Genomic DNA, 144,179 nt, shown 5'->3' on the forward strand with positions numbered 1-144,179 from the left:
ATTGTCCTATCTACTGAAATTTCTAGGAATTCACATTCAAAATCCTTGGAAAGTACATGTGGTGCTCACAAGAGCACCAAGACAGCACAGGAAATGTCCCCTGAAATCCTAGAAGTTGAGCAGATACACTGAAAAGACATTGATGGTCACAAATCAGGATCTTCACAGACTGGCAAACACACACATGCACACGCACACACACTCTCTCCCTCTCTCTCTCAATCTCTCTCTGCCATAGCCCCCACCCCCACCCCCCAACTCAATCCTCACCCTCACTATAAGGCTGCATTTGTATTTTATTTTAAAGGCACCTCTCATTCTCTAGCTATTGCCTTCTTGATGATATCTGTTTTGTTAAAAAATCCTGAATGTTCAATGGAAATAGTTCAGTACTGAGGATGGAATTATTTTTCAATTCACATTTGAATAGCCAGGTTTTCTTACATTCAGATTTTAATAAACTAGAATGACAGTCTTTAAAACAAGCATGCTAGCCTATAACGAATATAGTATATACAGTAATTGAAACATTTAGAACTATATATTATACTGCAAAAGCAAACAGCACAACACTCATCGTACTCATCATTACCTGCGGGGTACACTACCTCTAAGAATGAAAATACAAAACAGTAAAATGCACCTATGGTTTATATATATATATATAATATATATATAATATATATAGCCTATATATATTATATATATTCCTACAATATATAATATATATTTATAAAATATACATACATTTTAGACATTTTCAAATAAATCTTTATCATTATCTCCAAAAGAAATTTATAGCAAGAATACTGAAGGAATGAAAGTCAGATAAACAAAAAAATTTTCACAAAGTTCATTATCAATGATGCAGCATAGTTTCCCTCCTTTTAGTCATAACTAAAATGATTATAAAAGCTAAATACTTTGCATAACTAATTATCTGTTTAATGGCAAAAATCGCTAAACTTGTTCCATAGAAAAATACTGAAGGTCATTATATCACTTATGTTAAATACCTGCCTAGGGTTCGAGTGGCAAAGGAGCTCCCTAGGACATCTGGGTTTTGAGGAGGGCGCCGCAAGTCCCAGAGATGGATTTGTAGCAGATGAAAACACAGCAGGGAGGACATCTCCTGCTGATTTTCATACTCTCCCAATACATTTCATCCGAAATATTTACAAACCGAGCACTGTGAAAGCATTTCAATGACTGTGTGAATCTTGAATTTGTTCATTTTGGGGATTAAATTTTTGATAGGCTGGGAGGAAAGCAGATACATGTCTATGCTTCTCTCTGGCTGGAAGACAGCTTTGGCTCATTTCTAGGCTGTGATCACACAGTGCTAGTGGAGAGGAATCTGTTTCTGTCTAGGGTCTCCAATGGCCCGGCACTGGCTGGCTGAAGAACTTTCAACAGCTCTATCGTCTGCACCACAGTTTACTTATCTCATGGTCATTTTCCACTCACTAAGAGAGAAATGTCAACCATGAGGTATAAAACGCAAGGGAAGAGGGTACCTTGGTTTTGAGAGTTTCAGTGATGTAAGTAAAGCAGGCACTGGAGACCTTGCGAGGTAATTAAACCAGTAAGTGGTAAAACAATAGCTTAGTCCATCATAAGCATGCCAAGTAAGGGCACCTGACTGGATTTTCCATTATCCTTATATAAAGGTTAGGTTACCAAGACCTTTTTTTTTTTATTTTTTTAAACTCATTGAAGGACCAAAAAGAGGAATGAACCAAACACAACGTGGACTTCTATATCTGCATGGGAATAAAAACATTCACCTGGGAGTTCAAGTCCAGGTCAATTCATCTGATTATAGAATGGAGTCCTTTGAGCCCACTGTTAACCAAAGCACAGATGAAATGACAATGTAGCTGTGTCAAAATATTAAAGCATATCTGTCTATCGATCAGACAAATCTAGCACAGGGCTTTAAAGAAAATTTGCCTGTATACTGCAAAACTCTAGAGGCAGAAAAGCAGAAATTTTAAAGAAAATTTGTCAATTACTAACCATATCACCACCAAGATACTTTTTCAAAGAGCAAATATACATATCATCAGAGTGTCACCGTTATGACAATGGAATATGTTGGAAGAGGAATGTAGGAATTACATTAAAAGGTTAAAATATTTATGGATATGAATTTTAAGCCTGAGAACTATTATATATACATTTTGCTGAAAAGTTGGGCATTAATAATTTATTCCTAATTTCTACACTGGTCTCTGACATTTGGGGCAAACAAAAGAATGTGAAGACATTTGCAGGGATGACGTCTACACACTAGGTCCAAAGAGTGGGGTCATGGGAATCTTAGGAGCTGGCCACATATGGGTCACAGGCTAGGTGAGCTCAAGGAACCCTGGTCCTTTATGACAGTTTTCCCCAGATACAGTAATGATACACTGCCTAGTAAAACATGCTGTGTACTCCAACTGAAGAATGGAGGAGTAGGGGAAGGGAAAGAGAAAACTCTTTAGCCAACGTATGCACTGAACTCTTCCATCAGATTTCCAGTGGGCTCTTCTTCTTGGATAGATTAATGGAAGACTTCTGGGGCACAAACCAGGTGCTTTATTTAGTGCTGCAAAAGCAGCTGCCTGACATCAATCATACCCTCCTGGGCTGTCAAACATAATAATTAGAAACTGTTTTTGGTAGGTGTCAGATAATTTGAATATGAGAGAGAAAGGAAGAGCAAGAGGTCATCCGAAGCATGGTTTAGTGGGTTCTGAAAAACAAGTACTCACAGATAACTTCCACCTTTTCAAACACTAGGTGAGATTTCATCAGTATGAGATAACCACTCTGGTACTATCAATATCACATGAATAAAGTGATTTTAAAATTAATAGAAATTATCATCAATATATGCCCTGCTTGCCCTTAAAAATAAACAGAATCTTGAACCTGAATAAGTTAAATTCTTTAGTAAAAGCAGACTCTATTGACTATTCATAATGGTGACTGTTTTTGATAGCTAAACTTTACAATGGTACCAAATCTATTTTCAAAAATGTAATACAATATAGAAATCTGCTTACAAACTAAATATTTGTTTAGCATTTTTGAATAATAATATATTTAACATATTATTGCATTTCTTTATTTCCCCTAATAGGTAAAATGCTTTACCAGGTGCTTTTATGTGCACAGATGAAAGGAGAGCTAAATTAAAAATTCATTTTAACACTGCCTGGCCATTATGCACATAGGGGTTAGTACAGCAGATACGGTAAAGATTACTGTTTTGACTACCTAATGTGTTTAACAAGATTTCTCCGTAGAGAACTGGGTCTAAATTTCTGTTCTTCCTCTACTCAGTCCCAGTCATCAAGCTTTTTAATTATCCCTTATAGCATGCCCAATATACTCAATATGGGCAGGCTAAACCTGTGTTCGCTCAGGCCTGCCTAGTGAACTAGAACCACCTCAGAAATAAAGGTGGAATTTGGGGGAAATTTTGGAACAGTTTTCAGGCTCACAGATTCAGCTGAGCTTGCAGCAACCGGAACAAACCTTAGTTTTTAGAAAACAGTATACGAATTGCAAAACTATACTTTAACAAATGTTCTCTGTGCTCCTTCAGCAGAACAAAAGGGCAGGACAGGTTGATTCTTGCCCTGGTCTTCTGTATCTCTTTTGTGCAGTTGATTATTTATAAAGAGCTAGAAGGTGAAGACGATGCATTGTGTCATACAAACACTTTAGCCAGCGCATCAGCCCCAGCACTGGCTATATAGCATTTGGATGGATGGAAAGCTACATCATGAATTGATTCTTCAAACTTTTTCCGATGAGCTGTGAACTCTTGGATACACGTCTTACTTTCTAGGTTCCATAAACGTATTGAACAGTCATGACCTGTATCAAAAGAAAAAAAAAAAACAAAAAAAGAAATTGAAAGGAAAAATTACATTAACCTGAAAATAATAAGGATAAATAAATAATTCATAGTTGATGTACTTACTCCCAGACATCAAGTACAGGCCATTGGGATCAACTGCTAAACTTGTAACAGCTTCTAGATGGGCTACCATGGAGTGGATGAGTTTGCCTTTGGGAAGAAGAGATTGTTACTCCTTATGAATAGCTTTCCTTATCCTGAACATATGCCAGTTACCATGTTACACTGACTTCTCCAGTCACCCCTCCCTGTGTTCTTAGAGCATCAATAGTTTTTTCCATCACAGCTAAAACAATGAGTCTCCCTCTCGCTCTAGCCATGGTAATGAGAAACAAAAGCTTAAATTTCAGATATTTTTGTTTTTCAAATAGCAATATAAAAGTCAGTCATTTGTACACACATATTCCTTTAAGCCATGTTCGTTAACTAAGACTCAGACATTATTAATCACCTACTTTGCATCTTTAGCTACAGGCAAATTATATAGGTTGTGAGATCAGAAGAGACTGAAATGAAGACAAAGGAATGGAGAGAAAACCTGGCCACAATATTGGTGGAAACAACATATAGAAAGGGATTAAAATATTAAATTACTCATTACAGCTAAGCAAAGTGAGCAAAAGTCAATATATCTACAAAGCGAATAGTAGATACTCAGGTAAATGTGGCTGCCCAAATGGAATGTTTTCCTCTGAACACAGTTCTTCAGGAATTTCCTTTAGACTATTGAAATGAAATACAATAAAAAAAAATGGGAAAGCCCAGCTAGTCTCCCCATCCCACATACACTAATTCAAATCAATCAAGACCAGTCAATATTATAATACAGAAAAGAGTAGTCCGTGGAAAACTGAATCAAATAAACCAAATTACTCAGGGGTTTCCATCTCCAACACTAAGGCTATCCAATATTGAACAATTTTAAGGTTTATTTATTTAAAGAGAAACTGTGAGCTGGGGAGGAGCAGAGAGAGAGAGGGAGAGAGCAACAATCTCAAGCAGGCTCTGCAGTGTCAGCGTGGATCGTGACATGGGGCTCGAACTCATGACCAAGGCTCAAACTCACAAACTGTGAAATAATTGCCTGAGCTGAAATCAAGAGTCAGGCACAACTGACCGAGCCACCCAGGCACCCCAAACTTGAACAATTTTAAACAAAATATAATGATCTATACGCCTCTTACTTCTAACATGTTTCTACTTTTCCCCAATATATTCATAGCAAGAGATCAGTTTTATTGGTATTTGAATGACCTTTTCAATTGTGTCCCTAGTGATAATCTTGGCTCTAGGGCCAAAACACAGTATCTACATGTTATCAAATAAACTAAGATGAGGGGCACCTGGGTGGCTCATTTGGTTAAGCATCCAACCTTGGCTCAGATTATGATCTCCCTGTTCGTGGGTTCAATCCCCACATAAGGCTCTGTGCTGACAGCTCGGAGCCTGGAGACTGCTTCACATTCTGTGCCTCCCTCTCTCTCTGCCCCTCCCCCATTTGTACTCTTTCTCTCAAAAATAAATAAAACATTAAATAAATGACTTAAATTAACTAAGATGATTTTATATGCTATCATGAAGACTAGTTCTTAGTAGATTTAGACAGAATGAACAGAAACTGAGCTGGAAGAGTATCTGTTTCCGTGCTTAGTCCCAGACTACATAGCCGCTGACAGTCACCCAACTCAGCCTACTTAGAGTGGGTTTTGTTTTTTGTTTTGCTGTAACAAGAGCACTGTGTAGTGAACACGCACCTGTGTTGTTATCATAGAATTTGATGTGCCTGTCTTCATGAGCAGTGATGCTGATGGGAAGAGTGGGATGGCTGACAACTCTATTTATCTGACAGGAAGAGTTGGCTGTGAAAAAGAAAAAAAAAGAGCAACAAAGTTAGTTAAAGCTACTATTTCTTCATAGAAGAGGACTGAATGCTCACCTGAGACTAAAAAAGTAATGAAGTGACTTTAATTTGTCTTTAGTTCATTTATCCTGTGACTGTGTTCTTAATTTCCATGTTAGGAAGGAAGAAGTGCCTGAGCAACACCATACTGACAAATCTAGCGGTACTTACCAATGAGAATTTTCTTTTCCACCATCAGCAATCAAGGGGTGGGTACCACCTAGGGCTTAGTGTGGGGTCATTGACATTTCTTATTTTCTGATGATCTACGGTATTTCTGCAGCTTTAATGAAGCTCCATCATTACTTACAAGTAGATGATACCCAAATTTAAATCCCTCCTCTTTCTAGAATACTCTTTACCACATGGTTATCAACTGAAGACAATATGACAAAGAGAGCTATGAACTCTATAATCTTCTCTTTTTCATCATAATAGAAATAAATGGTCATCATCTGATAGTCTAACATGTTTGGAATCTTCAAAGAGTCAGCATCCTAATAGTATTTTTTGTGCACTGTACAGTAACTTTCAAAGAATTTCAATTATATGCACAATGAGAGAGGCAGGCCACATGTCGTTAGGTCCATATCACAGTCATGAACTGTTTCATGATAGAAACTGGTAAATCTGTGTGAAGGTAGCTAGGTAGCTAGTTCTTGTATTATTTTTGAAACTCTGCATATTTAAAATTATTTCAAAAAGAGTTAATTTTTTTAATCTTAGAAAAGTTATTATGAATTTACATTTACATAATAGAAAGTATAGCTAAATATAGATAAAAATAATGGTAATATTAGGATACTCTATTGGATTTTCTTGTGGTCCGTAAAAATATGACATCCTAAAAACTGAAGTAGTCTTTTTCCAGTACTAATGGCCTGTTACCTACGAATAAAACAAAAAGTTACTTAACTATGTGGAGTAAGCTCTGGGTCAGTTATACTCAGTTTAAATGGTCTTAAACAAAGAGTTTAATTTCAAAACTCAGCCTATAGTTTTTTTCCCCTCCAGAGATAACATACCACTGAGCATTATCCTCTGTAGGCTCTAGCAGGAGAGTAACAAAAGAAAAGAAATACTTTAAGTAAAATATCCCATGTACTCTGAGAGAGAAGTTTCTGAGAAGAGCTTCAATTATGCTGAGATCTAGAAAATAATTATGACAGAAATCAAATGATGGAAGCAGGCAAAGGAGTTTTCATTTAGTAATACTTTTAAGGAAGTTTCTCCACTTAATGGTAAATCAGACAAGTAAGCAAAATGCAAAGAACACTAGAAATAAATGAACAATGAATCTAAAAACATCCCACAAGTATTCGTATTTAGCTTGTAATGTAGAAATGGCTTATTTTTCACTGGATTGACAAGTCCTCAATTACCTGCTTCAAATACTTTTGACTTCATCACAGTCAAATCACCATTGACAATAATGAAGAGAAAGTTAGTTTATTCTGATTGTTAGAACAAAAATCCTCCATCCTTTTTAATTCTATATGAAATTCACTTTCACCTTGAAATGTTTTTGGTCTGCATTTTAATTTTTTAAAAATCTGCTAAATTTCAGAAAAGAACAATGTAGTAAAAAATAAATAGGTAGGTGTAGTCAGAATAGAAAAGAATAAAAATACAGCTCTAAAGTAATAAAACTGATAATTTAGGAAATGTCAGGACAGGGCACCCGGGTGGCCCAGTCAGTTAAGCATTCAGCTTGGGCTCAGGTCATGATCTCGTGGTTCCTGGATTTGAGCCCTGAGTCAGGCTCTGTGCTGACAGCTCAGAGCCTACAGCCTGCTTTAGATTCTCATTCATATTCATTCTCTCTCTCTCTCTCCCTTCCCCCCCTTTCTCTCTCTGCCCTTCCCCACCTGAGCTCTCACACTAGCTCTCTCTTTCAAAAGTAAATAAACAAACATTTAAAAAAGGGATACATTTAAAAAAGGAAATGTGAGGACATATTATTATTATAACTCAAAATAATTATCACTTATTCCAATAATGCTACCTTTGTTCAAAACGTTTTTGGCAGTTTTCTTTAGAAATTATTTCTAGTATCGGGTAAAAAGTCACATGACCTTATTGTCACACATTTAAGGAGAAAAATGGGATTGCCTAGTTCAGTTCATCCATCTCATCCACCAGACCTGACATCTTATTAATTTGTAGCAGTCATTAAAAATAAGTATTTACCACTTAGGACATTCTAGGAATTCTTAGACAATCTCTGAAGGTAATTCCAAAAATGTTCACATCCTTCTAGTTTCATATTGTTATTTGTATTTTACTACTGTAGCTTTAGGTCATATATTTAAATTGATTTTAAATTTACTGAGAGTCTAAAACCTATTATTTCTTGGCAAAAAAGTTTCTCTTTTTCCTATTCCATAACATCAGTTTTTATTTTTTCGCCCTTCTCTTTGACATCCAAATAGTTCAAAACTCTATTCATGTGTATTTCCCCAAACAATTCTCATAGGACCTCAGGGGAAAAAAAACATAAAAACACAAAGGACAACAGATTGGGAAGAGAAAATGAAGAAAGCCAAAATGGAATGAAGGAGATTTCTGTAAGGAAAGAGTGGGGAGCAGGGGGAGAGACAGGTAGGCAGACAGACATAGACATAGACATAGACACAGACACACACAGACACACAGACACACACACACACACACACACACACACCATGGTAATTATTTTTAAAGCTAGTTCTCAGATTAAAACAATATATATGTACACAGTTTACTTTGTCAACTGCAACGTAAAATGTAATTGTCTGGATTAAGCCTAAAGACAGAAAGCAATGGTTAAAAAAGCCAAAATCGAAAAGATTCTGTAGCATCTTTTTCACAATCTGAGAAATTATTTCCTGACTCTCTGTATCCAATGAGAAGCTTCATATTTGAGATTTTGAGAGACACAGCTTGATTTACATTCTAATCAGTAGTGAGCTGTGTCAAATAATATTATTAATACAAAACTGTTGATTTAAAAAATGAAATTATGAGAAAGGAAAAACAGATTTATTTTATATTCAGAATAAATATTATTTTCTTCAAACAGAATTGAAAACTAATCATTTGTAGTATGTATTGTAATACATATCATTCCGTATCCGGCTTGTTTTAGGAGTACAGTGGTGAGGACTATTGACCCGGCAACTGAGGCTTCTACCTCAAATGCTATTCCAAATCGTACAGTTATAAATGTGCATAAACTTAACTGAAAGTCTTTTTTTTTTTTTTTTTTTTTTTTTATTTATTTATTTATTTCTAGGAGACAGAGAGAGAGACAGCGCGAGCAGGGGAGGGTCAGGGAGAGAGGGAATCACAGACTGAAACAGGCTCCAGGCTCTGAGCTGGCAGTAAGCACAGAGCCCGACGCGGGGCTCGAACCCACGAACTGCGAGATCATGACCTAAGCGAAAGTCGGACGCTTAACCGACTAAGCCACCCAGGCGCCCCTGAAAGTCTTAAAATTAACTGTAAATCATTTCATCCAAGTAACTGTGTTCTGTGATTTAAAAGGCAGAACTCTTTATAATGACAAGTATTTTTTGTAGTTGAGTCTAGTAATTATAATTTTGAGAAAGCTTAAAAACTTGACTCAAACAAAGACTACTTAAAATTGGTATACATACTTGTATCGAGGTTGGATTCTAAAGTGAGAATACGCTGTTGCGTTTCCATGTTAAAGATGCTTGTATATCCTTTGCTGAACGATGCTACCATATGGCTCGGGTCACTGCTCACTAGATCCACAGACGCAGGGATTCCCAATTCTAAGAGAGTCAGAATATATTGAGACAATGGTGATCAGTCTATTTGAAAATGTTCTTATAATATGGCAAAACAAATAGTCACAAGATTTCCTTAAGAAGTAAAGAAGGCTCAACATTAGAATAAAAATTAGCTCATAGCCATTCACTGGAGATTATTTCTTTTGTAACTGTCAGCACTAGCCTATTTTATTATCCTTACCTGTTCAGCAAGTCTTCCATATGTTACTCAGCTAATGTATTCATAGCATGCAGGCCTCTACTCAGAAAATAAATGGAAAACATTTCTGGCCTGTAAGTATTGTTGCTTCCACTTCTATCTGAGGCTTAGAGTGGCTTCGTGGGAATTCTTTAAGAGTCCATCTCTTATGAGGAATTCTAACTCATTTAAAGTATGGAATTAAAGAAGTAAAATTTTAAATTATTATTTACTGGTAGGGTTATGCAAATATCAAATGCAGACAACTAATCAAAACCCAGACACACGTTAAAACAGTTCAAGAATAAAGAAGGCATTTTATTTATCATCTAGAATAGGATAAAACTTGGTTAAACTTGCAGTGTACTTACAAACATAAAAGAATAGAATGATATGCATACATGAATATAATCTGTTTTTTTATTTGGTTCAAAATCTAAAGCAGTCAAAAAATGTGTATATTACAGAAGAAGATACATTAATAGATAATAAGCACAAGCACACACACACACAAGTGTTCTAATTAGCCACCAAAGTGATGTAGATTAAAGCCACAATGAAACACTGCTACACATCCACCAGAGCGGCTAAAGCTAAATGAACGGACACCAAATGTTGGTTAATGAAGGATGGAGAGCAAGTGGAATTCTCATATATGCTGTCAGTGGTGTAACATGGCACAGCCATTCTGGAAAAGTTTGGCAATTTCACATAAAGCTGAATACACAAAACCACTTCTAACTCCCAGCAATTCTACATCTAGCTCTTTACTAGCTCAAAAAAAAAATATGAATGTTCATAGAAGTTTTGTTCACAATGGTCAAACACTGGAAACAACCCATATGTCCATCCAGAGGTAAATAAACAAACACACTGGTTTAATGCAATACTATTAAACAGAAAAATAAATAAACTGATATGTAGTTGAATAGGGCTGAATCACAAAACATTATAGAGTAAAAAGCCAGATACAAAAAGAATACATATTATATGACTTCACTTCTATGAAAGTTTAGAACAGATAAAACTTATCTGTGATGAAAGAAATCATACACCTGGTTGGAAATGGGAAGAGGGACTGGGAAGGACACAAAGACACTTTGAAGAGGTGAAGGAAAGGTTCGAGATTTTGAGAGGTATAAGAATTATATATTTGTCAAACCCAATAAAACATATCATCAATATCTATTTTTATTGTATATGTTATATCTTGATTTAAAAAAAATTTTTTTAATGTGTGTTCTTTCACCAAATAGTAGGCTTTTAAAAATCATGAGTTTCATTGCTTAAAAATAAAAAAACCTTCAAATGAAATTTAAACTCTAAGAGTTTGTACAATCATGTACTCAGTATATTTGCACGTTGGTAGAAGCAGACACGTGATAAAAGGTTCGGTTGAATGACAAAAAGCATGTACCTTGATTATCACTAAATACACTCAGGGCTGGAGCAGCTTCAGCTGTATCCCACAAGCGGAGAGTGCCATCTGCTGAGCAGGACAGCAGGCGCTGGTGTGCAGCACTGTAAGCCAAGCCCCACACGGCATCGGTGTGGCCCAGCAGAGGGCCCCGTAAAACAGAAGGATCTACACAGAAGAGCAAGATTGCAGAATCAGGAGAAAAAAACAAATCATAGAGGTAACTCAGATTCCAGAGAAAGGAAATCTACAAACAAAAGCGTCTAACAACAGCACAAAATATGCTTCCTAGTTTCTATCATTCTTCTGAAATGTTGCAGTAACTAAAAACAAGCTTGGAAATATGTACATGCAGAGTCTAGGGCTTATAAATTAAAATTTTAAAGTACATATTGCTCTTCTTAAAAAAGTTAGGTATTTCCTTCTCCCTTCCCTTTCTTCTTTCCATTTGTCTACATTTTTTAAAAAAGCATGTTAACACATGTCATTTGAATTTCATCTACCTTCAGAGAAGCCACTATTCCCCGAGGAAATGAAAGAGATCCCTTCCCCCCACCCCCCACCTCTGTCAGCACTTTGGATACGCTCCTTCAGACCACCCTCCTGTCCCTCCACATTATGAATGGCCCTTACTTCTGGGAGCGACAGGCCCCTGCTATTCACGGTGGACATGAACTGAGACCTATTGGTACCCCCAAATCCTCTAACAGCACTGACATGTGGATGACGTGTGCATGAAGGGGAGAAGGGAGGATCACTTAGCATGGTTTCATAACAAAAATCAAACTGGAAACTATCAATCCATACCGTGACTCTATGAAGCAGTGCTTTCAAGATGGCTCACACATGTTAAGTTTAAAATGTCAATAACATTATCTGTCCTCTACTCTCTGTCATATCGTAAAATATTTATTGAAGACACGGTGTGTTGGGCACTATGCTAGATGCTGGGGCCATACAGATAATTAAGACACGGTGCTATCCTTGTCTCAAAAGACATCATTGTGGTAAGTACAGTAACAGTGACTGACATCGTATCCATGGAGAGTAACAGGGAGGAGTGAAAGCTTCCTGGAGAGAATGACACCTAGAGTATATGGGGGTTGGCCAGTCAAAAACTAGACGGAGGCCACTGCTGGCAAAGGAGGCAACACCTGCAAAATCACAGGAGGAAAGAAAAAGAAAACCGGACAGGTGAGGAAACTTACAAGCAGGTCAGCACCATTGAAGAGTGAAGCCAGAGCCAGGAGGATAAGAAGAGAGTGGCTCGTTTAAGGTGGGATATCTACAGCCTATCAAGGCACTTGGGAGTTATTCTGAAAGCAAAACGAACCACCGAGGGGTTTTCCAGGAGTGGGAGGGTGAAGCACATACTTAATAAGGTAGTCTTCACCGAAGTGCAGAAGACAGGTTGGACAGAATCCTGAGGACGGCAAGGGGACTGCTCCAGCAGTCTGGGCAAGTGATGATGAACACCTAGGGGAGGGCAGCGGGAAAGGGGGCAAAGCAGATGGGGTATATTCAAGGAATATTTAGGTAATTAATATTAGGGAAATATTAATTACTAGGAGATTAATAAGATGCTTATAGTAAACAGAAGAAGGCAACAAGGACAACTGTTAGGTTTCTAGCTTGGGTGATTGTGGCAGCGCCACCATCTCATAAAGAGTAGATGGAGAAGGAACACAGCACTTGCAGGGATTTATGGACGATGAGATGGCCACTTTGAAATGTTCTGTAGGCAGTCTGAGGCTTACAACAGAGATTTATGAGTCAACAGCATATAAAACCATAGAAGTGGATTCAGTCTACCAAAGAATATGCATACGAAGCAAGGAATGAATAGGGTGTGGGCCTTGATAAATGCCAACGTCTACAGTGAGAAAAATAAAAGTTTCTGAAGGATAGGAAACAGAAATGGTCACAGACTTAAGGGTCAAAAAGGGCAACAGCGGACAAATTTCAAAGAGGATGGAGTGTTCTACAGTTTGAGATAGCCAACACAGCTAGTAAAACAAGGACCAGAAAATACCCCATGGATCAGCCAATCAGGTAGTCAGTGTCAACCTTGGTATATTTAAGTGGGATGGTCAGAAGACAGATGCACAGGAAACTAGTAACTCCGAGCTGTGTCTTCCGGTCACACCCAACAAAGAGACACATACAGGTGATGAGAGAAAGAGAGACTAAACAGAAGCCAGAGAGGGAAACAGAGTCAAGAAAAGGCTTCCCCTTTCCTAGGATAGAAACTGCCTGAAATTACTTATATGCGGAGGGAAGGGAAAGAGAGAAAAGAGGGCAAGGCTTAAGGTCAAAGCAAGAGATAGAGCAAGAGCGAATCAAGTACAGTCTCAAAAGAAACAAGAGAAAACGAGGTCAAGAGCCAAAGGAGAAGGGCTGGGTGACTTGGGAAAGAATAACTGATCCTCTAAAAGAGAGATAAAGGAAGTAAGGAAAAATATGGAACAGATCAATCTGTAAGAGACCTGGGGAGAGAGAAGGAGTTTACCTTTCACAAAATACATGTTAAATGTTTATTAAATAAATGTTGGGAAAATCTTTTGTTTACTGAATTTCTTATCTTTATTTAGGTTTGGTGGTAAAATTAAAGTGAAGATGAAAATAAACATGGTTTTAGGACAAATATGAAACTTTATAACATTCTAAAATTTGAGAATACAGGAGGAAACCAAAACAGTCAATTCCTAAACAGTTTTTGCAAAAGAATTTATGGTAAAATCTAGTGATAGATTATCATGTGGATTTATGTTTCATGGTACTGTTCCCAAGACTAACGGGCACTTCTTAACTTTTAAGGCCTTTCAACATTTTGGTGTCATGGAACTTAAAAATCATTAGCCTCCACACACTCCAGTGATTGATCAAGAAGATGCTGCCAACATTCATTTTCCTTCAGTTGTTTGTCAAGAACAATAATAGTGTCTCAGGTAATATACAGACACCCAAAATGAAGAAAACAGTTCAGTCACAGCCAGTGTTTCCAATCAATAAAACTCTGGAGGGGGGAGGAAATATTTGCAGGAATAACACTTTTTATTTTTTCTTTTAATATTATATATCAAATTGATTCCTAAATACATGAGTCCTTTTTAATAAAATGAAGACCTTGCTATCTTTTATTTTTTTTTAATTTATTTTTTTAAATTTCTCATTTTATCCTTCTATATGCTACATAAAGTGTATAAAAGGAAGACGATTTATTCCTTCATACCATGGGGGGGAACACCTACCATAGGAGTCATAGGGATCGACATTGGGGTTGGTGGTGTTCCAGCCCTGGATCAGCCCGTCAGCACCCCCGCTGTAGCACTGCTCGCCGCTGCTGCTCATCACCACGCACAGCACCGGGCCTCTGGGGACAAAGATCAGTTTCTAGTCCCCAAATTCAATCTGATAATAGCACTTGTTAGAAATAAGAATGCTTAGGGGGGCCTGGGTGGCTCAGTCGGTTGAGCGTCCAACTTTGGTTCAGGTCATGATCTCACAGTCCGTGGGTTCGAGCCCCGCATTGGGCTCTGTGCTGACAGCTAGCTCAGAGCCGGAGCCTGTTTCAGATTCTGTGTCTCCCTCTCTCTCTGACCCTCCCCTGCTCATGCTCTCTAACTCACTCAGAAATAAATAAAACATTTAAAAAAAAAAAAAAGGGAAAAAAAAGAAATAAGAATGCTTAATTGTTCATACGGCTTTCTATTTTTCTGCTTTTTCCAATGAATAAAAATACTCCAAAACCATCACACAACTTCTCTTCTGCTGCTACCCCAGGTGTTGGTAAACTATGGCCTGTGGGTCAGATCCAGCCAGTGGTCTGCTTTTGTACAGCCCTCAAGCTAAAAATGGTTTTTACATTTTTCAAAGGGTTATAAAACAAAACTAAAAAAAAAAAAAAATACAACAAAAAATATATGGCCTACAAAGCTGAAAAAGTACCTACTATCCGACCCTTTCTAAAAAAAAATGCCAATCTCTATGGTAATCAAGTGAATAAGTATATCCCTCAAGCTTATGTGGAAAATATGAGAAGCATGCAATATGTGTTCATAATTTTAAAATTCTTGGATTTTTAAAATCTAGATTATCTTTAAGGGAAAAAAAGGTCAGGATTTATAAGAGATAAACCTTACTGCATCAACTTATTTTGAGCAAGAGAGATATAACATTTAAACATCATCCAAATAAAATCTAATTTTAGCAAGGATCTCTGGTAGTGATAAGTTTTTAACACTGTTTTTAATATTATATTATCTGCCAGTTTCTTTTACATTAAAAAAAAATGCTACTAAATACAAAAAATATAGTGAGAAAATAAAATAATCAGGCTGATGTCCAGTGATGCTGACTTAAAACAAAGAATAAGCACATACTTACTTATGAGCCCTGAATGTATAGATAGGCTCCACATCAAGAGACGTACTCCTAAATCAGAGAGAGAGGACTTTTATCACTCTGAGTTTCAATAGGAAACAGTATCACAATTTTGTTGCAATACATGCCAATACATGCCACAAAATTGTCTTTAGAAATACCAACACTGTGGTAATATACCATTCTCTACCTAGGACACCTAAGACAGCTTATCTGATATCAATCACATATTTCTGTGGCCTCAAGAAACAAAATCCTTGTTTAGTAATAATACCTGATTGTAGTGTTCTCAGCATTATTATAGTCTATTTGACTAAAGGAAGAGTGAGCCACACTCAAAGAATATCATGGGCTTTGAGGAGATAAAGTTTTGGATTCAATTAGCTGGCTAACTTGAGGCAATTATTTATTCTTTTGGAACTTCATATTCCTCTGTATTTAAAACAAAACTGAAAAATCAGGATAACACCAAATACTCCCAGGGTTAAATAAAATTCTACAAGTTAAACAGGGTAGGCTAGAACTAGGCACATAGCAAGATTTCAATAAAGGCACTTTAATTTCTTTGCATTTCCATTAAGGTTAAGATGTCTGTCCTCTATACTTACAAAAATTGTCCAAGTCATCAGTTTATTCATTCAGAACACTGAATGTATAGATACTCTACACTGCTTAATACTGGCCATGGGTGTAATGGAAACTAGATTTAAAGTCAATTACTTACCATTTCTTATACTGTACTGCAGTTTTTTATAGGCATATGATTTCTCTCTTCAAACATTTCCAAAATTTTGTGCTCAAAAGTAACCAGGCCAATGTTATTTACATGTGAAGGTATTATTACTCAGCTATCACTAGCTAAGAAACTTGTTTCAATATTTTTCTAAGTTTTAGTCAAGAATACAGACATTCACTTTCTTTGGTCTAATGAGATGCCCACTGCGACCAGAGAACTATATAGACAAAAGGCATGATTTATAAAGAAGAAATAATTACTCTCTGCTGAAGATAGCTGATCCTTAAGAGGAGTCACTTGGTTTTAGCAAGATCTGGTTGAGCTACTTGTTGAAGACTGATAAATCGAGTATTTTATCTAGTTTATGTAGGACTCACAGCAGAAATGTTCACTGATCCCATTTAAACTTGGCAATAGACATCCTCTATCAGTAGTAAAACTTCTGTAATCTCTGCCAGTTCATGTTTCTCTTCTTCCAATAATAGAAGGGCCTGACACTGGAGAAGGCCATTCCTGGCACATGCTGGGTTTGGACCATCTAATTCAAGGACACAAGGAGAGGGACTTCCAATAAGTACCCTATCAAGTGGGACCAGGATTAGCTTGGTGACTGATAAAAGAGATTATAACAACCCATGTCTGCTCATTCTTAGAGAAGAACCAAGGGGCCAAGGCAAGAACTAGCAGTTATGTGACAGAACAATAGTGCCTTTCACAGTCGATACATTTTGGTGGACGTGGAGAGTACCTAAAGGGTCAAGGCCGAAAGACAATACCAAAGAGAGGTCCTTCACCCTGCAATCAGCCTTTCTTCCCTTCCACGCCCTAAGTCCAAACCTAGTAAATAACAGGACAAGGTTGCGCTGGGGTTTGATGTTTTTAAATGTACCTACACTTCTTTACCACAACAGTAGAAACCTTCAATATAGATAAGGAAATCCACAAATATGACAGCCATTTAAAACACTGTGTAAGGATTGTAAACAGAATTCACAAGCTCTGGGAAACTATCAGATGATACTATTTCTCTCTCAGTGTCAATTTTCCAACCTAATATCAGATTGCGAGCATGAAGGGAAAAATTCTAATTATGTGACATGGTAAAGAAGAAAAAGCTGGAAGGAATATTTGAGAAAGTTAAGAGCAAATAATTAAGTACTGTTCTGCTGAAAACTGATCATTAAGATACTCAAATACAGGGCACCTGGGTGGCTCAGTTGGTTGAGGGTCTCACTCTTGATTTCGGCTCAGATCATATCTCACCTTTTGCGGGTTCGAGCCCTGTGTTGGGCACAGTGTGAAGCCTACTAGGGATTCTCTCTTCCTCTCACTCTGACCCTCCTGTGAGCACTCTCTCTCTCTCTCAAAATAAATAAATAAACTGAAAAAAAAAAAAAAAACCCTCAAATACAGTTAAAGTAGAATATTCTCACTTTTTGGCTGGGGCCGTTTTCTGCAAATTCCACATTTTTAATGTGTGATCCTCTGATGCTGTTATCAAAACAGGCTCAGTTGGGTGAAAAGCAAGGGCTCGGATGCCATCGAAGTGACTTCGTAATGTAAACTTAGGGTTCCACGTCTTCCTCAATGCATCTTTATTGTTTGCTATCTATTACGAAAACAAAAGAAATACCCAGATATCTAGTTCAGGACATGAAAAAAAATTGTATTTCAACATTAATTCTTGCTGATTTGTCATTAAATCATCACATTTGGCAATTTTCAAAACAATATAATTTCTAAATGCAAATAATCAAATCAGTAGGCAAAATTAACAGTATGTCAACAGTGGTTTTCTTTGAAGAAATATGAGTGAATGTGCAACAAGAAAACAGGTAACATAATTCAAAATTGAAAGAAGCTTAGATAACATAAAATGGGTTTTTACTAGGATGACCTTAAAAAAAAAAAAAAAAAAAAAAGGGACACCTGGGTGGCTCAGTCGGTTAGGCGGCCGACTTCAGCTCAGGTCATGATCTCACGGTTCATGGGTTCGAGCTCTGTGTCAGACTCTGTGCTGACAGCTAATTCAGAGCCTGGAGCCTGCTTCAGATTCTGTGATTCCCTCTCTCTCTGCCCCTCCCCTGCTCAAGCTCTGTCTCTCTCTGTCTCAAAAATAGAACATTAAAAGAAAAGACAAATAATTTCAACTTATAGTATAGAAACTAATTTGTTAACAAAACTTGAAAATGAAGCTATCTTTAATAACCTACTAACGTTACAGAATATGAACTTCTGAGTTTTTCAATACTTTCTATGAAAAGCTAAATTTTCTTTGTCAAATTGGTAACAAGGTTTATAAACTGGAAACATAAAATGTTAACCCTGAAAGAGACAATCAGATGTTACAAAACAATAAATTCCATTTGCAAAACATATCATTATGTTGCTTTTCTCCACATAAACTCCATCTCAACAACTTAAAAAATGCACTTTTTTTTCATTCCCAACTAATGGGAAAGCCAAAGAGGTTCATGTTTAATTTTACACTAGCACCACATACCACATCACATATCACTCTTTACCCTCCATGACTAACAATCATGCTAGATTTAGGCACGAGTAGGGCACATATTGGTAACACACTGAAAAAATATTACTATACTTACAATGACAAAAACCAACAATAATACTAACTGCTATCTTGAACATTATTATTTTACATATTTTTCAAAAAATAACATTAACTTACTTAATTGTTACAACAGGTCTATGGAGGAATTAACATTATCCCCAATTTAAAGACCAGTCGTGTAAAGAAAAGAGAAGTTGAATGACTTGCCCACTAGTAAGTGGAGGGCTCAGGATTCAAAACCAAGTAGTCTGATTTTAGAGGCTACACTCATAATACAAACTATTAACTTTGGACCCAGAAGTTTAAAGTCTGCAGAAAAATTTGGATACAGCAGGTCACAATTGGGCCATTAAGAAGCCAAAACACATGATACAAGGAAATACTATAAGGATTACTATCTTTGCAGGGGGTGGGGGGCACAGAACGGGAGGAGAAGCAAAACAACTAAGTTGACCCTAGTCTGCTCTTAATTAAAGAGCTAAAAGATTTTCATATGTAAGAGCAATTAGATTCCTTCTGAATGTCTTAATGTGGCAGACAGCCATTAAGATGATTCCCAATCAGCCCCACGTCCTCATATTCACACCTTGTGTGAAGTCCTCTTCCATACAATAGGGTTACTCTGTGTGACCAATAACATACAGCAAATGTGGTGAGAAATTAATTCCAAAATCAGGTCATAAGACCTTGCATCTTGGATGTTCTTGCTCACTCTCTTTTTAAGTACACCCACACTGGGAGAAGCTAACTAGCTGCTCCACTGAGAAAGGCACAGAGAGGCTCCTGTGGTGAGGAACCAGTCTTCAGTCAATCTTCTGGAGACTTCTGGAGTTCCTTCTTCCAGCAAGGAACGAAGGCTTTCCAACAATGGCATGAGTGAGCTCGGAAGTAGACCCTCCTGCATCAAGTCTTCATTTAACACTGCAACCCCTGCTATGTGCTGACTATCACCACATAAAAGACCAGAAACACACATATAAGCTGCCCTAGATTGCTGGCCTCCAGAAACTATAACAAATGTTGTTTTAAGTTGTGTTGGGTGCAATTTGTTACACAGCAATAGATTACTAATATGTTTATTAGAACAAGAGGCTACTTTTAGAAACACAGACGTAACACTAAGTTTTTTAATAACTAACAGCTCATAAAAAAACAAGAATGACATTTCTCTAGAGACATGACTGAGTTCTGTAACATATGGGACAAAATCTTTGTGGGGTTAGTAGAGAGAGAATAGAAGTATCTAATGGGAACTTCTGCTTTTAGCCATGATGTAGACTATACCATTAGGATCAAGTCTGTACTGAGGACAAGTAGAAAAGCAGATCTAAAAATTTTTAAATGGAGAACCAGAAAAAGAGTGAAGAAAAGGGAGGCCAGGATCCAGGGAAAGACAGTCTTAAAAGGTGAGCAGAGTCTTAAAAGGTGAGTCTGATATTTGGAGTTGTTTCTCCTCAGAGGTATTTACTGATTCCAGAGGGATGGCTGAGCTGTCCTTTTGACAGCTGGGCAGTGCAAGGAGATACAGGCTGGTGTCCGGGGCCTGCCAAGAAAGTGGGACTTGGTGAACCACCTTGCTTTGGGTTTTGAGTCCAAAGAGTTGCATCCTAAACAGAAGTGTGAACTAGAACAAAAGCCCTTGCAGAGACAGCAGATTAGCTTTAAATAATCAGAAAAACTGAAACTGGAATGAGGTGATCCAGATTTCTACTGGCTACAGACATCTGAGAGAAGCAAATTAAAATAGACTCCCTTGGGGAAGATAATCATCCTAGGCCTGAAGTTATTTCTATAGATAATTTTTCAAGTATAGTTATTTAGACACAATAAAAAATAAACATGCCCATACAAGATTATACAGCTTAATGAAAACAAGTGGAAACATAATCATGCTTACTGTGTTCAAGATAAAAGACAACATTGTAAATTTTGGAATCTATAAAAAAAAGAATTCTAGAAGCAAACAATATAAGACCAAAGTAGATAGGTTTAATTACAGATTACACATAACTGAAGAAAGAATTAGCAAACCAGAAGAAGAGTCATAAAAACATCTAGTGTGGGGGCACCTGGGTGGCTCAGTGGGTTAAGCATTCGACTTTGGTTCAGGTCATGATCTCACGGTTCATGGGTTCAAGCCCACCTCTAGCTCTGTGCTGACAGCTAGCTCAGAGCCTGGAGCCTGTTTCGGATTCTGTGTCTCCCTCTCTCTCTGACCCTCCTCTGCTCAAGCTGTCTCTCTCTCTCAGAAATAAATAAAACATTTTAAAAAATTTTAAAAAAAATCTAGTGTGAAGTATACAGACAAAAGAAGGAAAATACAGAAGAAAGTGAGTAGGAGACAGAGCATGTAGAAAGTTCTAACAACCTAACTAGAGTTCCAAGAGAAGAAAGAGAAAGAAGTGTAAAAGCAATATTTGATGATAAATAGCTAAGAACTTTATATAAAACTGAGAAAAACATATTAAGCCAAGAAGGTCTAATAACTTTATGAAGGTTAAATAAAAAGAAAACTAAGCCCTGGCTGACAGTCAAGACATAGGGAAATTATCAGTCAGAGAAAAAAAAAAATCAGACTAACACTGAATGACCAATAAAAGAAATGAGAGTTGACTTTAGCAGAAAACAATGAAGGCAGAAAATGAAATAATCTATTTAGAGTGCTTAAAATGAAACTAAACACAAAACAAAACAAAAACCTTGCCAAATGGAATTCAACACCAGAGATAACAGTTAACCCACTCAGGTAAAATGGACAATTTAATAAAACAAGAATCTGAGGGAACTGGACACCAGAGACCTTCAACAAAGAGAAATAGTAACTGTTCTTAGAGTAAAAGAAAAGTAATTCCAGATGGACAGTCAGATGTGCAGGGGGGAATAGAATAAAGCAAAATGAATAATGTAAAATGGATAACCCTAACTGAATATTGAGTGTATAAAACATTATCTTGTAGGAGACAAATGTCAAAAGAAAATATATATCAAGAGTAACATATATGTATGGAAGGAGTTTTTTAAGTATAGTTAAAAGTGTTCTAAAGCTTTTTGCATTAAAATTTTGATAAGGATGTGTGTGGTAATCTCTAGGGTAACAATAAAAAGAGGAATGACAGAGTGCATAATTTCCTAACAGTAGAGTGGGGGTGAATAATAAAAAATAATCCCAATATAGGCAACAATAGGAGAAAAAAGAACACAGAACAGGTAGCACAAATAAATGGTGGACTTAGGTACAAATATATCAGTAATTACTTTAAAAAGAAATGGACTCAATGCTCCAATTAAAAAGGTTGTCAGGGGCACCTGGGCAGCTCAGCTAGTTAAGCATCTGACGTCTGCTCAGATCATGATCTTGTGATTCAGGAGTTCCAGCCCCTCATGGGGTGAGTGTAAGCCCCACTTCTCTCTCTCTCCCTCGCTCTCTCTCCCTCGCTCTCTCTCCCTCACTCTCTGCCCCTTATGAGATTCTCTCTCTCCCCCTCTCTCTGCCCCTTAATCACTTGTGCCCTCGCTCAAAAAAAAATCATACATACATACATAAAAATTAAATAAAATAAAAATAATTAAAAGGTTGTCAAAGATTAGATGAAAAAAGTCAACTAAATTGTGTTTTTATACACAACAGATGTAAAATACAGGGATACAGAACTACTGGAAATAGAAATAATTTTTTTAAAACTGTATCATATATGCAGAAAATGGGGAACCAACAGCCCATTTAGATTAGGTTATCATAGTAGTTTCAGGTGAAGAAAACAATGGAGTAGGATAAAGGTAAAACACAGCTACTGATTTTAGGTATTTTTGGAGGAAGAACCCAAAAGGCTTACTAATGGTCTTAGCAAAGAGTGAGAATTTTGATTTCTAGATAGAGGAGTGAGTGGTGAGGTTCCTCTTTGGAGCACATCCTTCTCATATCCATGGTTTGCTTAAACATCCATCTTTACAGCCCCCATGTAGTAGGAGCTATACTGTGTTCTCCAACAAAGATAATGAGGTATCAAACTGAGAGGATTTTAATCAAGACAAGACAGGCTGTAAATACTTTATAAAATAAGCAACTGTTTTTCTGACAATTTATTGTCATGAACAATTGTAGATGCAATTATATAACAATTGTGTTTGGGATTAAGTAAATGCATGCATGCATAAAGGTATGATGATTCCAGTTTTGGTCCAAATTACTGATGGGTCAACCTTCCCATCTGCAAAACACCTTGTGGACTTCCCTGCCTAACAATGGCTAAAGTCTTCTCTAGGCAGAGTATTCACTGATAATGTACTGAAGAAGACACAAAAATGCTGCCATTAGGGGGGCATGAATTTCAAGTGATCAGTGCTGCCTTAAGACATAAACCCAAACATGGTAACAGAAAGGGAATTCTTTCCCTTAAGACCAATAAACAAGATAAAATGACTTATGGATTTAGGCAAAGACCATAATTTTAATCTCTACATGATGTAAAAAATATTTTCAAAGTTTGCAATTAAAACAAAACCAAATTCTATTACCTGTAAAGAAATTTTACCATTGTTATCTTTTTCTGTAAGGTTAACTTTTTCTTTTTAAGAAATGAGAAAACAACAAAAATAAAACCATGACTCACATCATAAGTTAGTGAATCTGCTTCATTGGCCACGGTAAGTCCTGCCAATTCTCCAAGTCCCAATTCACTTTCAAGGGCTTCATCTGCTCCCATGATGAAGGACTTCCCAGAAGAAGGAGGAAAGGTCAATGCTTCCACTGAAGGGGAAAGACAGAAGAAATATTAAAAACCTCGAGAGGGTAAACAGTCTCTTAAGGGCATGTCTATATGTGATTATTTTTAAATGCTTTTAAACACAATAAAATTTAGTGAGCAGGAAATCCTGAAGAACTGGCTGCTTTTTCCATATCTTAACCATAGGCAAAGGTATCATCTAACTGGAAAAGTACAACATGAGGGGCATGTGGGTGGCTCAGTCAGTTAAGCATCTGACTTTGGTTCAGATCATGATCTCGCTGTTTGTGGGTTTGAGCCCTGTACTGGGCTCTCTGCTGTCCATTTAGACCCCACATCGAATCTTCTGGCTCCCTCTCTTAAAAATAAACAAACATTTAAAAAAAAAAAAAAAGAACGAAAGAAAAGAAAAGTACAACACGAAACAAATCCAACAGACCATTGTTACTTCCTTTTCATGGTACAAAAAAATACTATCACTAAAGGAAAGTAGACTTTCCTCATTTGATATTTCATGTTAATTACTCAAAATACTTCTATCAACTATTAAACATATATAACAAGTGATCTGAACACTCCTGGTTTCATTCAAAATAAAACTGTTTAATTCTGAGGCACTTGGGTGGCTCAGTCAGTTAGGCGGCCGACTTCGGCTCAGGTCGTGATCTCACTGCTTGTGGGTTCAAGACCTGCGTCGGGCTCTGTGCTGACAGCTCAGAGCCTGGAGCCTGCTTCAGATTCTGTGTCTTCCTCTCTCTCTGCCCCTCCCCAACTTGCACTCTATCTCTCCCAAAAATGAATGTTAGGGGCGCCTGGGTGGCTTAGTCGGTTAAGCGTCCGACTTTCACTTAGGTCATGATCTCGTGGTTCATGGGTTCGAGCCCCGCGTCAGGCTCTGTGCTGACTGCCAGCTCAGAGCCTGGAGCCTGTTTCAGAGTCTGTGACTCCCTCTCTCTCTGACCCTCCCCTGCTCACGCTGTCTCTCTCTCTCTCTCTCTCTCCTAGAAATAAAAAAAAAAATGAATGTTAAAAAAATTTTTTTTTAAATTGTTTACTTCTATAACTTGGAAGAATACAGAAAATTTCAAATGAAAATGGCCACAACTGGGGTGCGTGGGTGGCTCTGTTGAGCATCTAACTCTTGATTTTGGCTCAGGTCATGATCTCACACTTTATGAGTTTGAGCCCTACATTTGGCTCTGTGCCGACAGCACAGAGTCTCCTTGGGATTCTCTCCCTCTCTTTCTGCCCCTCCTCTGCTCATGGTGCATTCCCTCTCTCTCTCAAAGTAAATAAATCAACATTTAAAAAAAAAAAGAAAGAGGTAAAATGGTTACAACTATAAAATATCCCTATGTGACGCCAAATTAACGGGTGTTAGAACTAAGGGTTGTGTCAGGAGACAGAGGAGCAGCAGCAACCTGGAGCACAGGCAGCATTTCCACCCCGGGACTGTTCTGATTCGGACCGAGGCACTGGTAACACAGCTGCATCCACTGTGTGATAATTCACTGGCCTGCTCCCTTACCACTTCTACAGTTTTCTACAAGTATAGTTCCATTAAAAATGTCTGTTTTAAAGACATTTTTTCCACTATGAATGGATTTTTTTTCAAAGAAATTTTTAAAATGAAGTGTTCATTTGAACATTTTCATTAGCTGCAAACTGTGCTTCAGGATGCCAGATCTTTGTGATAAATGAAAATATCTTTATGACACTAAAGAGACCAATGCAATTCCTTCAATCACCGTCACAGAAGAACCAGTTAAAAGCAAAATACCAGATTAAAATAGGAATTTTACCTAATTTGGTCAATAGTAAATTGTTGATGTTAATAAATGCAAATTATGCTGGCAAACTGTCAAAGACAGTCTGAGTAGTTTTCTAGAGGTGGTTGTTTTACTAATAAGTTGATTTAGATGAATTTAGCAGTTTAAACTCTGGGTGCTAAAAAAAGTTTTGTTTCCTTAAAAGAAACAAGTCAATTACATTAATTAGTATTTGTAGGAACCTGGATTTAAAGGTGTTTTTCAGCTTTTAATTATATAAGTTCAGATTCAATCACAAGTATTTGTTGAAAAAATGAAAGAATAGTTACGTCTTAAAAATAGTAGGCATAAGTTATGTCTTAAAACCCTTAGAAAAACAAAGGAGCATATAAATTAAGACCTTATGCAATTAAAACCACCACACAGTAAAGCAGCAATAATAAAAATGGGTTTCACCCAAACATACCACATATCCTCTGAGGGATTCAAGCGACTCTAACATTAACTAACACAGGGTGGAGACTGTGAAGGTTAGAATGGCAATTTTCATGCCAAAATTTCAAGCGAATGACTCACAGGAGACTGTGACCCTGGGTCTTCAGCCAGGTGTTTTGTTTTCATTTCTACTATATCCGGACAACTTTGTTCAGGTGTGAAATAAAAAGGACTCTTAAAAACAAGATTAAGATGCATGGGAGTGGAGTGCACACCTAGTGTGGGCTAATTTAAACAATGCTCTGACGATGACCACGTAAACCCTGGAAACAGAGGCACATAGAGCCTTCTGCACACACCCTGGGTAAGCCCGCAGACCCGACCCAGGGACGGACGAAGCAGCCGTGGTCAGAACTCGCTGGACTGCTCTCCAGGACTCCTTACAATAGGAGACTACAGGCCATGTTTCTGCAGTGTTCACAAGGTTATCTAACTGTGCCTCTTTGGCATGGCACCACCTTCTGAATTACTAACATAAAAATAAAGTGATAAACATTTATAGTGCACACAGGCTGTGGACACTTTTTCTCAAACTAAACTGGAGACAGAGAGGTATCAGTCAGGGACAATTAAACCCAACATGTATTTCTTACATACTTTTTATATTTTTCAAAATCTTTCACTGAGAAGGAAAGCTTGGGACCCATGTTAGAGACAGTAAGTTAGATAGCCAATGCGTCAGTTTTAAGGTTCTTAAATATTTTTTCTATCAAGGGCGCTTTTCTGTGGCTTATGTGATGCTTCTGTACATTTGTCATTTAGTATATAGTACTTATTCTGCCTCCATTATTAGAATTCTGCAGGATGAAATCTCTGATAAGACTCTTTAGGAGTTACTAGAAGAAAAGAAAAATGGACTTTTCTTCTTATCTAGATTTGATCTCGGGATAACTGAAACTGATTAAAATTCTCACATGGCTGGAGTCCGGCGAATGTGTCTCCTGGAGAACAACAAGTGCACCTAATGAGGTCCGTGTTTACATCTTTAATTCAAACGACATGTGTCTACATCAAAGAAACTGTCTCTTCAGAGTGTAAAGGTGGAATGTACAAGTCTTTGTTATTTAATGTATGAGTAATAAATTCCACGTATACTATATAAAAAATTAACTCTAATAAATAACCATGTGATGGTCAAAAATTTCATTTAGAAAGTACTCCAACCATGAAAATGTGTCCATCGAGGTTCTATCAGTTTAGGTCTCTCTAAAATGTAACTGAATTTAAAAACCAAGAAAGAAAAACACTTTATGAATTTTCTGTGACTTTTCTCAGTCTGTTTCATTCAACAAATAATTTGAAGAAGCATATTCAGTTACAGTATTTAAATTCAAGGCAATTTTTTAAAATATTAAAAAATATTTGTTGATCATTAAGATTACGTTTATGTCATACTGGATTTACAGTTAATGTCAATATATATATATTTAAAATCAATTTCTAGGGGTGCCTGGGTGGTTCAGTCGGTTAAGCATCTGACTCTTGATTTCAGCCCAGGTCATATTCTCATGGTTCGTGGATTCAAGCCCCTACATCAGGCTTTATGTTGAGAGCATGCAGAGCCTGCTGGGAATTCTCTCTCTCTCCTGTCTCTCTGCCCCTCCTCCTGCTCCCATGTACACTTGCACTCTCTCTCTCTCTCAAAATAAATAAATAAACTTAAAAGAAAAATTTAAATCTAGGGCACTTGGATGGCACAGTCAGTAAAGCACTGTCTTCAGCTCAGGTCATGACCTCATGGTCCATGAGTGCAAGCCTCGCACTGGGCTCTGTGCTGACAGCTCTGAGCCTGGAGCCTGATTCAGATTCTGCATCTCCTCCTCTCTCTGCCCCTCCCTCGCTCACGCTCTGTCTCTCTGTCTCTCTCTCAAAACTTAATTAATTAAATAAATAAACATAAAAAATTTTTAAACAATTTCTACATATAAGCATTTTACATATTTATAAATGAATAAATCAGAACTCAGTCTAGAAAACAGAATGAATTGTATTTATATACCATAAGATGGTACTGTAAAAAACTGGGAACCTAAATATCCAAAAGGGAACTGGTTAAGTATCAAGTCTAAAATATAATATGTAATCTTGGGGCACATGGGTGGCTCAGTCAGTTAAGCATCCGGCTTCAGGTCAGGTCATGATCTCACGGTTCGTGGGTTCGAGCCCCGTGTCAGGTTCTGTGCTGACACTCAGCTCAGAACCTTGAGCCTGTTTCAGATTCTGTATCTCCCTCCCTCTCTGACCCTCCCCTGCTCATGTTGTCTCTCTCTCTCTCAGAAATAAATAAAACATTAAAAATAAATAAAATAAAATATGTAATCTTAAAGTTATAATTATGAAGTTATTTTTGTGACTTTATGTTAAGTAAATAAAACAAAATGGAATTACTCTACTTGGTGACTGTAACTTTGTAAAAAATACACACAGTTAGACAAGACTGAAATGGAACAAAGAAAAACAGCTGAAAATGTGACTAGACCTTCAGGTGTCTTTTTTTCCCTTTTTCATTTATCAATGACAAACTGTTTAAATAAAACATCTGAAAATATTCACGTGAATCTCAAAGTAAACATTTACTACCTATCATATGGACTTAATTTTCTTCCTATTGGAGCAGGTTACTAAAACAGCCTACACATACCACATACATGGCTTCTATGGAGCTAGATTAGAATTTGGAGCTGGACTTGCAGTCTATGCACCCTTTTCAAGTCTAGAAGACTGAAGGGGGAATTAACCCCCTTAAAGGTAAGAAAGCCTATATTTGAGGAATACTATGTTGATCAAACATATGTAAAATAGTTATTTTCTTTGGAGAGTCCTTTCTAATAACTGAACTTAGATGTATATTTCCCAGTGGGGTGGGTGGGTGGGTATGTGTCTGCATGCGTGAGCGCACTCCAGTCTTATATATTTACCTTCATCTGCCCTATTTATTTCATGTTCTGGAAGCCTGGAGCTTGTGGGTCTGGAAGGTGAACCCACAGATGGCTGTAATGAGGGAAGTTCATCAACATCTCTCAAATTAGCAAGCATATCTTGTAGTTTTGACCTATTGGGCCCTAGCCCAGAAACAGGGAGGAAGAGAACAAAAAAAGAGTAGAATTATTCAACTGCATCAAAATGGTGCCACAAACCTTATTCACATTTGCCTACATTCACCTTTAAAACTACCCTACTATATTAAAAAGTAATTATTTTCCAAGTTTTCAAATGATTTTAAAAATTTATTTCTGGAGAAGAATTATGTTTTACATATATTTTAAACATTAAGCTAATGGAATAATATCACTATTTGCATGAAAAATCATGTTCATGTGCAATTTGGACCATTAAAATTAATATCATTCTTTTAATCTTTATATATTGCTCTAAATGCAGACAGATACCACGGATTGTGAAGCTACTGTGTACTGAATTAAACAGTAACATCCCTTTTTGTTTGTCTGTTTATGTTAAGTTGCATTCATTTATTGGCTTACATCCTGAAGCTACGGTACCCGAGGTGAAGTCTCATGCCCTACTGATTACTTACCTGAACTTTGATTCTTCATTCTCCCACATCCCTGTTTTGACTGTTTTATATAGGATAGAGGCTGAAACAGATCTTCGGTAGTTTTTCCTGTTACAAGTTTAATTAAGAATGGGAAAATCTTACCCATAGTCCATTACGGTTTTTTTCCTATACCAGCAAAGAATACAACTATTTTTAAGCAATTTTAACTAATACCTAGCAATTATCTCAAGACCATATGATTGAAGTACACGATTTGACTGGAAATATTTCTACTCAACTGTATCAAAAGGACTCAAACTTTTCCGATGAGTAAATGTTCAATTAAAAACATATTCATGGTGGTTTATAAATTTGTTTCATATATCAAGTCAAAGTTTTGCTTCAGATCTGTTTTTATCATGTCTTCACTTGTTCCCAGATCACCGCTTTACTAAGACAGTGTGAACTGATGACCATAAACAAAATGTGTGAAGCCTCACCCTGCAGTCCCTCTACCTAAGACATTAACATTTCCCCTCCTGTAGTCATTTTTCTTCGTCACACAAAAAACTATGTGCAATATGCCTGCATGCTGATCATAATCCCCAGATTCAGGAAATCCAATAGCTTCCATCAGTAGGAATACGGTTCCAGTCAAATGGTGCCATTTTAGATCGTAAGTGCTAAATGCCAACTACAGCAATGTCTTGATATTTGATAAGAACTGAAAAATCAGTGTAATAGTAGGTGGGTTCTACCTAAGTCCTGGATACCTTTCCAACTGAGAGATTTTTTACATTTCAAAACATTAATGTAGCACAATGACTTAAAGAAGTATCAACTTAAGTCAATTTGAAAATTAAAATCTTCTTCTCCTTTCTCATTTATGATATTTGCATTGAAATTTCAATGTAACTGGTTTTGCCATGGCTCTGAAAAGCCCTAGTAAATCATGTCTCCTTACTGCTTTTTAAGATTAAATTTTTTATCCAAACATTTGGATAAAAAGTATAAAACGCTCATGTTTTAATACTAATCTTTCTCATTATAATTTAATTTATATGGAGAAGGCATCAAATAAATCATCTTAGTTATGTATTAGTTGTTACAATGATAACATTAAGAATAGCCACTGACTTTTTAATCCATTCAAGCTAAATACTTGTAAGACCTAAGATATTTTAAATAAAGATTTAATTGTTTATCAATAACAACTACACTACTTTTTCCAACTTTTAAATACATGTTTCGCTAAACTGGATTTTAATCTCACTTTACACTGCTTTCATACCCCCCCAAAGGATGCAATTCCTTTTGCCAGAAGAGAGAGACCCATGTTCACTGGTCAACGGGAGTGGAAGCACAGGAAGTAGTTTAGCCTTGCTCTCCTGAAAAGGTGTTTTTGATGGTTTTCAGGGATGCCTGAAAGCTTCTGTATTTCCACTTTACATACTTAATTAGATCTACTGCTAAAGCTAATAATTTGCATAATAAGCTATACATATATATGATTCACAGGGCTAGCAATTTCATTTTGGCTTCCATTTTTTATATGGCACACCTCTTATTAAAAAGAAAAATCTAATTGGTAATATTACTATAAATGAAACTGGCCAAAATTCTTAAATCAGAAAATAAATACTTTTAAAAGTTGTGTATTGGACTCTGTGCCCTGTATAGCATATAGTGGTGAGAGCAAATGAACTGTGTGTTACGAACACATAGAATATTCAGGGGTAGAAATTAACTTTCTGTCTCCAAGGTATAAAATTATATGCAGTAATTTTGGTGGGTTGCCAGAGGGTCACACTAGATGAAATTTAAAACTGTCAACAGTGAAAAATCATTGTGGTAATTAAGCACATATACTTTAAAAATGAAATTATCACTATGTTTTGAATATATAGTTCCACATTCTCATGAGGCTTTACATTTATTATTGGGATATATTATGATTCCATAATCAGATGCATGGTTGTTTTTATTTTTTTAAGGTCATAATCAAATAGCTAACTGCTTAATTTCAACCCCTGAGAGCAGGTGAAAAGGAAAGCGACCAGGAGCAGAAAAGAAAAAGAGTAAGTGGTTTTAGGAAAACATTGGGGGAAAAAATTGGGGGATATAAAAAAGGAAAGATTTATGATTTATGGATGCAATGTTTTCCACTTACTCTTCACCCCCTTTTTCCCTTTTCTCTCCTTTTTGTATTGTTCCTTGAGTTTGGTAATTACTCCCTGGTCCACATTCCAGGCTTCAGGCATGAGACACTGGTCTTCCTTTTCTAAATAAAGTGAAACAAATGAGACAACCTTTTTAAATAAAATATTGAACACTGTAAGTCCATTCACTGCTGTGTCACTGAATGACAGCAACCCTTTTCTTCAGCGTAACGCTAATTTTAAAGTTATTGCTTACTCCCTAATAGGTATGTAAGTCATACAAAATGTAATATCTAAGAAACAACAATTCAATTTCCTAGGTAATAATATTAAATTTCTCTTGAAAGAAACACATTAAAAAATACCCTAGGAGATTTGAGTGACTTTTATTAAATTAAGCCCCAAAACTCTAGAAAGAAGAAGCCCTCATTTTCATTCAATTTTCTGAATTCAGTTAGGATTGACTCACCAAAAACAAACAAACAAACAAAAAAACCCCACCACTTCTTAATTTATGTAATGAGAGAAGATTATTATTAAGAGACTATACAAAACAGTTTTCAATAATCTTTTCATTTCAAAAATTTTATATTTTTGGCATGTGTTCATCAACTAATCATTTTTTACAGGCTTTATAAACAGCACTTTATAAACTTATCAATCAACCTTCATCCAAAATTTAAAGCAATTTAGGTGATTTGTTAGCTTGTAAATTCTTAAACAGGAAACTGGGCTTCTAGTAGATAAGAAATTCAATCATTAATTTTCACTATTTCAGGGGAAGAAAAATTAATTAATATATTATATATACTTTATACTTAGTATAAAATTATTTATATACTATATAACATTATGTGTTAGCTCAGAACTGTTGTTTGAACTCAGGACTCATATATCCAACTGCCCACTCTACATTTCTAGGACAAAGTCTAAAAGATATCTCAAACTAAACATATAAAATCAAATTCCCTCTCTTCCAAATTCAGTGTTTCATCCTCCCATTTGCTCAGACAAAAAATTCCCCTTTCGTTCACACCTCACATTAAATATTTCAGAAAATACTGTATTTTCTACCTTCCAAACACATCCAGAATCTGACTACTCTGCACATACACTACTTCTCTAAATCACTCTGTCTCTTGCTAATTACTACACAATTGTCCCCTCTCCCCCAACATCAAGATTACTACCAACAATGGCTGCTCTAGGTAGTCGTTCTCAATACAGCAGTCAGAATAATGCTTTAAAAGTCAGACCATGTCTCCCTTCTGCTCAAATTCCCCCGTGGTTCCCCATCTCACCAGTGGTCTATGGGCCTACACGATTTGGTCATTTCTTAGACCTTAGAATCACTCTGCTCCAGCCATTCTGGTGTTCTGGAATTCCTCAAGTATATCAGGGCTGCTGCTATCCTGGGGTATTTGCTGTGGCTTTCTTTTTCCTGAATATTCCTTCCCTAGATACCTTACTGCCAACCCACCAATCCACTTCAAGTCTTTTGTCCAGATGTTACTCTCTCAATGGGGCCTACCCCATTACAATTTTAAATTGTAATCTGTCCCCTCCAGGCCATCCTGAGTCCAGCACTCTCTATCTCCCTTACTCTGTCCTATTTTTTCTATTTTCCGTAACGTTTATCACCTTCTGACATGCTCTGTCATTTATGTTTATTGCTTACTAGCTATATTCTCTTAGTAGATTATATAGACTACAGGGTAAGGATCTTCACCAAATGACTTGGCACATAGAAGGCACTTGATCAAAATTTGTTGGATGACTAGTATAAATCTAAATGAACCCAAACAAACAGGAATCTCTTGAACAAGTTTAAATTTCAATCTACAGTTTTAAAAACCTTACTGGGACTCTGAATATACTAAACACAATAAATTTTAAAACTCTCAACATTTTTATAGCTCTAACTATAATCTATCAATAGTAAAAATACTTTATTTTTCCAGCAAGATCTAACAATTTAAAATGTTAATAGTTTATCAATCAAGACTTAATAATAAATTAAACTGGGTAGCTTTTGGATCCTAGAGTGTCTTCCGTTGTTTTTTAAGAAAAATTTTTTTTTATTTTTGAGAGAGAGAAACAGAGTGCGAGTGGGGGAGGGGCAGAGAGAGAGGGAGACACAGAATTTGAAGCAGGCTCCAGGCTCTGAACTGTCTGCACAGAGCCCAAGGCGGGGCTTGAAATCATAAACTGTGAGATCATGATGTGAGCCAAAGTTGGACACTTAACCAACTGAGCCACCTAGGCACTCACTTATTCTTTAAATTAAAAGTTAAGCCTTAATTGTTATCTTCACTAGACTCAGAACAATAGTAATGAATGATCATGGAAGATGTGTGGTAAAATCTATTACTTGCCAGAAACTAACAAGATTCTTAACCTAAGCATATTCACTCCTTTTTTTAAGAGAGTGGGAGAGAAATAAATAACACTGAAAATGGTTTAAAATGTCCATTCAACTAAACAGGATTTGCAATCTAGTTCTATTAATTGGTTAAAAGTGAAATGTTTTATAAATAATAAAATCCTAAAACCCCCAAAAACTAAACCCTTGGTAAAAAACCTCTAGTCAACTGAAAGACTCCATTTACTCATACTCAGAAGTACAACTAAAGAGTAAGACAGCTCTAAGGTGGGACCAGTCACTCATGTTTTAACCAGTAACTTCACAGGAGGTTAGCTTGAAATGAATACACATGTAACACATAATTCTCTGGGCCATGACTCACATGATAAAGTAAAGGAAGTGACACAAGAAACAATGCAGCTGGCTCCGGAGAAAGCCAAAGACCATTGCAATAAGACTGGCGATGAAGAAAGCCAACTACTATTTATGCAGATGTAGGATTCCTCAGAGAAAGACCTCTCTCTTTGTAGCCCAGTGGATCTAGCTACACTGGAAGAACAGTTGCCTAAAATATCTGAATAACTTGATATATGAGCTCAGTAGGAACAAGACAGAAGAGAGATTTGTTTTACTTCAATTTCCCCTTGGTTTCCAAACTTTGTTCTGTTGCAGAAGAAAAAAAAGGTCACTATATAGCCATTAAATATTGCAATGACTAATTATCCCAAATAATAATTACCTTCAAACATTTGCCACAAAAAAGGAAAAGAAGTGGCATCTTAAGAGTTCCTGAAGGGAAAGCCCTAAGGAAAGCCCCCAATTGAAAACTAAGATAGTTATCTATTATTATCTATCTATCCTCTAACATCATCTTTCGAGTACATAAAACTCCAACTAAGGGAGTCCTGGAATTCTTCAACCTCAACAGCAATGTTTCTCTCATTCTCAGTATCTGTCTATCTCTCTCTCTTTCTCCCTCCCTCAAACACACGTACATACATCTGATAGAACTGATCACTTTTGAAGAATTCATCACAATTCTACCTTCCTGGTAGCAACAATTCATTTCCAAACTCCCAGAATGATCTATACTATAGAATACACTTGGTTTTACCTCTTGATTACATGTTTAAAATACTAAATTTGTTTAGAACAATTTGCACACACAAAAAAATTCTATGCCTTGTACAAACTGATAAAATCTACCTAGAATGAGTAATTACATTTTTTAAAATTTGTACTTCTTTTTGCACAGAAGATGCCAGAGATGAGTCTCTAAAACCCTCTATTACATTTTCATACTGAATTTCCACAAAGTCTAGATTTGCAAGTTCTACTACTTAGGCAGAAAACAGAGAACATTCCTTATATGGATTCAAATTATTTTCATGGTATATTGCTTATATTAAAAAAAAAAAAAGAGAGAGATAACCAGTACAACTGGTACACACACACACACACACACATACACACACACACACACACACACACACACACACACACACACAAACAGATATACGCTCTGGATAAAAGGTGACAGTAGTAAAAGTACATAGGATGTTTAACATTTCAACATTATAAGAAATTCACAGCACTCTTCAAGATGTTGTCCTGCTGGTAAAATACTGGTTTCTTTTATTTACTTAATGTCTCTGGTTGAATCCAGTCTGCTTCCTTACCCCATTCTGTTCCATCGCCTGCACTTCTAGACTCACTGTCTCCTTCCTCTGACGTAACCAAGAAGTCAAACTCCTTTAGGGCTTCTTTTGTATCTCGATCTTCACTGCTATCAGGCAATGCTTTTTTCCTAACAATCTAGTGAGAAAACATGCTAAATTAAAATTTTAGGATATTTTATGGAAATAATTTAAATAAAGAAAAACAGTATCTCTATCATTGAATAAGAAAACCCAACTGTTGGTTTCTTTAGAAAGTATATCTTTGTTATGTTAAATAGCTGTAACACTTAACCAAATCAATGGAAAACAGGGATCATTTTGAAGAGATATACATTACACATTTTAAAGTAGTAATTTAAACTTTGTTCAAAGATGGCTTGTTTGTTTTAAATAAACTATTGAAATCAGATATTGAAAACATTGTTATAGTAGATGAGAAGTGTCCCTGACCTACTACTGGACTAGGAGAAACACAACCATCTCTTACATTTCTTGGATGCAGCCTGTGCAACGTGTAGACACTCTAATCAACCAAAACCAGAAACATTTCATACAGCAATGCAAGAGTTTTACAGAATAGAACCATGATAAATGTTAACTCTACTACATCATCCCCTTACAAAATCTAAAATCACACAATGCATGCCTTAAGACTTAGAAAATGGGGCGCCTGGGTGGCTCAGTCGGTTAAGCGTCCGACTTAGGCTCAGGTCATGATCTCACGGTTCGTGGGTTCGAGCCCCGCATCGGGCTCTGTGCTGACAGCTGGCTCAGAGCCTGGAGCCTGTTTCAGATCCTGTGTCTCCCTCTCTCTCTCTGACCCTCCCCTGCTCACGCTCTCTCTGTCAGAAATAAATAAAACATTAAAAAAAACAAAAAAAGACTTATTCAGTATACTGTTGGAGGGGAAAAAAGGTTCCATTATTTCTACTGTTCCAATTTTGCATCAGTTTTCTCCAATAACTCTCTACATCTTCAAATTTTTTCTAAAACCTTGATCTTTCAGACTGGGACTTAACTTAGTTTTAAAAGCAAATCCAATAAGGGCTCTTATGTTTCATTCTATGTATTTAGGAATATCTCTAGAATCACAAATCCAGTTGAAGGATTAAAATTTAGGCTTAATGCATGCAGAGGTAATTTCTGAGACCTACCTATATGCCAATACTCGTTATGAATTATTTTCTTTTTAGTCAACTGTACCACTAAGAGCCCAAAGAAATTAGGATGACTGGTTTGCAGCTTCTTTTCATATAATGGACTCAATATCTCAACATCTCCAGACCTCAGCTTCTTCATTTCACGCAAAATGGAAAGAGCATGAGCTGATCAAACTGTATCACTGGGTTACTGTGAGTGGTTTAAAATTTTTAAGGGTTCAACAGACTGATCAATAGGACAGACTAGAGTCTAGAAACAGACTCTAAGAGATAACAAATAGCTGATTTGTATGACCCTGTTCTCCTGCTCATTCCAGGTATCATGCATCAATTACAGTGCTTTTCATCTAAGATCAGATACAGCCTCAAAAACCCTTCTCAGTGCAGCACTCCAGGAAGGTGCTCTCAGGAGAAGAAAGCTGGTGTCATAAATGAAACCTTATCTGCCTTAACTGTCCTGCTATATATATGTGTGTATACACACACACACACACACACACACACACACACAAACTCAATAGGAGAAATCAAGGATTCTTTAATGCTGCTAGAATAATTGGTTTCACTATTTAGACTATTTCCCTAAAATCAAGACATACTTTTATATTTACAGTATATTCCAATCTCCCATCTACAAATCTATTAAACAAAAAAACAAACAAGACCAATTTGACATACTGTGTACAGAAAATCCATGTTGAAGGTGAATTCTTTTGTAACTATATGCTAATAATTTGTTCTAATTTTCCCTGGGCAGCTAGACCAAGGTCGAAAAGTATCTCTCGAGAGTTATACCAACAAAGACGCTGACCTTCATTGTTCCACAGACACACTACCTAATCCATTTTCTTTTACCCTAGAGACTTGATCCCTCTCTTTTCCTGACCCTGATGGGACACCAGATATAAATTTGATGGACCATCACCAACATCTTGTAGATAAAGAATTCTTGTTCTTGATGCCTGACAGAAAGGGCAGAGAAAACACAGATGTATCTGGACCCTTACATTGAAAGTTTGAATGCATTTTCAACATTCTTATTACTAAGTATGGTAGTAAGTCACAAAACTAACTACTTATTTCCGCCATATAACCCTATGAATGAAGATAGGGAAAGGTGCAGATCACTGTCTATCAAGGCTCCCACTTAAATTAAAACTCCTATGGGGTTTTTTTGTTTGTTTTAAAGTTTTTTCTTTTTAACATGTATTTATTTTTGAGAAGGAGAAAGACAGAGTATGTGTAGGGGAGGGGCAGACACAAAATCTGAAGCAGGCTCAAGGCTCTGAGCTATCAGCACAGAGACCAATGCAAGGTTCGAACTCACGAACTATGAGGTCATGACCTAAGCCAAAACTGGATGCTCAAAAACGTGAGCCACCCAGGTGCCCCAAAACTCCTGTGTTTTTAATGGTTAGGCATAGGCGAAAAGTATGGTTACCAACAAAGAGTAGGATTAGTAATTAGAAGGGGTGGTGTTTGTTGTAGTAAGCACGTATTACTTTTCCTTACATCTAAGGTTCCACCCCACTCTTGCCTTCAGTGAGTTTACAAATCAACTTAAGAAATTAAGGCAAACACTAAAAAGTTATGAGGTACACAGGGTGCCACAAAGATTAGAAAAAAGGAGAGATGGTCACTTTTCAAACCATTAAGAAGAAACATGGTTTCTAACTATGAAACCATGTAACAAACACAACAGTTAATGACTCTTAAATCCCATTACTTTTCCTCCTAAGTATCTGAATGTGGAGACTAAATCTTGCTGGTGAAGTTACCCTTCAAAATTTTAAAGATGATCACTTTATATATACATGTATAATTTCAAGATCTTTACTACACATAACTAATGATACTATAATAAGAATGCAGACCATCATGGTAAAGAAAAATTAGGTGAAGAAGTTGATCATGAGGAAGAAGAAAGAAAGAAGAGGAAATGATCCAGAATGTAATTCAAAGATCAAACTGTAATAGAGAGTAAAGAGCAAGATAAGAGAACATATGTGGCTTTTTGAAGACACCACAACACTATATTATAGCCTACCCACAAACAAGTTACTAATGGCTTTGTTTCTGTATTTTCATAGTTGAATCTATTAAACTATTTTGATTAAAGAAATAAATAACAGTTTAAAAACCTGTTTGTTCACGAAACATTTTAATAGAATGATTTTCAGCCACTGTCTATATAGAGAGCTTTGCAATATGTTTTCTAAGTCATGCTTATTCACTGCTCTGTAGAGTCAGACTTTGAAAGTCCACTTGGTATGGGACTATTAACCTACAGCCATGAAAATTAATGTACTATATACGAAAAATTAGCAAAGCTTTACAAAGAAATAATTTGTTAAGAGATATTTTTCCTGAAAAACTAAAAGGATTTTTGAATCCAGTGCTTAAATGGGTTTATGTATGTTTATATTAGCTGTGCCTTCATTGTTTGGTCACAGAATTGCTACAATCTGCACTAACTGGAAGACAGAATCCTTATAAAATTGATTACTTAACAATTTTTGAAACCAGTTTATGGTCAGGAATTTCTAGTAAGACCATACTTAAAATAATCAACTTATAGATTTTCTTATTTAAATTAATATGATGACAACCAAATGTAAAGCATCACAATCAGTTATCATTTACCCCTAAGTTATGAATAAAGTATCTTGATGGGAAAATAATATCTCAATGCAATCAGCCCATAGAAATCACAAGGCAGTAGAAAATTTCCAAATGATTAGGATAAAGAAAAGGGATCATACAATTTTAGACATTTTCTTTTAGTGGAGGAAATTAAAACACATGGTATTACTACCTTTTGAATAAGAAAAATTGGGGGTGACAGTAAACTGGTGCAACCCCTCTGGAAAACAGTATGGAGGTTCCTCAAAAAATTAACAATAGAACTCCCCTGTGACCCGGTAGTAGCACTGCTAGGAATTTACCCAAGGGATACAGAGATGCTGATGCATAGGAGCACATGTACCCCAATGTTCACAGCAGCACTCTCAACAATAGCCAAAACATGGAAAGAACCTAAGTGCCCATCAACTGATGAATGGATCAAGAAGATATGGTATATTTATACACTGGAATACTACATGGCAAAGAGAAAGAATGAAATCTGGCCATGTGTAGCAACATGGATGGAACTTGAGGGTGTTATGCTGAGCGAAATAAGTCACGCAGAGAAGGACGGATACCATATGTTTGCACATATAGGTGAATTAGGAGGAAGCTTACGGAGGACCGTGAGGGAGAAGGGGAAAAGTAGTTAGGGAGAGGGAGGGAGGCAAACCATGAGAGACTCTTGAATGCTGAGAACAAACTGAGGACTGGTGGAAGTGGGGGAGGGAGGAGGGGGGTGATGGGCATGGAGGAGGGCACTTGTTGGGATGAGCACTGGGTGTTATATGTAAACCAAATTGACAATAAACTAAGAAAAAATATATAAAATATCTTCTCACAAGAAAAAAAAAGAAAAATTAGGGGTGACTACTTGAAGTTCAAATAATATCCATGACAAGACTGCATCAGCAGAATGCTACTGAACAGTGGCTCAGGGAAACAAGAATCTGGAAGTAATAATTTGAGAGTCTCTGACGGAAGCAAACAGCATCAAGAACAGAGGAGTTACACGCAGAACGCATATATGCCATTTTCATATACAACACCTCATTTATTCCTCACAAACTCCTCTAAGGATAAGATGGGTATTTATAATCTCCATTTTACAATCTAAAAGACTAAGCCTAAAGGATAAGCAGCACAGGTAATTAGTGTAACAGAAATGGGACTTAAACTTAAGGCTTTCAACTCTAGGTCCAGTTAGCTTCACTACATTGCTTTCTACCTCACTCTCCTTAAATACACATATAAGAGGAAATGTAAACATTTTCCTAGACAAAGCAAAGCATGACTTCATCTATCACTCTGAAGAGAGGAGGAGGCTGGAAGGAAGAGGACAGAGAAGAGGAAGAGGAGGGAAGAGGAGGGAGGAAAAACAAGGAAAAGAGGAAAAAAACAAGAGGGGCTGAAGGTGACAGAATGGAGAAGGGAAGAGAAGGGAGAAGCAAGAGATACTTTTTATGCCAGGAAACCATCATGGGAAAGTCAATAAATTTATAAAGACCTAAACAAAACTGCAGACCAACTTTAAATATGTTTGAGGAAATCTAATGGCAGAATTCTGACAGTCTACAACATTTGTCTACCAAAGCAACCCAGGCAAAAGACACAAAACCCGCATGATTAGAGGTGATGCCAGTCGCCATCAGACACCATAATGGGTCTGTCAGCTCTACTGTCTTATACTACCAATGACACTGCATTGTTATAACACACACATTTTTTACCACATTCACCAGCTCAATCGAAATACTCAAGTGTTTAATGAATTAACAAGTCAAAAAGTAAAAACCTCTAAAGATTTTTTTATATTTTAAGTAATCCTTCAACCAACATGGGGCTCAAATTTACAACCCCGAGATCAAGAGTCACATGCGCAACTGACTGAGGCAGCCAGGAGCCCCAAGGAGTAAGGACCTTTAAGAGAAAGGTGCCATCCTAAAAATATTCTTGAATTTTAACTCAATACTAAAACCTCTTCGGTTAAATGTCCCCAAATTCACACACAAATAATTAAGGGTTGAGGTTGAAGCACACAAATTATTTTTCATTTTTTTCACACACATTATTTTTAAAGTACATGTAACAATACGTAAAAATATTAATATCTGAGTCTCCAACTCACCGTTGAAGTATCAATGATGCTTTTTTCTCTTCCATCAATGTCATCATCTTCATCTTCATCACTGAAATCTGCAGCTGCACTTTCAAGGAATTTGAAATTATCCAGCACAGAGGCAGAATCCGTTAACTCGGATTTTCTGGTTTAAAACATGTAAATCTTGTTCAGTTAATTTTTTAAACTCAAGATAAGCATTAATCCATGATATGTTGCACTAACTTCTGTTTACAGTGAAACTATGATCCCTCAAATCATGTTATGAACTACACTGATTCTTATCCATTACATTTCCATGGATTTTAATTGGAAAAGCACTGTAAGAAGTCGTTAGTCTTTTAAAAGTACTTTATAATCCTAACTATTCAGACTAATGGCCCCTCCTGACTCAGTATTCTTTTGATACCAAGTCAAACTTAATGTGTTTCTTTTTAAAAATATTTTTCTTATTACCTCTACTTCTATTTTTTCTTTTCTTTTCCTCTCTGCAACTCTTCTCCTGACAATATAAATTTCTATAACTAAGAAAGTAACTAGTAGATAGGTCAATTTTCTCTGATGCATTCTTACATTTCTGCTGAACAGCTAAGGAGTTGTAAAAAGTAAATGTGCATATGAAGTAACTAAAAATAACCTACCAGTCAAACTAATACTACTACGAAACTTGATCCTGTTAATGAATAAACTATTAATCTTTTTGAAATGACTGACTTTTCAAATATATACAATTTTAATTTAGTCCCTCAAAATAAATCTAGTAAACAATTTCCTAATGGCCAGAATAGGAAGATTTCTCTCCAGTGCATTAGGAAATGTTTTAGGTAAGAAGGAATTTTTTTAAACAAACAAAAAAAATTTAACCACAACTATGGACAAAATTTTCAAAACAGATAAATCTTACATTTCAAATCTGTTGACAGCTTTGTTATTGTTTTTTTCTACCCTATTCTCTATCCGTACATAAATCAGACAGATTCAGAAGAATACCCTTTTCAGTTTCAAAAGACAGGTCAAGGACAAAACACAAGACAACTAGAGTGGTCTTTTCTGAACATCTTTATAATGACTTACAATAACCCTTTAGGTAAAAGTATAATCAGGAATAAGGCCTGCATTGTCTACATCTACACAAAGAAACAATCTAATCTTACATTTATAAAAACAAGTTAGTGTAGTCTAAGTTATTACTGAATACATTTAAGTCTCCAATGACATTTGTTTAGAGAACTTAAAAGTCCTATTTTTGAGCCTTTACCTAAATCCCATAATTTTAATGTTCCAACTAACAGAAACGATGTTCTTACTAGAAACTGTATAGAGTTCAATTAAAGCATTCTTACAGCCTTAACATGCATTAAAATGAGGTAACATAATATTTAGAATTTCATAGAATCTTTGACTTGTTATTTAAGAATCATGTCAACATCTTTTTCAATAAAGCATCTCCTTATTTAACTGTTCATGTTCATTTTAAACAGAATTACATATAATTGTATGCTATATGATCCAAAATGCAAAACAAAATATTTCAAACAGCTACTGAATTTTTCACACTGATTCTAGCAATTAAAAACATACACTTAAAACAGATATTTTTCAAAAGAAAGATGAGATACAGTATTATTAAATACACAAATGTGGTTAAGAAAAGTTTTACTTCTAAAAAATGTGAGGAATTTATGTTTCTAGGTCACCAGGAGTGAAATTTCATTTTTACAGATTTGAACTGATTCTCCAAAGATGATCTTTTGTGAAGTTCTAACGGTAAGTGACTAAGCTTCAAGATGTTAAAATCTGTATTAAATCTATAAATTTCAAGCAAATAAAAATATTTTAAATAAAAATATTCTTAAAATAATCACAAATAACTCTAATCACTATAGGTTATCTTCTACCAAATGAAATTTCCATTTTTTTATTAAACTTTATAAAAAATTATTCCTATAACAGTATCCAAAATTGCAAGTATCACAAGCTTCACCCATAAACCAAAAAAACACCATTTAGTAAGAACTAAAATTTTAGCTAAAACACTTTCGAGACAAAATACTTACCCAATCATTGCTGTCTCTTTAACTTCACCCTCTGTGCCATTTATAACTGAGTCCTGATTTTTGTCATCTTCCCGGTCAGTGACGTCACTTGAAAAGCCCAGGAGAGCTCGTACTCGTTTAGATTTCACATCTAGAATAGTATCCGTGTAACCCACCTCCTGTAGATACCTGTGTGTGAAGAGGATCCTTACAATCCAGTCATTCTGGAATCAGTATTCTATAACTTAACATGTAAATAAAAGTATTTCTTTAAATCCACTGCCTGCATAAGACTTAACAGTACAGTACTATGCTGGTAAGACTGGCTAATAAATAATCTTCCAGCTGCAGATGGAGATGTCTCTTGCAGTACCAGCCTCTATGGTCACTGAAAAAAAATCAAAGAACTATACAATACACCATTCATTACATTTATCATAAGAAGAAGCTGTTCCTTAATATACCTAATAGCACATTCTTTCTTCCAGGCAGGACTGGAGCAAACTCACTCTCAGATTCTTAATGAAATGCTATTTTATAACAGTAATGATCTTAACCAGTACTCTTTTTACATTTCTGATATAAAGTGTTTTTGGATCAACTGTTTGAGATCTAGAGAGAATATTTCTAGCATATTTGGTTTCCTCCAAGACATACAACAAGAACACATTCCAAAGAGTCATTTCTACAGAAAGGGAGCTTTTATCCTAAGCCAACTCTAAAGTAAAAATAGCCCACAATTCAATTGTGGATGTGGGATGTGTGTGTGCACATGGATGTGTATGTTACAGAGAGCCAGTGGCACAGAAAAATTAGGTTTGTACAGAGAGCTTGACCTGGTTCTAACGCCCATTTCTGCCACTTTCTTCCTGTGTGACTTTAATTCTCCTGAACCTCAGTTTTCTTCCTCCTAAAAGCAACACACCCTAGTATATTGGGTGGCATACAGAAGGCACTTGATATCCATGAACAGCAAAGATTGACCAAAACAGACCAAAATGGTAGTGGCAAAAACATGAAAAAGGCAAACTGTCATTAACAAATGTGACAGACAAATATTAGCCATGAACCTGTAAGTAAGCATCAAGTCTATGAAATGAAAGAGAAAACAAAGGTGGACAAGATAATTAGTTTCAGGTCAGTTTATTTTAAGATCTGGTATTAACGGATTACAGCTCAAAGAGGTATTTCACAAAGAGGTATAACCAAAATGGAGTAAGTGTATCTTACCAAATCAAGACACTCATTTTTCAATACTATCCAATACTTATAGAAAGGTTTTAATTAAGGACACCCAGGTGGCTCAGTAGATTAAGCATCTGACTCTAAGGAGTCTAGCAGCACAGAGCCTGCTTGGGACTCTCTCCCTCCCTTTCTACTCTTTTCCTGTGTGTACATGTGCACATTCTTGCTCTCTCTTCTTAAAATAAACTTTAGAAAAGAGGTTCTGATTAAAATCTGAATAAATGTTTAACTTTCCTGAATTTAATCAGGTGTTCTTACAAACCAAAACAAAGGTGTTATGTTTTTCTGTTTTTAACAGTTGATACATACCTATCTTTGTCAAAATCACATTACAAATAACTGCTTCAAAAACTGCTCTTCCCATAGGTAAGCTGGCATTACTAAAGAGCTACCCCCTGGTTTCCATAGTGTAGTGGTTATCACATTCGCCTCACTAAAGAACTACCTCCTTATTCACTGATGGAATATCACCTTTTCTTTGAGGGACAGATTATGAATCTCTTAAAGTTTTTGAAAATTATCTCTCAGATTGCTCACGACGATAACCACTTCTCATTTAAAAAGCCAGCACTTTGAGTGAAATAAGTCAGGCAGAGAAGGACAAATACCATATGTTTGCACGTATAGGAGGATTAGGAGGAACTTAATGGAGGACCATGGGGGAGAAGAAGGGGGGAAATAGTAGGGGAGAGGGAAAGAGGCAAACCATGAGAGACTCTTAAATGCTGAGAACAAACTGAGGACTGATGAGTGGGGGGGGGGAGGAGGAAGTGATGAGCATGGAAGAGGGCACTTGTGGGGATGAGCACAGGGTGTTATATGGAAACCAACTTGACAATAAACTATTTGTAAAAAAATAATAAAAAATAAAAAGTCAGCACTTTAAGAACACTGATTTATAAAAGAAAAATGCAAAATCATATTTAAGACCAAAGTGAGGGCACTAGTGAAAATCACTTATTAAATATTAGTGAATTCTCACTTTCTTTAACTTTGAATAGGTAACAAATACGTAAAAGGACACAATTTCATATTCTCTCTCCCATTAGTCAAAAGGAATGGCTGGCACAAATCCACTCTGGAAACCACAGATGTAGACTATTCACAGCAAGCCCCAAATCCAAAATAGGTAGGAAATTTCATTTTACTGAAGCACAAATTGGAATACCAATTTCAAATGTGATATGCAAGGGTCAGGCACTACTATCTGATATCTGAACCTCATTCCAGCTCATAACACATTTTATAGGAGAAAGTACATGTTAGGGCAATATTTGCAAATTGGGGAATATAAAGAAGTTCTTCAGTCTATTTAAAATAGAAAGTTTAAAAAACATAACCCAAAATTTTACATCTAAATATTGATAAGAGTTTTATTAAGGCACATGTTCATTTATGTACAAAAGATGCAAAGAATAACTTTAAGCACATAGAATTATTTAAAATGTAGCCATAAGTGTGTATTAAAACTTAGAAGCTTAAAATTATACTCTTTGAGGGATGCCTGGGTGGCTCACTCGGTTAAGCGTCCAACTCAATTTCGGCTCAGGTCATGGTCTCACAGTTCATGGGATTGAGCCCCATGTCGGGCTCTGCACTGACAGTGTAGAACCTGTTTGAGAGTCTTCCTCTCTCTCTCTCTGCCTCTCCCCACACCCCTCAAAATAAATAAATAAACATTTATTTAAAAAATTATACTCTTTGATAAAGCTAAAATTATAAAAGAGAATAAAAGACAATTTATTCTTGGTAAGTCTTATTAATATTTAATAAAAATAAATTCTACCACGGGGGGGGAAATGTGTAACACGAAAAGGAACACTAATTCAATTAAGCTTTTTCACAGCAGCAGTCTAAAATAAAAGCGATAAAATTATTCTACTGAATTGCAAATGCAAAAAAAACCCCATATATATAAAATATATCCTGATGAAATACACTTCTCTTTGTTTAACCACAGGATACTTACTGTCTGAGTAGTTGCCGACCTTGTTTCCACATTAACTGGCTGTTTTGCTGTGGTTGGACTTCTGTTTCATTACCTTCATCTGGAAAACATTAAATCATAATAAAAGGACCCTGTTTTGTACAGTAGAGGGCATCTCAATTCATAAAATATGCTCAATAAAAATTTATAAGATCAGAATATGCAAAACTACACTGTAAGTGATGTTTTAGGACAATGTAAATTCTGTTTTTTAAATCTAATTTCCATAACAAAATATAAATTCATTACTGCTACTAGATTCCCCTGATTGTAGGAGAATTAAAATAACACTTTCGCAACCTCTAGTAGCCTAAGAATTTTCCTCCAGGACAAAGACCTATGCAAATCAAGTCACAGAACAAAAGTCAAATGAAAGTATTACGGAGTAACACATCAGAACCAGAATAAGGTACTCAGGAATGGTGACAAAAAAGCCAGTCTGGTAAAGAGTAGATAGGTAAGAAATAATTTCAATCCACATCTATGTCCTTTACTAGTTATTAAATGAAAACCTCAAGTATTCTCTTGAAGACATTCTATGAATGAAAACCACCTAAGCCTTGTAAAGCTTCAATTCATCATTTGGTAGACACTGAACTCTTTTAAGATAGTAAAATAAAAACAGCCCTCTCTGTGATAAATCTGGACTACAGAATTTCCAAACTATACTCTGACTCAACTTTAAAAATACAAAAAAAGTTCACACTTTCCATCAGCCCTTGATCAAACTGTAAGAAACTGTGATCTCTTACAAAGTTTTATTCAAGTGAAGATATAAAAGAGACTGGGAAAATTTGTTTTATGATTTTGATGTTAAGCATTTACTATGTTCCAGATGCTATGCTAAAAACACGTTATCTTTTTTAATCTTTATAACCTCAAATCCCCATTTTAAAGATGAACAAAATGAGTTTTACAAGGTAACTGTAAGATTCCCAAGTCAGAAACACAGTTCTAAGCGCTGAAATCACAGGTGACTCCAGAGTTCTGTTCCCCCCTACATGCTCTCACTACAATGAGAAGAAATTAGAAAAATACATAAATGAGAATTCTGTCTTCCATTTTTGTTTTTCTCCTTAAATAATTAGGCCAAGCTCTGTGATATAGCAAAGAAATAGCAGTAGAGTGGGGAGCAGGGTGGGTATTAAGATAACTCAAAAAGATAGAGTACTTTGGGGTAGGATGACTTCAGAGAGTATACTTCAAAATAAATGAATGAATGAATGAGTGAATAAATAAATTTAAAAGAGAGCAAAATGATGTCCTAAGACTAAGGAAAAACAACACATCTGCTTCCATTGACCCACAAATTCAGGAACTATGGATCACAAATGGTTACACAAATTCAGGAATACATTATGGTATGTTCTAAATATATCCCTTTTTTAAGTGAAGTAACCTATACTTGCCAAGTAAGAACATGTGCACTGGCATTTCAAAAGACTAAAAATTTCAGTTGTGAAAGAACTTTTGAGGTAACTTAACATCCCATCAGAATAGGCCTAAATCCTTATTTTTTTTTTTAATTTTCAATGTTTTATTTATTTCTGAGAGAAAGAGAGAGAGACAGCGTGAGCAGGGGAGGGGCAGAGAGAGAGGGAGACACAGAATCTGAAGCAGGCTCCAGGCTCTGAGCTGCCTGTCAGCACAGAGCCCAATGCGGGACTCGAACCCACGAACTGTGAGATCATGACCTGAGCCAAAGTCAGATGCTTAACCGACTGAGCCACCCAGGCGCCCAGCCTAAATCCTTTTTACACTATCCTCAGATATATCCAACTGCCTTTGCCTACTTTGGCAGCTAGCAATGTTACCAAAGTGTGACACATACACTCAGTGGAATACTACTCAACAAGGAAGGAACACACCAACATGAAGGAATCTCAGATGCACTGTGCTACGTGAGAAAAGTTAGAATCAAAAGGTTATATTCTGTATGATACTGGAATTCATATAAGTTTCTGGAAAAGGCAAAACTACAGGAACATAAAACAGATCAGCGGTCATTAGGGGATTAGAGTGGGGAATAAGGGTAGTAGTAACAAGACTATATATGTTTGTGAAAACAGTAAAAAGGTAAATTTTGCTTATGTAAATTATATCTTTAACAAAAGATAAATTAAGCCAAATAAGATAAGAACGCATCTTCACCCTCTATAAAAAACTGTATTTGTACACTGATATAAAATCTGACTTCCTGGGTACCATGATTTTGTTTTTCTTGTTTTTTTTTTTTTAAGTCTTGAGTTAAAAGAAAAAAACTTTTCTACCTGTGACCCTGATTTCTCCCACCTTTCTTTACCCAAGTTAAAACTTACAGTTTTCTCAATCAACTATCAGATTCACTCTTAAGTTATCAAGTTTACAAAAATGACATAAAAAAAGTGAGGATTTTATTTAAAGTGTAAGAGTTGAATTGCTTGGTAATATTAAAAGTACTTGACTGGTACTCCCAGTCACATTGGAGAACAGGGACCCGATTTACCCTCCTCCTTGAAACAACTATAAAATAAGAGAGATGAAGTCATGGTCATGACACTGGACATCAGGCATCAAAGGACGATGATCCCTGAGAGAAGGGAAGCACGGAGGTGAGCCCTATGATTATTCCAGCTTACTGCCTGGATAGTGTTTCTAGATCAAGGCACAGGGAGGGAGAACAAAAACCACTATCTGTCTGAAGAAATAATGGCTGAAAAGTTCCAAGTTTCATGAAAACTATGAACCCACTATGAGATCCAAAATCAAGAAATCCCAAGCACAAGAAATATGGTGGGGGTGGGCGAGAACCTGGGAACTATACCATAACACATTATAATGAAATTGCTTAAAACCAATGATAAAATGAAAAATCTTCAAAGCAGCCAGAGAAAAAGGTCATGTTCTACATACGATAAATTTGATAGAAGATATCTCATCAGAAACAATGCAAGCAAGCAAAATAAAGATGTTTGCAGATGCACAAAGGCTGAAAGAAGTCATTGGCAGCAGCCTATATAAAAGTCCTTGAGGCAGACGGAATATGACACCAGAAAATATGGGTCCACACAAAGGAACGAAGAGCACTGGAAAGACACTTTTTGTATTATTTAAGTCTCTTTAAAAGGGAAATGACTGTTCAACAAATAATGTAGGGTGTGACTTACAACATAATAGAAGGAAAATGTGTGAGAACACCTACCAAAGAAAGAAATGTAAATACACGGTTACAAGGTTCTCAAGCTACGACAGAAGTGGTATACTGTCATTTAAAGATAGATAGCGGTTAGTTTAAAAAAAAAAAAAAAGTATACTATTAACACTAAAGCAACCACCAAAACAGCAAAGAGTTAGAGCTAATAAGTCAGCAAGACATAAAATAGAACCATAAAAAAACTGATTAACCCAAAAGAAATCTGAAAGGAAAAGGCAGAAAAGAACAGACTGAATAAACAGAACCAACAGCCAAGGTGGTAGCTTTAAATCTAACCATACTGATAGTCACATCAAATGTAAGTGGTCTTAGAATATTGAATAAAAGGTAAAATCTGTCACTCTGGATAAAAATATTCTATTCTTAATAAGTACCTGACTTCTAACATTAAATAAAAGAAACTGAAATATGGAAAGATAAATAAGATTTTAATATAATCTGGGATAATATGCTCCTAAAACAGAAATGTAAAGTTTTAGAAATAGAACAAAATAGAAAAAAAAAAGTCAGAAGGGAAACTAATTTTACTGTAAAAAATGTTTCAGAAAATGTCTGGATCATCAGTTAAAAAAAAAAACAAAACTAAACGGATAAAAGAACAAGGACAGAAAAATTCCTCTTTAAAGTTTACCGGGTGGTGGATACACCACCTTCTACCCTCTCCTGGTCACTGCCCTTGTCACTGTCACTTACAAAAACCTCGATAATGCTCAAAACCAGGCTTACCTGCTTCCTCTGCAACCAAACGTTTACATCATCTTGAGGAAAGTTACCATGCATGTGGGTGATCCACTTCAGCCTCTCTAGCTGTCATACCTCAGATCTTGACATTATGAAGAACAGACACAGATGCAAACTCACTCTCTGAGCATATCCTTCAGGCTCATACTCCCACCTCACTAGTTCTTTCATTTCGCTGGGTCCTTAGATCAGGGGCCAGCAAATTACAGCCTGCAGGTCAAATACGGCCTGCTGCACTCATTAATTTCTGTGTTGTGGCTACTTTTACGTTAGGATGTCAGAGCTGAGTAGCTGCAACAGATTAACATATGGCCTAAAAAGCCCAAACATTAGTATCTGGCCCTTTACAGGCACAGTGTGCTGGCCTGTCCCAGACCACACAGCCCATCGGCTTACTTTTACCCATTAGCCACCTTTGTGTCTTCACTTCCTTCCTTCTCTAGTTTTAGTTCACTATCACTTCAATTGTTCTTTAGCCAATGTCAAGTTTCTCCTTCCTTTTGTCTCTCCATAAATTCAATGAATTCAGTTATTAACCACTTTCATTCTACTTAACTCCTACCCAAGCTGTCAAGTGTATAAACCAATCCTTCTATATAAACTCATGATCACACGCCTTGACTGGACCCTTTTAGCTTTTCTCAGTTTGTCCTCCTGCTCATTATTATTTTAAACCTTCTCTACTTTTCTTAATCCTGTTACACTCTTAGCAGATAAGCCAGTCTTATGCATAAAACTATCATATTAAATACCCACCACCAAACTGAAACCCAAACTCACAAACCCAACACCTAACTTCTATACTCTTTCCTGGGGACAATAAAAGACGTGCGCGCGCGCGCGCGCACACACACACACACACACACACACACACACTTACACACACACACACACACACACACACACACACACACACACTTTCCTTGACCCCAAGGATCCTTTCGGTTACCCCTTCACTTTTACAACCTAAATTTCCTGAAAGATGACTACACTTAGTCTTCATTTTCCACTCACATCTTTGTTTCTGTCCTCACCTTTCTCCTAAAACTGCCTGCAATAATGACCCGTGTACTTAATCTTAATCTTAAGGGTACTCTTCAAAACCTCTGGCCATTAATCATAGCGCTGTAGAGTCCTTAAATGTGGTATCCCTCCCTTCTCCCGTTTCCCTCCTACCATTAAGATAATTCTTATCAGTTTCCTCTTCAGCTTTCTACCTTCTGCCCGTTTTGTAGAAGAGTACAGGGCTCCCATTCAGTTCCTCTTCTTACTGTGCATTAAGTCCCTGGATAAGTTCTTCCTCTCTAGCAACCTGAGTGCCCTCAGTACTACAGTACTACTACGTGCTGAGGCCTCTCAAATCTACGTATCAAACCCAGACCTCTGGTTGGAACTCCAGACCCACATAGCCAGCTGGCCACTAGCCAGCTTCCTCTGACTGCCTAACAAATAAATCCAAAAGTGAACCTATCATTTTCTAAATCTATATCTGATCTAGTTTTTAAAACTAAGGATGTGGGGGCCATCTTTGAGTTTTGAGTGACCCTTTTTTTCATACCTTACATGGAAACAAGAACAAATTCCTGCAGATTTTACTTCCTAAGTACTTCCTGAACACACCCACTCTCTTCATCTCCGCTGTGGGTGCTCTGCGAAGGCAGCTTTCCACACTCTGCCAGGCGGCTGGCACAGTCCTCTGCAGTCTCCCATCACCCACCCAGATCCTCTCTCATATGCCTGCTACGCCTGCCGCCAGTGGGATCTAAGAGCAAATCTGATCACAAGAGTTAAGGTCCTTCAAATGTCTTCTCAAAATTCTTAGGGTAAAAGGTGAACTCCTCAACATATTTTACGAGACCCCCATGTAACATAATTTACCATCTGCCCCTCTGGTTAACTCTATAGCTGCATTTAGAAATACTCCTTCCCCGGTCTTCCTCTAATAGCCAGTTACTTTACTTCTCAAATGTGCCATATTCTTCCCTCTTTCTCCTACCTTTCGTTCAACAAAAATTTAGGAAGTTCACCTTCCCTGGCCAATTCTTACTTGTCCTTCAGATGCTAACTATTCATTTTCTGCGAAAAAGCCTTTCTTGACTGCTTGCGACTCGGTTCCCTACTATTGTGCTCCATTAAACCTATTACCTTCCCCATTACACACGTCAGTTTACTGTAACCACTTTTTTCTTATCTCCCCTGTAAAAATCCAGTAAGGCACTGTTATCTTATTCACTGAATTTGGTGCTGGGTGTGACAATCACTACATATTTAATATTTGTAAATAAATAGTCTGAAAGATCAATAGATGGAATCACCCTAGGTACTATGTGTTGTATACTAAGAAAATAAACCTGAAAGTTAGGAATTATTCCTTCTATTTTTCCCAGTTTCAGGTAAGGAGGAGAACAATCTCAGAAAGACTAATATCACAAGTATTTAAAGTGTCAGGGCAGAGTTAAGAACTTATATGCATAAGAGTCAAGCTTTGTCTAGAGCCACCTGTTATAAACATTTTGTATATACTGCAACTAGACCTTTATACTCCTAAGTTAATACTGAAAACTTAGGAAATAAACTATACAGAAAAGCACTGATTATTTCACTTCTGTGAATTAAACAAGATACTTTCAGGACAGCATTTATTAACAAATAACCTAGATTTAAAAAAAGAAAAAAAATTTTAATTTAAGTGCATCTCAAGTCAAAAGAAGAGACAACAGAGTGAGACAATAATTTAAAAAAACAAAGCAAAAAAAGTATGCCACTGATCAACTGGTACTGCTCTTAATCTCAAGGATTCAATATTCAGCTGTGGAAATGTATTAATAACATTACTACACTGAATTCAACTATAAAAGCAGCACACTCAGAACTTATTCTGTAAAGTTGTCTTTTTTTTTTCCCATACACTGTTAACTATAGAAGCAGTATGGTTGGGGCGTCTGGGTGGCGCAGATGGTTAAGCATCAGGCTCTTGATTTTGACTCAGGTCATGATCAAATGGTTCGTGAGTTCAAGCGCCTCATCGCCTTCTGTGCTGACTGTGCAGAGCTTGCTTGGAATTCTCTCTCACTCTCGCTTTCTGCTCCTCCCCTGCTCACACACATCCTCTCTCTCTCCAAATAAATAAATAAACTTCTAAAAAAGTAGTGTGGTAAAATGGACTAATATGAATTTTGGACCCTCTGCGTATGGGGCATCTGGGTGGCTCAGCTAGAAGGGCATGCAACTCTTGATCTTGGGATGGTGACTTTGAGCCTCACGTTGGGCGTAGATATTACATACATTAAATAAATAAATGTTAAAGAAATATACGTGCTTTTTCAAGTCAAAAGACCAGGGCTCAGATCCACATTCACATTACCTAATAGCTGTGTGACCTTTTGGAAGTTTCTGACTTTTTGGAGTTCAAATTTCACATAGGTAAAATGAGAGCAATGTCATCTTTATGAGTAACTATTTAAAGCTAATATATATAAAGCACCTAGTCCAAGGCATGTATTTCAGCAAATGATATAAACAATAATTGAGATCTTCACGTATTTGGTCTAGAAATTTAATCTGAAATTATGTCAAAACACTCTCATTTAAAACATGGTAACTTTTGAACAACTTTTCCTACTATCGCTTATTCCTACTAATAAGTCAATTATATCTATATTCCTTAATATCTGATTGTTTAAAAAGTGCTATTTTGGTAGGGATGAAGGGGAAGAAAGAAAAAAAAAAGAATAACACAAAAAGATAATAGAAGTTTTAGCTGGTAAAAGATGGTCTGGCTACAGAAATCTCCTGTGGGTAAGGGTCCAAAAACAATCTTGCACCTGTGACTTGAGGGATGAGGTTGAGGAGATTAGGAATTCCCTGTATTTGAGAAGAACTCTCTGAACTCCATCGTTCCTTCTCTTTCTCTCAGGATTTCAAGGGCATGATGTACTTTAAAAAGCACATCTCAGGGCACCTGGGTGGCTTAGTCGGTTAAGTGTCTGACTTTGGCTCAGGTCATGATCTCGTAGTTCGTGAGTTCGAGCCCGATGTCATGCTCTGTGCTGATAGCTCAGAAGCCTGGGACGTGCTTCAGATCTTGTGTCTCCCTCTTTCTCTCTGCCCCTAACCCACTCACACTCTGTCTCTATCTCTCTCAAAAATAAACAAACATTAAAAAAAATGTTTTTAAAAGAAAAGCACATCTCAAAGTTCCCATTAATACTGGGAAAACCCAGCAAGACACAGTTATGTCAGTGCATTACTCCAAGAATTCTGATCCTTCCAGTAAGTGGAGAACAAAAGAGAAAACAAGGGAAGAAGGGGAAGAAAACAAAAGAGGGAAAAGGAAGGTGATGGAAAATAATCTAAATGACACTAAAGGTTTGGTGCCAAAGATAAGGAGGTCAGAAAAAATAACTAATATGCAAATAATTAGAAATTAACTTGCCATCATAAATATTATTGCTACAAAAAACTAGATATCAACTTCTTTTTAATCACTTAAACTTCCTTTAAAATCAGCTTACCAGAATCATAGCATGGAGGCTTCATATCTCCCTGATTCAATTCTGTCCCATATTTCAACTTGTGGTATTTGGCTCTAACAAAGAAATAAGAAAATACAAACCATCTTAAAACATATTGAGATTAACTTTAGGATATGTAATAGGAATAGTCATCATAGCCTTCTATGATGTCAAAGCAGTAATAAAAAGTGCTTTCATTATTAGTTTGTTGTTATTATACCACCAAATGCCATCATAACAAATAGAAGAATAACACTGAGAACCATAAATCTTTGTATAATTACAAATGAACCATACAACATTCTAGTCTCTGCAGTATTCAAATTTTCTTGATGATTGCCAAAGTACAATTCTACTACAAAAAGCAGTAGATAAGCTTGGATTGTGAAATAAACTAGTTAGAAGACTAACCTTTCTCAAAATCATGTATTTAAAAAGAAAAGTCATCTAGTGGTATGTATATAAAATGGAATATTATGCAGCCATAAAAAGGACAGGATATTGCCATTTACACCAACACGAATGGACCTAGAGGGTCTTATGTTAAGCGAAATAAATCAGACTGAGAAAGACAAATATGGTTTCACTCGTATGTGAAATTTAAAAAAACAAAACAAATGAATAAACAACCAAAAAGCAGACTCAAACCTATAAATATAGGAAACAAATTGAGGATTATCAGAGGGAAGGTGGCTGGAGGGATGGGCAAAATGGGTGAAGGCGAGTGGGAAGGAGATAACAGGCTTCCAGTTATGGAAGGAATAAGTCACAGGAATAAAAGGCACACCGGAGGGAAGAGAGTCAATGATACTGAAATGGCATTGTATGGTGACACACGGTAGCTACAACTGTGGTTAAACATAGCATAACATATAGAGATGGTGAATTACTACAGTGTAACCTGAAACTAATGTAACAGTGTGTGTCGGCTATAGTCAAAAAGTGTTTTAAGTCATCTATAATACTCTTTGCCTTGTCAGGCAATTATGATTTGCCAAGGATGCACTATGGTAAACAATACAAAGGAGAGGGGGGGAACCAGCCCAAATCACTCATGTTGAATAAGATATTTCGGTAGGATGAATAAATTTTTTTTTAATAGTCAAGATATCCTTTGCCTTTTCAGGAAAAACTCAGAACTGTAGACAGAAATTCTTAACCAGTTCCCTTTAAAAGCTAGTTGAATTAAATTATTTCTGGCTAACCTGATTTCACTATCTCGGATTTAATCATCTGAAATCAGAAAAATAATACTGATAAGGTAAAAATTTTAAAGTTCAACAAGAAACGGCCATACTTATTTCACATACTTGTATATTCTGATAGGTTTGCTGCCCCAAAATATTGAGGCCATTTATAATAAATATTCAATGTAATAAGGTTATACAATAATTTGAAAAAGCAAAGTAATAATTTGAAAAACTAAAGTAATAAAGAAGGAATAAAAGGATAATATAGCCAAATTTGAAAGTTAATTTTTTTATAAAACTGAGTACTTAATATAAAAAACTTTATATATTTGAAAAATGATATAAAGGAAATGAAAATTATTTGCTAAAATGTACAAAGTACTGGATTCATATTAGTCTGCAGTTACAAAAGAAAATTCAAGGTTTATATAGAGGGGAATCTTAAGAAAACATGAAAATTACTGCAGCGCCTAGGTGGCTCAGTCAGTTAAGCGTCAGACTTTGGCTCAGGTCATGATCTCACAGTTCGTGGATTCGAGCCCCACGTCGGGCTCTGTGGTGACAGCTAGCTCAGAGCCTAGAGCCTGCTTCAGATTCTGTATCTCCCTCTCTCTCTGACCCTCCCCTGCTCATGCTGTCTCTCTCTCAGAAATAAAAAACATTAAAAAAAAATTTTTTTAAAGAAAACATGAAAATTACAGACAGCTGATGTTCTATTTAAGGTAGGTAGTGGGTATATGAGTAGATTTTATATTAGTCTTTATATGTTTTACATATGTGCAAAATGTTTTGTGATAATATATACCCATTAAAAATTTTAAAAGTATACTTACTTTACATATGTATGTTATATTTATATTTAACAAGCATAGAAGATTTCTGGAAGGATACATGATACATAAGACATTAACTACTAAGATTTCCTTCAGGAAAGGAAATCAATGAACTTATGCATAAGGGAAACCAAACTGTATTATTTGGTTAATTAACAATATGCATACATTTCTTTTTTTTTTTTTACTTTAGTAAATATTCTTGTTCCAAATTAACTAGAACATCTTTTTTCTCTATTCCTAATGCTTCTGTGAGTCACAAAGATTTCATCACCAGATTAAACATTTCCTGCTCTATTTCAATGTATTTGTAATAATGTTGATATTAGAGAGTGATATTTATAGCCACTTAACTTTACTTATAGTTACCAGAAAGTAAACAAGGTTCTTAATGAAATTGTCAATCTTCAGATTTTTCAAGTACCATGAAACAAAATAACAATACCTCCTAGAAGTCAAATAGCAATTGAAAGTAACTTGCCTGGAGGCAGAATAAAAGTAGCAACAAAATATTATGGAGTTCATTTATATACATACATAGAAAAACATTTCAAACATAAAATACTGCACTACAGTGCATTCTAGTGGTCTTAGGAAAAACTGCAACAGAGTTCATATAAAAAAGGGAATGGAAAATATTCTTTGTAAGCTACGTAGCAAAAACAACACACTACAATCTAACATTTCATTAAAAAATTAGACTAAATAAAGAACTGTTGTGTTTACCACAGGTGTGTTCCCTTAAAGGAGAGTCTCTCTATTGAACTGTTAAATTCACTGGAAAATAATTTACTCCCAGAACTCTTCTTAACTCAGCAACATTCCTTTTGAGGCCAATATGCTAAAATATCTTTTCACTCATTGTTTGCCATGGTTTTCACACTTCATCTGGGCTACCTACCAATCCTCTTGTTCCCTAATCTTTTTGTTTAAATTGGACTGTAAAATAACAGATCTCCTAGCTAAGAATTCTACATCTGATGCATGGCTACGCTTTCCAAATGGCCTTTACTGGGTAAAAGAACATAAAAATTGTACAATAATTATGTTAAATAGGTCCCATTATACTTTTGTTTCAAAGTCTATTATTATTATATATAATTGGTAAGAATATGACATAGCATCCCAATCACATTTTAAATGTTCATGATAAAAACAATCTGATTAAATCAATGAACTGTTTTTGAATTCTTATGACACGTCAGGTACTGTGCTGGCTGCTAGGAATAACCTGCTGTTTACAGTCATTTTAGGGGGAGCAAGGAGATGCCTAAGACATAGAAATTAAAATAACTATAGCACACTGTGTTAAGAGTAGTCATACTGGGGCGCCTGGGTGGCTCGGTCGGTTAAGCGTCGACTTCGGCTCAGGTCATGATCTCACAGTTTATGGGTTTGAGCCCCATGTCAGGCTTTGTGCTGACAGCCTGGAGCCTGCTTCAGATTCTGAGTCTCCCTCTCTCTCTGCCACTCCCCTGCTCGCTCTTTCTCTCTCTCTCTCAGAAATAAACAAACATTTTTTGGAAAAAAAAAAAAAAAAGAGTAGTCATTATCATGGGGCACCTGGGTAGTTCAGTTGATTAATCGTCCAACTTCGGCTCAGGTCATGATCTCACAGTTTGTGGGTTGGAGCCCTGCTACAGGCTCTGTGCTGACAGCTCAGAGTCTGAAGCCTGCTTCAGAGTCTGCCTCCCTCTCTCTGCCCCTCCCCTGCTTGCATTCTCTCTGTCTCAAAAATAAACATTTTTAAAAAAGAGTTATGAGTTATATCAAATGTTACAGGAATTCAGAAAGGGGATTATCTAATCCTGACAAAGGTGGTGTCAAGGAGAGCTACCAAAAAGGAGGTAACATAAGAGATTTTGCTAAACCTCAAAAAACCATTGGTTTTCCAGTCAGACGAATAAACTGATAAAGAAGATTTCCATAGAAGAAAAAAGTGGGGGTGGGGGGATACACAATGGGTAATAAAAAAACAAAAAAAAAACACCAAACGTGTGTGTGTGTGTGTGTGTGTGTGTGTGTGTGTGTGTGTGTGTAGGACTAGAAAGGGGCCTGGCTGTAAAAGGTTCTACTAAGAAGAACTTGGAAAAAAAAAAAATTCAGTCTAGAACTCCAAGTGCCTCCCACCCCCACCCCCACCCCACCAAAAAAAGAACTCGGAAATTAGCTAGATATTTTAAAGCAGGAACAGAACATCTGTATCTCAAAAAGTGAATCCTGTGAATGTGGTAAATGAATTAGAATACGGAATTATTAGAAGCAAAGAGGACATGTGGGGTTTTACAGCAGTGGATGAGAGAAACAGGAAAAAATGGAATGCTTCAGAATTGTATTTTATGTAGTATTTAAAGTTCCTGAGTAAATCTTGGATTACACACTGTATACTCTTGAAAAGTTAGGTATAAATGTTCTCATTTTATATATTCTATCACACTTTAAGGAATGCCTTGATAAACTCATTGCTAGGCAAGTAATTTTTCTGCAGTATTAAAGATTCGGTTTCACTTAATTTTGGATCTTTTTAAATGGGACTACTTAGAAAGCCTGTAACACAGAAATTCTAAATTATGATCCTTGCACTGAGGTGTGTCAGGTTAATTGACAAGATGTCTAGAATTTGCTGTTCTAAAATAGACCAAGATGAAGCAAGACTGACAAGAACATTAACTGCTGAGGCTTGGAGGTGTATATAAAAGATACCAGTCTCTTTACATTTATGTTTCAAATTTTCCTCAATAAAAAATTTCTTAAAAGTTCTTTGCTAAAGCATTAGAAAAATAATTTCAGAATCAAAAGAATTGAAATGTTCTAGAACTCCAAAATCGGTAAGACTTACTGACATTAAGGCATTAGAAAAATAATTTCAGAGTTAAAGAACTGAAATGTTTAAGACTCTAATCCACAAAGAAATGATTTTTTTTATTCCTTAATTTATTACACATAAGTAGTGCCATAATAGCAGGAAAAATCTCGAATCATTCCATAAATTTCACAAGATACAAATCAGTGACTCTTTTTCAGGAGAATTCCATTAGTTGAAAGAAAACAAAATGTCTTAAAGACCTAGCCAGTTCTTTATCTCTTCTGTTCTTCAAAGTCAAACTACTTGAAAAAATAAGCGACCATATCTGTCTCCACTTTATCTGTCCTTCTCACCCCGCCAACCTCTGTGATCTGGTTTATGTTCCTGCCCCCTCCCTGAAGCTCTTCAGGCAAGGCTGGCCACAAGCTCAGACCTGGCAGATCTGCCTGACTCCTTTCAGGTTATAATTGTCAAACTGCCACTTTCTTTAGCTTGCGTCCAACATACTGCTCTCTCCTTCCTTCTCCAACCGATCCTTTGCTGGCTCTCCTTCCTCTGCTTTCCCCTCAAACTTTTCCATTCCCTGTGGCTCGGGCTGGCTCTCTCTTCTCTTCCCACAACACTTGTTCTGCTTGTTTCAACTACTCCTGTAACTTTATCCACAGTATTACTGATCCCCAAGTATATATCTCTAGTCATGAACCCCACTCTCATATCTGCTTTTTAACCCTTCTTTTTTTTTATGTTTATTTATTTTTGAGAGAGAAACACAGAGGCAGAGCGTGAGCAGGGGAGGGGCAGAGAGAAGAGGGAGACACAGAATACAAAGCAGGCTCCAGGCTCTGAGCTACGTAGCTGCCAGCACAGAGCCCGACGTGGGGCTCGAACCCACAAACTGTGAGATCATGACCTGAGCCAAAATCAGATGCTCAACTGACTGAGCTACCCAGGCGTCCCTCAACCCTTATTTCTTAATCTTTAAATCATCTGATAATTCAAACAAAACTTTCACTCAAGAATGAACCTGGGAATCCTTCTTGAATTATCTTTCTCCCTCATCCCCTATACCCAATCATCTCCAATTCTCCAGGATTGAATTTAAAACATTTCACTGCTGATGCCTCCTCTATTCTACAAGCTACTATGCTATAATTTCTTATCTGAGACCATTAGAATCTTCCTGGTTCTATTAACAGATCTTTCCAGTTCATCCCCCATATTGAGGTCAGGCTGATCTTTCTAAAATCTACTTCACACTATTCCATGTTCCTTTCAATTGCACAACAACTAAATGCAATATGCATTCCTAGAACAGGAAAAAAATATATACTATAAAATCATTACTGGGACATTTGGTGGGTGAAAAAATGCTATAAAGATCATCACTGGAACATAAGAATATGGGCTATATTAAATAACAGAACTATTGGGGCGCCTGGGTGGCTCAGTCAGTTAAGCGTCCGACTTCGGTTCAGGTCATGATCTCACAGTTTGTGGGTTCAAGCCCCACGTTGGGCTCTGGGCTGACAGCTAGCTCAGAGCCTGGAGCCTGTTTCGGATTCTGTGTCTCCCTCTCTCTCTGACCCTCCCCTGTTCACGCTCTCTCTCTCAGAAATAAATAAAACATTTAAAAATTTTTAACAAAAATAATAGAACTATGTCAACACTAAGCTTCTTTAATTTGATAATGAGTTGTAATTATATAAGGGAATGGCCCTGTCCCTGCTTGCAGAAGATATATACAGAGGTTATTTAGGGGCATAAGAGGTATAATGTCTGCATCTAAGTAACAAATGATTCAGGAAAAAAGCAGTATGTCTACAGAATGAGCATACTAGCAAATACAGCAAAACTTCAACTGGTGAATCTGGGTAAAGGGCATGTAGTTCTTGCAACTTCTATTAGCTTGAGAAATTTTATAATAAAAGGTTTTGAAAAGCTTTCAATGTTTCCTATTACATGTAAGATAAAAGTCTGAACTCCTTAGGCTCTCCATCATCTGGCTCTTGCCCATGTCTCTCATTATCACTTATCGAATCACAACTAACATCTGACCATACACAGTGATTGCAAATTTCTAAATGTACCAAACTGCTTTGTTCTCTGCCAAACATACCCTCTGCTTCCTGAACCTTGCCTATCTGGCAAACACCTTATTTTGTATGATGCTGTTCAAGTCTCACCTCCTCTTATTACACCTTCACTTCTACTTACTTCTACCTTCCAGACCCAAATAACCACTCCCTTCTTTGTGACCCCACTGTACCCTGTACACACATCTCCCATAGCACTCATGACTCTGCATTGCACTTTTGTGGTTTTAACAAGTCCGTTTCCCGCTACTCTGAGTGCTTAAAGACAAGGACAGTGACCTCGTTTATACTCAGCTCCAGCATGGTGCTTAAGTGGATGGATAGAGGAATGAATATATTTAATGAGAAGGGCCACACACACTCACATTCTCTCTCTGTGTCTCTGTCTCTGTCTCTCTCTGTCTCTCTCTCTCACACACACACACACACACAATATCCTTGGTTACTTGAGTACCTGTATATTTTAATCCTACTGTATTATGACAGAATTACGTACTGGTAAAGAGTACAGACTTCAGAATCAGCCAGACTTGCAGGATCTGAATAACAGCTCTATGACAACTTTGCAACTCAAGTTACTTCGTTTTTTAAGCCTCAGGGCCTGGGGCATGATACTTAATAAAGTTGCCATTGTTAATGTTATTACTCTTTCTGTCTGATGACGCCTGTAATTTAAATTGCTTAAAACCTCGAATATTCACAAACTGTATACTTTTAAAAGTAGTTCCTCACCCCCATCATCTCTCCAATACAGCTTTCAATCAACCTCTCAAGGAATAAAAAGAATCATCTTTTTTTTTTTTTTTTTTACCAAGAGGTCAACCTGTTTTCGCTTTCTTGTGCCATTTAAAGATCCCACGTAAAGGCAAAAACAAGTTCTAATAAAGTTTAATCTATTTCTTGATATTCAAAAATATTATCTGTTAAGCACTATTTTATGACAGTTTTGCAAGCAGCCCATTCATCAACTTAAAAAACTGAAAAAAGCATGTGATCAAAACAAGCAAAATAGAGAATTTCAGTGTCACTTATCAAACACTCAATTGCCTAAAACAAAGAAATGTCTCATGTTGCTGACAAAAAATTCTAAAGACCACTACCTGTGAAAACATATACACTTATAATTCATACAAAAATTTCCTAAGCGCTCATCTATGAACTGTTGTCCTTTACTTGTGATCCAAGCTTAAATTCGTTGAGTATGTTAGACACTAGCAACATAGAAAGAGAAGATTCACTTCTGGAGCGATATGAATAGCTCACAGCAAAGGAATACCAAAAAAGTCTAGAAAAAGATTTCTCAATCCAGTCTGCATTTTTCCCCACAGAAAATACACCAAACAGAATAATACCAGATGATGAGGAAAAGGCATTACAGAAATTTCCTTTACAACTCAAAAACAATTTCAATCCCATAAAGAAATGGATAATGACAGCTCAAGAAGCACATAAGTGTCTTAAGAAAGGACGGGGCAAAAAAAAAAAAACAACAGAATTGTGTTCGCAGCCGCCGCCGCGCCGCCGTCGCTCGCTAACGCCAGCGCCGCCTCTCGCTCGCCGAGCTCCAGCCGAAGGAGAAGAGGGGTAAGAAAGGAGGTCCCAGCACCATGGCTCGTACCAAGCAGACTGCCCGCAAATCCACCGGGGGTAAAGCACCGAGGAAGCAACTGGCCACAAAAGCCGCTCGCAAGAGTGCGCCCTCTACCGGAGGGGTGAAGAAGCCTCACCGCTACAGGCCTGGCACCGTGGCACTCCGTGAAATCAGACGTTATCAGAAGTCCACTGAACTTCTGATCCGCAAACTCCCTTTCCAGCGTCTGGTGCGAGAAATTGCTCAGGACTTCAAAACAGACCTGCGCTTCCAGAGCGCGGCCATCGGTGCTTTGCAGGAGGCCAGCGAGGCCTACCTGGTGGGCCTTTTTGAAGACACCAACCTGTGCGCTATCCATGCCAAACGTGTAACAATTATGCCAAAAGACATCCAGCTAGCGCGCCGCATACGTGGAGAGCGCGCCTAAGAAGCCACTCGGGTGGGAAACATTTCATTCTTTAAAAAAAAAAAAAGAAAAAAATTTTCCTCTTCTTCCTGTTATTGGTAGTTCTGAACGTTAGATATTTTTTTTCCATGGGGTCAAAAGGTACCTAAGTATATGATTGCAAATGGAAAAATAGGGGACAGAAATCAGGTATTGGCAGTTTTTCCATTTTCATTTGTGTGTGGATTTTTAATATAAACGCGGGGACATAAAGCATTAATGCGAGTCAAAATGCTTCGGTGAACACGTTTCAGCAGTTCAACTTTATAACAATTATAAATAAACCTGTTAAATTTTTCTGGACAATGCCAGCATTTGGATTTTTTTAAAACAAGTAAATTTCTTATTGATGGCAACTAAATGGTGTTTGTAGCATTTTTATCATACGGTAGATTCCATCCATCCACTATACTTTTCTAACTGAGTTGTCCTACATGCAAGTACATGTTTTTAATGTTGTCTGTCTTCTGTGCTGTTCCTGTAAGTTTGCTATTAAAATACATTAAACTATAAAAAAAAAAAAAAAAAACAACACACACACACACACAAAAAAGAAAAGAAAGGACGGGGCAGGAGGGAAATGTTGCTAAATTTTTTTTTAACATCATATAAATCAGTTTATTGTTCATGATTATTAAACATTCACAATAACATTAAATATTACAACCATTTGTAAACATGCATTACAGATACTATTTTTTAAATTCAAAAGTATAAGGTATTAAAATTTGGATTTGTTTTAGGAATAACAGAAAAATTAGTCCAATCTGTAAAGAGGACACAACTTTCAATCTCACTGAATTACCTTTCCTGTTTAAGAGCGTACTCCAGCATTTTGATCCTCCTCACAAGATCCTTCTTCAAATTTTCTTGACCTTTTCTTTCCCCCTGAAGGAAGGCAATCTGGGCCTGAGTAGAGGGGGGGGGGGCAGGAAGAGAGAGACAAAACTCAGCTTAGACCAAATTTAAAAAGTTTTTAACTCAGCTGAAGAAAGAACCTTTGGGAGATAGGGCACTTAGATGCAAATACATATATATATATCACTCCAGAAGTGAATCATATATATATGTCACAAAGTATGTAAGTATACAGAAAGACACCAATACAAGAGGGGAAAAACTTTCTTTGTAATATACATTTTACTTCAGACTAGGGATGTTAAAACAGGTAATGCATATCCTCTGAGAATCTATAATCTAAAACAATATAAGTGTAGACATTTGCAAAGTATACAGTATAGTTTGCTCAAATGTTTGTGGCATTGAGGCAGTTTCTCTTTTATAAAGAACGATAATGGGGAAAGGGGGGAAATAAAATCATGAGTTCTTATAATATTATTGCAAAGTAACAGTTCTCAGAGCTTTACTACATATTTAAATCATGATGGATTTAAGATTGTCTTGAGAGACTTTCTTCTGGACCTCCCCTACAAATGAAAAGTAGCTGCATTTTCTCAATCCCTACCTTTCACCCCACCTCCTCTTAGTAGATTAATATGCAGGAAAAAAAGTGAAAGTTCAAAAAAGGAAAATCAGAGACAATGGCCCTCCACAGGTTCGTAGGCCCTCCAAAGAATAAAGACAAAAAATAAAAAATAAAAACAAACCCTACAGTTTAGCAGTAAACAAACTACAAAACTCTTGTTTTCAGAAAAACAACTTGGGAAAAGTGGTTCTCCAGAGAATCTAAAAAGACACTTAGAATTGAAATAGTATCTCCCACTTAAGGAACTGAAACTGTGTTGCAAACACTAACTTGTTAAAGTAACTCATAGGGCATTTAAGGGCTCTCAAGGATTGCTATATCAATTTCACTGTTCTCATTTGCTTTCCCCTCCCATTATTATTACATTAGCCCAGATGACAATGTTATTTATATGCCTACAGTGCCTTCCATTAAAGTAAGCAATAACTTATATTTAATGATGACCTTACCACATCCCTAAGAAACTGTGGATTGTCCAACTAAGATTTAGTGAGTGAGCCACTAAACTGATTTCTACTTCATTCGAGTAACATTCCTTTCCATTTTCTCAATACCATAATGAACATAAAATCCTATTCACCAAGCATATTATAACTTTGAAGATGAAAGTAGTGCTGTTTTTGTTCTCACTTCAGTAAACTCTTAAAAGTTACACTGCAATTAAAAGAAGGATTATTTTGATCTTACTGAATTAAAAACAGTCCAAAAACAATAGTATACACAGAGGAAAAGGCATCAAATACCTATACTACCTACACTTAATGATCATAGAACCTTTTGAAATTATGTACTCTACAAGGCAACCATTATTTTATGTAAACATAATAATAATTCCATTTAATGCTGACAAAAATGGAAGTCCTGACAAAAAGATAAGATAGTCCAACCTGTTTGACCAAACAGTGCTTTGGAATAGAATTCAAAATGGCTTTAATGAAAATAACCTAGTCAGCATAATTATGTAATCAAAGTAATAATAAAACCAACGGTTAATGTCTTTCACTGTATATCCTTCGGCGAGTTTTGTATTTCAGTCACCATCATGGTCCCTGGATGATTCTGAAACTTCAGTCCATAATACTCGAAAGTCTTCACTGTGACTCATTCCTGCACCCACCAAAAACTCATTGTGTTCCCTATACACTTGCTTCTCCATCTTCCTGTCAATTCACATATTGGATTAGTTAAATATTCAATAAATATAAAAGTCCCAGAATTGTTAAAGAGAAAGATTACAGAGAAGATAGAGTTGGCTGAAAAGAAAAACAAAAAAAGATTAATAGGAATATCTGTGTTATTTCTTGGTGATCACAAAACACCTCTGTGATATTTCTGCCAAAGATGCATAACCCAAAATCAATCATAAAGAAACAAACATAAGGCACACTCAACTTAAGGGGCATTTTACATTAACTTTCTTGTAATGTTCAAGAGTATCAGGTCATAAAAGTCAGGGAAAGACTGTTTTAGATTGAAGGAGACTAAAAAGACATGAAAACCAAGTGTAATGTATAATTCTAAACTGGGTTTGGGTATAAAAGGACATTATTAGGACAAGTGATGAAACATGAATGGGGTCTGAGGATTAGATAGTAGTAATATATGAGTGTAACTTCCTGATTTTGATGGTTATATGTTGTTACATAAGATAGTACTTATTTATAGGAAATAAACACTTTTAAAGTATTTGGTGGGAAACATACACAATCAGATAATAGCTGACAACTTGTCCTCAAATGGTTTAGATTAAAAAAAAAATTGTGTGTATTACCCTTGTGACAGCTGTGTCAATACAAGATCTAATTTCTTTTTAAATTTTGAAACACTATGCCAACTTCCTGAATATGATAAGATACAAGTTCAATTCAAAGTCAGCATCAGGCACAACAGAGAAACCCAAGAGGTATTAATAATCAGGAATAAAACAAGGATGTCCATTTTCATCACAAATATTTAGCCATATTCTGGAGGTGGTGGCCAATGTCATTAGCCAAGAAAGAAATGTTTAAAAACAGAAAAGAGGAAATAAAATTATCATTATTTGCAAATGATACAAGTGGATACTTTGAAATCCAAGGAAACTGACTACAAAGTATTTCTAAAAATAGAGAAATTTCAGTAAAGTGGCTACATATTAAAATAAATTAAAATCCACAAGGGGCACTTGGGTGGCTCAGTCGGTAAAGCATCCAACTCTTGCAGGTCGTGATCTCACTGGTTCATGGGTTCGAGCCCCACATTGAATTCTGCACTCAGAGCACAGAACCTGCTTGGGATTCTGTCTCTCCCCCACCCTCCCTCCTGGTTGTGCATGCACGCACACGTGCTCTCTCTCTCTCAAAATAAATAAATAAACTTTAAAAATTAAAAAAAAAATTAAAACCCATGAACTTCTTTAAAAACAGTCTAAGGACAGAACACAATCCTATTTATAATAACAAAAATAACCTGATTAGAACAAACCTTTCAATAAAAAAGTAAAAAGCTATGCAAAGAATACAGCACACGATGGTTCCAAAGTACAAGTGGAAAATTAAATAAGCAAAATAAACATATAAAATCCCTGAAATATTTTATACTGGGGCACCCAGCTTCAGCTCGAGTCATGATCTCACAGTCCATGGGTTTGAGCCCCACATCAGGCTCTGTGCTAACAGCTCAGAGCCTGGAGCCTGCTTCTGATTCTGTGTCTCCCTCTCTCTCTGCCCCTCCCCTGCTTGTGCTCTGTCTCTGTCTCTCAAAAATAAACAATTACATTAAAAAATTTAAAAACAAAAACAAAAACAAATTTCTACAGTCACTTAAATGTTGATACTGATGCATGAACAGAGAACTATGGTATGGAAAATCCAAAAAAAAACCCCAAATATAAGCTTGAAGGGGATGCTGCAGATCACTGAGGGAAAATATGGATTATTCAATCAATGTTGATGGGTGGCTATCTGGAAAATATTTCTCACATCAAAACAAATACCAAAAATTTTTCAAAGAACTCCCAAAGTATTTGAAGAAAAGGTAGGGTTTGCTTTTGTTTTAATAATCTCAGGGTTAGGAAAGCCTAACCCAAGCCATAAAAGACTAATAAATTTTATGTCAAAAAATATTTACATGTAGAGCAATTAAAAAGTTACTGAAAAACTATTAAGAGAAATAAGATAATTCTTTTTTTGACAAATGTCAAAACAAAATAGGAAATGTAGTCATATCACAAATCACAAGAGTTTGCTTTTCTTAATATAGTAAGAACACCTACAAATAAGATAAAAATCAAGGACTTAATAGAAAAACATACAAAAGACACGGTGATAGAAAGGAAATACAAAAAGCTCAAACTTATTAAAAAGATTTTTAATGTCACATGTAAGAGAAATACCAATTGAAATTATAATCAGATTTTCCTTTTTCTATCAGACTAAGTTCAATAATGTAATGAAACACTATATTAAGGAAAAGAGGTATCTGTCAGTTTTACCACAGTGGACAAGTTTTACCACAGTGGACAATACTACAGTGGACAATTTGGTAACAACCATCTATTCTCTAAAGGCACATACTCTTTACTCAGCAATTCTAATTCTAGATCATTATCCTTCTAGTACATTTGCACATGTATGAAATGATATACTGAGAAAATACACCCAAAAATGTATGTATAATCCAAATATCTGTCTACAGGGAAATGGTTAAATCAATTATGAATACAACTAGTAGAAAATCAGGTCCTCAACTAATATCTATTTTTAAAAAAAGAGGAAGAAAAAGTCAATCTCTTAAATTTTTTCCCTCTGGAAAACTCTACTCAGAAAGTTAGAAACAAAAGATCTTAAAACACATGTTCTGACAGACTAATTTCTTCTATAAAAAATCACCTGAGTCTAAACCATAATAACTGGTATAAATTCTACTCTTTCAAAATAAAAAGTAAATCCCAAGTAAAGGTTTTTCTAATATGGTAAAATACTATTGTTTGAATTGGATTATTTAAAAAAGGCAGGAGGGAGAAGGAGACACAAGGGAAGAAAAGACTCAAAGAAAGAATGGAAGGGAAGGAAGAAAGGAAGAAAGAAAATAGGAAAAAAGTGAGCTACAACTATACAAAGGAATGCTATGCATTTGCTGAAAAGTGAGCTACGTCTATACAAAGGAATGCTATGCACTTGTTACAAAGGAGACAGTTATTATATTGATATAGAATGATTTATTTATTTATTTATTTATTTTTTTTACAAATAGTTTATTGTCAAATTAGTTTCTACATAACACTCAGTGCTCATCCCCAAAGTGCCCTCCTCCATGCCCATCCCCCCCTCCCCCCCACATCCATCAGTCCTCAGTTTTTGTCAGCATTCAAGAGTCTCTCATGGTTTGCCTCTCTCCCTTTCCCCCACCATTTCCGCCCTTCTTCTCCCGCTTGTTCCTCCGTCAAGTTCCTCCTAATCCTCCTATACGTGCAAACATATGATATTTGTCCTTCTCTGCCTGACTTATTTCGCTCAGCATAACACCCTCAAGGTCCATCCATGTTGCTACACATGGCCAGATTTCATTGTTTCTCATTGCCATGTAGTATTCCATGGTATAGATAAACCACATCTTCTTGATCCATTCATCTGTTGATGGACACTTAGGCTCTTTCCATGTTTTAGCTATTGTGGAGAGTGCTGCTATGAACATTGGGGTACATGTGCTCCTATGCCTCAGCATTTGATATAGAATGATTTAAAACAGATTAAATTAAAATAAAAATACACAGAACAATGTATGTAGTTTGCAGCCATTTGTTTTTTTTTTTTTTTTTTAAAAAAGGTAAATACACTATTATGCTTCTCTGTGTAAGAACTCTGGAATGATTCACAAATATGTAGTCATTCTGAATGTCTCTAAAGAAAATAACTGGACGGCTGAAAGAAGAATGGAGTTAAAACTGCCTTTAAATGTATACATCCCTCCTTACACCTTCTGAATGTTGTACTATAGACATGTTACTATGCATAAAATTCTCTTAACTGAAAAATTTAAAGACTATTACAGCCAAACAAACTAATTCACTAGATCTGGCTCCACAAGCCACCAGTTTGTAACTTTGCCTTAAATGTTTCAATCCAAATACATTATTTTTATAAAAGAGGGGGAAAAAAGAAGCACCAAGAGATTGAGCTTATGACCCTACAGAGCACAGCATTCTCACAAATGAACCAAGATGATAGTCCAAGACCATAAACGAACCACCACTTGGAAAACTCAAGGCACACACGCAATATAGGTGGGAGTATTAGCAACAAGGATATGATAGAAAACGGACTGTCCAAAAGGCCCCTTAAAATAAGTTCTCCCTGCACATCACTATAACAGAATTCTTTCTGAAACAAGAGAGACAGATTTCTAGAGAGCAAATATATTCCTAGCTTCCAATACTGTCCAGTAATACGGAAGTGATGAATTCAGTTATTTAATTTTTTATTGCATAGGTTTACTTCTCTATGAACTACTTAAGCTACAATTTGCCTACTTTCTAAACTCTTACTTCTGCCTGCACTAATGTCACTCAACATTCTTGAGTGAACTCTTCTGAACTTTCCAGAGTTCCTAGAACAAAAGATTAAGACATGCAATTGAAATCTTGAGGAAAAAAATTAGAAAAATGAAGTAAATTCAATATGATTAAGTAGATAAGGTATGAAAATAGCTTTCAAGTATTACAAATAAAATGCTTTAAATTATAAATCATCGTACATCCATTCATCTGTACAAGGAAACCTAATGGTAATGGCACATAATTTTGAAAAGAAAACTTTGGAATTACCTTCAAGGAAAAGAAATGTTAGAACGTGACAAGCATTATAAAATTTTTCCATTATTTACCTAAAATTAGGCCTTCATTTCCTAACCATTAAAAATAAAAAACATAAGAACAATAACTGGATATTTTACAATTTAAGTCTATACGGTAAACAAAAATTAACTTTTGTATTATTTTTCAATCCCAATTTATCAAAAGGCTATATATAAGGAATATAAATCTGCTATCTCTAAGGTTTATCTGCATACACAGGAATATCTAATAAAATATTAAATCATTTTAAATGCACCATTTAATTTACTGAAACCATTTAAAGTATCTCGTACTCTTAAATTTTAAAAGGGTTCAAATTCAAAACCGAAATCACTGTATATTCAAAAAGAAAAATACACAATATATTAGTTTGGGTTGGTCACTTTTCAGGTGTTTCTTGCTCATCTGCAATGGGAGGGAAAGAGCACTCACTTTTACAAAACTCTAAAGTATGAGGAAACTTGACCAGTTTAAGCTTCTCACTTTCAATTTGAGCATAAACTCACAAATAAGAGAAATCCTTGAAAAGTAAAAGCGAATAATATGGTTTACTTAAGTAATACCATACAATAAAGGTTCAATAACTTGCTTTATATCCTAACACCATTATAAACTACACTTGTTCTCTCTGAAAAACTTTGATTTACACTGTTCTCTTAAATTCAGGCTGCAAGTTGGTTTTCTCTAACATACAACTGTTACCTCCAGCAGCCCTCTCTCCTAAAGACAGTGTGACTTCTTGGAGCCATCAAACTGTACTGTACGGAAATCACTGAGAGGACTTGTGAAAACACTCATTGTCCGGCCGGGCTCCATCCTCAGTCTGGAATGGGCCTGAGAATTTGCATTTCCAACAAGTACCTAGGTGATGCTAATGATGCTATTCTGGGACAACACTTAGAGAACCAATGACCTACACCATCTGTGACATAGTTAGAAGGCCAAAAATAAAGCAAATAGGCCGTTAAAGAGCAAGAAACAGAGCTGTCCCAGAACCCCAGCTCTCTATGACACAGAAGTACAAAGTCTTATATAGGCCCTCAAGCTGACAAAGACACATCAGCTGTTTTGATTCCCTTCCAAATTTCTTGTTTATGACTATATTTTTAGTAGTCTCGTGATAAAAAAAAAATTAAATTGACCATTTTTCATTCAGTTAAAATCACATTTTTAGAGGGGCACCTGGGTGGCTCAGTCAGTTAAGTGGCTGACTTTGGCTCAGGTCATGATTTTGCGATCCATGAGTTCGAGCCCAGCGTCAGGCTCTGTGTTGACAGCTTGGAGCCTACAGCCTGCTTTAGATTCTGTGGCTCCTTCTCTCTCTGCTCTTCCCCATTCAAGTTTTGTCTCTCTCTGTCTCAAAAATAAATAAAAATGGGGGCGCCTGGGTGGCTCAGTTGGTTAAGCATCTGACTTCGGCTCAGGTCATGATCTCGTGGTTCGTGGGTTGGAGCCCTGCATCGGGCTCTGTGCTGACACCTCAGAGCCTAGATCCTGCTTCAGATTCTGTGTCTCCCTCTCTCTCTGCCCTTCCCCCACTCGCTCTCTGTCTCTCAAAATAAAATAAAGACATAAAAAAATTTTTTTAATAAAAAAAATTTTAAATCAAAAATTTTATTTTTTTAAAAATAAAATTTTTTTTAATAAAAAAAATTTTTTTAAATCACATCTTTAGAAAATACTCACCACAGTCCAAATTACCGTAAAGAAAAAAGAAAAAACAAATAAAACCAGGTTTCTACACACAGTGCACTTCCACTCTAGTGAGGGTACAAGACCAGAACACATATGCATAGAGAAAAAGCTAAGGGGCACCTAGGTGGCTCAGTCAGTCGGGCATCGACTTCGGTTCAGGTCATGATCTCACAGTTAGTGGGTTCGAGCCCTGCATCGGGCAATGTGCTGACAGCTTAGAGCCTGGAGCCTGCTTTGGATTCTATGTCTCCCTTTCTCTCTGCCCCTTCCCTGCTAGTGCTTTTCCTCTCTCGCGCTCTCTCGCTCTCTCTCTCTCAAAAATAAATAAACATAAAAAAATTTTTAAAGAAAAAAAGACCCCAGAAAATAGGGTGTCCTAGTAACTGAAGATTTAAGTCATAAATTTAATGAAACATTCACATTTATTCATTTAACAATATTAACTGAGCCCCTACCTTGTACCAGGCAGTTATTGACACTAGGGCTATGATAGTGACAAAACAAAACAGCATGATAGAAGAACCATTGTATGCTGAAGACAACACAGATGGACCAGTAGCATGTGTTGTATGTAACTAGAACCAGAAACACAATTATAGGCAAAAGCAGTGAATATAAAAATAAATACAAAATACAGTGGGATGCTTATTCAATTCTGGGGTCAAGTACAAAACTGATGTTCATCTCAGGAACTGTATTGTAATCTAGTATTTTTTATTAATTTTTTAAAATTTACATCCAAGTTAGCATAGAGTGCAATGGTGATTTCAGGAGTAGATTCCTTAACGCCCCTTACCATTTAGCCCATCTCCCCTCTCCCACAGCCCCTCCAGTAACCCTCTGTTCTCCACATCTAAGAGTCTCTTAATGTCTTGTCCTCCTCCCTGTTATTATTCTTGCTTCCCTTCCCTTATGTTCATCTGTTCTGTATCTTAAAGTCCTCATATGAATGAAGTCATACGATATTTGTCTTTCTCTGACTAATTTCGCTTAGCATGATACCCTCTAGTTCCATCCACGTAGTTGTAAATGGCAAGATTACAGCTAGCTTTGTCTTTTAATAAATGAATGAATTTCCTGAAATTTTCCTCATATAAGTTCTGTGCTATTATTTTTCTTTATCTAGCATTCCTTTCCAAAAAAGATGAAATTTTTTAGATGATAGATTATGTCTGAAGTTCTACAGGAGATAGGGGTGTATTCTTTCACAGCAATCCCTCTATCCCTAAATACATGATTACAAATACAGACTGCCCTACACAAGAAATTCTCCACTGGTCAAATTCACATTTAAAACACAAAATTAATTACATACACATTATCAGATGATGGCAAAATATAAATAATCATACATCAGCAGGTTTTTTGACTCCTTACTAAGGTTCCTGTAGCCCTCAACCAGTCAATTCTCATGGCACATCCTATCTCTCAAATCTTTACAAATGTTTCTAACATTTGCACAAAGGAGTGGGAAGTTCATATACATACACACACACACGAATGTATTAGATCAACATATTGTGCACTATAAACTTGCACGATGTTATATGTCAATTATATCTCAATAAAGCTGGAAAAAAGAAAAAATATGTACATATTCATATATGTACACAGAGTGGAGTGAGGGAGTAAGATTATCAGTCAAGGGATGAAGCTGTGGATGTGCAGTATAATAAACTTGACATCCAAAGATGTAATACTCACAGTTATCACTGTTTGAGAGCCACCAGAAGACATTCCATTAAGATGCTGCGAGGCTACAGGCCAGATCCTGAGTAAATACTAACCTAAACAAGGATTCACATCTCAAAAGGTCAAAAGCAATAACTCTAAAACAATTTTTTAAAAACTGAGCTTCTTTATCAAAGATGTTTCTCCTCCCAACCCCAAAGAAAGCCAAATGGCTAGCAGTGGTGTTGGAAGTGAAGAAAAATATAAGTACTAAGAAAGTGACAGCTCTTAGTCAGAAAATGTCATATTTGGTAACAGCTTGTAACTATGAATGTGAACAAATCCACCAACTGTTCTATACCAAAGGAAAAAAAAAAAAAAAATCATTAAACTGACTCAGCGAGTGTTCCAACCTGACCAAAATCTATTCATCAAAAGAAATAAAGCTTTCATTAACACTGAGAAGAATATTAACTTAATAGGAGTATGTGTGTGTGTATACACACACACACACACACACACATGAAACATGACTGTCATAGGAAATAAAATTCAGAAGAAGCAAGGTTCCCACACAAAGATCTCTGAATTTTATTTTATTTATGGGTTGGGTTTTTTTTTTTTTTCTTTGAGAGACAGAGAGAGACGGTGTGGTGAGCAGGGGAGGGTCAGAGAGAGAGGGAGACAGAGAATCCAAAGACAGGCTCCAGGCTCTGAGCTAGCTGTCAGCACAGAGCCCAGCGCTGGGCTTGAACCCACAAACTGTAAGATCATGACCTGAGCTGAAGTCGGACACTTAACCGACTGAGCCACCCAGGCTCCCCAAAGATCTCTGAATTTTAAAACCAAAGGATTCACAAAAAGTCTCAGAAAGTATTCTTTGCAAATGAAAAGTTTTCTACAATGTATCGTTTTCTTTATGGTCAGAAAACTCAAAGCAGCTCTGGACATGTTTTACACCAATTGAATTCCCTTTAGATTGATATATAATCTCTAAAGAAACAGTTTTCAAGAAGCAACACTTTTCATATTTAAAACATTCATTATGTCTACATTGTGAATCTATAAATCTACAATGCAAATGTAACTAAAGCCCAAATTCTTCCCAATGGGATTTAAGGCTATCTACAATCTGTTCCCAACTTGCGTGGCTGGCTTGTCTTTCACATTCCCTTCTCACACATCCTGTGTTCCAATCAAAGGGGACAATCTTTTGGTCTTAAAATATGGCCTGAACTCTCCCAGTTCCATACCTTGGCTAATGCTCTCCTCTTCATCCCTACTTCCTCCCCAAATGCTCCTCTGAAATTTCAAATTCTACCAATGCTGTCTTGGCCTATTTAGCTCAAAGTAATCCCTCCCATCTCTTAAGCCTAACAGTACTTATTATTTTCTATTAAAGAAAAACTCCTCTGTATATAAATACTGTTTTACTACTTTATGGCACTTAAATTAATGTTCAGTCAGGAGGCAAGAAAATAAGCGTTTTTGAGTACCAGGCATTCTGCTAAACACAGTATGTAACTAATCTAATTTTCTGTTTTATTACTGTTTTTATACCATCATTTTCACTGAGTGCATTACAGACCTTCAAGTAAAGTTACCATACTTACTTAACCATTGCAACAGACCTTCTGGACTGGCTACTCAAAATACTAATTCTCAACCCCTAGTTCTACGCTATAACTTCCCACTCTAGAGTCTAGAAAGCAAAATTCATACGTTCTTAGATTCTGTTGTGGCCAAACATGGCTATGTAACCAATGGGATCAATATGAATATCTGCTGGGGATGGGGAGATGGCACTTAGGGGGACAGCTTATCATTCACTGATAAAGGAGAAACAATGAAAAACACTCAAGCAAACCTTTTTTGCTACTTTTCACTGTGGTCTTGATGTCTGTAACTATAGCAATTTTATAATCATAATGTGACAAAAGAAGACAATAAGCCAACACACTGGGGGTGAAGGATGGCAGATGGGAATAACAGAAAAAGCCTCGTTTCTTTATGTCAGAGAGAAAGATTACCCACCACCAGACTTGTGAGAAAAATAGGACCTTTTATGTTAGATCACTGTTAACAGGGTTTACTTCCTAATACTCATTTCACTATAGTTGGACATTCAGACTGTAACTTTTCACTATTACAAAATGAATTGCTAATGATGTTCTTTATGCATATAGACTTTTTTTAAGTTTTTAACTTTAATTCCAGTATAGTTAACATACAGTGTTATGTTCGTTTCAGGTGTACAATGGAGTGATTCAACAGTTCTACACACTACTCAGTGCTCATTATGGTAAGTGTACTCTTTAATCCTCCTTACCTATTTCACCCATCCCCACATACTTCCCTCTGGTAACCATCAGTGTGTTCTCTAAACAGAGCCTGTTTCTTGGTTTCTTTTTCTTCACTTTGCTCATTTTGTTTCTTAAATTCCACATATAAGCGAAATCATATGGTATTTGTCTTTCTCTGACTGACTTACTTCGCTTAACACTGTACTCTATCAATGTTGTTGTAGATCTCATTCTTTTTTATGGCTGAAAATATTCCACATCTTCTTTACCCATTCATCTACTGAGGCACACCTGGGCTGCTTCCATAACTTGGTTATTGTAGACAATGCTGCAATAAACACAGGGAGAGCATGTATCCCTTTGAATTGGTTTTTGTATTTTGGGGAGTAAATGCCTAGTAATGCGATTAGTGGATCATAGGATAATTCTATTTGTAACTTTTTGAGAAATCTCTATACTGTTTTCCACAGTGGTTGTACCAGTATGCATTCCCACCAACAGTGCAAGAGGGTTCCTTTTTCTCCACTTCCTTGCCAACATCTGCTGTTTCTTGTGTTTTTGATTTTAGTCATTCTGACAGGTGTGAGGTGATATCTACTGTGGTTTTGATATGGACTTCCCTGATGATTAATGATGTTAAGCATCTTTTCATGTGTCTGTTCAAGTCTGTTCATATCTTCTTGCCTATTGCTTAATTAGATTATTTGGTTTTGGAATGTTGAATTACATCAGTTCTTTACATATTTTGGACACTAATTCTTTATCAGATATGCCATTTGCAAATATCCTCTCCAATTCAGTAGGTTGCCTTTCATGCACAGAGACTTTTAAGGGAATTATTTATTTCTCTGGGATAGACCACAACAAACTGAATTACTAGGTCAAAGTATATTTCCTGATAGATACTGACTAGTTGATAATACTAACAACAATGTATGAGAGTAAAGTTTAACAGATCTCCCCCAGCATTGTGTGGTTGTCATTGATTTTTAAAAACTCATAGATAGAAAAGAGTATCTTTGTTGCTTTAATGAATCCTTCTTTGATGAAAATTATTGACTCTTTTGCCATATGCTGACTACTGTTCTATAACAGAACCATCCAAATATTAAGAAAGTAGTTCAATAAGCTATATTTTGATAGCTGTTAAAACATTCTTCCTCATTAAAAATACCAAAAACTGGGGAAAAGTATTCAAACTTTATATGCACATATAAAGGAAAAACCAACAAATCCATTCCTTTACCTCCATCCCACTACCTAGAGATAACCAATGTGAACAGTTTGCTGAATTCTCTTCTGAACTTCCCTGTGTGCAGAGACAAAGATAAGCAAAAATGACATCTGTTTTGGTTACACAATTACTAAAATTAAGTACAGGAACTACTACATATATATATGTAGACATACATATATATATATATATATATATATATACACACACACACACACATATATATATATACACATAAAATTCGTATATATAAATACATAAAATTAATGAAACTATTTTTATTGAGTTCTTCCTCTGTTATATTTTTCTGAATAAGTCATTTCATTGTCGCATAAACAAAAAAGACACAAAATAATTATGTACAAACCAATCATTTTTAAAACATAAATGGGTACACAAACAGAGATCTCAAGAAAACATAGATGCTAGAGAGTTAAAGACCTTGTAGTAAAGGAGGGTAAGACTGAAATGTAAATTTATGTTACTGATTGTACTATTAAGGTGGGCATACCCTACAGGCAGTAGACAAGGCAGGACACAATGTACATACACAGAGTATCACAAATGAATCTTTCTAAAAGGAGAAAAAAAACGACAATTTGATTTTTGTAAATAAAAACACATGTGCAGAAAAAATATCTCACAAAGATAAAGAAAAATGAAAGGAGAATATGAGAATGGAGATAAAAATAGATTGAACAAGAGTGGCGATAAGCAATCATTGCCAAGGTAAATGTAAGTTCAATAAAAAGCCCAAGTGTGTGTGTTTATGTATGCATAAACATAAAATTCTGTAGGGACACAAACTAATTTTTAGTAGAATTTTATTTCTAAACAGTAGGTTTGTGACAAGGACTAGAAAGAGGGAGATACCAGATATCTTTCTATCTTGTATTATATATATACACCTATTCTTACTTTATATATTTTTTTAATTTGTTTAATGTTTGTTTATTTTTTAGAGAGACAGAAAGAGAGAGAGTGCGAGAGCAAGCACGGGTGGGGGAGGAGCAGAGAGAGAGGGAGACACCGAATCTGAAGAAGGCTCCAGGCTCTGAGCTGTCAGCACAGACCCCCACAGGGGGCTCAAACCCATGACCATGAGATCATGACCTGAGCTGAAGTCGAACACTTAATTGACTGAGCCACCCAGGTGCCCCTTTAAACCTATTCTTATTTTAAAGAAATAATTTCTTCTAACAATGATTCTCTCCTCGACCAAACTTCAGTCAGGCTCCTCTGAGCCCTCTGCTCCACTAGGCCAGATCTTTAGACTTCCATGTCCACCTTCCCATCCCCCAATTTTGCAACAATCTTACTATAAGTCAGTTTGGCAAGAATCCCTCACCTTCAATATATTATCACCCCCAATATATCTGATAAATTTCTCAACCCTGCAGTACCCCAGGTGACATTTGGTCACCCTGGCCCGCCTTCAGCAAGAATCCTATCTCAAGTCAGTTTCAGCCAGAATCCCTCTACCCCTGATGTTTCCTCTTCAATAATTTACATCCACTGATGACTCCACATCACCACCACCACCACCACCATCACCCTGTCTATAAATTCCTCCTTCTTGTATTCAGAATTGGCAAGTTCTGAGGCCTCTTTTCCCCTATTGCAATAGTCCCTGATTCAAATCTCTTTTTACCACCTTAACCACTGTCCAGCTCTTAATTTTTTTTAATACTGCTAAATGTAAAATTTAGACAGCTTCTAAAAATAAAGTCTAAGTTTAACTCTGAATTCTAAATACAATTTAAAACTCTCTTTTGGGGGAGCACCTGGGTGGCTCAGTTGGTTAAAAGACTGAGTCAAAGTCTTGATTTTGGCTCAGGTCATAATCTCAGTTTGTGGATTCGAGCCCCATGTCGGGCTTTGGGCTGACAAATGTGGAGCATGCTTGGGATTCTCTCTCCCTCTCTCTCTTTCTCAAAATAAATAAACTTAAACAAAAAAAAAAACTTTCTTGGGGCACCTAGGTGGCTCAGTCGGATAAGCACCCAACTTTGGCTCAGGTCATGATCTCAGTTTGTGAATTTAAGCCCCATGTCAGGCTCTGAACTGTCAGCTCAGAGCCTGGAGCCTGCTTTGGATTCTGTGTCTCCCTCTCTCTCTCTCTGCACCTCCCCTGCCCCCTCTCTCTCTCAAAAATAAATAAACATTAAAAAAAAATTTTTTAATAAAAATTAAAAATTAGAACTTTTTTAGTAGAAAAATCGATGGTTTGTAGTCAGTGATTCATGCTCTACATTGCTTCTCTAATTCATAATATAGCAAACTTACAAAAACATTTTTTAAAAAAATCAGTATGGATTCCTTAACTAGGGAAGTCACATTTATTAAAAACAAGCTTTTATTAACAACTATCTGATTTTCAAACATCATAAAAAATGTATATATAAAATTAGGTCAAAATATCACAGCAACCATTTTTATTCAAAATAGGGAAATATAGTAAAGGGAAAAAATAGTAAAAATAGACTTACTAGATACATATAAAAAATACCTGAGATAAATGTAAGCTTTGATGTACACCGAATCTTAAAGATCAATAAATTTCTGCTTTAATTTTGGGGGGAAAAAAGCCAGGGAACATAATTTTTCTTGATACCTCAGAACCAGAACTGCACACACCAATCATTGAACTACACTGTACAAAGCTTCAATGTTTTTTGATGGGGGAGTTGGGAGATTCCTACTCCTGGTTCTCTCACTAATCTGTGTGATCTTATTAAACTTTTCTGAGCCTCAGTTTCCTTAACTACACAAGGAAACAGTTTAACATTCTGTGATTATATGGACCTGAAGATGATACGTGGAAAACCTGAATAATCCTAATTCCAAGACAATGAGTATTTTTTTTAAATTTGTTTGCATTCTGTTTATTTGCATGGGAGACTGATAACATACAGTTGAATTAATATCTTCAAAGGCAGTATTACTTTGGCTAATTTTTTTAAAAAGTTTTATTTTTGAGAGAGAGAGAGAGTCAGTCAGAGTGTAAGTGAGGGAAGGGCAGAGAGAGAAGGAGACAGAATCTGAAGCGGGCTCCAGGCTCTGAGCTGTCAGCACAGAGCCTGACATGGGGCTCGAACCCACAAACCGTGAGATCATGACCTGAGCCCAACTGACTGAGCCACTCAGGTGCCCCTACTTTGGCTAATTTTTTAAAAATTTGTAATTGAGGGGCGCCTGGGTGGCTTAGTCGGTTAAGCGTCCGACTTTCACTGAGGTCATGATCTCACGGTTCGTGGGCTCGAGCCCCGCGTCAGGCTCTGTGCTGACTGCCAGCTCAGAGCCTGGAGCCTATTTCAGAGTCTGTATCTCCCTCTCTCTCTGACCCTCCCCTGCTCACGCTGTTTCTCTCTCTCTCCTAGAAATAAATAAAAAATATTTTAATAAATAAATAAATAAATAAAAATAAAAATTTGTAATTGAATTCAAGACTACAGCCACCTTCCAAAAGATAACTTCACCCTCCAGAATAAGTATCAATTTCACTATAGTTATCAGTGTTTTGGGGTTGGCAGCAAGGCGGAGGTTTTTTTCTGTTTTATTAGTCAGGGGCTCCGTTTTGCAAAGTTGTACTCAATAGTAATATTATCATTATTAACACGTAATGTTAACACATACTGTGCTAGGTGTTAGAAGTAAATTAAAAAATAATAACGAGGTACAGAGGAAGCTGCGTGAGCTCCAAGAGAACAGACTGTCCTTGGGAGGAAGTGCTGGATCCCCAATGCCTGCAACAATCACCTGCACGTGGCAGGTGCCCTCTGAATGTTAAAGTAATCAAACAGATTCATAAAAAGCAAGTAACCAGTAAAAGATAGCACACCCTAAGAGCCAAATGACAAAAGCAAGTATTGAAAAAGCAACAACCAAAACGAAAACCAAAAACTTTTCATGTTGGAAATGGGATTAAGCTAAATTTGAATACAGAACATATAAATCTAGAAGAATAACACAAACTATGAGGTGGTGGAAGGACTCTCCAGAATGACGAAACTTTTTGAGCAATGGTTAACAATAAAAAAAGTAGACATGGCTTATGTGCAAAGCTAGATTAAACTATGTTAGAAANATAGTCACCTCTCCCCAACACTTGATTCTTATTCCCTGGCTCTCTTTCTTGTGTTTGCCTCCATATTTCCTATTTTTTTTTTTTTTAAGAGAGAGACAGAGTGCAAGTGGGGGGAGGGGGAGAGAGCACACAGAATCCGAAGCAGGTTTCAGGCTCTGAGCTGTCAGCACAGAGCCCCATGTGGGGCTCAAACTCAAGAAACCCAAGATCATCACCTGAGCCGAAGTCAGACACTTAACCAACTGAGCCACCCAGGTCTCCTAGAAATAAAAAAAAAAAAAAAAAAAAAGAGTATCTTTTTTTTTTTTTAATGTTTATTTATTTTCACGGAGAGAGAGAGAGTGAAAGCACACAGAATCCGAAGCAGGCTCCAGGCTCTGAGCTGTCAGCACAGAGCCCAATGCGGGGCTCAAACTCAAGAAACCCAAGATCATCACCTGAGCCGAAGTCAGACACTTAACCAACTGAGCCACCCAGGTGCCCCAGAAAAAAAATATCCTGAACAAATCATTATTTTCACATGCTTGAGAGGCAATACTGAGTAGAATACCTTGGCCAGGGAAGAGTCCAGAGGTAAAATTAAGAAGACCCCTAACAATGCAGTCACCCAGGTATGACATGATGAAGATCTGAACGAGGGTAACAACAGTACTAAGAATTAAATGATTAAAGGGACACCTGGCTGGCTCAGTCAGTTAAACATCCAACTTGGGCTCAGGTCATGATCTCGCAGTTCATGAGTTCGAGTCCCACATCAGGCTCTTTGCGGACATCTCAGAACCTGAGGCCTCTTCAGATTCTCTCTCTCTCTCTCTCTCTCTGTATGCCCACTCCCCTTGCACTTTGTCTCTGTCTCTCTCAAAAATAAACATTTAAAAAAAGAATTAAATGATTAAAAATGGATTTAAAATATTAAATCAAGTTTATAAAACCAGATGTATGGCTGGGAAAGTGAGGACAAGAGAGTGAAACTGAAAGTTGAATCTAGGTTTCTAGAAAGGGTAAATTAGGGGCTGGATGTGGGGAGGAGGGGCAACTGAGTTTGGGAGAAGGATCTGAGAAAGGCTGAATGAGTTCCAAGTTACATGTCATCCAGGTGAAGACATTAGCAAGAAATCTGACATGTAGAACTGTAACTGTAGAAAAGTATCAGGACTAGCTAAAGATCTAATTTTTATTTTTTTAATGTTTAAGAAAACAAAGCGTGAGTGGGGGAGGGACAGAGAGAGAGGGAGACACAGAATCCAAAGTTGGCTCAAAGTTCTGAGCTGTCCACACAGAGCCCAACGCAGGGCTCAAACCCACAAACCATGAGATCATGGCCTGAGACAAAGTCGGATGCTTATCCAACTGAACCACCCAGGTGTCCCTAGAGAAATAATTTTATAAGACATCTATCTATAGAAAAGAAATGAACTGGAGTGGGAAGATTCAAATCAAAGAGAAACAGTTGGAAAGAAATAATAATAATAAGGCAAACAAGTATCTGAACAGTGGCCTGAAAGCACTGAGGAATAAGTAAGTGCTTTCTCTCCCAAAAGAGAGAAAGAGAACAAAAAACTGAGAGGGAGGAAAATGAGACTAGTAGAAAACCAAAAGCACTAAATGTGATCTGTACAGAGAAATTAACAGCGAAATGAAAGAGAACAAGATAGGATGACAGTACTAATAGATAAGAATGCTGACGGGACAGGGGGAAGGGGGCGGTCATGGGTTTGAGCCCCGCATCAGGCTCTGTGCTGACAGCCAGCTCAGAGCCTGGAGCCTGTTTCAGATTCTGTGTCTCCCTCTATCTCTGACCCTCCCCTGCTCACACACTCTCTCTCTCTCTCAAAATTAAATAAAACATTAAAAAAAAAAAAAGAATGCTGGCTGTTGGCCAAGGGGTTTCTTTTGTTGTCCCTATTGGTTTGGTTGGTTGTTAAGTGGGAAAAACTAAAATGGCATTGCCACAGTGGATACTACCACTGGCATAATGGATTCAGATCTATCTAAAGTTAAGAATCATCACTTGCTGATAAGCTCTATGTGAGCTGGAACCAAATCTGCTTGTTTTCCAAAGTTAATCCACAATGTATTTTCTATGAAGCTTTGGCAACTTTGGTATTTCCATACTTTAACCTTTTGGCGGTCATTCTCACTTGGCTAGAAAACCAAACTTTCATCTTTGATAAAAAGAAGAGGCTTAGGGATAAAAAAAAAAAGTCGGAATTTTAATTTTAAATTATGGATAACTGGGGCATTTCTATCTTATTAAAGTAAGAGAGTTCAAAAGAGTTTAAAATCACAGTATACTAGTAATGCAACTATAACTGGAAAAGTAGAATACAAAGTAATGAAAACTATATATGTAAAGCAAGATTTATCTTCACAGAAAAAAAATATTCAGTTCGTTATCTGTTTAGAAGGAATAAGGAACATGTATAAAATTTGAAGGCATGGGATTTAGAAAAGAAAAAAATGTTATCTGACCCTGCTGATTGTAAAGACTTTTCAGGACACAATGCCAAAGACATTTCCTGGCAGTCAGTGTTTAACACACAAAGGGAAAAGAAAACAAACCTACACTCACAACTACCAAAACCCAAGCACCATTTGCTGCAGCTAACATCAACCTGCAATTACGAAGCCAGTGGCATCCCTAAAAATGAGCTCTGTCAGAATGACTTGGCAGGGCCCAGGCAATGCTCTACACAACAGAACACAGATACTACTTGCTCTAAAAGGCTTTTTCCAAGGGAAGTCATAAGACAGAACTAGCCAGCAGAAAGAGGGACAAAACCACTGCTCCCAAATATGCCAAAATATATTGTACACTCACAAAATTAACAAACACTGTAAATATCAAAGATGTCTGAGACACAGGACCTGTCCTTATGGCCACAATTTAGCTGAGAGACATGATATACATATTTAGACACATATTTAATATATATTCAGTAACAGTGTAGTCTAATATATGACTCGTTCATTTTAGAACTATTTATTAAGCAGCTACTATGTGCCAGTAACTGCTACACCTTAAAACACGCTTAAGTGACTCAGAACGTAGTGAGGAAACAAGAGCATGCAAAGTAGGAGATAGGTGGTATAATTGAGACAGAGAAGTTCTCAACACTAATCCTCTATTAGCCAAACCTCTGGATTAACCAGTATTCTTCAGTCCCTTGGTAAAACACTGCCCAACGCCCAGGGCACATTAAGTATTCACAGCTAAAGTATGCTATTCTTTATAATTCATCCATCCATCCATCCACAGCTAGAGTACGCTATTCTTTATAATTCATCCATATACATCATTCAGCCAAGTTGTATAAGCTCACCAAGAGTCAATTTGGTTTCCTCCCAAACCTGTTTATGTCAGTTCCACTTGCTGCTTTGATTAGATAATTCAATCAAACATTACATAAGCCAATAAAACAGGTATGAAAAGAAAAACTAAGTTGAATGCTTTGGAAGACAAGACAACAAAGGAGACCTACTAAAAACACAGCTATCAAATTAAATGTGGGTGACACAACTGTAAAATACTAGGGAAAACTCATAAAAATCTAGGATTCTGTACTGTATACTTTACTAAATGAAAACCAAAACCAGAAATCATAAGCAACGTATTGTAATTGTAGCTTATTCAAGAAAGAAAACACACAACTCTAATCAGCATTCTTAAAAAAAAGTGAAGGGCAGGTGGACTTGGTCTTAAAGTGGCAAATGACTATGTGTTTATATATTTTTAACTTAAATGACTTGGTATCATTTCAACCAGATTAACTGCCCAACCACTGATGAGGATGGTGTTTCTGTCTTATTTATACAAGCTCTTAGGGGACCATGAAACTTCACTGTGTCTGGAGGTTTCCCAAAGAAGGTAAAATGAAACTTGGAAAAGGATTAGAATTTCACCAGGCAGACAAGGCAGTGAAATATACCAAGCCTATACATGGACTCAGAAGCATGAGAAGAAGAAAAATGTCAAAATATTTTTCCTTCCGCTTACCAAGCCCAGGCCCATCACTCAAACTTTTCTTATGGAAAATTATATATCCCTTCTCTTCTATGAATTAAGGAACAATTATTAATACGTACTACAGAGAGCTTTGCAAAGATTAAAATAGATCACACATATAAAGTGCTCTACACTGTACCCAGCACATGGTAAGGGCTCAACAACAACAACAATAAAAACTGTTGTTATTTTTGGAGGGTAAAGAAGAAGAGGAAACAAAAGATAAAGTACTGGGTTCAAGTACTTGGACCATTGTACCATCTTCCCCAGCTAAGGACTCTTTGAAGTTCAGTAAGTGTGCTGACCCAGATCTCCAGGCTCCTCCTTGTTCCCTTGTAGCTTTATTTGAATCCACATTCCTCGGGAGCAGGTTTTGGTTGTGCATATAATTTAGGCTGCTTTGCTTACTGCTGAACCTTCTCATTTAGGAAATACAAACAAAAAAACTGAGAACAAGTCCCAGAGTGGGCTGTAATTTTCCATCAGGTGGAATTGGTATCACTCTGGTGGAATCTGACATCTTATTTATTTCTCCTAACTAGATATGCTGCTATTGGATCCAATTTCTGTCACATGTAAATGAACGCTAATGAAGCCTGTGTGTAACCCTCCCCCAGCCCTTTCCTTGGATCTAGTGCGGTTATGCCAAGAACCTATTTGCCACACCCAAAATACCTATTCCACCCAACCTTCTTCAACATTTCCCAACGCTCCCCTTAATTCCAGGGCATCTACTCCCTTACTTTTCTCCCAATCTTTTCTCAAAACAAAACAAAACACAACTCATTTTTTCCTTGTGTCATACTGCTTCTAAGCAAGTCTACAATGAATTCTCCCTTCTTCCATATCAGTATTTTCTAATATTCCATCATATAATTCAGATCAGGGACTTTTGTTATAAAAGTTAAACGGCACTATCTGCCAAAGAAAGTGATTTTATTTCTTTAAATAACTTAATACATAACAGCAAATACATGGTTGACATTATTCTGTTCAAACAGCATATGTAAAACAGGCTGAGAATAACTTAGTAACCAAAGCATTACACAAAAGGTGATATATGATCAATGAACACTAACTGTATTAAAATATATATATATATACATACATACACACACACACACACACACACACACATATACACAGAACATAATCAGGCTACCCTCAGAACAAGCTGGCAAAGATCTAAATTTGCAGACTTTTTTAAAGAAATAAACATTTTACATCAGTATTCCCTACACAAAAATAAAACAATTCGAAGAAACTAGAGTGACACATTGTTAAACACTTTTGAGGAACACAAATTGTTGAAGACTTTCCTGGGCCCCTTAAAATGCAATCATTTCACTACGTTGTTCTGCTTGAAGAAAAGTCTGAAATATGTAAGAAGAACTTACATTATGACAGCTACTCAAAGCACACTTAATCATCTAAATATTGTAATTCACTTGGCTACTTCAGATCAGAAGCAGCCACATGGGGTGAGGGACCCTCACTAAAGGAGATGATGTGGTATGGGGAACAATGCCCGGGCCTGGGTGGCAGGATGCCTGGGTTCTAACGTCAATCTCTACCAACTCACAGTGATCAAAGACCATTCACTTTCTCTCTCTGTGGCCCTACCTGATAAAACAAGGGATGAGACTACTCGAGTTCTAAGATCCCACGGGAGGTAAAATATTCTTAGTCTAATGAAAGGAATAGAAAATTGAGAGTAGAGATACACAAGGCAAAGAGAGGGGACGTGTGTGGCGCATGCGTGTCTATCCCTGTCAGCCCTAGAATTCCACAATTACAGTGCCAAGATGAAGACTACAGATAATACATGCTCTAGGAATTAACAGCTTCATGTGTAGTTTCTTCCTTCTGTCTCTGCTCTCCCTACCTCTCTTCTCCCCTCTCTGTCTCTTCTTTTCTTCTACCCCCTTCCTTAGCTTCTCTCTTGCCTCAGGTTTCTCTCCTGAACTCCAAAGTTTCCTCTGTTCCTATCTCCAGTCCTCAATGCTTACCAGCTATTACCACCTTCAATTACATCTCTGGCCTGCCCCTTACTTCTGATACTGTCAGTTTATTGTCATTATACCACTACTAACAGGGCAAAGAGAATCTAAGTAGCCACTCTGCCAAATGGATCACTTAAACTAGTTCTTGGCTTCTAACGTTTAATTTAAACAAATAAAACAGTTAAAAGCATTCAATCCACAGAAATCTCAACCAGCAAAAGCAAACCATTTATTGGACACCTATTATGGGACATATACTTTGCATACTTTATCTTTTCAAAATTACAACTACTCTGGTGGCTATATTTATAAACAAAGATGAAGCCCAGAAAAATTATATACTGGAAATGATGGAGCTCAGGCTCATACTTTCCACAGCCACACTATGATAGACAATAGACTGTTGTGTCAAACTGACCACCAAAGCAAGAAACTCCAAAGATCCCAAGGGCAAGTTTATTTCTAATAGCCCAGAATTGAAACCTGGAATCCATTAATAACATTCATAAATCAAAAAGTATGCCGGGGCACCTGGGTGGCTCAGTCGGTTAGGTGTCCGACCTCAACTCAGATCATGATCTCATGGTTTGTGGGTTTGAGCCCTGCATTGGGCTCTGTGCTGACAGCTCAAAGCCTGGAGCCTGCTTTGGATTCTGTCTGTCTCTCTCTCTCTCTCTCTAAAAAATAAATAAATTTTAAACATTTTGGAAAAAAATTTTAAACCAAAATAATAAAATGAAATGAAATGAAGTAAAATAAAAGTATGCCTGATATCAAGTAAACAGTAAGCTGACAAAGGGAAATCGGTCCAGATTATTTGGACTTTCAAATACCATTCAAGAACCAATTACTAAAGGGGTTGGTTTGTTGTTTTAAACTCTGCTTTAATTTTACCAAGATTTTAGAGGAAAGTTGTAGTCTCCTCCCCTTCCACTGGAACTCAAAGAAAAGTAAACTTAGATAGTAAATAAAGTTTAGGGCCAAATAAGGATATCTCTTAATAGAGAAGTCATATCAATGATATTTCTCTACAGATAACTACTGGGGCATTCTTATTTGTCAATTTTTAAAAGATAATTCAGTTTCCACTAATAGTGCCCCAAATTAACTCTTCTACTGAAAACAGCTTAGTATTCGGAACGAAATATTTTTACACGTATAAAAGGCAAAGCTGACAGGAAGTAAGGAATTATTTGACCAAAACTGAAGGGAAAATGGGAACCAAATGAAGTAAGAGAACAAAATTCACTTTTGCTCTAGAGGTACTGGCCAATCAGAACAAATCTGAACCTGAAGTTTGGACCTTATAGGACTTATAGGACCCAAAGAGCAAAAACTAAAGAGAACCATCCAGAATACAAAGCCTAACAGGTGATCTGTCCCACATTTAGCGAAGACCCTAAAGGGCATATACCTTCAAGGCAAAGGTGAAGTATGCTGGTCCTCAAATGTATTTGTAAGCAAGATTTGCATCAGCTGGGTGGTCCAAAACTTCAATGAATTTGTTTTAAAGTGGTTCTGAATTGCTAATGCCTCTGAAGTTCTATCAGAGCAAATGCAAAGACCTTCTGAAGAAGATACCTTTATTTGAGACCTCAGATTAGTCTTACACTTTTTCAAGGACAGTGAGCAGCACACAAAGATAACTATGCATACAAAGAAACAAGTCATCATGGACAAGAACCAGCAAAAACAAGAGACCACAGAAAGGGACCTCCAAAACTCATGCCTAGAAAGAACAGAGATACCACCTATAAAACAAATATACTTACTAGGTTTAAAGAAAAAAGACAACTTGAAGATATTTTCAAGGAACAGGACACTATTAAGAAAAGATCCAGCAGAGTTAAAATGGAACCAAACAATTTCAGTAATAATTAAAATTAGAAACTCCTCTAATGGCTTTAAAAGATTAAATTCAACTGAAGAGAAAATTAATGGGTTGGAAGATAAATCAGAATAAACAGATAAAGAAGGTCTAAGATACATGTAATCAGAGACCTAAAGATTAAAGCGAATGGGTTAAAGCAGAAATATAAAGAGATAATGACTGATTATTTTGCAGAAATCTAAAGAAATAATGATTGAGGATCCTGTGTATTTTTCAAAGAGCCTAACAAAGTCACAAATAAAACAAAAAGAAATCTATACCCTGATACATCATAAGGAAACTACAGAACACCAAGGCTTAGAAAAAATGTTAAACATAGCCAATAAAATAAGCTAGAAAACAGGAGAACAGAGTAAAATCTCCATGTCTGTCGTTCCAAATAAAAAGAAAAATGATAAGTAAGCATTAGTGTGACTGATTATCTCAGAAGGTTCTAAGGATCAAGCAAGATAATGTATTTGAAAGGCTTAAAAAAAACTGGAAAGGCATCTGGAGACTTAAGTGACAGCTTGTACAAAAACCTGTTTCATTCTTGGTCATTCAACCTCTCTGTGGGCCTCACTTTACCTGTGAAAGAAGGTTGCAGCTGATTTTTTTTCCAAAGTTCATTCCAGCTCAAAAATTACTCTATCATTATCTCTCTCAGTCAGAGGGAGGTGAATCAAATTATAATATTCTACGGGCTAAAAATAAAATGCTAGCTATCATCAGAAAGAATAATAGAAACTTAACAGAAATTATATCCCAATTCTATAAAAAGCCACCCATATCTGGAATACTAACACATGTGTTCAAACCGTACATGTAAAATCAGAAACGAAAAACTGAAGCAGTGGTTCTCAATCCCTGCTGCCTATGAGGGCTACAAAGGAGCTCAAAAAAATACTAATGCCAGGGGCACTAAACCCTAAAATTCTGATTTAATTGGACTGCGGTAGAGCGCAAGAAATGAATATTTTTAAAAGTTCCCCCAGATTATTCTCAGGTTGAGCTAAAGCTAAGAAATCATGAACTAAAGTGGCAAAAAATAATTTTGAGTCATACTTGACTCCTCTTTTCCTCAAACATCACATCCTATCCTTCAGCGCATCGTGTTCATTCTACCTTCAAAAAGGTATTCAGAATCCATTAGATTTTGAACACATATCAAAATATATAGTCACGTATCACTACCCCCTTAGTTCATCTCCAGCCTGGATTATTAAAATAGCGCCCTAACTAGACTCCATGATTCTCTTACCCTCCAAGGTGCATTCTGAACCCTCGCAATGTTGCTCCTTTACTCCAAACACCAATTGTTGCCCCTCTGGCTGGGGTGATATCTAAAATCCTTACAACGGGCAAGACCCAGTACCTCCGGCATTTCTTCCATTCTTCTCTACTCTAGCCACATGTGCCTCATTATTCCTCAAACATTCCAAGCATGCTCCTTTCCCCTCTACTGTGCTCTCTGCCCACCCAGATCACTCCCTCCTTAATTTCGCCTTTTCAGGTCTTGCTCAAATGGCATCTCATCAGGTAAGCCTTCCTTCCCCACTCCACCCCCACCAAGCACTCCATATCCCCCTAGACCAACCACATTACCGTGGTGCTTACTACCATCTAACGTTTTATGTATTTATTATTGTCTGCCTGTAGGATCTATTTTAATCATTCTTGTTTCTCCAGTATGAATATGATCAATAATGCCAAAATCCAGATTAATAAATACTCCAGCATACAGTCTCCATGCCAGATGCCCTAAGCTACTCAATCCTATCACCTTTTTCACACAATTCTAGTATTTCCAGGTAAATAACAGAGCCTCTCCTACTACACACATGCCCCAAAATCTAGGGCCAATAGGTTTTTTTACTTCCATGCTTGCTTTCTATTAAGTAATTTTCAAATAGGTTCTCATTTCCTCAGTAAGTTCTTTCTTCCTGCTATTCTCCCCATTCACTGCCAGCTCTTTTGTGCTAGTCTAAGAAAATCTTAGCCCTCAAAATGATAAACACTCTGATTTTTCTGCATCTGGCTTGGCTATCACTCCGACTAGACTGCAAGCTTCGTGGAGGTCATCTAGCTCAATGTCTCACATAAAGAAATTTCTCTCAATTGTTATGATTAGTATTCCAACTCCAATTCCTTTCACAAATATAAAGCTCGGCGATAACCCTAACCCTTCTTTTCCCATGAACTGCCTACTCTCATCTGAACGGTGGTAGTGAGCCGGGAGGGAGATTATCAAAAATAAAGAGAATTCTACATTAACCGTGATGGGCAAGCATAGCACAGAGTACCGGTTCCTCCCTCCCAAGACCTGAAGAAGGGAGGAAGTGGTGAAGGCAGGCCAGGTAGGTGACAGCCTGGACTGCCTTGCACAACTCTGCCCTGGCAACCTGAATGAGCAGGACTGACAGGTTCCTGAAGGGACAAAGTAGACTTCATCTGAAAGGTATTTTTGTCGACTTTGGTGTTAATGACTTGAGAAGAGATTTGAAAATCAACGGGAGGACACCAATTAATCCAAATTTCATCACCATTCATTCCACTCTTACTTCCTATTATTTTTCTGGAAAGATTCAAATGGCAAAAGAAAGATGAAAGGGTATGTTCGTATTTAATGATGTTGATAAAAAGGAATGATTTTAAAAATATATTTTCAGCTATGTGATTCCTGCAAACTCTTCCCAGAAAGTATGTTATTTGTTCTATCTGAAAAATATGGCACATGTTTCAAGTTCCTCCATGGATGCTTAATTTAGTGTAAGCACAGCCAAAGATATTGTACAAATGTAGTGCCTTCAGTGTGACAAGCACCAATCAGAAACCGACCTGAGCTTTAACATGTGCCATTAAAAACCCCAAAAACAGCATGTGTGTGTAAAATTGAAGAGTGACTACAATTACAGGTAAATTGAAGAGTTGAAATGGAGGGGTAGAAGGCAAGAACTGGAAATGCCCAAACCTCCAAAAGTAAGAAGGGAAGAGTTATTATCTTGTTTGTTTTTGACCAAATTAGTGTGACTCACCTTCCCTAAACTGGAAATTAAAATTTAAGCAGCTACATTAAAAAAACATTCTCCACACCTGAACGTTAAAGCTAAAGCCTTCCTTTAACACTTCCTTGAAGTCTGAAATTCACAAGTTCATTTACAGAATACACTGTTAATAAAATGAATTACTCATAAACTTAAATGAAGCATTCAAGTCTGCTTATCACTATAAACACACGGTCAGATTCATTTTGAGAAAAGTTACAAATATCAACAGACTAGACACTAAAGTACATAACTGTAGACATAAAAAAGTTGCCAGAGTATAAACATACAACTGTAGAAATAAAGAATAAGAAGAAATTTTAGAAACTATGGGTCACAGCCTCCCTTCACTCAACTCCTCCCAGAGGCCTTCCTCAACCACCCCATCTAAAATTAAATAGCTGCGGGGTGCCTGGGTGCTCAGTCAGTTAAGGGTCCAACTCTTGGCTTCAGCTCAGGTCATGATCTCACAGTAGTGTGAGTTTGAACCCCAGATTGGGCTCCGTGCTGACTTGGGATTCTCACGACCTCACAGTTCTGTGAGCTCCAACCCCAGATTGGGCTCCGTGCTGACTTGGGATTCTCATGATCTCACAGTTCTGTGAGTTAGAACCCCAGACTGGGCTCCATGCTGACTTGGGATTCTCATGATGTCACAATGTGTGAGTTCGAACCCCAGATCGAGCTCCATGCTGACTTGGAATTCTCATGATGTCACAATGTGTGAGTTCGAACCCCAGATCGGGCTCCGTGCTGACTTAGAATTCTCATGATCTCACAGTTTGTGAGTTTGAACCCCAGATTGGGCTCCATGCTGACTTGGGATTCTCATGATGTCACAATGTGTGAGTTCGAACCCCAGATCGAGCTCCATGCTGACTTGGGATTCGCATGATCTCACAGTTTTTGAGTTTGAACCCCAGATCGGGTTGCGCGCTGACTAGGGAGTCTCTCTCTGCCCCTCCCCTGCCCGCTCGCTCTCTCAAAATAAATAAATAACCTCAAAAATAATAATAATAAAGAAATAAAATAGCCACTTTATAAAATAAAACACTCTCTTTCTGTACCTGATTTATTTTTCTCATCCAAGGTGCCATTATGGTTCGGTATATTATGGACTTGCCTTTGCAGCTTGTCTGCCTGCCAACTAAAACATAAACTCTATGAGGGCAGGGGCGCTGTCAGTTGTGTTCATCCCAGGGCCCCGAGGCACACAGCTGGCACTCAATAAATGTACTGAATAAATAAGTGATGAACCTGAAGTTCAGAGAGGTCAAAGGATTTCCTCAAGGTCACAGCGAGCAGCAGGCACAGCTGGTAGTATAACCTTGTCTACTCCCTCTTTCCACAGCCACTTCCACTACGCCAAACCACCCTGTTCCAGCACATGATTTTCTATTTAACAGATTTCTTCTTCTCTTTTAAGTGCCAAAGAAAATACATGTTACCAAAAAAAGTGACACGCTGGGTAGCATTTTAACTGCAAGTGTTTCACCAACCCAAACTGTACTCAGATTTCATAAGCATACAAGATTAGCCAGCAGAACAGAAAGGCAGAGCCACACTCAGTTCTTCGAGTTCCTGGTGAAATTGGTGTGTGCCTTGGAAGTTTTCAAGATCAGCTTCGGAAACACACTTAGCAATTCAGAAAGGCCTGTAAAGTATCCGCCTCACTTTCTTCTAAGAGCCCACAACAGCTCCTTCCTGGATATGCTTTATCTTGCAGATTATGCAAGGAAATGTCACCAACTTTAAAGTCCCTTTTAGTTCCTTTCAAAGCACAAGGCAACCTCACAAAACACTGGACATAAAATTAACCCTTGGGAAGTTTCGATTCTGAGAATAGGAAACCGTCTCCGAATCATTATCACCTGACGGTGATCATCTAGGTTCTTGATGATCTGAAATACCTAAAAGAAACGCGGAGGGGGGAGGTGGGGGAGGAAGAGGAAAGAGAAGAAACATTTACATACATCAAAAAGGAGCTGCTATCCCTCCTCACACTTTCGCCCAACATCAGCTTCTTGCCTAAAAGTCAAGGCCCCACGCACACAACTTCGGTTGCCTGCTTTGGTCACCTTCCTTTCGGAGACAGGAGCCAACTACCAATACCTTTCGCAGGGAACATCTCTAGAGCTAGGCTGGGACTCACTAAGGCAGAGGACGATTTGCTAGACGTCTCTCAAAACTACTGTCAGCCCGATTAGTAAACTGAAAGGGACGACCTAAAGCCAAGAGAGTTGAAATGAGACGGAGTTAAGAGTGGGAAGGAGCAGACGAAAAGGAGCGGGGAGGGTAAACAACGCATGAGGGGCTGGAGTGGGAACCCAGGTCAAGGAAGTGGGGTCAGCGAAAGGCAAAGGTGAAGGGGGGAACGGGACTCGGTTGCTGGGTGGGATGGGCAGGAGCACAGGGGGAGGGGACGAGGGGGGCCGCAGGGGGAGAGGGGGAAGGGTCCTGGGCGGGGCGGAAGGGAGTGAAGAGGCGGGATGAAGAGGGCCAGGCCGGGAGGGTCTTTACCTGCAGCTCCGCCCGCTCCACCTCCCACTGGGCTCTCTCCACCTCGAAGCGGGCCCACTCGTGCTGCAGGAAGTGCAGGATCCCAGGGAGGCTGTATTGGGCTCGCGCCGCCCCCGCCGCAGCCGCCCCGTCGCCGGCCGCGGCAGCCTCCGCCAGAGGCCCGAGACCCTTGGCACCGCCGGCGCCCGGGTGGTTGTTGCTGAAGAAGACGCCGGGACCCGCCTGCTCGTCCATGGCGGCCGCAGAAACCCCGGGAGCAGCCCAGGAGCCCAGCAGCGGAGGCAACGGCGGCGGCCAGCAGCGCCTCCTCCTGCCTCCGCCGCTCCCCGCCCACACCCCAGTCAGCAGGGAGCAGCCGCCTGGGCGCGGGGGCCGGCCGAGCCCGGGACGGGCCGGGAAATGGGTCAACTGCGGCGCGCGGGCGGCCCGGGGCTTGCTGGGAGATGTAGTCGCGGGGCGTGGCGGCGGCAAGCGCGGCCGCCGCGGCCTGTGAGGCTGCGAGAGACTCGGGCGCGGCCGCAGCCCCGCCCCCGGCCCGCCCCTGCCCGCGGCGGTGGGGGCCGACCGGGCCGCGAGCGCGGGTTTCCTCACCCGCCCGGCGGGCGCGAGCGGGCTGCGCGCCAGCCACCCCTCCTCGCACGCGGAAGTTCTCGGGCGGCGCGCCCTGTTGCATAGACACACACATACATACACACACACGGAAGTTATCGCGCCAAGATACCAGCCCGAGCAGCACATCTTTCAGGGCTTCCTGGAAGCTCTGCTAAGAAACAAGCTCAAAGCGAGGTTCGGAGGTCCGGCTCCTGGACGGGGATCCTCCAGCTCGTTGGACCGAACCCTCTCCCTTTGGCTCCAACTGAAGTGTTTCTCTGGCCCCAGACACTCCTCGAGTTCTGGCAAACTGCTTATCGCTGTCGCTCCTCCCCACCCCACCCCCCTTTTTTTCCCCTTGAGGATTCAAACCTGTTGCCTGCTCGGTTTTCACTTAAAAGGAACTCTGATCACCTCTCTCTCCTAGACTAGCCCCTTTCAGCTTCTACCTTCTGGATTGTTGCACCTCATCGGAAACACTTCTGCTGAAGTCCCTTTCTCTTGCAGTAGTAAATCCTGTAGACGTTTCAGATAATCCAAGGCGGTAATTTCGGTCTCCTTTTTTCTACCTTTTCCCGCGCGGTTTTTACGCAGTGCAACTCAACAAATATTTGATTGTCAGTTATTTTTGTCGCTGGGGACATGAAGATAAATGACACAGTTCGTGTCGTCAAAGGGAGACTGGCAAGTATATAATCAATTCTCACAGCGCCTTCAATCAACACTCCCTGACAGAACAAAGTCCCTTTCTCTTCCCTGGAACGGTCTTAGGTATCCGGGCGCTTCTCCCTTTTCGCACGCCTCGGGTCCCAGGTTCTTCCCCGGGTCACCTGCAACCTCACAGCAGTATTAGCCTTCGAAAGCACATCCAAGTCCTTTCGAGCGTTTCTCTAAATCTTCTCCTTCGAAGTCCCTGAAATTATGTCACTATAAAATCACACTACAACAATAATGAAAGGAAGGCACCTGAAAATTGTAACAAATGAAAATGAAACGAAGCACTTCACTTGTCCCCATAAGGAGTTATCTGTAATTCTTTTGTTTTGTGGGCTGGATTTCTGGGATATGAGATCTGATGGCCATGAAAAAAATGTAAAGATTTAGGCTGCCTAGTGACATGTCAGGGAAGGACATCCGGTTTCTGTCCTCCCCTCACCCCTCCCTTCCCATGGCTGCTTGTGGAAAAGACAGGAAACACACTCTATCTGCCCTGGTTGCAAATAAAAATGGCAAGCTCTCTTTTCTCATTTACTGAATGTTTCTGCTTCATGAATTCATTCTTTGTTATAATAAAAGTGTGATCCGGGCTCGACCCAACTCCCTGTGTCATAAATTAGTTTGGCTGTAAGTGTCCTTTGAGACACTGCCCAATCCTCTCATTTTACAGCTCAAGAAACTTAAGTCCAAGGAAGTTGAAACTTGTCCACAATGAGGCTTTGAGTGAGTGGCACAGCCCAAACGAGAAACCAGAAGCCCTGACTGCTAGTTCATTGATCTTTCCATTAACTTGTTGCCGCCTCTCTTATCAGAACTTCCAGAATGCCGAAGGGACAATAATGCCACGATGGCATATTTTCTCATCTGGAAGATTTAAATACTCTTACAAGTTTTAAATTTTAGAAAGGTTTTTTTTTTTTTTTCTCCCCTCTAATAGAAGGCATGTCTGACAATCCCCTAAAATAAATTCATAACACACCATAAAATGTAACTACATTTAATGGTAGCTGTTTAAGGACCCATAAGTTCTTTAGCTAGACTATCAAGAAAAAGACCGAGGACTCAAATAATAAAATCAGAAATGAAAGAGGAGATATTACAACTGATACAACAGAAATACAAAGGGTTCTAGGAGACTGGTATAAACAATTATAGATCAACAAATTGGACAAGCTAGAAGAAATGAATAAATTCCTGGAAACATACAACCTATCAAGACTGAACCATGGAGAAACAGAATATCTGAATAGACTGATTACTAGTAAGGAGAAGCAGTAATCAAAAACATTCCAACAAACAAAAGTCTAGGACCAGATGGCTTCACCGGTGATTTCTATCAAACATTGAAAGAAAAATTAATACCAATCCTCAAACTCTGGCAAAAAATTAGAATAGGAGAGAATTTTTCCTAACTCATTTTATGGGGCCAGCATTGCCCTGATACCAAAACCAGATAAGAATGCCACCCCCACACACAAAATTATAGGGGCACCTGGGTGGCTCAGTCGGTTAAGTGTCTGACTTTGGCTCAGGTCATGATCTCATGGTTTATGGGTTTGACCCTCACGTAAGGCTCTGTGCTGACAGCTTGGAGCCTGGAAACTGCCTCAGATTCTGTCTCTTCCTCTCTCTGTGCCCTTCCCCTGCTCACACTCTGTCTCACTCTCTCTCAAGAATAAATAAACATTAAAGAAATTTTAACTTAAAAAAATTATCAGCCAATATCCCTGATGAGCATAGATAGATGCAAAAATCATTGAAAAATATTAGCAAACCAAATTTAACAAGACATTAAAAGGATCATACACCATGGTCAAGTGACATTTATGCTAGGGATGCAAGGATAGCTCAACATCTGCAAATCAATAAGTGTGATGCATCATGTTAACACTCAACAAGGCAGATGCTAAATGATTATTTAGATAATTGGAATGTTTGCTTTCTTTTTTATTTCAATGGGTATGTTATATAAGATGAGGATTATAGGTACAGAAAACAACAAATAACTCATCTGTTCCTTTTTTTTTATTTTTTTTTTATTTTTCATTAAAATGAGTGGCTATTTTTAAAAAACTATTCAGGAGCCTCCATGGTAGAACATGTGATTCTTGATCTCAGGGGTTGTGAGTTCGAACCCCATGTTGAGTGTAGAGTTTACTCAAAAAAATGTTTTTACATAGGAAAAATGAAAAACTATCCAAAATGATCAGTTACTTGGATCTCTGGTTTTTTAACTGCTCCAAGAAAAGTCTTCAAATTGAACTTCATGGCTCTTTCAGAATCCTGGCCAGAGAATAGAGTGGACCACTTGAGTGGAGATAGGCATCTGCTAGCATGGAGAGAACTTTGGGGAACAGACATGTTCAATAGTCCACCGTTTATCAGCCTCTGTACTATCTGCCCTAATTTCCCTCACCTCTCCTTTCTGCCTACCCTGCTTCTACCTTTCCTCAGCCTCAACCTCCATCTTAGATCGGAAGTCTGTTAATGACTGGGTTGGGAGAACAGCCAATAACAAATTGGGCAATGAAGGAATTCCATTATTTGAAAATGTTCTTGGAGTCCAAGAATTGAATCTACCTCACAGTCACATGATAGGGTGGGGAAAACCACCTCTACTATTATTTATTATTATTACTATTATTTTCTTTTGGAAGAGTGTGGTTGAAATTGGAGAGCTGCCAGGACACCTGGATGGCTCAGTTGGTTGAGCATCCAACTTTGGCTCAGGTCATGATCTTGGAGTTGGTGAGTTCAAGCCCCACATGAGGCTCACTGCTATCAGCCTGTCAGCACAGAGTCCACTTCATATCCTCTGGCCCGCTCTCTGTGCCCCTCCCCCCCTACTTGTGCTTTTCCAAAAATAAATAAATATTTTTTTTAAAAAAGAAAGTACAGGGGCGCCTGGGTGGCTTAGTCAGTTAAGCGTCCGACTTTCGCTTGGGTCATGATCTTGCGGTTCGTGGGTTCGAGCCCCGCTTCGGGCTCTGTGCCGACTGCCAGCTCAGAGCCTGGAGCCTGTTTCAGAGTCTGTGAATCCCTCTCTCTCTGACCCTCCCCTGTTCGCGCTGTCTCTCTCTCTCTCCTAGAAATAAATAAAACATTAAAAATTAAAAAAAAAAGGGAAACTGACCAAAAAGAAAAAGAAAGTACAGGGTTGCCTAATTGTAATTTTAAAATGACATTTCGTTTTATTTAACTAACACATTTTAATAAGTTCAACTATTTAGTTAAATAAAATGTCATTTTGAAATTAAAATTAATTTTAATTTTGTAGTGACAGATCTATCAAGGAATAGATACTTAAAATCTAAAATCAGGATTGCTTTCACTGATCTAAATAGCTGACACTATAGGAGGCTAACATGATAATACAGCTCGGAAGCTGTAGCAAGACTTCTCTGGGACTATTGATGGTGACCAACTAAAGATTCTATTCCTCTAAGCAAAGACCAACCAGTTTTTGAACACATTCTTTTTCATTCTCCCCATCAACTCCATCCCTTGCTTCTCCATTGTTGTCTCTTTTAACATTTCCAGTGACTGAAAGCTCTACTCAACTGGTTCTCGTCTTCCTCCTCTTCTTCTCCTTAATAACTATGGTGCCCCCATTTTTGAAGCAGGAATTGAATTTTAAACAATTCATGTGTCTTCGTTACAGAAAAATAACCGTTTTGGGGCTTGAGGTGGAGAAAGAACATTTTTATAAGCTGGCCCTCCTTGCCAACCATGCAGTAGAGATATACTGGTTTCCATGTGCAGCCTTTGTTCAGAAGACACCCAATCTTTGTTTAGATTTGCATTGCTCAGAACAGCAGCTCCCCCTCCCCAAACCCCTATCTGATAATCCTTAAATATAAACTAAGTTCTCAGAAGAATTCAAATGTGGTACATTATTATTATTATTATTGGTAAACATGATGGGGGAAAATCTGGGTATTTTGCCAGAAAAATGTGAAAAATGAATGAGGTTAAAGTCTGATACATTTTTGTTTTAAGGTTTGAAGACCCCTGTTTTCTTAGCCTTTTCCAAACAAAATTTGACCTGTTTTGCATGTAGTGTATCTCCCTCCCTCTCCCCTGCAAGCCCTCAATACGCTACTGCTGTTCAGTACGTATTAATTTTAGCACTTGGAGTTGTTCTCTGTAATGGAAAATTCTACCCATTATCTGTTATCTCCTTGCCCAGATTTCCCCCCAGCTGCAGGACATGAAGTAACAAGAGGAGGAGTGGTTTGAACCAGCTCATACACGTGTTCACACAAAATCCTGATGTGTAACATTACAGCCCGTGAGCTGATTGTATTCAAGCTGAAGGAGCCAACACATACATTTTCATCAGAGGAGAAAAAGATCATTTAAATCATACCATTTTTAGGATATTGCAATAATCAAATTAAGGCTGCAACATTTTTATGAGAATACACCAGATTAAACTATGAAGGAAGAGTATAAATTAACCAGCACCAGGTGGGATGGAGCTTTTTAGGCCAAATTCAAACACCTGAGGAAGAAGAATACATAGTACATTGAAAGAAGTCCAATATACCTGACATAAAGAGCAAGAGGGAAGTAATAACAATTATTATTTTTATTCACCACTTACTAAAAAAATTATGCATTCTCTATGCATTAACTTGATCCTTACAATGTCTTTAAGGGGTAAGTACTAATATTATATTCACTTGACAGACAGAGACACTACTATATGGCCAAAGGACCAGGATGAAATGAGTTGGTGAAGTAGGCAGGGGCCAGATTATGCAAGTGACCTTAAAGAATTGGTCTTTAGCTAAGGTAAACAGCTAAAGAGTTTTCAGCAAGATATCAGATTTGAACTTAAAAATATCATTTCTGTTTCTCTGTGGAAAACATAGTATTAGTTAACACGTATAAGTTGTTTGCTAAGGCTCAGGCACTACTTTAAGGTCTTTTGCAAGTATTAACTCATTTAATCCACAGCTCCTCTATCAAACAGGGAATGTTCTTTTCCTTTCACAGAAGTGGAAACTGAAGCACAGAGAGAACAAGTGACTTACCCAAGGTTACGCAGTTTGTAAATAATGGAGCTAGATTCCAACCCAGGAAAACTGACACTACAGTCTAAACAGCCACTTTGCTGTATTGCAACCAGATGTGATCTGGACTAAGATGACAATAGTGACATCATCATTATCGTCACCATCAAAAAAAAATAAAGACATATGAAGGGATTTGACAAGGTATTTCGGAAACTTGATGATGAACTAAACATAGTGAGGGAGAAGGTGGAAAGTATCAGGGAAGATACCAAGATCTAGATCTTAGACAACAGGACATAATAGTTGTGTTATTTACTGGGAGTGCAGTAGTTGAGGGCAGAAGTTGGTTTTAGACAGAGGTGAAGAAGTCAATTTTAAATTAATTGGGTTTGAGGAGTCTCTGAGACAACCAACGGTAGGTGGTCACATTTCAGGTACAGGTATGAAGAGCAGATGAGAGTCTGGAGTTCTGAACAATTCTACATAGAAATCCCTGTCTATTCTTTCTCCAACCATACTCCACACCATTCCCTCCAACAACTTATAACAACCTGTGACTATTTCATTCATACCTCTCTCTGGGTAGAGGGTAAACATATCATGGCAGATTCTTTGCTTGACTGGTCACTATTTTATTCCCAATGCCTGGCATATAGGTGTTGCATAAATAATTGTCCAATGAATGAATGAGACGGCATTAGACAATCATATCGCAAAATGTCTGACAAACACGAATTCAACTTGTCCTTGTACAGATCCAGTGTAAAGGAGCGCACTGTCACAAAGCAATCATTTTTAACAGCTCTATTAGGAAAATCTCATTGTATAGTCAACTGCAAACCACTTATTTGAAACATTGACGTGTTGGGGCAATCCACTATCTGAAGGTCCTGCTCTCTGAAGGTTAATGACCATGCCGTCCATTTTATTCTCAGTTCTTCTTTGTTATTTGGCTTGGATACGCCTTAGTCTGTCAGTGCTTTTGGCATGTGGCATCCAAAGCTGATCCTCTAACCCCTCACACATACACACTGGGCCCTTCAGGGTATAGAGTAGGGCTGTCACCTTTCTTGTTTCAACTAGTATATCCTTACTAAGAATAGCCCAACTCTATTAAGGTTTTCTACTAGCTTCATAATTATTTAAGTCAACTAGAATGCCATTTTAAAAAAATGTTGGGGGAGGGCATCTGGGTGGTTCAGTGGGTTGAGCATCTGACCCGTGATTTGGGTTTATGGCTCAGGTCACAGCCTCGAGGTTTGTGGGATCGAGCCCCATGTCAGGCTCTGTGCTGTCAGCCTAGCTTGGGATTCTCTCTCCTCTCTCTGCCCCTCCCTCCCCTTCAAAATAAATAAAATAAATATTTTTAAAAATGTTTAGGTATATCCAAATATTTAATGATGCTCCCAGGTATTTTCTTGGAATTTGGTAAACAAATGGCCCAGTTTCATTTTCACATCTGTTATTTCAAAAAGCATCACTTTCTAAGATTCAGCAATGTGTATCAAAATTTAAAATTGGTCATATTTTTATAACCCCTTTAAAAAGGAATCTATTCCAAGAAAATAATCTACAAAGTTACGTGTTTTAAAAGTCAAATGCAGCATTATTTATGAAAATGTAAAAACTAGAAACCAAGTACCCCAGCATAGGTCAATAATGGTACAGCCACCATTAAGTAGCCATCAAAACATGATGGTTACTAAATCTATCCCGTTTTATTATTAGAGTAATTCCATGGGGAAATGCTTATAAAATAAGTTGGCAAAAGCAGGATACAGCATTCTACTTCAGGATGATTACAAATGTAGAAGGAAATAGACTAAAATATCAACAGTACTGTGGTGTGTGTGGTGAATCGTGATAAGTTTTCCCCAAAAGTTAATGAATGGAAAATTTTTAATTAAAATCAATTTATAATAATGTTTAAGATGATTTTCCTTTTTCCTCTGACTCTACTTGTATGCTTATTAGACAAAGTTAAAGTCCCACCCCCTTTTTTGTCACAAACAAGAGAGGTATTTTCTTATACAAATGGAAATAAGTTGGAAAGAAGGAAGAGGTTTAAAAGAAGAACGAATAATTAAAGTCAAAAGTTAGAAAAGCCAAACTCACTTAAATTTTCATGTATTCTTTTTTTAATGCTGATTTATTTATTTTGAAAGAGAGTGCATGTACACACACAAGCTGGGGGTGGGAGCAGAGAGAGGGAGAGAGAATCCCAAGCCTGCTCTATGCTGTTAACGCAGAGCCTAAGCAGAGCCTAATCCCACCAACCATGAGATCATGACCTGAACCAAAATCAAGAGCTGGCGGGCCGCTCAACTGACTGAACCACCCAGGCGCCCTTTCATGTATTATTTTGACTTGCATTGAAAATCAAGGCGGGAAAGGACTAACAGGGAATATGTGTATGAGAAAAATGATATCTGAAATGGAAACCCATGATTTCTAATGGCAAAAAGAGACAGAGAATTGTGAATAGGGGCACAAGGCTGGAAACAAATTCTCCCAAAACAAAAGAAAAAACACTTGTGCTGGTTACTCATGCATGCATGGTTCTCACATATTTATTCAGTGACAGCACCAAGTGCTTAGCTCAGGATAATTTTTCTAAACTATGATTAAGACACAAAAATTTTAGGTAAAATTTTGTGAAGTCTATCAATAAGAATTTTATATGTTTTTACAAGTAGAAATAGGTTTGTGATGATTCCATTAGGTTTTTAAAATAATCTATGTGATCGAAAGCCTTAAGGGAAGCCATTTATTTATAGCTCTGCTCTAGCCATTTCTGGTATGAACCTAAAAATTCCAATTAAGAAGGAAGAAAATGTGAGGTATAGTGATTCATACAATTGTGTTTTTGAAAATTGGACTAATTGTATACCTCATTCAGCATTGTCTGAATGAAAGAAATAATGGATATAAAAGTGTCCAGCACAGTGCCTGGTGCTCAGTGGAAATGGCAGCTCTTCTTGATAGTGATAATCTACAATATTTTAACTACTCTCTGGGTTTAATGTATTTTATCCTGTCTTACTATGAGAGCTATTTTATATACATTTAACAACTACTTATCAGATGAAATAATATTATGTGCTAATATTAAAGGATCGGCCAGGGGCGCCTGGGTGGCTCAGCTGGTTAAACATCTGACTTCACTTAGGTCATGATCTCACAGTCCGTGGGTTCGAGCCCCACATCAGGCTCTGTGCTGACAGCTCAGAGCCTGGAGCCTGCTTCGGGTTCTGTGGCTCCCTCTCTCTTTGCCCCTCCCCAGCTCATGCTCTGTCTCTGTCAAAAATAAATAAACATTAAAAAAAATTTTTTTTAAAAAGGATCGGCCAAAGATTCCCTCTCTTGATAAAAATAAGCAGGATAAATACCCAGACATATGTACTCTTTAGATGTGCAAAAGATCATAGAAAGAATCCCTAGTAAATTTTCCTCTCATTTTTTTTTTAATATTTTTATTTATTTCTAGGAGAGAGAGAGAGAGAGAAAGCATGAGCAGGGCAGGGGCAGAGAGAGAGGGAGATACAAACTCTGAAATAGGCTCCAGGCTCTGAGCTGGCAGGCAGCACAGAGACCGACGCGGGCCTCGAACCCGCGAACCGCGAGATCATGACCCAAGCGAAAGTCAGACGCTTAACCGACTAAGCCACCCAGGCGCCCCTCCTCTCATTTTCTAGATGAGGGAACTGAAGCCCCCAAAAGGTTAACCTATTTGGAAAAAGGAAACCTGACTTCGAAATTTAGTTCTCTCTCATTAGAAGTCCAAATGGACAATATTAACAAGAATCTGGAAAGGAAATTGAAGAACAGTCTGGCAGTTCCTTAAAAAGTTGAAGAGTTACCAGTCAGCCAGCAATTCCACTTCTGGGTATATACCCAAGAGAAATTAAAAAACATATGTCCACTCAAAAACTTGCACACTGTTGTTCACAGCAGTATTATTATTATTTTTTACAAATAGTTTATTGTCAAGTTGGTTTCCATATAACACCCAGTGCTCATCCCCACAAGTGCCCCTCTCCGTACCCCTCCCCCCTCCCCCCCACATCCATCAGTCCTCAGTTTTTGTCAGCATTCAAGAGTCTCTCATGGTTTGCCTCTCTCCCTTTCCCCCACCATTTCCGCCCTTCTTCTCCCCCTTGGTCCTCCGTCAAGTTCCTCCTAATCCTCCTATACGTGCAAACATATGATATTTGTCCTTCTCTGCCTGACTTATTTCGCTCAGCATAACACCCTCAAGGTCCATCCATGTTGCTACACATGGCCAGATTTCATTCTTTCTCATTGCCATGGAGTATTCCACGGTATAGATAAACCACATCTTCTCAACAAAAGAAAAGACAAAAACCATATGATCCTGTTGATAGATGAAGAAAAAGCATTTGACAAAATACAGCATCTGTTCTTAATAAAGACTCTAGAGGAAGTTGGGATAGAAGGAACTTACTTAAACATCATAAAAGCCGTCTATGAGAAGCCTTCAGCTAACATCATCCTCAACGGGGAAAAACTGAGAGCTTTCCCCCTGAGATCAGGAACACGACAGGGATGCCCACTCTCAACACTGTTGTTTAACATAGTGCTGGAAGTCCTAGCATCAGCCATCAGACACCAAAAGGAAATCAAAGGCATCAGAACTGGCAAAGAGGAAGTCAAACTTTCACTTTTTGCAGACGACATGATACTCTACATAGAAAACCCAACAGACAGCAGTATTATTTATAATAGGCAAAAGGTGGCAACAGCCCAAGTGCCCATCAACCGATGAATGGGGATAAACAGAATGTGGTCTACATACAGGGAGTATTATCCAGCCATAAAAATGGATAAAGGGCCGATGTGTGCTACCACATGGCGGAAGCTTAAAAAACATTAAGTCAAGGGAGGCGCCACATCCAGGGATCTCCGCCTTCTGCCCTTTGGCTTGGGCGGCTGCTACCTCATACCTTCCACTTGCAGAGGGGGCCATGTCATGAGGGGCCAGGGACCTGGAGTCTGGCGGCTTTGCACATCCTGGTCACCTACAAGGCAAAGATGACAGACACTGGGACTGGTTGGTGGCCACTGTCGCGGTGCCCTTGGTGGGCAAAGTCGGTCTCATCAGCCCACCTACTTTGCATGGCTAGCTGCGCAATAGGAGAGAAGGGGTGTGGATTTGGTGTGCCGCCTGCTAGCATGAGGTGAGCTGCTGATCAGAACAGTGGAGGTGGGAGACACAACTGGGGACAGGGCTTGGGGACCAATGAAGGAATGGCCTCTGGCCAGTCCACTAGCTTCTGGCTCAGATGAAGTTTCCTCCCAGTGCTGGGTGTGCTTAACAACTGAGTTCTAGCAAATGTTGGATCTGACCCACGCTGAAGTAGTCTTTCATTACAGGACCAAATTTTTTAAATCCTGAAGTAAAATATGTGTTCTTCAAGTTTTGTGATTCTCATTTAAGTCCTTACTGTTAGGAAGAACAAGTACCACTTGTACAAATTTCAGAACTGACTCCGTGTGTGTGTGTTTTCTCTTCCATCTGAATAAGGGGCTTTGGTGGGTCCTGGTCTGTGGGTACCAAGATTGCCATCTGGGGATGGGTCACTAAACCCTTGACAAAGGGACTCTTAACTCTTTCTTGCACACATGCCTTGCTTTTTTTTCCCAAGCCCCAAAGTTGCAGCTAGAGGAGGTTACCCATAAAATGGCCCTGCCTTTGACAAGCTTTTTAACTTACGGACTTCTGTGAAGGCCTGGTTGCAAAGAAGTTGTCCACCATATTTCCCCCTTTGGTGGCAAAACTAATTAATACTAGGGGAGAACACTGGACCAGTGGATGGAGAGCTTTTTCAGCTTTTGAAATTGTTGTAACCTGATGTCTGTTGCAAGCATTTGTCACCTCTTTCGTTGTTTTTATAAACAAACAAACAAACAAAAAAAGCACCACTGAGTCAGTGAGGGTCACAGATTGGTGCCAAAGAGGCATAAAGGTTGTTACCTAAGGGAAGTGATCAAAACTATTGTAGAGCTGCGTCTTGCACAGGGGCTAGGTGCAAACTATGATAGGCATAATCCCTTTGCATCTCATGTAGGGCATAGTGGCTTTGTGTGTACCCAGAGTAGTTGGGATGTATTATGCTAGAAAGTTCCAAACCACATGTGCCACAAGGAGTTGCTCTCTTTGAGAGGCACTTGGGCATTGATTCCATTTCATTCTGATATATGTTTATTGAATAGTGTAGAGAGGAGGGCCTTACACCCTATTTAAATTGTCATTTTTTGCCACCTCCTTTTAATAGCCCTGTGCTTCAGTTAATTGTGAGGAAGGTATAGCTCCTCTGTACATAGATCATATTTTAAGAGCTAATATAAGTGAATCACATGGGTTGTAATGGCTTTAGAATCATTTGTGTTTGATGGTCTTAAAATTTTTTTTTAATGCTTGTTGTTGAGAGATAGAGGGACAGAGCATTAGCAGGGGAGGGGCAGAGAGAGAGAGCGAGACATAGACTCTGAAGCAGGCTCCAGTCTCTGAGCTGTCAGCACAGAGCCCAATGCGGGGCATGAACTCACAGACTGTGAGACCATGACCTGAGCCAAAATTAAGAGTCAGATGCTTAATTGAGCCACTCAGGTACCCTGAGGGTCTTTATTTTGAGCCATGAATGTACAAGTCATGGATGTACATAAGACCAACTTAAATAACCACACTCTTCTTTCATAGGTGTGCTTTTCCATTAGAGCTAGGCTTATCCCCCAATAAAGTTTTTTGAAGGCTAAAAAACCCCACACAAAAACCAACAAAGAAACAACCAACCATTAAGTCAAGAAGCCAGTCACAAAAGTCCACATAGTCTATGATTTCATTTATATGAGATATTCATAATAGAACTGATGGAGACTGAAAGTAAATACATTGTAGTGAAAGGTTAGGGAGATATGGAAAGATTGTAAGGTGATCGCTAAAGAGCATAAAGTTTCATTTTGGAGTAATGCACATGTTCACAATTGACAGTAGTGATGGTTACACTACTCTGTGAAACTATTAAACACCACTTAACTATACCTTTTATTTTTAAATTTTATTATTATTGTTATTTAATGTTTATTGATCTTTGAAGGAGAGAGACAGAGCATGAGTTGGGGAGGGTCAGAGAGAGAGGGAGACACAGAATCCGAAGCGGGTTCCAGGCTCTGAGCTGTCAGCACAGAGCCCGATGCAGGTCTCGAATTCACGAACCATGAGATCATGACCTAAGCCAAAGTCGGATGCTTAACTGACTGAGCCACCCAGGCGCCCCTTTTAAATGGGTGAATTACATGGTATCTGATTACATCTCAATAAAACTGTTACCAAAAATATCTCCCCTGACACAAGAATAACTTTGGAAAAGCAAGTCTGAAATGAAAAAACAACCCTGCAGACATAAAAGAAAGTGAGAAATGGGTGAAAGAAAGCCTCTTATGTGAGGCCTAAAAGACTGAGGAAGGAAGGCCAGCAAGGAGATGGGAGGTGCCCGCTGGCAAGTGTACATGAGCCAACAGGAGACCAGCAGATAATAAACAGGTGTGCATCTGGAATATTCAGGAAGGTGACTTACTGTTGCTACTAGGTAACACTGTCGGGTAAAACGTGGTGTTTAAAATTTGCTCAACGCTGTGCAAACGCTCATTTCATCAATTATCTATTTGATGTGGTAAAATTCCCATTGCACAAAAGATTGACATAATCATAATTATGACTAATTCATTTTTGTATGCCCTGCAGCACTTAGCTTGATGCCTTATACACAGCAGGCACTCGATAAATATTTGATGAACAAAAGTAACCATCATAGTCAGGACTCAAGGCTCTGTACTGTAATTATAAAACATAACCAAGGCCAAATTTTTAGCCATCAAAAAAAAGTAGAACATTACTCCACATCTGAAACATTTTAATGGACTTTTAAATGAGAATTTTAATTCAGTTAACAACTAAAATACACACAAAGCATAATTCAGTAATCTAATTGGAAAGTCAAAAGATCTATCAGAAAGGTAAGGACATTCTGAGAAATGCTAAGAAAATGGGATTTTATTCATAGTATACACACTGCAAAACAGATATTTTTCCATTATTCTGATTACTTCAAAATTTAAATTCTGCATGTTTTTCAATTAAATGTTTTCATGACAGATGCTGAATACTGACCTATTTTTTCCTGACAGTATCAATAGCCTGCCCAACTACAGGATATAATTGTATTTAGTATTTAAATTTAAGAGCCTATGGCTCAGTGCTTAAAAATAAATTGGTAAACAAAAAAAGAAACATTATTAGGAGAAAAATGAAAGCACACCCACCACATGATAAAAACAATCACTCATTAAAAGTCAGAAAGTGGCGTGAGCATCACTTTACTTGCCCTGCCTATTTGGATCAAACAATTCCCATATACAAATGACAGAAAACCTCCAGCTTGGAATGATATAGCTGCTATCGCTGATCACATGCCGGTAGGTAGTATAAATAAAAGTGAACTGAATAGCAAGTTAAAAAAAACTTGTCTTCAGCTTAATCGTTGGTGCAGAATGTACGGTTGGGGCCGGCTGTCTGGTGGCTGCTTTGGCTTTGCTGGCCTGGCTTGCCCGGACGGCAGTTTCCAAGCGTACTTTCAGCTCAGGCGCTGCGCCCATTACGGTTTTGAAAGCATGTGGATACAGAGGTCCAATATGCATTAAATTCTGGAGTGCAAATTCATGAAGATCTTTGGAAGCCGTGCTTGCTGAGGCAAAAGAATTCTCGTCCAGCAGGTAGGAGATCAAAGTGGGAACTAAAAGAGCGAGTAACTGGACTCCTGTAAGATAACAATGATAGAGTCTGAAGATCATCTCGAGTCTGGCAAATGCAATAAACTTTAATTTTAAAATTGGGCAATTGCCACGGTAGTCTCAATCACAATAAAACATAAGCAAATATACATACGCAATCTGTTTTAGACTCAACAATAACTCATAATTAATATCAAATATTTGCTTAGTCCCAAGCTATGTTAGGGCTAGAGACCAGATTTGTTAGGTGGTAAATCTTAGGTTTGTATTAATCTGTTCTATTAAAAAATTATTGCCGAAAAAGTTAAAAAGGAACAAGCACTTTACAACTGCCATGTGGAGTATATTTGGCTAGTAAGACTATGACCTTCTTAAGGGTATTCCAAAGGTTAGAGTAGGAAACAGATACCTGAACAGCATCCATTTACTATTATTTAACTAAAACTGGGTATATCCTTCTTTTTAAAATGGAAATATAACTCTATCCCATTTTATCATCTCCCCAAACCCACAGTAAGTGAGGGGACAAAAATCTCTCAAAAATAAGGGAATAGATAGAATTTAGAGTTAAAAAAACAAGAACCCATGTCTGGCTGACGTTAATTCTAAGTCCTTAAAGATTTATTTGGAGGCTTAATCTTGTTTACCTAGTCTCTTTGTCTTCCTATTTTAAGAACTCCATCCTGGAATATAACTTTCATTTTTTTCATTAAAAAGTATGTAATTGTATGCACATATGTATCTGATAATCACCACTGAGAATCATGCTTTTCTCACTTTCATCTTATGTTAATTTTTGTAGAATGACAGTAGCCAAGGCTGTGGGGAGCAGGAAGCATCTGATACAGAACGCGGGACATAACATTCACGGATGTCAAGAAAGACAGTGACAATGATCGTGGAGCCTTTCCAGAATCCTAATCCCACTCTGGCCCTGAACTTCAATATTCTTTCCCTGCTGTATTTTTTCCCCAATACTATCTATCTAATTCAGCATCTATTATATCTACATCCAAAATATAGTTATACCCATTCTCACCTCTACATAAAATTATATAAATAGATATATAGATAGATATGTACACATAATGTATATCTATACACACATTTTATGTTTATATATAAAATAGATACAGATGAATCTAAGTGGGGGAGGGTGTTGCTACTCGACCACTAGCTCCGCAAAAGCAGGAGTCTTCATGTGTGTTCACGTGTGTTCATGACTAGAACATACCTGGTGCATAGCAGGCACTCAGTAACTATTTGTTGAATGGATGAACCAACACATAAACACCCTTTCTTTTGAAAACCAGTCAGAGGTTTTTATTAATTGGATTTTTTCCATGATAAAATTTCAGAAGAAAGAAGATAGCAAGCTGATATTTTAAAAGTCCCAAGAATCCTCGAATAAGGTAGTTAGTTGAATGTCTCGCACACAGAATTATAACAGTGCTGTATAAGAACTTTCATAATGAGAATATAAGAGTGAATTATCAAATAAATATGAAATTATCTTCAGTCCACTGTGCACACTAAAGCAGACAAGGCTTTCCACCATTGGGTTGAAAAGCAAGGTTTGGTCTTAAAACTTAATTAACTAGAAAAAATACAGTATAAATTATTTAAGTACCTGTCAAGTATCTAGAAATGTGCTAAGCATTTTAGGAAATATATAATTCATCTTTACCTAAAGCTGTTTTTACCTAGCTGAAAAGAGTATACAGCACAGGGTGGCTTAGTTGGGTGAACATCTGACTCCAGACTTCAGCTTACATCATAATCTCACAGTTCCTGAGCCTGAGCCCCACCTTGGGCTCTGTGCTGATAGCATGGAGCCTACTTGGCGTTCTCTCTCTCTCCTCTCTCTGCCCTTCTCCTGCTGGCACTCATCCTCTCTAATTAAATAAATAAACTTAAAAAAAAAAGAATAAACAGTGCATCAAACAATTATAGTACTAAGTGCTAAAAACACGTAGTTAGCATCTGAGATAGACTTCCCTAAAAGACTCACATAACTGAGGAACACTTGATGATTTTATAGTTTTAGTGCCTATCTTAAAATCTCAGGGCCATAGAAGAAGGTTGATTATAACTGCCAAAGAAATTGTATGAAGGGAGCGATCAGAGAGGACTGAGTAATTGGGCAACATTTCCCTAAAGAAATGAGATCTGACACAGGTTGAATCTGTTTGTATAAGAAGAAAGAAGGGGAAGAAACACATCCAAGGAAAGTGAAAACAGAACGCAGACTGTATAGAGATTAAGATAGGCTGAATGAGAAAACTGGACTGGTCAGGTTAGTGGGTACACCCTGGGGAGCAGAATAAAAGTTTTGAGAACTGAGCAAGGATGTTCAGACCTGAGGCAGTACTGCAAGAGGAAACTACTCTTGCAGAGAGGTAAAACTGTTCTAGGTAAAATCGATGGGGAATACTTTTGAGAAACTATGATAGTTATCTAGTTGTGAGATGATTAGATACAAGAATAGGAAGCAAGAGTCTTGAATCCCAGAGAGGTTGCAAAAAAAAAAAAAAAAGGTAGGATACGTTTTGAGTAATAGACTGGATGAAGATGAATAAGAATTAAAACTCAAATATAATTCCAATGTCTTTAGCTTGTAACCCTGGTCATGCTGGGTGAAAAAACTTCATTGCCTGTTAAAAACAAAAAATTAGCATTTGTAACTGATGTGAAAAACACTGAGTGATAAAACAAATTTAAAAGCTGAAAATTTACTCTCTGGGAATTATAGTGCTCTATTTTATATAACTATATATTATGGTATTAAGTATAACTTTATACTAGATATTATACGTGTAAATAGCTATATATTATAGTATTATTAGTGAAATGTATCAGCAATAAGCATTATCACGGTTTCTTCATTTTTTAATAGACTGCCTCACTCAGATAACAGATGTCTTGTACTGTATCAAGACTTTTATAAAAAATTTTTATTTTTTATTTTTTTGAGAGAGAGAGAGAGAAAGAGAGAGTGAGTGAGTGCGGGGGGAAGGGGCAGAGAGAGAGGGAGACACAGAATCCGAAGCAGGCTCCAGGCTCTGAGCTGTCAGGACAGAGCCTGACATGGGACTCTAACCCATGGACCATGAGATCATGACCTGAGCCAAAGTCGGATGCTTAACTGATTGAACCACCCAAGTGCCCCTGGATTATTATTATTTATAGGGAAGCCATTACAATAGCTTTTTCAAAGTCTCTATTATCTTTCCAATTTCCTGTAAAAATTTTTTCAAGGGAAGAGGAAAAAATTTGTGATAGAAAAAATGGATATAATTGTTATCTGGAACATAACCTGGCAATATATTTTAAATACCTCAAAAATGTACAATCCCTTCAACCCAGTCATTTCACTTTAAGGAATCTGTCTGAGAGACAGAACAAAAAAGTGTTTGCAAATATATCTATACAAGGATACTTATCTCAGTTATTTATGATTTTGAAAAATTGGAAATAGCTTAATGTTAAATCATAAGGTACTAGTTTAAAAGTTATATAGTCTTTCTGCAGCAATTAAAAGTCCTATTTCTAAAAACAAATTTTAGATTGTGCTGAAATCAAGGGACTAAAGAGGAGCAGGCATTAAGCTGTGTTAGGTCTCTGATTAATTGATGTATATATGTGACAGCTTTTCATTAAATAAAAATAATTTTTAAATTTCAAAATTGGGAGTATTTTAGTAATGATGTATAGTATTAATACTAATCTGATCCTGTTTTAAAGCTTTTGTACTTCTATTATGAACACCACAATAAATAATTTTTATAAATCTATTAAACACTCATAGGTTTTCTGGTTCTTAAAGAGTACATTCCTAGAAAAAAAAAAATCAATGTGTTGAAATGCCATCAGTAATTTATTTTACCCTTTTGCTCATAAAAAAAATGAATATAAATCAACTCAATACATTATGTTATTAGTAGCAAAAGCAAAAATATTAAGCTTTCAGATACTAACCACTCCTAGTAAATTTATTGTTGCGATGGCCTAAGTCCCATATCCAATGAGATATATATCATACAGTCCTTCATTTTAGACTGTTGGCTTTTTATAAAAATACTTACTGTTCTGTTCTTCCCCAAGAGCAACTAATGTTTCAAGCACTTTGATTCCTTCTTGAACAGCTAAAAGTTCTGTGCTACTGGCTGGTCTGTTTCTTTCAACAGCTTTCAGCTTTTCCACCACTATTGGAGCTAAGGAACGGATATAAGGAGTCGAAAGGGCACGATTGGAATGTTGGAAAACTGACAGGAGAAGCTGGTAACATTTGGCTTGAACCTATAGGAGAAAGTGATTTCAATAATGAACATGTGTGATAGTTCTTATTTGCTGTACAATCACATTGCATTTAATATATGCAGAAAAGATGTGAAACTGTAGGATGGAAATTAAAATGTAGGATGAATTAATGCCATTTTCTATTTATAGAAGTGAAGTTAAAATAACAAAACTGCCAATAAGCTAACCAAAAAAAAAAAACTAACCTGAAAGAAATTCATCAAATAAAGATTCCTTATATGGTAACTGCCAAATTACCAAGCTTACATAATTTGTATATTTCTATAGTGTGGAAGAAGCAAGAAACCAGGAATTCTAATTTCTGTTTTTAATTTTTTCTTTACTTGACAACTGTCCCTTCTACTTTAACCTATTTAGTGAGGAACTCAGATACCTAAGTGATGTCAAACAATGCTATAAAAATACACTGGTAAGACACCTCACATTCTTTTGAATTCCCTGGAAATGACTGCTTATGGCAATTTAAGTTTTCTAGGCCTAGAAAGTAAAATCTCATTGACTCCACTTTAGCTTAGAAAGATTTCATATTACCATTAAAAAAAAAAAAGTGGGGGGAAGGAAGGAAGGAAGGATCAAAGGAAGGTCCATCACCATATGGGACAAATAATGGAATAAAGCCTGTTCAGCACTTTGGTAGAAGAGAGGTTGTTAGACCTTGCTGGACATAAATGCTTGGGCATTTATTTTTAAAATACAGATTTATGATTCAGGAAGATAGTAGCAAAATTCTAGGAGTCATGTAACTAAACTGATTTTTTTCTGTATGAAGCAAGTTTGAGAATCATTAGTTCAGACTTCGACACTGTGAAACAAAAAAAAATTATTTTCTAGAAAAACTAGCTTTCAATGGGTTCATCAAAAAATGTAATAATATAAATTTATTTTTTAATGCTCTTGGTGCCATTAAGTAAGCAGTGAAAAATATAAGCATACACTCATGTCAAATTTCTACCAATATAAGTCAGAATTAATAAAATATTTTAGATATTGGAGAATAAACACACACATATCTGTCTCCTACTGCTTAAACCCAGTGATCTTTTCCAGCTTTTCTATTTAAAAACCATACAGCAAATATTTAGGTTTTCATTTGATGTATTACCCTGTTTAATGAATCAATCTGAAATATTACTGATAAAGTGGAATGTTTACCTCTATGTTTATTTTAAGTGTAACTTACCCATGGGTCACATGAATTTAGTGCATTCTTAAATCTGTTCATGCAGCCATTCTGTAATGACTGGACTCCTATTATTTCACTGCTAGCAGACCAGAGGAAGAGCGCAATTGCTGTTAGCATGCTTACTTCATCAGGCATAGGCATGGAATCTTCTGAAATATATGAATAATGTTAATAATATGTTATATTGTTTCATAATAAATATATGAAAAATTAAAGCAGTGTCTTGTTTCCAATATGCTTTAGAATTCAAATCTTGAACAATAACCCTCTCTCCCCCAAACAATGTTTACAGCAGTGTGTGCCTCTCATACAGTCCATAAACAACTTTATGAATAGAACTAAGGAAACAGGGATACTTTATTACAAGTCCTTATTTAAGTCCTTTTTCCTTGTTTTTCTGGATGGTACAATATTAACTAAAAAAAATTCAGGCATAAATCCTAAAAAGAACTTTTCAAGGGAAAGCAAATTTGAATAGGAAAGATAACATGGTAACATAAAATTACTTAAAAGTTGCATAACTTCCTTGTAGTTTAGACTGATGAAAAATTTCTAAATATAGGTACTCTTCTTCTAATAAAGCTAGGTGATTATGATAAGATATTTTAAGTAGTTTAAAAATCCAGAGTAGGGGGCCTGGGTGGCTCAGTTGGTTAAGTGTCCAACTTCGGCTCAGGTCATGATCTCGCGGTTCGTGGGTTCGAGCCCTGTGTCGGGCTCTGTGCTGACACTTAGCTCAGAACCTGGAGCCTGTTTCAGATTGTGTCTCCCTCTCTCTCTGACCTTCCCCTGTTCATGCTGTCTCTCTCTCTCTGTCAGAAGTAAATAAAAAACATTAAAAAAAAAACAAACAGAGCAGACTTTGTTAGTGATATCACCTTTATATTCAGTAAATATGAAACCTGTAAGCTCTACACAACAATTTTAAAAATCTTGTACAATTTCTTGAAGGCAGTATTCTCATAATTTTAAAGAACTTCTAGTGATTACAACCATTTGAGAATACAACCTAGTTTGCAAATACAGTATATTATTAGAAATACAGGCAATATATACATTTATTCTAAAGAAAAGTATTATAAACATCTAAAATAAGAAAAAAGAATATATAAAAGGAGACCTAAACTATTTTGTCATTATCATTTCTTCCACAGCTGAATTACTAACCTTCTTTACATACGAATTTGGACAAATTTGGAAACTGTAAATACTCGATAATCAATAGTTTATCAGGATTTTATATATATATATATATATATATATATATATGTTTATTTAATACACTAACATTATCTCACAATTAGGGTACCAGCATAAAGTAGAATGGGCTACAAATAATAGTTGAGAAGAAGCCCATTAACCTACAGTAAAGAAAGATATGTAAATTCTGAAGGATTTAGCTAATCTGTAATAACCTAAATCATAGATGTTAAAAACCTGAGAAATCCATAATGGGAATATTACTGTATTATTGTAGTAGGAATACTATTGAGCAATCTCTAACTCAGAGTTTGTGACACTGCAAGCAATTTTTTGTTGGAAAATTCACACTTTATTTTAAAATTGTGACTTTAAGATTTGCTATCTAAATACCATTTCCTACTAAAAGAAACCAGGGCTTTTTTGGAGAAGTGACTAATTCCAGAACAGTAATAGGGAAAATATAAGGTAAGTCTGTTACATCTTGGTGCTAGAAAGTAAATATGTGCTCAAGAAATAATGGAGATATGTCAAAATGACATTAATAGGCCCACTGAACAAAAAGAAGAATCATAAGTCTGCACTGATAGTAATAAACAATAATGTGTAAAAAGTAATAAATGAAGGCAAAGAAAAAGCTCTTCTTTCAGGGAAATGCCAGCTAATAAATGTAAAGGGAAGAAAACTAATGAAGAAGTTAGAAAATGATCATTTTGACATCATCACAGTAATAACTGGTTCAGGTACAACAGATGTGAAAACGACTGGGTATGTATGGCATGCCTGGCTGGCCTGATTGGTGGAACATATGACTCTTGATCTCAGGGTCAAGAATTCAAAGCCCACACTGGGGATAGGGTTTGCTTAAAAAGCAAAAACAAAAACCATTGGGTAAAAGCTTAATGGGGAACAGATAATTGACATAGCTTCAAGATATATCCCTACAAGTTCCTTACTAATTGTGAAAGGGAAAAATGTAAACTTTATAGTGAAGAAATATGGCAGATATCATCTTAATCAAGTTATTAAAGTTGAGACTCCTAATAGTGGGGGGCACCTGGGTGGCTCAATCAGTTAAGCATCCAACTTTGGCTCAGGTCATGATGTCGCAGCTCATGAGTTTGAGTCCTGCATCAGGCTCTGTGCTGACAGCTCAGAGCCTGGAACCTGCTTCAGTTTCTGTGTCTCCCTCTCTCTCTCTCTGCCTCTCCTCCACTCATGCTGTGTCTCTCTCTCTCTCAAAAATAAACATTTAAAAAAAACCCTCCTAATAATGGGACAAAACAACATTATATGCCTCCTTACACAATGCACTAAGATGTAACAATAGTCATATAGTATTCCTGCCAAAAAAGCATAACCTGAATCTAAGCACAAGAAAAAAAAAATCACACAATTCCAAACTGAGAAACAATTTATATTAAAGGACAATATCATGAAAGACAAAGAAAAGCTTAGAGACTGCCTTGGATTAAAGAAGACTAAAGCATTAAGACAACTAAGTACAATGCATGATTCTGGGCTATATCAAAAAGAATAAGAAAAAAGTTCCATTAAAGTCATTATTAGGCCAATTGGTAAATTTGCGTGTGAATAATAATATCATCCTATCAATGTTAAATTGCTTACATGTGATAATTCTGCAGTGGTTATGTAAGAAAATGTTCTTGTTCTTAGAATAGCCATAACGCATTTAGTAGTAAAGAGTCATGATGACTTCAGAGTATTCTCAAATGGCTCAGCATAATTAACAATGATAATATATTTTTTTAAATGTTTTGTTTATTTCTGAGAGAGAGAGAGAGAAAGACAGTGTGAGCAGGGGAGGGTCAGAGAGAGAGGGAGACACAGAATCTGAAACAGGCTCCAGGCTCTGAGCTGGCTGTTAGCACAGAGCCCAACGCAGGGCTTGAACCCATGAACCGCAAGATCATGACCTGAGCCGAAGTCGGATGCTTAACCCACTGAGCCACCCAGGCACCCCTTAACAATGATAATATTAACAATAACATGGGGATTATAGAGCAAGAAGATATGTGGCAAAATGTTAACAGCTGGTGAGACCAGAAGAGTATACACTGTAGTTCATTATGCTATTCTTGTAACTTTTTAAAAAGTTTGAAATCTGTTTCAAAACTGAAGTTTTTAGAAATGAAAAAAAACTGCAGCAATATTAAGAATGTATATTACATCCAAGGAGATTTATATTCATGTGTGTATGTGTTCACATACATACATATGTACATTTTTTCTAAGTGGAAGTCTCAGATTTTATACTAGGAAATATGATTTCCGTAATAAAAATTCTCAATTACAAAACTTTTCTTGTAAAGCAAGGGATTCTGCTTGCCTTACTTACAAATACTAAACAAATAATACTTGTGGCCTTGATCATGCCAACTATCTCCTAAGAATTGAGTCCTGGACAGAATATCCTAGGCAATTCATCCTTTTATCATACCTTTGAATTAATATTAATGAACTAGGATGATAAAATATCAAAACCTTTCCTTATAACTGGCCATTTAAAAAACTTTATTGATGATGGAACTACCTCATGAAAATTAAAACAATATTTAGATTTTTAAACTTTTGAACTATTTCTTTATCTTGTTACTCATATCTATCTATTTGCACATATATACATACACATACATATATAAATATGGCATGTAACATTTCTTTAGTTGGTTATAAACATTAACTCAGGATAAATCTAAAGTAGTTCCAGTAGAATTAATAAAACTAATTGAAGTTTTCCCTTCCAAATTAATTTTTAAAAATTCAGATAATAAAAATAACACATGGTCATTGTTTGACATACAAAAATGGTCTAGGGAAGAAAATAAAAGTAATTCTACCATCGAGTGACAGTTTAACTTCTAGGTACTGTTTTAAATTCTTCTGGTCTGGGTTATTATCTTTGCATATATTTATAAATATGATTTTTAATAGATACAATGGATATATGATTCAAAATAATGTATGATCATGTATTTTATAATTTTTCCTACTTCCAGGTAATTATATTTATCACATATTTTCACTATTGTAAAATACATTGTGATAAATAATCTTGAACATAATGAATCCTTCAAAGGCTCTTTGTATGTTCTATAGAATTTATTCCCTAAAACTTTAAACCATTTTAAACTCCCTTCAGCAAAGTATGAAAATGTTCTCTTGGTACCAATGCCAACTGAATAGTCACATTTTTTTTTAAAAAATCAATTTTACAAGAAAAACTTTATATTACTTCATTTTTGTTCATATTTCTTTCCTTATTAATGTGGCTGATTTTTTTATATGCTCTTATTGTCAGTTTTCAGCTGTCTTTTTTTTCAGCTACCTTTTAAGTAAGAGTTTTGACAAGTAGAAATTATTCTATACAGTCTTATATGTTGATATTTACCTCTGTGATGTTTTCTGTTCTTAACACTTACATACTCTGTTGCCATCCTTACATATAAATTATACTTGTATTTTCTGTAACTATTTTTAAAATTTTATATTATCATTTTAATTTATCTGGTATTTATTTTGAGTCATGATCTAAGGTGAGGGCCTAACTGGAACTGATACCTCAAATAGCTACCTGATACAAATCATTTGAGGAATAATGAATGTGTCTTTATCATGTATTGTAGTCTCATGTGGATAAATGTCTGTTTTAAAGCAATTTGTGTGTTTCATTGCCCTGTCTGTTGATTCATGGGCCTGTTCCACAGTTTTAGTGTGGAAATGTTTTAATAGGTGATAGGTGACATGGAAAATCTTTAATTACTAACCTTTGTCTTCATTTTCTTTACAACAGAAATATATAAAAGAAAAAGTTAGATGAAGAAGAGAAATGGACAAAAGTGCAAATAAGCATTTCCCTCAAAATTAAACAAGTGTATGAAGAATGCTTATACTCACTCAAAAAATGAGAAATGCAAATTAAAACAGTAAGACAGTACATTCTACCCATCAGAGCAAAATTTAAAAGTCTGAAATACCAAGTCTTGGTGAGGACATGGAGAAACAGAAATTATCATACACTGCTGGTGGGTGTGGAAATTCTTATGGTTACTTTGTTTTTTTTTTTTTTTATCTTTTTTTTTTTTTTTTTTTTTAAATGTTTTTTATTTATTTATTTCTAGGAGAGAGAGAGAGAGACAGCGTGAGCAGGGGAGGGTCAGAGAGAGATGGAGTCACAGACTGAAACAGGCTCCAGGCTCTGGGCTGGCAGTCAGCACAGGGCCCGACGCAGGGCTCGAACCCACGAACCGCGAGATCATAACCTGAGAGAAAGTTGGACGCTTAACCGACTAAGCCACCCAGGCGCTCCTCTTATGGTTACTTTGGAGAGCAATTTGGCCAGGTCTGGTAATATTAAAATTAAAATATGCCATGAATTCTGTCTCTAGCGGTGTACCCTAGAAAATCTCATAGCACAAGTGTGTGAACAATTTATAAAGATGTTCATGGCAGCAATTTTTATAATTGGGAAAAATCAGAAATAGCAGAAATATCAATTCATGGGAATGAACAACACCTGAAAAATTCATGTGATGGAAACTACATAGAAGTTTGGGGCGCCTGGGTGGCTTAGTCGGTTAAGCATCCGACTTTCGCTTAGGTCATGATCTTGCGGTTCGTGGGTTCAAGCCCCGCGTCGGGCTCTGTGCTGACTGCCAGCTCGGAGCCTGGAGCCTGTTTCTGAGTCTGTGTCTCCCTCTCTCTCTGACCCTCCCCNAAAAAAAAAAAAAAAAAAAGGAAACTACATAGAAGTTAAAAGGAATAAATAAGAGTTTTATGTGTACACATTAATAGCTCCAAAAAACCTTACTCTTGAGTGAGAACGTAATGGCAGAATGATATGCTATGACATTACTTATGTCGATTTAAAAACACAAAAGAAACACTACATGTTATTCATGGTTATTTATCTTATTTTATGTATAATTTGTGTATACATTTATTAGTCTATACATGTATTTTTATTATTTATTAATAAGGACCTATATTTATTAATACAGAAAGTATGTTTAGTTCCAGAAATATTTTTATATGTAATGAAACATAAAAATCAAGACTGTGGTTTCATTTGAGGATAAGCTTGGTTAGTGACATATACTTCAATTTTCTCTATTTTATTACATTTATTTAAAAAAAAAAGGAAGCAAGCAAGTATTTTAACACAGAATCAATTTGATTTTGAGTATGTTTCCTGAAATTTTCTGTCCTTTTTGGCCTGGGGAGCCTCCAACACGTATTTAAGTGCTATGACAAGGACATTTACAGTCAATATCCAAATATCTAGAAAGGGGTACGAACGTTCCCATTTGCAAAATGTGACTACAAGATCTCTCTGAGTCGCTTCAGTTGTCACACAGCACTTTTCTGATAAGCTCATTCAACTAACTATTGGCACACGGACACCCCAATACACTGTGGATTCAAAGCTCTGTTCAGGTTACCTGGCTGAGAATATTCCAGGATGCACGCAAGAGTGCTGCGGATGAGGGCCGTCCACTGCTTCTGAGTGTCCTCCGTCTTGGCCATCGAGAGGGTCACAATGCTTTTAATCCCTTGAAGAGCTGCACTGACTGGTGGAGGAACCTGATTATCTGCAGATTTTATTGCTGTGTCTTTCAATATTCTTGCAATTAAAAACAGAATCGTGGGCAGGATTGTCATACATCCTGAATTGAAAACAAATCAGATTACCTCATAACTACTTAGTTCTTATATTACAGTTCTTCCAGTCATTTTCACATTTGCTTGTGATTTAATATTATTTTTTTCCTTGTTGCTTTACAAAATGTACTGCATTCCTATTACTATAATTTAATGTTTGAAAAAGAAAATGAGAAAGTGGCAAATTATTCCGAAGAAGACAATATTTTCTTTCTTATCCCGGCTAGCCTTGTTTTTATTATTTCCAGTATTTCACCTAATCATGCCCTTCATAATGAAAATGAGAAAGGAAGATAGAGAACCAGAAGGGAAGCACTACCATATACTTTGAGAAGCATTTGAGTAACCTGATGAATCTTGTAGCAATTCTAAGACATGTAATCAATCGTCAGTGTATTCAAGTCAGCCTTAACCAAGCTGGGGAAAAGGATGAAAAGACTATATGGGTAAGCAAAGAAGAAATGAAAAAATCTCGAGATTTGTAGCTAAGAGAACTTGAAGGTCACAGAATTCAAACTCCCACCTCACGGAAGATGCCCCTCACCACGTTTCCACGTAGCCATTGTCGCTGGCCCGCAAAGCCCCGTAAGAGAGTTCATTATTTTTACATCTATGGGCTTGCATTGAGCTGAAATTTACCTTTGTATCTCCTGGATACTATTTCTCCCATTTCTCCCTTCTAGATAAGTAGAGGGAAAGTCTAAGTTTCCATCCAGTATTTTTCAGGCATCTGCAGACAGCTATAATCTGTGCAGCTATAATTTATTTAGTTACTCCTTACAGTTGGTTGTCACACTCCTCTGACGTTTATTAGTTTGTCAGTGTTAAACAAAAGTGGCAACCAGATCAGAAACTAACGGGTTTAGTCGCCCTGCCTCACGTCTACAAGCTAACGTTCAGTGTCTTGCTTCAAGCTGTGGTTCTATCTCCTTGCTGGTTTGTCTGAAATGTATCTGAAGAGCATCTTGAGTTTTGGGCTTTTTAAATCCTTAATTTTCATAGGCTCCAAAAGGTAAATGTCATAACAGACTGACTTCTCCTTTCATACTGGAGGTTTAAGAGGGAAAATAAGTCAGAATAGCATCCAAAAACAAAGGCAAGCTCAGCTTTGTCTACTGCAATGTAATGCATTTGCAAATAGCGTTCAATACTGGACCTGCAGGTGAACAAAGGGATGGTAAGTCGGAAAGTATGGTAACTGTGGCAGCCACCAGACGAGCACTTTCTTCTGACAGTCGAGTTTTAGTGGCCATATGACTGGGCGAGTCCGACATCTTGGTGCTGAGATGTGGCATATGCCGTACCAAAATGAACATCAACAGCTCCATCGTTGCAAACACGAGAGATTTTCCAGGAACAAGGCCACCGCTGTCACCTCCTTCTCCTACTACAGGACACGGTTCTTTTTCCATATCCTCTTCATCTGGAGGAAAAAAAAATTGGGTAACATTTCCAGGAAAAAAAAAAAGCACAGAGTAGATAAAACTACACAATAAGTGTATTTGAGAAATTATTTCAAAAGAATTTATAACTGTCTAACAGATAGCACATGTCTTCCTCAGAAGAATTCTCTGCCTTCCTAGAATTCTGTTTATTGACCTCTCCTTAAAAGTCAAAGACAATTCATTTTTTGCTTCAAAACTTTTTATTAGATATTTTTATTTGGAATGTATTTCATATGATGAGTAAACATATGTTAGGTTGAACCATACAAGTTGACACTTTTGAAGCTGAAAAATACCTATCAGCAATTTCATTTGGGTTTTTTGTTCATTTGTTTAGTTTTCTGAGAGAGAAAGCACAAGCAAGGCAGAGGGACAGAGGGAGTAGGAGAGAGACTCTTAAGTAGGCTTCACACTCAGCATGGAGCCTGACACGGGGCTTGATCCCACAACCTTGGGATCATAACTAAGCCACAACCAAGAGTCAGATGCCCAATGAAGCAAGCCACTCAGGTGCCCCTCATTTGGCTCTTTCTAATTAAAGCAAAGTCAACTGCAAATCTTCTAAATATATGACTAATTTTTTTTCATTAAAATTCTTATTAAAAACTTCCTGGTATTGATATTTAAAAAGTTAGAGTACAAATAAGATCTACTTCAAAGTTAGCATAATTTTGAGTACTTACTTAGAGTGTTTCTTTTTTCTTGCAAATAATCCTGAGCAGCTCTTACGACCTGCTGGACAACTCCGGTAACCAGCAGCTGAACAGATGGTGGGTTCCAGGTCAGCAGGAGGCGGTGCAAAACACTCAGCAACTCTACACCAATCAGCTATGATACATTAATTCAGGTTACACTTAATTAATCTTAATTTCAAAGGATAAATTTAGGTCATTAAAATCTAAGAAAATATGCATGTAAAAATAAATTTGGTGACTAAAATTAACATAAAGGACTATGTAACAAATGAGAACATTACAACCATCTTGAGAAATGGTCATATTGTATCCCAACATGTCTTCAGTCAACAAATTACCTTATTATTTTTATGTTTAAATTATTTTTATATGAAAAAAAGATCATTTCCTATTTCTTTCCTCTACTGGAACTGAATGGCATCACTGAAGTGCAGGGCCACTAAATGTATGACTTCCAGCCCTAGCGGAGCACCGGGAGTGGTCTTCCAGGGAGTCCAGACACTTCTAGTACGTCCCTCTCCGATTCATCTCAGCAACTAGTACAAACTTTCACCACTCACCTTAAGCTTCTTACAATCTTCCACATCAAACCCATCCAATGAACCTGCCTCAGATTTCAAGGGGGAAGAAAAACACTTAACTGCAACCAAAGCCACCTTTGTCTTTTTCCTTAAGACCACGTGTCCAGGCCCTCTGCCCAAGGCTGACTCATCTTTCCACAGTTGCTTCCTATCCTATCCTATTTGACCTCCCAAAGTTCTCCAAGGACCTTGACTGTACTTCATATATCTTCAAGCTCTCTCTCTGGTTAGGCTCTTCTCCCCAGTATAAGGAAAGCACCCAAGTCTTTCCTGTGTAATTCTCCCTCCCCCCAAAAAACCCAGTCAGATCCTTCTCTTGCCTGTACATCCTTGATCTCTGTCTCTTCCTCTGTTCCCAGCCTAGATGCTTCCACTTCCTTCCCCCTCTCATTTACTCCTCACTCTTCCACAACCTAACTCTGCCTGAGCTCGCCAGTAACTTCCTCTGGACTCTCTTCTGTCCTTATATACTGGATCCTGTTTCTTCTGAGACTGTTGTCTATCCCTGAAACTCTCTTACCCTGGTAAGTGTGTTCTCTCTTACTTCTCCTCCTACCTCTCTAGGGAGCCCCGCTATTGACTTACTTTCCTCTTCTCTATCTGTATTTGCTATTTATCCCTCAGGTTCCAGTTCTGGCCCTCTTTTCTTCTTCCTTTATTCAGTTTCCTAGGCCAGTGTAATTCATCATTTCTTTGGAATTATGAAAAGAATTTTCTTAATTTGCTCTTAATTTGCTCTCCTTGCCTCCCTTGTCATCTCTTACAGACCAATCTCTACAAGATTGATAAAAGTGATCAAATCTATATATACCATATCCTGAAATATAAGTTTAATCATGTTATTCCTCTATTTTAACATTAAAAAATTTTTTAGTGTTTATTTTTTTTGAGAGAGAGAGACAGAAGAGAGACAGAGCATGAGTAGAGGAGGGGAAGAGGGAAGGGGAGACACAGAATACGAAGCAGGCTCCAGTCTCTGAGCTGTCAGCACAGAGCCAAACATGGGGCTCAAACCCATGAACTCCAAGATCACCATCTGAGTTGAAGTTGGATGCTTAACCAACTGAGCCACCCAGGCGCCCCTATTTTAACGTTTTTAATGATTCCCTGTCACTTTTGAGATGGATTTTTAAACCCTTTAATATGTCATAAAGAAATCTTCTTGATTTGGCCTTTCCCCTATTGTCCAGATGCATCTCCTAACAACCCCCACACGCTCCTTTCTCCTCAGCCATAGTAAGTGATGACAGTGTCCTTGACTTTGTCATGTTCTCTTATACCTTTTCTACTTTTCTCTAGGAGAGGAAAACCCACTCCTCTGGTACTGCCTCACTAATTCCTCTATTAAAATGTAATCCAACCATCATCTCCTCTGACAAGCTATTCTCTATTTTTCTTGATAATGTCAGCGCTCCTTTCCTCCATCCTCATCGGACCTTTACATACACTAGCTCAGCACTTATCATACTGTACTGATCTCCTAAGCCAGGTGCAGTGAAACCATTTTTGATATCTACAGCCTCACACTGTGTCTGATGCCAGGACAGGCACAGAGTAAAAGTTGTTGGGTGAATGGATACCATTTTTGAGTCAGGGTACTCTGATGATATTGAAATTACAGGATCCAACTCAGGAGAAAAATAAAATACAACTCCATCCAAGTGTAAAGCAATGCTTGGATAAAAAAAACAAAACAAAACACTCTTGAGTCCAAAAAATAGCTAGTTAGTTAGGTGTGGGACAAATTATGTTAACACCAAAATTACTGAGTGTATATATAGTCTTCCCTTTTAACTCACAGATTAAAGTTTATAGTGTGACTATTTGAAGACAACCCTGAAGTTCCCTGCAGTAATCTGGAGTCCAGCTGACAAGCAACTCCAGGCTGCAAGGTTGGGGCACAAGAAGGTTCGTTAGTAAGTGAATCTTGCAATCACAAAGCATATTCTTTGTTTTGTTTTGGTATTGGTCAACATCCTGTGCAAAACTAACTCTGATACAATGAAATGACAGCAACTTTGTTCTTTATCTGTTCTGTGTTTCATAGAAAATTACCCCACATGGTAGCGATGGTGACCAAAAAGATGGTTCTTATAAAAAGAAAATAAAAATTTTTAATGTTTTTATTTATTTTTGAGAGAGAGAGTAAGTGAGCAGGGGAGGGGCAGAGAGAGAGGGAGATACAGAATCCGAAGCAGTCTCCAGTTGTCAGCACAGAGCCCGATGCGGGGCTTGAACCCCCCAACCATGAGCTCATGACCTGAGCTGAAGTCGGATGCTTAACTGACTGAGCCACCAAGGTGTCCCAAGGAAAGAATTTCTAATTAAAAAGAGTAACAAATCTGCTGGTAGCTTGGTTCTAGAACATGAATAAAGGCCTCTAAATAATCCATACAGAAATTAGCAAAAGCAATTCATTAAACTGTTTAGAGGAGTACTTGAGTAGGGCAAAACACCAATCTCATTAAATGAGATAAAACTTTATCAAACATTTAAAAGCGGTATAATTTACTTAATAGCCTTATAAATTACTTCAGCCTTTTTTCAGTAGAATCATTAACTGGGATTGAAGGCATCCCTAAATTCCTAGTTGTACTTCACTGCTGATGAACACATCTATGAATACACACTGACAGATCTCTATGCTGGCTGTGCCTGATTGTCCAACATTCAGTATAATGTCTTAGATGAAGCCAATATCCTGAATAATAACATAAGATACTTCATAAGGGAGAAAATTATCTTAAGATAAATCTGATGGAAACAAAGCATACAATTTGTAGAAATTGTTATAGAAATACACTGTACCTGATCTTCTGCAATATGGACTCGGGCATAAGGAGAATCTAGCAAGGTGTGTAAGGCCTGCAGACAAGCTGTGACATGTTCAATAGGCTCCTCGGGTCTAGGGGAACAAAGGAACTGTATACTCACACCTGTGATGCACATAATAAAAATACACATTTGTCACCATCAAACACTTTGTTGCTTCCACATCAATTTTTTTCTCTATTTTCCTCTTTCTTTTTCAGATTGCTTTAACACATATTTAATGCTACCTTGAAGTAGACTTCCAAATGGTTACCCAAAGCAGCAGCCAAACTCTGTAACACAGACTGTAACTTTGCAATTAGGTTAATAATCAAACTGGAGGTCAGGGGAGGGAGACAGTTCCATAGTCATCAAGTTGATTAAGAAGATATTCATTTTTTTCTTTCTAGAACTTTTAAAACAATTTTCGTATCTACAAAGTTTTTTTAAGTGACAAGCTACAGAGGCTTAACGGGTATCATGGATAACAACAGTTTTGTTTTTTTTTTTTAAGTTTATTTATTTATTTTGAGAGAGAGACAGCGTGAGCAGGAGAGGGGCTGAGAGAGAGGAGCCCAATGCAGGGTCCAAACTCACAAACCAGGGCCCAAACTCACAAACTGTGAGATTGTGACCTGAGCCGAAACCAAGAGTCAGTCGCCCAATGACTGAACCACCCAGGTGCTCCAGGTAATAATTGTTTTTAATTTGCATAAGGGTAAGGTCATTGTTTTAGAAGTCTCTCATATTTTCATGTATGAGATTTACTGATGAGTTCTATAAATTCATCTTACCAACTGTTTTCCTTTTCCCTCCCAGAAAAATATAAGACCACTTAAGAGCCTCATTAGAATCTATAATATCTTAATGTTAAAAGAACATCTATAAAGCAATTATAAATTGAGATTTATTCAAATTTGCTTTAACTTTGCATTTATTATTTCTTAATGGGACAATATGTTAAGTGCCAACTAAAAAGAAAATCTGTTGTTGAAAAAGAAAAATGTAGGTTTTTTTTCTTGAAAATTATTCAATATTGGCTCTGGGAGAGGATGTGACAGCTAAAATTTTTAGAGTAGTTTTTTTCTTAGAGAGAGAGAGAGAGAAAGAGAGAGCATGTGATCAAGGGAGAAGGACAGGAGGAGAGAGAGACCTAATCCCAAGCAGGCTCCACACTCAGCACAGAGCCTGACACAGGGCTTGATCCCACAACCCTGGGATAATGACCTGAGCCAAAATCAGGAGTCAGGTGCTTAACTGACTGAGCCACTCTGGCGCCCCTAGAGTAGTTTTTAATAATTAAAATTTTATACTAAAAATTCAGTTAATAATTTAGAAAATGTACTTAAAAATTCTCCTTTTATAATTCCTTCTGAACTGTGATGCATAAAACTTCTATAGCATTAAAATGAAAGATATGGAGTTCAGAGCATGCCACACCAAAATATGCCTCTTTGGCATACTGATTATTTTGAGCTGAAGGTACTTGACAAACAGCAGATCTCATTCTACCCACAAGCAGGTCATAAAATTTCTCATGAGAAAGGTGCCCTCCCTGTAACAGGAAGACAAGGCTGAGAGTCAATGCTGAAACAGACCTGTACAAACAAACCTACTAAAACTAGTTTCCCTCACGTATTTCCTAGCCCTGACCCACAGTTTACTGCCCCTGGCCCAAATCCCTCTCTTGTCACTTCCCCACAATGTATTGTTCTTTGTGTAAAACGGCGTATAATTTTTGGGGCCTAATGGCTACTTCAGGTTGAAAATATTTAAGAAAATCTGTATGCTTTTTCTCTTGTGAATCTGTCTCATGTCAATTTAACTCTTAGGCTGTCCACAGAACCTAAGAAGATAGAAAGGAATTTTTTCCTCCCTACAGATATACATTTTCAGAAATGACCCATCTTGAAATACATTAATACAACACACCTACCTAAGATAAGATGCATTCTATCTTTGTTAATTTCTGGCAAAGATTTAGCACTGGGCGTCGCTCCTGATGCCTGGTTTAAATTGACGGGTATAGAACGTTTTTGTAAGCCAGGTATCGCTGCTGCTTCTGCAGACTCTGAACATGTGAATCCTGTGCTATTTAACCAAAGTGCCACTGCATGAAGAATTGGGGCCCAGGAATTCCGGTAGTGAAGTCTAGCTGTATCAATAGTCTCAGGAGTGTAAAATGCTCCACCTGTAAAATAATCGAGCCAGTCAAAGCCATTGCTTTTCATTGTAAGTGTTCGACCATTTATCAACAACTAACTTAAAAATACTCGTTACTTACTGTGTTAGTCCATTTGGACTGCTATAGCAAAATACCACAGACTAGGTGGCTTACAAACAACAGAACTTTCTTTCTGGAGGCAGGAAGTCTGACATCAGGGTGCCAGCATGCTCGGTTAAGGGCTGTCTCTCTGAATCAACATGGACTCTCTTCTATAAGGGTACCAACTCCACTCAGAAGGGCTCCATCTCATGACCTAAGCACGTCCCACAGACCTCACTCCCTTACACTATCACAATGGGGATTAGTTTCAACACGTGAATTTTGAGGGGACACAAAATTCGGACACGGCGCGTACAAGAGAGCAGTCTGACCAACGAGACTCTCTTCAGCACAAAGCCAGCAAAGCGCGCATCTCTCCTGGCGCTGCTGAACTGGAGCGCCTGTGTTTTCCTCACCGGAGCTAGGGTTTCCAGTCTTTCCTCTGCAACTGTGGATGCCGCCGGGGGCCTGGTACCTTTCTCTACCTTGTGGTCACAGGCTTCCTCTTCACTGTTGCCAGACACTCCCTAAAACCCTGGCCGCCTTCACTTTGTATCACTCTTTCTATTGCATTTCTCTCTAACACAGAGAGACAGGGAACTCTGTCTCTTCTTTCTCTTTCAACTCTCCCTCTGCCATTCTTCCTCATCTCCTGTTCCCACTACCAAACTGAGGATTTCCCCATCTGTCCTTGCATTCACTGACCAGCACAGCAATAAACTTCATTATGGTTATGCATAATGACTTGTTATGCATAGTTATTTCGAGTACATTAGCTCATACAGTTATTATTATAACAGGGAGAACATGTTTGCTTGGTTTAGCAAATAAGTTTAAGGCCGTGTCTAAATTCATAAATCCAATATGGAGAATGGGCCTTAAGTGAGAGAATGCCACATTTAAGTCCACAGAAATTGAAAATGTTATTGCTACATCTTAAATTACTTTATTAAATTCTTACAAATTAAAAATTTAAACTTAAGATGTTATACTCTATAAATTTAAGACATAAAAGTTATATCATAATATTATTAGTTATAATTGTTGCTAACTTCTACCAATTGCATTTTGTTTCATTACTACTCTGAACTCCATAAAGACCAAACTCTGAATGCAGTACTTACCATCCGCGGGGAGCTGACTAGCAAATTCGGCTGGTAAAGTCAAAAGCGCATAGTCTTTTAACGCCGCCAACCACAGGCGGCTGAGTGTTGGCAGTTCAGGTTGCACAAGTGTTATTAAACTATCGGGTGGTAATTCATCTATGGTACCAAAATCATCATCGTCATCATCAGTGTTTTTAATTGCTCTTTTTGGTTTTGACTCTGCTTCCTTTTTAATATTCATAGCAACCACATAAACCTAGTATGGCATTCAGGAGGAGAAAATAACAAGGTAGAATATTAAGAAATGACGTAGTCTAAGCTGCTATGATTATACAGTTGAATTATCAACACGAGTTGAGTACAGGCACTGGAGAGTATACAGCTTCATGACTTTCTGAGAACCCTCAAAGAATAATTCCACCTGCTTTGGAGGCAATCTGCTTTTATTGATCTGACTTCTGACTATTCCTCTCATAAAATATTCCTTGAGTAGGGTTTTCTGAATTTCTTCTGGCTTCTCTTGCTATACTTTACAAAGCCTCCTTTTATGTGTGTCTTTTTTTAACTTTTTCTTTTCGTCATAGGGTATAACTTCCTGTTTACTGCCTCTACTTTCACAAACTTATTAGACACAATTGGATAGCATTCAAAGAAAAAGGCTGGAAGGGGTTGGAGGAAGGGCCACAGAAAGGATTTCCATAAATATCCTTCTAATCCCTTAAGCGATAGTTAGCAATCTAGTCTTTATAATAGAGAGTTGAGCCAAGTATATAATTTACTGGTCACATATATATTATCCATATCCTTTCTCTCCATTTAGTAAACCAAAAGGATGTATAATGGCAACTTCCTAAATCATAATTTTAAAGATTCTTCTTTGTTGCAGTTATACACGTTTGTTCTTGTACATACATTTAGGCTTTGGCAACTGGTGTAGACTGAGCAGAGGCTATGAGGCAGAAGCAGGTGAAGGTTTTATTCTATAGTCAGTGGGGAAGGGAAGAGGTCACTGCAGGATTTATAGACCAGATGTTATTTGTTTTCCCTTAACTTTTGATGTTATTTAAAAAGTTCTACCATAAAAAGTTTTGAAAATGGGTTTTTAAAATTACTATAATCCCAATTTCCAAGTTATCATATTCTGTCTTTGTAAGCTGGAATGCTGTTGTACAGAGAATTTTGAATTTAATTTTATCTACTACCATATCAGGAGGGTTTCCTATGGAATCCTGGTCTTCACAGCCATTACTCTTTTTTTTTTTAATGTTTATTCATTTTTGAGAGACACAGAGAGACACAGTATGAGTGGGGGAGGGGCAGAGAGAGAGGGAGACACAGCTGAAGCAGGCTCCAGGTTCTGAGCTGTCAGCACAGAGCCGGATGTGGAGCTCGAACCCATGAACTGTGAGATCATGACCAAGCTGAAAGTCAGGCACTTAACCCACTGAGCCACCCAGGCGCCCCTATAAACATTACTCTTAATGGCTGCAGGCAGTGAGCCATAATATGTCTAACAATTTCCTAATGGTTGAAATGTTGTATTTACTTCTGATTCTCTAGTTGGCCTTCAGAACCTTAATAAGACATCATATGGTTTTCAAAGACAAAAGTGTTCAGTTCTTCATGTTATAAATAATGTTTTAAGTAAGCCTTTTTTTGTAAACACTTCCTTCCTACACTTTGGACATTCTTTCCTAGGATAAAGTCTCAGAAACACAATTACTGCATTACTGATTATAAATATTTTTATGACTCTGAACAGACACTGCCAAAACCTTTCTAAAACGGTTCTATAATTTATATTGCTATTTGCAATACAGGAGAATGTAACCTTTAGACTTAGTTTTTAAAGTAATTTTTGGCTGATTTTTCTTATTAGGTATCATGCAAGAAAAACAGAAAAATCAGAAGCATAAAATGAAGAAAATAAGAAACAATCATTAACATTTCAGAAAGGTTGTATATACATACTCATAGTCTTTTAAACAATACTTGGATTCTTCTAGCACAACAGATAATATCTAAGGAGTGACCAGGTAGAGTCATCAGTTTTCCAAGACCACTGACTCCAGACACCTTGACACTGAGACCCCAGGCTCCAGGGCACAAGTGACTCATGGAGGATGTCTGAGCACTTGTTCTTGTTTTGACCAGTCCGTGGATGCCAAGCCACTGTTCTCACTAAAAACCCCAGACCCCAACAAGATGTGACTCATTCTCTTTTCCTTTCCCAGTCTCCCAGAGACTGGGTATCTGTATCTGCTCTCTATATTTCCAGTAAACTCTGCTCTCACTTCCTCTCGGCTGGTCCTGCAGTGCCCCCTCTGGATCCTCGGACCCAGCTAGCCTGCAGTGGAAATGACCCGATATTGTGGGAGACTGAGAAGTGAGTGGCCAAGAGCTGAGGAAGTGAAGATACTGAACTTTCAGGGAACTGAGATGTGAAGAAGGAGACAGAAAGTAGAAGGGAATGCTGAGTTGGGGAGGAAGGCAGTTGAGAAGACCAAGCATGTAGAGGGAGGGGCTGGAGATACAGAAGTGGGCAGGACTGATGGCACTGAGCTGGGAACCATCTCCCCTTCATACTCATGCCTAACAGGGGAAGTTCCCAAATCATGTGAATCTAAAGATTTCAAGGTAACAGTCTGAGGAGACAGACAATGGACATCCTCAGCTTTCTTTTTTTTTTTTTTAATGTTTTTATTTTTATTTTTAGGGGAGAGAGAGACAGCGTGAGCTGGGGAGGGTCAGAGAGAGAGGGAGTCACAGGCTGAAACAAGCTCCAGGCTCTGAGCTGGCAGTCAGCACAGAGCCCGACGCGGGGCTCGAACCCACGAACTGTGAGATCATGACCCAAGCGAAAGTCGGACGCTTAACCGACTAAGCCACCCAGGCGCCCCGGACATCCTCAGCTTTCTGAGTGAAAAAGTATAAGCAGAGATAAGTCTTGAGGAGAGAAATCTAGAATATGCTAGGCATTTGAAGAGAATGATAAAGGAAAGGAAGATAAGAAGGAAAAGAATCACTAGACAGCATGAAAGACTGAGGCAGGAGGTGCAAGTCATTAAGTTATATAGCACAAGTTACCCCCAAAATGTGTCAAATAAAAATGTGCATTGTTAATTTAATTAAAATGTGAGATTATGATCTAATTTTTAAAAGTAATTGTCTATCTTCCATTCAGTGTCAGTAACAAAGCTTGGTCCTTTGATACACATTACCTTACAAGAAGATATTATCTCCACATTGTAATGAAAAAACTCAGGCTCTAAGAGTACGAATCACTTGACCAAAGTCACAAAGATGGTAATTTAGAGAGAAATAATTTACTCTAGGGCCTCTGAGTCAATATTTAATGCTTTTTATACTAAACTATGTCAGCTTTCCTAGTAGGTGAATCAAGCATATTAATGCAAGTCAGAAAAGAACTAGCTGATTGACAAGCAATGTTCTGATTGTCAGACCACAGAGTGGTCCCTACATTTGGGGAAATGAGTCAATGGGGCTGGAGAATTAAGAACATGGATCTTTAAGTAAAAATCAATACATCAACAGCAATGTAATTTCTACAGACAAGAAAAGTAGCAGTTTTAGTTAAAAACTCAGATATATGAAAATTAACAAAGAATTGTTCCTGTTTTCAAAGTGATAAGACAGATAAGTCATATTACAGTATCTTTTTCTTATACTACTTCCTACCTGAAAGGTTTGTGTTGATTTGGAAAAAACAACAACTAAACTTTTAAAAGTAAGAGCAATCATTTTATCAATCAAACAAAAAATATTATTTTACTTTCTAAGCCAAAAATGGCAGCAGGGAAAAATAAATAATCTACCTGAAGGACAGTTTGATCTATAGTCTAAAAATAAGAAAAAAAAAAAAAAAGAATTTCCATGATACCTTACTGAGCTGTACATTTTTCCATTTTTATTTTTGTGGGGAAAAAAAGCACAACAAAAATTCAGAGGTCCTTGATCTAAACCATATCGTCTGGATGCTGCATGCTTTGAGCCAGCAAGTGTCTGCTGGCTGGGTCATCAGCCGCTGATGCCGTGGAAATAGAGAAGTGCAGTGCTGGTCGGCAGAGGAAGGGTTACTTGAAACACTGTAGGTCAGACACTAAGAATTTGAAAGCAAATGGTAGGAGGAATTTGGAAAAGTGAGTTTAAAGGAATATTGTCATTTTTAAAAAAGTGGCTGTGGAATGAAAAAGGTAGGCCAGCTACGGAAACAAAACACACACACACACACACACACACACACACACACACACATACATACACACACACACACACAGAAAACTCTGTGATCTTGGTATCAATGAGCAGTGGCAAGTCTCTTGAAATTTAATCATATAAAAGATTTTTTTTTTAAAGTAAGCTCTACACCCAACGTGGGGCTTGAACTCACAACCCCAAGATCAAGAGTTGCATGCTCCGCCGACTGAGCCAGGCAGGTGCCCCTCAAATAAAAGGTTTTTGGCATAAAATATTTTCTATTACTTGTATTTATAGTTTTCTCTGCCTAATTTCCACATAATTAGTTAAGGGATCAATTGCTCAATACGGAAATTTTGAAAAAACCAATTAAAAAAATAATTTTCAAAGGCTTCCTAAGAGCTCTTTTGAGACATAAACATATCTGTATTTCAGTGAGAAGGAGAAAATAACAGATTTTTAAAAAGTGTTCCATACTAAAAGTTGGTTTTAAAAGAACAATAACCAAATAAAATTTTTTTCTTTTTTACCTACACGAGTAGGGGAGTATTTTCTCGCGGATGGGGCAATGGTTCAAAAACAATTGGCTGTGGTTACCTCTGCCCACGCTTTGAGAACAGCCAGTTTTTCCATGGTTGTGGCGCTCTCTCGGTACAGTTGGCTAGAAGACCCTTTCCCAGCCTGCACTTTGTCCAGAGAAGAAACAAGAAGATTGTGTACTCGACGGAGGTCATTGAGATCGCTGACAACTCCGCTGCCGATCCACGTACTACACACCTGGCCGAAGAAAAACAGTGGTGATTTTGTATGAAAAAATTAACACGTAACACATAAGTATGAAGTAAGTATGATTTTTTCCCTGGGGGAAGCAACATAAAATAAAGCCAATGAAGAAAACAAAACCCAAAACCCCAATGCTGTGCTTCAGTATTAGTTTTGAATCACAAATCGGTAACAAGGATGGAATTTATTGTACTCCTATGTGGAAAATAAATGGTGATTTACTCTCATGTTTCCATTTTCTGACTGGACAAACATTTTAATAGAAAAAATTTTCTGCCTGAATCAGTTCAATTGTGGGTAATTCTTCAATTCAACAACATTTCTGCTTACCACAGGTAAAAGGTTATTCTGAGTGCTATGGAAGAGATTAAAAAATAAATAAAGGGGAAAAATCTAGTGCCTGTTCTCAACAAAGAGAACGCAGACTGAATGAACACACAAGAACATTTTAGGACTGCAATACTACACTTAAAAACAGAGGATGGAGAGATCACTTCCAGCAGGAGAAATGGGAATGTTTAGAGATCAGGAAGGTCTGTGTGTATAGATACAGGGGGAGTTACAAGGGAAAAGAACAGAGATTAGCAAAGGTAACTGGGATCAGAGGATGGTGCCGTTTACATTCCAGGCAAACTGAACTCAGCCTTTGTTCTATGGGCAATCACAAGTTTCCAAGGCCTCTGAGCAGGGAGATTACAATTAGAATTGTGCTCCAGCATTTATGCCAGGAGAGAGTATGTTCAGATGGTAAGTAATGCGTTCAGTCATGCGGCAATTCTAGTACTGGGGGACAGAGAATATAGATCAAACTGGAAATGGAATGAAAAGGGAGAGTTATCTGAGAGAGATTTGGAGGTAGAAATCACAGGCTTTGGAAACCAATTAAATATTTTTAGGGGACAGGGCAGGGATTTACAAAAAGTGTGAGGAATCAAAGACTGCCAAAGCTTCTAACTTGGATGAAAGTGAGGAAAGTGAGGCCGCTGCTTTGGAGACAAGAAAGAAAACAGGAAAGGCTGGGGGAGATGAGAAGTTAGAGAGCATGGTTTTAAGCTTCAACAGTTTAACATGCTGAGTTCAAAGTACTGGTAGGGGACCTGTGGGAAGATATTCAGCAGACAGGTAGAAACTTGGCTCAGGATTTAAGGAGCAGGGTAAAAAATAACTAAGTAGACGCTCAACATCCCTCATCATCAGTGAAGTACAAATCAAAACAACAATGAGTTATCACCTCACACCTGTCAGAATGGCTAAAATAAAAAACACAAGAAACAACAGATGTTGGCAAGGACGTGGAGAAAAAGGAACCCTCTCGCACTGTTGGTGGGAATGCAAACTGGTGCAGCTACTATGAAAACAGTATGCAGGTTCCTCAAAAAGTTAAAAATAGAGATAACCTAAGATCCAGTAATCGCACTACTAGGTATTTACCCAAAGAATATGAAAACATTAATTCAAAGGGATGCCCACACTCCTAGGTTTATTGCAGCATTATTTACAATAGCCAAATTATGGAAGCAACCCAAGTGCCCACTGATAGATGAATGGATAAAGATGTGGCATATGTGTGTGTGTGTGCGTACACATATCATATATGCTATACACATACATATTACATACATATGTATATACATATAGTGGAATATTATTCAGCCACAAAAAGAATGAAATCTTGCCATTTACAACAACATGTTTAGAGCTGGAGAGTATTATGCTAAATTAAATAAGCCTATCAGAGACTAAGACAAATACAATATGATTTCATTCATACGTAGAATTTAAGAAACAAAATAAATGAGCAAAGGGGGAAAAAAAGAAGACACAAACCAAAAAATAGACTGTTTACTATAAAGCAAAAACTGATAGTTACAGAGGGGAGGTGCCAGGGAATGGAGGAAATAGGTGAAGGAGATTAAGAGTACACTTATGATGAGCACTGAGTAGTGAATAGAATTGTTGAATCACTAATATTGTACACTGAAACTAATATAACACTGTAGTTAACACTGGTTATTATTTAGGAATAACTAAAGCAATGTTACCAGGTAAATTTGTTCAAAGATTGAGGTATAAAAAGAAAAAATGTCTTAAGGACAGAACACAGGGAAGAGTTATACTGAAGGGACAAGTGGAATAAGAATAAACAATGAAAGAAATTGAAAAGAAAATTCCAGAAAAACAAAAGGAAAAGCAGGCAAGTGCATGGACACTGGAGCCAAGGGAAGGATGTCAAGAAGGAAGGGGTGGCCTGGTAGCGCCACCTTACTCTACGAATACAAGTCCTCACGTTCTGATTATCTGATATCTTTGGGCCAAGATGTGAGTCACAATTCACAACTTTTTGATGAAAGGTAGTAAGGGCGGTGAACCTCATTAAGGAATACATCAAGCAAGAAGTGTAACAGCACCCCACAATTGACAGAAGGACACTTCTGTCGTGAAATGTAGTACAAATCACAGCAAGAGGGACTGATCAGACACCAGTCCCACTCAGCTTCACAGCAAGGCCAAATGAGTACAGTCAGCTCAGGTTTCGCTAGCAAATAAATTATGAAAAAGCTTTGCTTTTCAGAGCGTTTGGATATTAAACTATAACTAATGGATTATGTTCCTATATTTAAAATCTTTTTAAGTTGAGAATATTTATGTAAACTATTTTATTCTCTTATATTCTTATCTTCCCAGAATTCAGAACAAAGTTTAATAAAAATTAAAAAGGACATTTTAAAGTTGATGTTATCAGTTAAGGACATATTGATGGCAAAATAAAATGCCAGTCAAAATATTGTTGAAAAGGGGCACCTGGGGGGCTCAGTCGGTTAAGCGTCTGACTTCGGGTCAGGTCATGATCTCACGGTTCGTGGGTTTGAGCCCCGCATCGGGCTGTGTGCTGACAGCTAGCTCAGAGCCTGGAGCCTGTTTCGGATTCTGTGTCTCCCTCTCTCTCTGACCCTCCCCTGCTCATGCTCTCTTCTCTCTCTCTCAGAAATAAATAAGAAACATTTAAAAAAACCCACAAAATCTTATTGCAAATATAATGAAACTTGAAGTAAAAAGATTTTAAATATGATTATGAAATTAGAGTTGTTATTCTTTAGGAAACTGAACAACATATCAAAGAGATTTGATAAACATTTCTGTCGAGGAAGAAACATACTAAAAGTTGGGGGAAAACTAACCATTGACAATTCGGCAGAAAGTTTGATTTGTAAAAACGTTAAGTTTCTCTTCCACTTTAAAGAACATGAGACTAGATATTGCAGGTATTGCATTATAGGTTTGGTTTATCAAGAAAGACAAAGCAGGACTGAATCAGCAAAATCATTTTCAGAGAAAAGACCTTGGCCTTACATCAAAAGAGTGGTGCATGAAGGTACATTTATAAATTTTAATCTGAAACAAGATATTTAAACTATATATTATGTTTATGATAGCTAGGCTGGTTTAAATTTCTTATTAAACCATTGATTACTCGTCCACATTTGTGTTACACTTGAGAGTCTTCCTATAATATCTAAAAATTATCCTGATTTTCAGGATTAACATGGCATCTATTCCAGTAAATAAGGTGGGATGCAATGTTTCATGACCTGTCCAAAGCCAACTCCTTACTTTCCTTTAAGGAAAAGGAATTTGCAATCCGCTGTTACATTTGTTTCAAAACCAGGTTTCCTTCAAGAAACAGAAGGATAGGAAGTCAAAACTTAAGCCTGTCAGTAGATAAGGAAAAAAGTCCTTATAGAAAGAGCAGTTAGAGCCGCATAAAGAATAAGACGCTGCAGCAAATTCAGTAGGAGGAAATGTTCATGGCACTCATCCACAAGATGAAATCTGAATAGCCTTTGCTTTTCTAGGAACAGGAGCTTTGTAGGTTTTTCCTGTTTAAATACTATGCTTTAAAACATCACCATGATACATGTATTTGTACATAACTATGATTTCTGATTGTGTGTTGGTATCCCAAACCAAACAGCCTCCTCTAACTCTGAGGTTTGTATCATGATCCACAGACCTCTCTCTCTTGTTTTTAAAATTTTTAACGTTTATTCATTTCTTTTCAGAGATAGAGCAAGAGGGGGAGGGGCAGAGAGACAGAGAGAGACACAGAATCTGAAGCAGGCTCTAGGCTCTGGAGGCAAACCCATTTAGCCAGAGAGAACAAAGTAAGAACTTTACACTTATTGCAAACAGCAGAACATTCTCTTTCTAGAGGCCACGTGTAGCTTGACTATGGATTCCAAGCAATAATGACAGACTCGAGCCCACACTCCAGAAACTGGGAAGGAAAGGGTTGCCTCTCTTCTGTCTTTAGGAAAGCAAATAAGGAATATGATTTCCTGGAGGCGCCTGGGTAGCTCAGTAGCTTGAGCATCCTACTTTTGCCTCAGGTCATGATCTTGCAGTTTGTGGGTTTGATTCCCACATCAGGCCCTGTGCTGACAGCTCAGAGCCTGGAGCCTGCTTCCAATTCTGTGTCTCCCTCTCTCTCTGCCCCTCCCCTGCTCATGCTCTGTCTGTCTTGTCTCTCCAAAAATAAATAATAAACATTAAAAAAAATTAAAGAAAAAAAAAGAATCTGATTTCTTGAAAGACGAGAATTTAATGCATGAATCCTTTTTCAGAATGAGACATGAAAAAGAAGTTATCAAAAGTGTAAGAACATAAGTGCTTACTTTTGTGACTCTTTTCAAATATAACAATCATTAATTAATTATGCAATGAAATTTCCATATTGTGGAATTCTCTTTAGGATACGTAATTCCCAGAAACTTGTAAATTTTTTAAAACCTGTGATCAAAAAAATCTTTTTTCAGGGTGCCTGGTTGGCTCAGTTGGTTAAGCTTCTGACTTCAGCTCTGTGCTGATAGTTCAGAGCTTGGAGCCTGCTTCAGATTCTGTGTCTCCCTCTCTCTCTGTCCCTCCCCAGCCTGCACTGTCTGTTTCTCTCTCAAAAATAAACATTAAAAAAATTTACTTAAATTAAAAAAATCTTTTTTTATTTTTTAAGTTTAATTTTTAAATAAAAAATTTTTTATTTTCATTTTTTTTTCTTTAAACGTTTTATTTATTTCTGAGAGAGAGAGACAGAGAGAGAGAGAGAGAGACAGCATGAGCAGGGGAGTGTCAGAGAGAGGAGGAGACATAGAATCTGAAGCAGGCTCCAGGCTCTGAGCTATCAGCACAGAGCCTGACCCAGGGCTCGAACCCACAAACCATGAAATCATGACCTGCGCCAAAGTCGGACGCTTAACTGACTGAGCCACCCAGGTGCCCCTTTATTTTCATTTTTAAAGTTTAGTTATTTTTGAGAGAGAGAGAGCATGGAGGAGGGGCAGAGAAGAGAGAGGACAGAGAGTCCCAGTCAGTCTCTGCGCACTCTCAGCCCAGAGCCTGACACAGGGCCCAATCTCACTAACTGAGATCATGACCTGAGCCAAAATCCAGAGTGGATGCCTAACTGACTGAGTCACTCTGGCGCCCCTCCCCCCAAACCTTTTATTACCTAATTATCATTAATTAATTAATGCTATTTAATTATTTTGTAATCTTTAATTTTTAGTCACTCTTATGATTTTCATACTTCTGTTTACTTCTGGATAATAGAAAAGCTATGTATCCCAAAGTCATCTCCTCAGCTATGACAAAAAAAGGGATGCAACTAAGTTACTACTTCATCATTTGATACAGAATAAAAGAGAAAAGTGTCACTACTGTACTTTCAAGATAAAGATAAATATTATTTGATTTTTCTCTCTTCTTTCTTGGAGGTGAAATTCTAAGGCATCTATTAACTTAATTAAGGTAACTATAGAAAACCCTATTTTTTCTTCTTACCTGGCAAGCTTTTGCTATTATGTCTGATGGAGTATCTTGGGAAAAGGCTGGTCTTAGAGCAGCTCCCACCTAAAAAAAAAAAAAAAAAAAGAATATGAGCATTTTTTTAATTTTTAAAGATAAGTGGTAAACACAAAAGCCTCTTGTGTCCCTGGAGACGAAACCACACAAAACACAGCATTGTTACTTTTCTTTTTATCACATCTCCCTTATCTCTCTTCTCAATAAATTCAAACTCTTCTACAATTAACTCAAACATACCCTTTTTCTTTTGCTTTCCAGGAAGTTATAATCATTATCAAATCTGTATGAATGCTATACCAAATAGGCAATTAATCTTGTTTCTTTTTCCTTTGTTTTTGTTTAATAGTAAACAGGACTTTCTGACAAAGTTACATGCTCCTAGAGATAACAGAAAACTCCTGTTCTTTTTTATTCTGTCTATATTTTCCTGAATGTATTTCTTTTTTTTTTTTTTTTTTACAAATAGTTTATTGTCAAATTAGTTTCTACATAACACTCAGTGCTCATCCCCAAAGTGCCCTCCTCCATGCCCATCCCCCCCTCCCCCCCACATCCATCAGTCCTCAGTTTTTGTCAGCATTCCTGAATGTATTTCTAACAGTATTTACCTAATGAGTGAATTTCATATAACTGGATCAATTCCTTTAAATAACTGAGTAGTACTAAAAATTCACATAGTCATTTAAAGACCTTAGAGGCCATTTTACCTCAAAAAGAAATGCTTTAAGAGAAGGAGTCTCAAGAAATATTCATTTATGTGCCATTGTTATAGTAATAATAAGTAAAGGAATATGAGCTTTAGTTTTCAAAAAAATTTTTTTAAACATTTACTTATTTTTAAGAGAAAGAGTGAGCATGAGCAGGGGACAGGCAGAGACAGGGAGACAGAGGATTTGAAGCATGAGTACAGAGCCCAATGAGGGGCTCAAACTCACCAACTGTGAGATTAAGACCTGACCCAAAATCAAGAG

General features: G+C 37.3%; 3 protein-coding genes across 4 annotated transcripts in view; 1 reads left to right on the top strand and 2 right to left on the bottom strand.

Annotated features, from left to right (window-relative positions):
* Positions 1-837: 837 nt before the first annotated feature.
* STRN (striatin) lies at positions 838-96,272 on the bottom strand. Of its 2 annotated transcripts, XM_039257205.1 has the most exons (19): positions 95,920-96,272; positions 64,973-65,076; positions 55,210-55,283; positions 46,744-46,822; positions 43,551-43,718; positions 41,503-41,638; positions 35,590-35,725; positions 31,557-31,667; positions 29,426-29,512; positions 28,809-28,952; positions 23,513-23,649; positions 17,761-17,936; positions 15,595-15,642; positions 14,460-14,581; positions 11,209-11,376; positions 9,455-9,595; positions 5,671-5,775; positions 3,980-4,066; positions 838-3,873 (listed from the first exon to the last, which is right to left on the bottom strand). In XM_039257205.1, the coding sequence occupies exons 1-19, from the start codon at positions 96,151-96,153 to the stop codon at positions 3,704-3,706; spliced, it is 2,427 nt and encodes an 808-aa protein (XP_039113136.1). In that variant the 5' UTR covers positions 96,154-96,272; the 3' UTR covers positions 838-3,703. The 2 variants fall into 2 exon arrangements, with proteins under 2 accessions (XP_039113136.1, XP_039113137.1); XM_039257206.1 differs by lacking the exon at positions 29,426-29,512.
* LOC120248748 (histone H3.3A) lies at positions 63,696-64,470 on the top strand. The gene has a single exon (XM_039257207.1). The coding sequence runs from the start codon at positions 63,739-63,741 to the stop codon at positions 64,147-64,149; it is 411 nt and encodes a 136-aa protein (XP_039113138.1). The 5' UTR covers positions 63,696-63,738; the 3' UTR covers positions 64,150-64,470.
* A 13,893-nt stretch (positions 96,273-110,165) lies between the features above and the next one.
* HEATR5B (HEAT repeat containing 5B) overlaps positions 110,166-144,179 on the bottom strand; it is a 99,553-nt gene continuing 65,539 nt past the window's right edge. The window contains exons 26-36 of the mRNA XM_039257216.1: positions 143,185-143,253; positions 137,164-137,343; positions 132,367-132,604; positions 130,913-131,167; positions 128,974-129,101; positions 125,573-125,717; positions 124,601-124,867; positions 123,225-123,449; positions 116,560-116,711; positions 115,145-115,358; positions 110,166-111,085 (exon numbers count right to left, since the gene is read on the bottom strand). Of these exons, the coding sequence (XP_039113147.1) occupies positions 110,781-111,085; positions 115,145-115,358; positions 116,560-116,711; positions 123,225-123,449; positions 124,601-124,867; positions 125,573-125,717; positions 128,974-129,101; positions 130,913-131,167; positions 132,367-132,604; positions 137,164-137,343; positions 143,185-143,253 (2,178 nt within the window). The 3' untranslated portion in view covers positions 110,166-110,780. The remainder of the gene's footprint in view (positions 111,086-115,144; positions 115,359-116,559; positions 116,712-123,224; positions 123,450-124,600; positions 124,868-125,572; positions 125,718-128,973; positions 129,102-130,912; positions 131,168-132,366; positions 132,605-137,163; positions 137,344-143,184; positions 143,254-144,179) is intronic.

Source organism: Hyaena hyaena, unplaced genomic scaffold (genome assembly GCF_003009895.1).
Source record: "Hyaena hyaena isolate Hyena2069 unplaced genomic scaffold, ASM300989v1 scaffold_607, whole genome shotgun sequence".
Taxonomy (NCBI): Eukaryota; Metazoa; Chordata; class Mammalia; order Carnivora; family Hyaenidae; genus Hyaena; species Hyaena hyaena.

Bases quoted from the DNA above. Each gene is read 5' to 3' on its own strand.
- LOC120248748 (XM_039257207.1), top strand. From the start codon at position 63,739: ATGGCTCGTACCAAGCAGACTGCCCGCAAATCCACCGGGGGTAAAGCA.
- STRN (XM_039257205.1), bottom strand. From the start codon at position 96,153: ATGGACGAGCAGGCGGGTCCCGGCGTCTTCTTCAGCAACAACCACCCG. The intron at 41,639-43,550 runs GTAAGTATTTTG...GTTTTAAACCAG, and splicing joins AAAGAGACAGCAATGATTGG to AAAATCCGAGTTAACGGATT. The intron at 4,067-5,670 runs GTGCGTGTTCAC...TTCTTCCCAAAG, and splicing joins ATTCTATGATAACAACACAG to GCAAACTCATCCACTCCATG.